The 144,179-nt window shown below is 38.7% G+C and overlaps 1 protein-coding gene across 5 annotated transcripts; it reads left to right on the forward strand.

The window, feature by feature from the left end:
* Positions 1-18,404: 18,404 nt before the first annotated feature.
* IL15 (interleukin 15) lies at positions 18,405-98,537 on the forward strand. 5 transcript variants are annotated; one of them, XM_047718519.1, is made up of 8 exons: positions 18,405-18,546; positions 18,884-19,075; positions 84,367-84,465; positions 85,547-85,644; positions 86,755-86,839; positions 93,099-93,143; positions 94,949-95,086; positions 97,539-98,537. In XM_047718519.1, exons 3-8 carry the CDS (start codon positions 84,454-84,456, stop codon positions 97,644-97,646), a joined length of 486 nt encoding a protein of 161 aa, XP_047574475.1. In that variant the 5' UTR covers positions 18,405-18,546; positions 18,884-19,075; positions 84,367-84,453; the 3' UTR covers positions 97,647-98,537. The 5 variants fall into 5 exon arrangements, with proteins under 5 accessions (XP_047574475.1, XP_047574474.1, XP_047574477.1 ...); XM_047718518.1 differs by having other exon boundaries at positions 18,410-18,546; positions 18,810-19,075; XM_047718520.1 differs by lacking the exon at positions 18,405-18,546 and adding an exon at positions 54,884-54,991 and having other exon boundaries at positions 18,600-19,075.
* Positions 98,538-144,179: the final 45,642 nt, after the last annotated feature.

The following is a 144,179-nucleotide window of genomic DNA, read 5'->3' on the forward strand; positions in this document are numbered from 1 at the left end:
ATAGTTTTCTTCTTGCTTGTAGAAACTAAATGTGATTGGGGTTATGGGAGGGAGAAGGCAGGCAGATGTGAAAGGAAGGACCTGGCCCAGAGGCAGTGGGTAGATGAGATGGTGCCATCAGATAGAGATTCAGCATTGAGCAGTCTATCCCTGTAGACCTTCCCTGTAATCCATTGTCTGTGTCTAGCTCCCTTGGCAACAATCCCAGACTTTTGTACTCCCATCTGATATAGAAGTATCTTAGGCAGGGATGAAGCCATGAAAGGAAAACTCTACTCTTGACCAAGGTGGAACTAAACACAACCAGCTGAGTGTTTCTCTTTGAGTCTGACCAATTGTGAACTCACTGCCAATGTTAAAATATTCACGTGAGGTCCATGGTTTCAAGCAAATTTACAAGTTCCTGGAAATTCTGAAAAATTCTGGAAGACATGTCCAAAATACATTTTTAAATGTGAATAAAAATTTTTAAAGTGGCAATCACATAAATAAATGGGATCTAAAGAAATGGATGAAAATTCTCTGAAGCTAGGAATGAAGCAAGAGCACAAGTCTAGGAGGAACTGAAATTCAGAGCTACCCAATGACCCAGGGAAATATAATCTCTGGTTGCTTAGAGCTTTGGTTTTAGTGACTGTGCTTAAGAGTTGGTCAGGACGAAGATTAGGGCCAGTGTATAGTGAAGCATTAGATTGAAGAGTCTCTTGTAAAACCCAGACTTACAACTAGCTAAAACAGGGAAGTGATGAAATAGGAGACTTTTCTGACTAGGACTGGCTTTGGATAAAGGGAAAAGAAACAATAGTTTTCCAAAATGTTTTTTTTTTTTTTTTTTTTTTCATAGGCTTGGTCCTTAAAGGGCTTTGAACTTGAATTCACATTATTTTCAATTGAAGAATTTTGGTATAAAGAAGATCTGGGCTTGTAGCTTTCTGGGACAGAGAGAAAGTAGGCAAATTCTTTCTTGCTGAATACATCCCTACATCAAGCCTCAACAAAGCCCCACAGAATTTTAACAAACATATGCTCATAATCAAGGCTCATAAAATGCATAAATAAAACAAAGAGTTGTGAGTGAGACACAATAGGACTAACACAGAACAAACACTGGAATTATCAGAAATATAAAATGTACAAGTGTAACTAATAAATTTATGTAAACAAAATGTAGAATAGAAAACATGAGTAAGGGTCAAACATCTATCAAAAATGAGCAGGCATAGTTGGTAAAAAGCAAGATTAAACTTCTAGAAATGAAAAATGTAGTCAGTGAAATTAAGGCTAAGTTTGCAAATAACTGCTTAAAAGAGAATTAACATGCCAGAAGATGTAAACTAACAAATCATACAATTGGTGTTCACAGAGACAAACTGATGCAAAAATATAAAAGAGAGGTTGAAGATCATAGAAGCTAGAATGAGCTAGTCCAACACATGCCTAGTCAAAGTTCTGGAAAGAGAAATAATAGAATGAAGGAGCAACATTTAAATGGACAATGGCTGAGATTTTCACAAGACCCAGAGGGCTCATTCTGAGGAATTACCAACAAATTTCAAATATAAATTATCATATGTAGGTATGAAATTAGAAAAACTGCTGAGAACCAAATAAAATAGCAAGTGTTAGGAAAAGCAGAGAGAAAAGATGGATTATGAGCAAAGGAGTGGCAACTGGACTAACATTTCACTTCTCAACAACCTCTTAACAGAAGCCAGAAGGCACTAGAATAACATCTTCAAGATGTTCTCTCAACCTAGAATCATGCCCGGCAAAGACCTCTTTCAGAGAAAACCAAATTAAAAACTTTTCATGTAATAAGTGATCTACAAAAACAGATTCTCCCTGAAGGGACGCCTGGGAGATATACTCTAGCGAGAAGGAAAAAGATGCTATAAGGAAGGTCTGAGATGTATTTTAAAAGGGGGAGGGCAGAAAGACATGTAATGGGAGAGGGTTTACAGAAAGCTTCAATAGTCTGGGTAATGTTCGATTTCATTGTATGTGTGTTTTCAGTTCAAATAGGAGGTAGGCTGGGGGTAGAGAGAGGAAGAAGGAGGGAGGGAAGGAAAGAAAGGGAGAGAGAGAGAAGAAAAAAGGGTTTTCCAGGCCAGAGCTATATTTGATCATAATCATACCATCAGAAAGAAACAAAGTATGAATCAGGGAAGGTTGCTGGGTGATGGAACAGAGAGGAAGAGACTTGGTGGTGGTGCCCATTTATACACCTTCCAAAGAAAAAAGAATATTTTGATAAAACAGCAGTTATTTGTTATTTGATTTTGTTTTTTGTTATTGTTATTTGTTATTTGTTATTTGTTATTTGTTATTGAGAATCTGGACACATGATGCTATACAATCCAAATACTATTAAACGTTCAAATCATATAACAGAAGGCTGGACCATATTAAATTTGTTGAAATTAAAAAAAAATTTTTTTTAATTTATTTTCAGCATAACAGTATTCATTGTTTTTGCACCACACCCAGTGCTCCATGCAATCCGTGCCCTCTCCAATACCCACCACCTGGTACCCTCAACCTCCCACCCCCCACCCCTTCAGACCCTTCAGGTTGTTTTTCAGAGTCCATAGTCTCTCATGGTTCACCTCCCCTTCCAATTTCCCTCAACTCCCTTCTCCTCTTTAACTCCCCTTGTCCCCCATGCTATTTGTTATGCTCCACAAATAAGTGAAACCATAGGATAATTGACTCTCTCTGCTTGACTTATTTCACTCAGCATAATCTCTTTCAGTCCCGTCCATGTTGCTACAAAAGTTGGGTATTCATCCTTTCTGATGGAGGCATAATACTCCATAGTGTATATGGACCACATCTTCCTTATCCATTCATCTGTTGAAGGGCATCGTGGTTCTTTCCACAGTTTGGCGACCATGGCCATTACTGTTATAAACATTGGGGTACAGATGGCCCTTCTTTTCACTACATCTGTATCTTTGGGGTAAATACCCAGTAGTGCAATTGCAGGGTCATAGGGAAGCTCTAATTTTAATTTCATGAGGAATCTCCACACTGTTCTCCAAAGTGGTTGCACCAACTTGCATTCCCACCAACAGTGTAAGAGGGTTCCCCTTTCTCCACATCCCCTCCAACACATGTTGTTTCCTGTCTTCCTAATTTTGGCCATTCTAAGTGGTGTAAGGTGGTATCTCAACGTGGTTTTAATTTGAATCTCCCTGATGGCTAGTGATGATGAACATTTCTTCATGTGTCTGATAGCCATTTGTATGTCTTCATTGGAGCAGTGTCTGTTCATATCTTCTGCCCTTTTTTTTTTATATGATTGTCTCTTTTGTGTGTGTTGAGTTTGAGGAGTTCTTTATAGATCCTGGATATCAACCTTTTGTCTGTACTGTCATTTGCAAATATCTTCTCCCATTCCATGGGTTGCCTCTTTGTTTTGTTGACTGTTTCCTTTGCTGTGCAGAACCTTTTGATTTTGATGAAGTCCCAAAAGTTTATTTTCACTTTTGTTTCCTTTGCCTTTGGAGACATATCTTGAAAGAAGTTGCTGTGGCTGATATCGAAGAGGTTACTGCCTATATTCTCCTCTAGGATTCTGATGGATTCCTGTCTCACATTGAGGTCTTTTATCCATTTTGAGTTTATCTTTGTGTACGGTGTAAGAAAACTTCCCAAAACACAAGAGCCCAGGACCTGATGGATTCCCTGGGGAATTCTACCAAACTTTCAAAGAAGAAATAACACCTATTCTCCTGAAGCTGTTTCAAAAAATTGAAGCAGAAGGAAAATTTCCAGACTCTTTCTATGAAGCCAGCATTACCCTGATCCCCAACCAGGCAAAGACCCTACCAAAAAGGAGAATTTCAGACCAATATCACTGATGAATATGGATGCTAAGATTCTCAACAAGATCCTAGCAAACAGGATCCAACAGCACATAAAAAAGATTATCCACGATGACCAGGTGGGATTCATTCCTGGGCTACAAGGATGGTTCAACATTCACAAATCAATCAGTGTGATAGAACAAATCAATAAGAGAAGAGAGAAGAACCACATGGTCCTCTCAATTGATGCAGGAAAAAGCATTTGACAAAATCCAGCATCCGTTCCTGATTAAAACGCTTCAAAGTATAGGGATAGAGGGGACATTCCTGAACTTCATAAAATCTATCTATGAAAGACCCACAGCAAATATCATCCTCAATGGGAAAAAGCTTGCAGCCTTCCCGTTGAGATTCGGAACACGACAAGGATGCCCACTCTCACCACTCTTGTTCAACATAGTATTAGAAGTCCTAGCAACAGCAATCAGACAACAAAGAGAAATAAAAGGCATCCAAATTGACAAGGAAGAAGTCAAACTCTCTCTCTTCGCAGATGACATGATTCTTTATATGGAAAACCCAAAAGACTCCACCCCAAACTAGTAGAACTCATACAACAATTCGGCAACGTGGCAGGATACAAAGTCAATGTACAGAAATCAGTGGCTTTCTTATACACTAACAATGAAAATACAGAAAGGGAAATTAGAGAATCGATTCCATTTACTATAGCACCAAGAACCATAAGATACCTGGGAATCAACCTAACCAAAGAGGTAAAGGATCTGTACTCGAGGAACTACAGAACACTCATGAAAGAAATTGAAGAAGACACAAAAAGATGGAAGACCATTCCATGCTCTTGGATTGGAAGAATAAACATTGTTAAAATGTCTGTACTGCCTAGAACAATCTATACTTTTAATGCCATTCTGATCAAAATTCCACTGGTATTTTTCAAAGAGCTGGAGCAAATAATCTAAAATTTGTATGGAACCAGAAGAGACCCCCAAATCGCTAAGGAAATGTTGAAAAACAAAAATAAAACTGGGGGCATCACGTTACCTGATTTCAAGCTTTACTACAAAGCTGTGATCACCAAGACAGCATGGTACTGGCATAAAAACAGACACATAGACCAGTGGAACAGAGTAGAGAGCCCAGATATGGACCCTCAACTCTATGGTCAAATAATCTTCGACAAAACAGGAAAAAATATACAGTGAAAAAAAGACAGTCTCTTCAATAAATGGTGCTGGGAAAACTGGACAGCTATATGTAGAAGAACGAAACTCGACCATTCTCTTCCACCGTACACAAATTTGTTGAATTTAATATGTTGAGGCCTCCTGACAAACAGCTGCCCTCTGTTGGTGACAGCTCAACTTCAACTTGTTCACACTTATGAAAACTTTACCATGTAAATTATCTTAAAGTAATTCTCACAACAATTAAAAACTGTGATATGCTTGTCATCATTTTATAAATGTTGAAACTGCAGATAAAAATGGACCTGTCCAGGATTACACAGAAATGCATGGTGAATCTAGTATTTGAACCCAGGTATCTCTCTCTCTCTCTCCCCCCTCCCCTTCCCCAACCTTATCCCCTCCCTACCCCCATCTCTCTCCAAAGCCCCATGTTCCCAGTGTATACTCACTGCCTCCCCTGTGCCAGGCCCTCATCTCTAACCCTAAAACTAAAACCTTAAAACACCATAAGATAGGGTTTATTATTATTATTTAAAGATTCTATTTATTTATTTGACAGAGACAGTGAGAGAGAACAAGCAGGGGAGCAGCAGAGGGGGAGAGAGAAGCAGACTCCCTGGAATCATGACCTGAGCCAAAGGCAGATGCTTAACCAACTGAGCCACCCAGGTGCCCCCAAGATAGGGATTATTACACAAACAAAATAAACACTCCATGTTCTCTTCAGTATGTCCCAGCTCTGAGACATATATTAATCTGATTTCTGGAAGACCAACCATTGCCAGACTGGTACCACCAACTCAAGAAGGAAACAGATTACACACCTGAGAGGGCTTGAGAACAAACACATGCCCATACACAAACAAGTATGTTCAAAGTTCAAGTACAAAGGAATTATTCTAAAGGAAGAGGAACGTGAATTGAATATGGAAAGTCTCCTTGAAGGAGAAACCTCTTGAGATGGCTTTTGAAAGAGAATTTGGCTTCACGTTTCGATTACTAACCAGAAAAGGAACTAGTGAGGTGTATTTGAAGTGACAGGAGTAGGAGGCAGCAAAGTGATGTGTTTTTCAGGATAAGTATAATTACACAAGATTATAAAGAGAGATGAAACTCAGTAGATCATCTAATGAGAAGCTTTTTAAATAACGACCTATCAAGTTAGTATCTGATTTTATTGGCAATTACCTTAAGGTTCTGCTGTGGTTGATATCCAGTATGGAAAGTTAGTGTTTGATCTTTTCTATTCCTTTGCAAGTCAAAAGAGCACTTTATCATCCATTTATCTCCATGTTAATTCAAAAATCTACCCATTATAAAGTCTATGTTTTACTGTTTACTTTGAAACTTTTTTGTTGAAATGAATAAAACCCCCGTGTAGGCCCACATTAGATTGTTTCACAATTTTATATTTTTCAGGTACCATCAAGCTGATATCACAAAACAATATCTTATCTCAGCGAGTCCACATCTGTGAGATAAGTTTGCATGACTAATGGTACTTGCTTAAATAGAACAGTCTTTGAAACTTTAATCCTAGAATTCCCTTTCTCTCTCTGTTTGATTGCATAAGAATTAACATGTTGCAGCCAGGCGCGACAACACGACCAGGGGGGAGAGGGTAAGAGGATGGTGAGACGAAGACGAGACGTAAAGAGATGGGGACAGGAGGGACACAGTGGATGATGTCCAAGCAGTGCCAACTTTATTACAAAGTGTGCACGATTATATAGAAAGCAGAAACACTTAGGGGAGACTTAACCGCCCACCACATACCAAAAATAGTTTCTCCAGGCTCTTGTTTACCAGTTCCCTTACGTTAAACACACAGACATCCTGATGCCGGCATGTTGCTTACTTATAGATAAGTTCCCTATTGATGAAGGGACTGAATAAGGGCGCCAGGTGCATTTTATGGCCCATGCAAGAACAGCAAGGCCCAGGCATGGATTGATGACTTAGGCCTGCATTGTCCTGTTCCTGATAAACCCCAATGGGTAGTCACGTAGGCAATCATGAGACTCATAGCACAGACCCTTTCTCAGCGCTACTCAACCTTTCCATTGCTTAATGTCAGGAAGGCGCAAGTCAGGTCCTGGTTTGGCTCATGTCTCAAGCTTCTGCATGGCTTCCCACATTAACACACATCTGGGGTGCCTGGGTGGCTCAGTGGGTTAAAGCCTCCGCCTTCAGCTCAGGTCATGATCCCAGGGTCCTGGGATCAAGCCTCACATCAGGCTCTCTGCTCAGCAGGGAGCCTGCTCCCCCCCACCTCGCCGCCGCCCTGCCTGCCTCTCTGCCTACTTGTGATCTCTGTCAAATAAATAAATAAAATCTTTGAAAAAAAAAAAAAAAGAATTAACACACATCTAGCTTGAAAATTCCCACTAAATAATCACAGAAAAATAGCCAATCAAAAACTATATTGTAATTGTATCTCAAAGTAATTGTAATAGAAAATTCTAGCAAAGTTTTTTGTCTAGCAGTTTCCGCAAATCACTAATTGCAGTTATGTTGATACACAAAATCGATCACAAAACATTGCAAACTTCTTAATGGTAGCAATTATGTCATATATTTTCCCTTTGGAAAGGAGAGACTGTACTCTATACTCCTACATAATCGGTGGCATGTGGTAGATTCTGAGTGCACGGTTAATCCACAAATGCTAGTGAAGGGATGATTTGAAAGCATTAGTGTTAGGTCTGTTAGAGCCTATTTCAAATCCACAAATCTTAGGTTTCCCAAACTAAGTTTAGGTATAAATGCAAACAAATGTAGATTTTAAAGGGAAGATGTGTATTTTGGGGGTGAGATAAGAAAATGAAGCAGCAAGGCCTCCAGCACAATTTACATATGCAGAATTAGTTATTCATGTGTGAATAAAAGTAACTTGGAACACCACACATAACTATTTCCAACGCTTCTTCTGTTTTCACTATCTTGAACATAAAAGTTAACTTCGCAAACATAAGATTTCCCTTTGCCTAATCTATAACCTCATTTCTTATTCATGTTTCAAGCAGAATATGCCAACTCTTCCCTTTGAAAGCCATTTTTCAGGAAAATGGGCATTCACTGTTTGCATGAGTTTCTGACTTTATGTGATCTATAATAAATTTTGAAATGCTTTCTTGGAATATAGAACATGTTCTGTGCTATACTGGAAAAGAATCCAAATAGGTACCATAGTACTCCTATCTAAAAGTTGCTTTGCTGTTTCAGCTGTATGAGAAGAGTTGCTTCTGTGGTTTATTTAATTGATGCTGTTTATTTAATTAATTATTGACAATACTTTCTCACACTGAACAAATGCTGATTTTTGATGGGTACTTATTCAGAATATTGTGGAATGTAATCATTATTGTCTCTTAATTTAAGATCTACAGCTGGGGAATTTTGTAATATTCTCGTTACTTCCTGAAGCATTTGTTCTGAGGCCTGCCATTAGGTTGGATATATCATTAGATGTGAACCACCTAGTTTCTCTATGCCCTGGTTTCTCTCAAAGTAAAGTAGAAATGTAGGGAGTTTCCTTTTAGGATTTTACGGGACTACAGCCTCTTCCTGTCAATGTTTCTTAGACTCCTTTAACCAAAGCAAGTGTAACCTAAGTTTAAATTTGAAATTCTTTAGCCAAATTTTTTATAAGGACTTCTGAATTTTGATAAAAAAATACATCAAGTTGCAAATGACTATTAGTAGGTGAATGAATAGTTAAGTTATACAGCTATTACAAAAATACCATTTTTCAATAATGTTTATTGCCATAGGGAAATGTTTATTACTCCCAAACATTAAAAGCATCATACGAAAAGGTAACTGACTTGAACACAGAGCATATTCTATAGAAAAAGTAATTATTTTACTGTTATGGCTCTTCTCCCTCAATTAACATTCGCGTTTATTCCAAAAGAAAGTAATGTGTCATCAATAGCACTTTGCTAGTGTGATTTTTGGAATACAAATTCTGTAAAAGATTAATTGGTGTTCTACTTTAAAATGGTTCTTAGACCAATAAATTTGAGAAATAAGTCAAATATTAAACAGGACCTTTACTGCAGCATTGTCCAGAAATTTTAGTATGCTAGTAATCATTTTGGACCTTGAAGAGAGAAAAATTTCATATTTTAATGAAATTTAATTGTTTCACCTTTTTTTCTTTCATAGTTAGTGCCTTTTGTGTTTTGTGGGGGAAATCTTTACCTATCTCAAGATTGCAAAGATTATCTTCTATGCTTTCTTTTAGAAGGTTTATATTTTTAGCTTTTACATTTAGGTCTCTGAACCATTTTGTGTCAACTTTTATGAATGATGTGGGTATGTGAATAATTTTTTTCTACCCAGTTGAAACCCTAAAAAGCCCAGTTGCTCCTCTGTCATTCATTAGAACAATTATCCTTTCTTTCTTTTCTTTTCTTTTTTTTTTTTCTTTTTTTCTTTTTTTTTTTTTTACTTTGGCACAATTGTCAAATCCAATTGACCATGTATCTGGACTTTATTCTGAACTTTTTATTCTGTTCCATTGATTTGACTGTTAGTCCTTATGCCATTATTACATTGTGTTGGCCTTTATGGCTTACTAGTAAATCTTGATATCTGGTAGTACAGATTCTCCAACATTATTCTTTATTTAATAGTATTTTGCCTCTTCCAGCCCCTTTGTATTTGCATATCAATTTTAACATCAGCTACAACCAACTTGTAGAAGAAAGCCTGCTGGAATTGCATTGAATCTGTAGATACATTTGGGGAAAACTGACATTTTAACATCAAATCCTCCAGTTTTATGAGCACGGTATCTTTCCAAACATTTAGATGAAAAGTTGATGAGCTTTTTCTGTAAAGGTCAAAGTAGTAAATATTTTAAGCTTTGCTAAATTTTATGAGCTCTGTTGCAACCACTCAACTGTAAAAGCAGACTTATCCACATGTAATCAAATGGGTGTAGCTATATTCTAAAAACAAAAAACAAAACTGTAGGCCATAGTATGCCAACCCCTATTTAGACCATCTTCAGTTTTGTAGTTTTCAGAGAACATGTTATTAAATACTTATGCCTAAATGTTTATGTTAGATACATTTGTAAATTATATTTAAAAAGTTCAAATTTCCAATTACTCATTGCTGTATACAAAACTATAATTAATGTTTATATATTTATTTTGTATCCTGTGACCTGCTAAATTCAATTATAGTTCTAGCAATATTTTTTATGCATTCCTCAGGACTCTATTTTCTGCAAATAACACTGTTTATTTTTTTCTAATATTTGTGATTTTTTTTTCTTATTTTATCATGCAGCTTAGGATCTCCAGGACTGACTGAATAGGGGAGTTGTATTTGCTTGTAGCTGATTTTAGAAGTAAAGCATTCATTTTTCATTGGAAAATAATATATTAGCTGTAGCCTTTTTTAGGTTCAAAAGTTTCCTTCTATTTCTGGTTTACTGGGAGGTTTTCTTACAGCTGTGTGTTGAATTTTGATAAATGCTTTTTTTCCTCTTTATCCAATTAATATGGAGAATTATATTGATTGGGTTTCAAAGCTATTTCTGTTTAGATTTCGTTTCATATAATATCTTAATTTTTGACAGGATAATTCTGGCTTCACCAGGTAAGTTGAGAGGTGTTTCTTCCTCTTATATTTTCTTTAAGAGTTAGTGTAAAATTGGTATTATTTTTTCTTTTTTCTATTATGTTACATTAGTAATCATACAGTACATCATTAGTTTTTGATGTAGTGTTCCATGATTCCTTGTTTGCATATAACACTCAGTGCTCCATGCAATCTGTGTCCTCCATGATACCCATCACCAGACTCACCCATCCCCCACCTTCCTCCTTTCTAAAATCCTCAGTTTGTTTCCCAGAATCCATAGTCTCTCACAGTTTGTCTCCCACTCCAATTTCCTGCCATTCATTTTTCCCTTCCTTCTCCTAATGTGCTCTATGCTATTCCTTATGTTCCACAAATAAATGAAACCATATGATAATTTACTTTCTTTGCTTGACTTATTTCAGTTAACATAATCTTCTCCAGTCCTATCCATGTTGATGCAAAAGTTGGGTATTCATCCTTTCTGATGGCTGAGTAATATTCCATTGTGTATATGGACCACATCTTCTTTATCCATTCGTTTGTTGAAGGGCATCTTGGCTCTTTCCACATTTTGGCTATTGTGGACATTGCTGCTATGAACACTGGGGTGCATATGGCCCTTCTTTTCACTACATCTGTATCTTTGAGGTAAATACCCAGTAGTCCAATTGCTAGGTCATAGGGTAGTTCTATTTTTAATTTTCTGAGGAATCTCCACACTGTTTTCCCAAAGTGGCTCACCAATTTGCATACCCACCAGCAGTCTAAGAGGGTTTTCCTTTCCCCACAACTTCTTCAACATTTGTTGTTTCTTGCCTTGTCAATTTTTGCCATTCTCACTGGTGTAAGGTAATGTCTCCCTATGGTTTTGATTTGACTTTCCCTGATGACTAATGATGATGAATATTTTTTCATGTGTCTGTTAGGCACTTGTATGTCTTTGGAGAAGTGTCTGTTCATGTCTTCTGTCTATTTTTTGACTTGATTATTTGTTTTTTGGTTGTTGAGTTTGAGAAGTTCTTTATAGATATTGGATATCAGCCCTTTGTCTATAGTATCATTTGGAAATACCTTCTCCCATTCTGTGGATTGTCTCTTTGTTTTATTGACTGTTTCCTTTGCTATGCAGAAGCTTTTTATCTTGGTGAAGCCCCAAAAGTTCATTTTCACTTTTGTTTTCCTTGCCTTTGGAGACATGTCTTGGAAGAAGTTCAAGACCAATGTTGAAGAAGTTACTGCCTATGTTCTCCTCTAGGATTTTGATGGATTCCTGTCTCACATTGAGGTCTTTCATCCATTTTGAGCTTATCTTTGTGTATCGTGTAAGAAAATGGTTGAGTTCCATTCTTCTGTATGTAACTTTCCAATTTTCCCAGCACCATTTTTTGAAGAGACTGTCTTTTTTCCATTTAATATTTTTTCCTGCTTTGTCGAAGATCATTTGACCATAGAGTTGAGGGTCCATATCTGGGCTCTCTATTCTGATCCACTGATGTATGTATCTGTTTTTGTGCCAGTACCATGCTGACTTGGTGATCACAGCTTTGTAATATAGCCTGAAATCAGGCAACATGATGCACCCAGCTTTGTTTTTCTTTTCTTTTTCAACATTTCCTTGGCAAGTCGGGGTCTTTTCTGGCTCCATACAAATTTTAGGATTGTTTGTTCCAGAATTCTTAATTTTTTGTTATTAGAATTTTCCAGTGAAGCCATTTGGACTTGGAGTCTTCTTTGTGGGAAGAATTTTAATTATGAGTTAAATTTCTATAATAGAAATAACTTAAACATTTTATTATTTTTTTTATGTCAGCCTTTGTAACTGTGGCTTTTAAGGAATTTGTCTCTTTCTTTTAAGTTGTTAAATTTATTGCTATAAGTTGTCTTTAATATTATTTTTCTCTTATGTTTTTAGTATGCATATTGATATCTCCTCTTTCAATGTTGCTAATGGTAATTTTATACTTTCTCTCTTTTTTCTTGACCAATTTAGGTCAAGATTTACCAATTTCATCAATCTTTTCATTGTAATTGTTTTCATTGATTTTCTTCTCCATTTCATCACTTATCTTTATTGTTTCCCTCTCTTAATTTTGTATTTTGTTTCTAGTTTCTTACAGTGGAAGCTTACTCTATGGATTTTACCTTTTTTTCTTGCAATATCAGTATTGATCATTATAAATTTTTATCTAAGAACTAGTTCTTAGATAATGTCTCAAAGTTTGGTATATTTTGTTTTCATTATCATTCAGTTCAAAGTATCTTATAATATCCTCTGTGATTTCTTCTTTAATCCATGATTTATTTAGAAGCTTATTGTTTAGTTTGATAAATTGTCGAAACCCACTCTGGGAAACTGATAAACACTACTCTTTTTACATCTAACACACTTGGAATATAATACATGGGTAGAATATAGCTTCAGGAGTGGGTCATATATACATATATGATCTCATATATAACCATAAATAGACACATAAAATACATTTATAATATAAATCAAAGTTACATAGTTAATGTGTTTTTGAACTAGATTTTGATTGATAAGTTCAACCTTAAAAGATTGCTCAAAATAGTATTGTTAGAATATTAAATCATCTCTTAGCTCTATTTAAACTCCTTCTCCCCTCTACTGAGTACCAAAACATTATATATCCCAAAGGAACATAACACATTTGGCTTTATTCCATGGAGTCCTTGAGATCCAAGATAGAATGGTGTAAGAGTGCAGGATATAGCTTCACAATCAGCCATGATCCCATAGGTCAATAGGGCCTTTGGTTAAGGACATCAATGCCTGATGCAGGACAAATATTTATAAAGGTGATAAAAGCCTCTAGGCATACCAATCTCAAATAAACAAAACACATTATCACAAAGAATTACTAAAATATATATTGCTAGAGAACATTTGATTCTTCTATACAAGAGAACAATGAGATGGATAAAGCTCCTAAGAAGTGTTAATCATAGATAGTAAGTAGGCTAGCGCTTTTGAGAAATGGGTGAAAATCATAGTATGTGTGTTAAATATAGACAATACATAAGTAGCTTGTGAGGCATAGGCAAATTTATAATATGTGTTAAATATAAATTGTAAATTAGTTACCTGAAAGACATGTTAAAAATGGATGGTACAGGGGCACCTGGGTGACTCAGTTGAGCATTTGCCTTCAATTTAGGTAATGATCCCAGGGTCCTGGGATGGAGTCCTGCCTTGGGTTCCCTGCTCATTGGGGAGCCTGCTTCTCCAACCTCTTCTCCCTCTGCCCTTCCCACTGCTCATGCTCTCTCTTCCCTCTCAAATAAAAAATAAATAAAATATTTTTTAAAGATTTTATTTATTTATTTGATAGACAGAGATCACAAGTAGGCAGAAGGGCAGGCAGAGAGTGGGTGGGGGGAAGCAGGCTCCCTGCTGAGCAGAGAACCTGATGTGGGGCTCGATCCCAGGGCTCTGAGATCATGACCTGAGCTGAAGGCAGAAGCTTAACCCACTGAGCCACCCAGGTACCCCAAATAAAATCTTTTTTTAAAAAATGTATAGTATAATGAAATACATGCAAAGACAAACAAGGATACTACTTAGAGATAGAAAGGATAGAAAGTCACATATATGATGGTGACTTTCTCAGCAGACTTTTTTATACATCACCTTTAAATTGGCCATTCACTGGTGATATCCAGTATAGTCCGATTCCAGCCTCACATGTTCTGTGTCCAAAAAGTGTAGGAGGCTAATTAGAAATACACAGGTTGACTTCTATGTCTAATAGAGCAAGCATGTGTTTTGGCCCTAGGTAAATTTCATCTTTGTATCCCCTCTTTATTCACACCCAGCTTTGGTCTTCATCACTACACCATCATCAGAGAGGGATGATATGGCAGAGAGAGAAAGAGAGACACAGAGAGAGGTTATATGAACGTTGTGTAATCCAGGATTTCAGGTGTGGGGTCTTCTGCCCATGCACTCTTCCCTAAGAGTGTTTAACCTAGTGTCTGGTCTCTTTTCTTTTGCTTCTCATTGTGAGGTTTAGATTGATTTAATAAATCATGTTGTTTATCTTAATTTTGTCTGTAAGTGTTTTCACTTTGATTCTTCCAAGATGCTAACTGGAGGCCAGCATTTCATCACGGGCATTTCTCATACAACAATACCTATAATAACAAAACTAATGGTATTTTAACAGATGATTATGAGCCTTCTATTGACATAGTTGATATTTGTCAGAGTGTTTCTGAAAATTGATTTTGATGGATGTTTTGAAGGCAGTTTAGTTAAAAATGCAATAAAAAGTCACCACAGAATTAAGTTATGTAAATTATCGAATTATTTCATGATACTTGCAAAGAACTATTATGTACATTTATACACATAATATATATACATATATATTATGAATGTATATGTGCATTTGTATATATGTGTTTATATATGTATACATACCCACATATCTACATGTAGCTCTATGAATTCTCAGATTTTGATTCTAGAATTTAAAACTGGGAAAAGAGTGAAATTATTTCTTATCAAAATAGATTCAACAAATTTTTATTCAGGGCCTATTTGCCAGCCACAAAATCAAAATCAAAAGCGATGTCAGTTTAATTAATTATTTTTGTCAGATATGTTAACATGCACCTATCATTGCTATGGGCTTTGGTTCACATCTTTTTGTTAAGGTAGTTACATGTTGTAAAAAATGCATAAATTTAAGTTATAGAGCTAATTCAAGAAAATGTGTATTTTCCATATGAATTTTCCACCTATCCATGATGAAAAGTAAAATCCCTTTCTTACAGTTACTCATTGAAATAAATGCCATCACAAGTCATATTGTGTACATTTATGGTACATTTTCACTATAAATCTAAGTAAGGTAAGTAAAGTTCTTTGCAGTAGATTTTGATTAGTTAGTTCATCCTTCAAATTTCACTCAGTACAGTATTGTCAGCACATGAAATGATCTCTTGTTTCTACTTAACCACCCCTCCCCGCAATTGCTAACTACACAAACATTAAAGATTCTATAGACCCTTAAATATGTTAAGAATTCAGTATGTTATGATTTAACTGTTTATAATTCCTTGAGCTAAAGCTGTATTTCAAGCATATTTTAATCAAAACGGAAACTCGAGGGGTCTTAGGCCAAGTTTTTTAAAGAGCAGAAAGTCAACTTAGTTCTTGGCCTGTGGTTTGTTCTTAGGATCATAGATAAGGTCACAGTCATGGACTTTGAACACTAAATCAGACGAGCCAACTTTTAACTTCTTCCCTGTTGTCTCAAAAGCTATTAGGAAACATTTATTAGTAATTTCTTTTAAAGACAACTGCCCAATTGGCAACCATTATCTTTGGAATGAAAAATCAGATATTAAAAATTTATTGAACTATGATTTTATTATTAATTTTGCAGATTCAAAGAGTGGTTATTATAGTCCCTTCTGTGAGGTTTGGTTAATTTTTACATCTTTCTACATTATAATTTTATGAGTTATCTTACAGTGGTTTCAAACTATTTCATCAATCTTCATCTTTGTTTTTAATTTATACAGTGGAATTTACTTGTTCATTGGTGTGAGTAATTTTCAATATCTTGCCAAACACCCTGTGGCAACTGAAAATACAAGTTGCTTATATGAGACTTCTCTGTTTGACAGCAGTGCAACAAAAACAAATTATGTGGAAATCCAGCATCATTGAATTGTAGGCACTTGTATAACTAATTCAAAAATACTTTATTTTCTGTAATTAAGAAAACAAATTTGACCTACATCTTGGGGAGGCAAATAGGGTAAAGCATATCTTATGGCTAGAATAATTTTCATTTTCACTGTATTGTTAATTTTTTTAAAATCTCCCCAACTTTACCAAATGCCTTATATCCCATTCAGCCCATCTTGTTGCAGAACTCACATATATTAGAAGCTGGATCAATATTTATAGACCAATTTTATTATTCTTATGTGTTCAGAATATACTTTAAAACTCAGGTTTATGAAGAAAATTCCCATCGGTTTCCCAGAGTGTTGTGAGGACCTCTCCAGCAGCTCATGGTGATCAAATGTTCAAAGCGCGATGTCAGATACTGATGCTATTCAGCTCCATGGGCAGCTGGAGCCCCTGGGCTAAGAGCAGAGAGCAGCTTTCTCTAGTGCTCTTGGGCAGTCCAAGCACAACAGGGTCTGAGAGGTGATGATGCATCCTCTGGCAACAATGATATCAGGCTCTGCTGGTTGAGGCTAGGTGTAGCCAATAAGGTGTCTTACTGTCTGGATATCTATTTCGGCTACCAGCTTCACAGCACACAGCATCCATAAGGATACTGAAGGAGGTATGGGAGGAGTTCACTTTGCAGGAGTCCAAGATGCTCTTCCACAGTTCAGGTTGATAGAAATAAATTCCCTTCTCCATCCCTAATCTGTAAATTCATCTGCACGCATACTGTCCTCCTCCTGTGGCTACTATCTTTGCAACAGAATCCAATATGGCTGCACGCCTGCTCTCACAATGAATGCCCATTCTGCAAATCAGAGCTTCAGCATATCTCTGTGAAAAAGTCAGATTAGATTTGAGATCATTGGCATTATTACAAGAAAATTCAACATAACATTGTCTTGGACAGAAAAGGACTGTTTAATTTGTTTAAATATAATTTCCAACTATGGTAAATTTTTGAATTGTTGTAAAAAATGGTTTTTAGATTTTTATATATCATCTTTTTTGTTGATGTGACTGTCTAGAGATCAACTTTTTCATAAAAATATGAAAGTATTTTACGTGGAATTTTATGCATAATTGATACTTAAATGACTTCTAATATTTTTATTTTTTAAAAATAGGTAATTGTAAAGAAAAGGTAGTTAAATGTTTACTAAACTCCAAGGAACCGTATCAGTTTTTCTGTGACATAACTGGAAAATTTGGGGACGACCTTCCATTAGGGAATTTCGCTGATTCACATGTGTTCAAGGTTCTTCAGAGTGTTTCCAAAACTGGGCATGAGGACTTTTCTGCTGACTGTGTGTGGCATGAGGATCACTGAGCTTTAAAGAACTTAGTCCCTTCTTTAAATTGTGAAATACCCTAATAACATTTTCACAGCGTCCCATTTAATGGGTTCATGCACCGTGTTTACAGTTCAGTGTGCCCTACAGTGGAAAAGTGATCCACAGGCAGGCTCATGTCTGCCAGTTCACCTCCGTGCTCACAACTGCCTTGGACAAAGTAGTCATCCACCTGTCTTATCCCGTCCTCTCCCACAAGACTTCCCTAAGCCTGCCTTCTTCCAGCCTGCGCTGCGGGGGTGAGAGGCTGGTCTGGAGTAGCCACCCAGCCCAGCTCGATCCTACTACACATTTTTCCCTTGCCTCTGGGCCAGCTGGGTGCTCAACCACGCGCCCAGGTCTCCAGGCTTCTCCAGGGAAGCCTCCCGCCCTAAGCCAGGCTGGGTAGGGGCGGGGGCCGGGGGTGGTCTCCGAGACTTCTCGCGCTTTCCCTGGAAGTGCCAGGAAAGATAAAAGCTCAGGCCGAAGCCGCGGTCTGGCGTTTCTGCGAGGCGGGGCCGGCGCTCCCTGACCTCCTCCTCCCTCCAAGTTCTGCGCCCCGGATTTGGCAGTGGCAGAAACCTGCGGAGCGTCCCAGCCAAGAGGGCGGGGAACTGGACACCTGGGGCAATCTTTCAGGGTCTGCTGCCACATCCCCCTCCCCCAGCCGCTGCTGGGGAAGTTTGTCTTGCCCTCTGCTCCTTGCTCTTCTTTCACTTTTCTTTTCGCTGAGGGTTGGGACTCCCTGGGTTCAGGGCGCCCAGGGGGAACCCCCGCTGACTCGCAGTCGAAGCCCGTCGCCCAGCTGAGAGAGCCTGGTGGCAGCGCCCGCCCGCTGCGCCGCTTGCCGCCCCCAGCCCTGCAGCCCGGACTCGATGGAGGTAGAGTTCTGCTTCTCGGCTCTGGGAGGGGAGGTGGTGGTGGTTGAAAAGGCGATGGAATTTTCCCCGAAAGCCTACGCCTCGGGCCTCTCCCAGCTCCGGGCCGACCCACCCGTTTCCCGCCACCAGCTGCGGGTTACGCCGCCCCGCCCTCTCACGCGGAACACTTGACCGCGACTTCGGGTTTTCGGCTGCACTGTGCAGAGCGGTTTTCCCCCTTCTGACCCTTTATTCCCCCCGTGCTCGCCATCCTCCGCTTCCAGAGGTGCGCAGCTTGCTCGTCCGCTGGCGGGTCCCGCGACGCTCCTCCGTGCGCTCCCGTCTTTCGGTGTTGCAGGCAGCGGAGGCGCGGGAGGCAGCGTCCGGCACCGGGCTCTCCCCTGCGCTGGGCTCTCCCCTGCGCTGACTTTGCCAGCTGACCGGCGGAGAGCGAGGGACGTGCGTCTGGCTGCCCCAGCGGAGAAGACGCGGTCAGGCAGCACCGAGCGCTGAGTTCTGCACCTAACCGAGCTCAGAGAGTTCAAGCAAGGTACTGCAGCTCCTCGCTTCTTCCCTGTGCCCTCCCAAACTCCCTCTCGGTCGGAGCAAAAGGTGTGTAGGACTCTGCACGTCTGTCGCTACCTTTGTTTGCAAAATCGAGTTACCCTTCCCTTTTTGGATGAGGACCCTTGTCCTCCTAGGGAAAGGAACTTGCAGAAATGGTTATTGCTGGGCAGTCAGGCCTGGGTTTGGATTCTTAGTTCCAACCCTGTACAAGCCACTCATCTCTTAGAAAAGCAGTATTAGAAACTTGGAAGAGATGTAGGAGAACTTAGTTGCAGTAAAATCCTTATCCAAGGTGGATTTAAATGAAAATCTAGTTAATTTTTTCCCAGTGTTATTGAGATTGCATTTTGCGGACATATACAATTCATTTTAATTTATGTAATGCTGTGCGTTTAAGATTTTGAGAGCTTCAACTTAGTCATAATGCAAGATTATTCCTAAACGATGTGTACGAACAGATTCTTAAACAGGATGAGTTACAAGTTTCAAAACTGGAAGCAAAGTTGTTGTCGCTAGCTATTTTTTCCATTGTGTTTTTTAAAGCTACTTTCTAAAGTTATTAACGGGGTGATGACATCTACTTGTAACTGATAGGCATCCTTATCTTGTCAGTGTGCCTAAGGAGGTTTTGCTGACTTGACTGAATGAACAGATTAGCTCTGGATGGTTGCGGTGTCCCAGGGGGGATGGCTGTGAGATGGGCTGTTTTACTGAAAGCATCAAGGTGCAATGATTGATTCAATTTAACAACTCCTGTTGTTTTGTTGAAAATCAGTGTGGTGGAGGAAGGAGGTACAAAAAGAACATAAAGATATGTAAAGGAAGAGACTAAAGAGAAAAAGTAAGAGCCTTCGTAGCTTCAAAAAGTGACAATTTAAAATTTTATGGAATCAAGTCTCAGAAAGTTCTAAAGGTTTGTTACGATTGTGTTTTAAGGTCACATTCATTTCTCAATGAGTTTTCTCCTCAGAGTTTTAGTCATACTCAGAATGGCCTTTCCTGCAGGGTCATTGGCTCTGTGACAGAGTGACACAGAGGAGTTAAGTTGGTCACTGGTCCTGAAGCTCAGTAGGCAGTGTTCCCATACTTTGCTTTTTAATTTATTATTAATCTATTTATTTATTTTTATTAAGTAAGCGCTATACCATGTGGGGCTCAAAGTCACTTCCCCAAGATCAAGAGTCACATGCTCTACTGACTAAAACAGCCAGATGTCCCTTTCCATACTTTGGATTCACTGTTCTCTGACAGTTTGGCATGGGAACTCCAGAACCTGGTTTGGAGTTGTAGTCCTGAAATTTGGAATTTTACTGCAGATTTTGGTGGACTTAAGGGAAATGATTTGATGCTTTCTGTTTTCACCGGTGAGATTCATATATAAATGTCAGCAGCTCTCTTGCAAGACATACTAGTTGTTAATGAAATACATATTTATCAACATCTTTGAAGGAGAGAGAAAATCAGTGATTTAAAGCTTATTGAAATAGAGTTTGATAATTAAAGGATTTTAAACCCCAGGAAGTTCTCCATCTCAGGTTTGCTGGCTCTGAGTAGATTTCAGGAAGGCTATGATTGAAGCCCTGAAATGTTAGTGTAAGTGGATTTTTCTTAGGAAAATATCTACAACTCTAATTAGGTTTTTAAGTGGGCCTCGAACACCAGCTAGTTTTTAAAACATTTTAAAACTTAGAAAACTGTCCTTTTCTTCATTTATCTCTTAGAGCTTCCTGTTAAGTTTGTTCATTAGGTAGCTATACTTTTTTTTTAAAAATTTTTATTTATCTGTTTTATTTATTTGACAGAGAGAGAAAGATCACAAGTAGGCAGAGAGGCAGGCAGAGAGAGAGGGGGAAACAGGCTCCTCGCTGAGCAGAGAGCCCGATGCGGGGCTTGATCCTAGGACCCTGAGATCATGACCTGAGCCGAAGGCAGGGGCTTAACCCACTGAGCCACCCAGGCGCCCCAGGTAGCTATTCTTTTGAAGGTTAATGATAATACGGAGAGTTCCGTGTTTCTGCCAGCAACTTGAATTATGGGAAATATATTATTTCCCATATGGGAAATATAATTCATGTTAATTATAGCTAATACTTGTTGAGGTCTTATTATGTACTGGGCATTGTTCCAAGTATGTATTTTTAAAAATCATCATAATAAAGTTATGTGGTGGTAGGAACTATATTATAGTGCTGAGAAAACTGGAGCACAGGGTAACTGAGTAACATTCTCAAAGTTACAGAGCTAGTTAAGTGGTAGAACTGAGGATTTAACCCTCACAGATTTAAGATCACAGGTATTTATGAAGAATGATATTTCCATATAAGTATTTCCCACAATTTGGCAATGACAACTAACCACGACTTCATTTTGATGCCATGTTATAAAGATAAAATGTTGGTTTTCAAGTAATACTGCTTATATGGTACTTGCATGATTGACATCAATCATTAATTATATATTTATATATATATTTTTTTATTTATATATATTTATATATATTTATGATCAACTGATATTCATGCGAGTGTCTATATGTGTGTGGTTCCTTGGAGAGGTTTCTGTCATGGTTCCTGAATGAGAACATTAATTTGCATCAGCTTTTGCTGATAGAACCTGACGTAAGTACATGGGGATTGATCCGGGTGCTGAATTTATCCATCTATCTATCCATTCATCCATCCAAGTCAAAAGCTGGTGTTCCTGGAGAGATCAGAACAGAAGCCTTTCCCATTATATCACAACCGAGGTGGTGTTGTCAAGTATTTGAGAAGCTTTTTCAGAGGCTTTATGGTATGAGGGTTGGCAAGAAGCCACCTGCTTTCCTTAGTTCAATATTAGCTCTTTGGTTTACTTCCACAGTGGTTGTAGATTGCTACATCAGGCTGTTGAGATTGAACAATGCTTAAGTGCTTGCTGCTATCCCATTGGAATGGACTGAGTGGAAAAATTCCATAGGGGAGTTGAAGGAACCTCTGTGGTTTTAGCTAGTACTGCAGATCCTCACTACTAGCTATATAGTGGTGAATTTGACTAATTATTATTAATTATATATTTATTATTTTGCTTTATCTTCCCCCCTCCAAGTTCCTCAGTACTGGAATCAGATGTAAGAAATAAGAAGCTCTTTGGTCTCATTTCAGTTCAGAAGTGTTATTTGTGCTCATTTTATATCTGGAGGCAGGGCATATGTATATATATATTTTTCAGTGTTTTATCCCACTGCGACTCTAGTAGTGTCTTGGGGTCATTTTTGGAAGGACTTAAGTACACATATATATGTATATGTATGTGCATATGCATACACATGTGTGTGTATGTGTATACAAAATAGGTATTTTTATATAGACTGCATAAAAATGGATTAAAAAAAGTCTGAATGCCTATTCGCTCATCATGTTCTAATAATGCATAGTTGCTTCTTCTCCTGATGCTAAGGTTTTTCCAAGTGCTAACAGACTGCAGAAGGGATCCGGAGAGTGACAAAATATTTTGTTAAATAAAGGAATTGAAACTGAAAATGATCCTACAAGAAGAAAATATAATGGTTGTAAGGTTGGTTGTTGTGGGGGGAGTTCTACTTATCACAATGACACAGGGAAGAAGCCCTGTGACACATTCAATAATCCCTTGTATCATTTAATTCTCACTGGGCATTTTGCTCATATGCTTTCTAATAGAAATTTGAGAAATGGAATACCCCTTGTGCAGTCTTAGCTCTGGCCTCTAAAATTTTCAATTATTCTTCAATTGAACATTTTATAGTTCAAAATTTTACAATATATTTTTCCAACTTCTGTGCTCCTCTTGCTCCTCAGCAACAAAAAGTATATACATTTAGGGGCGACTGGGTGGCTCAGTGGATTAAGCCGCTGCCTTCAGCTCAGGTCAGGATCTCGGTGTCCTGGGATCGAGCCCCACATCGGGCTCTCTGCTCAGCGGAGAGTCTGCTTCCTCCTCTCTCTGCCTGACTCTCTGCCTACTTGTGATCTCTCTCTCTGTCGAATAAATAAATAAAATCTTAAAAAAAAAAAAGTACATTTAAATTTAATTTTTAAAATAGTTTTGTTAAAAATTATTCCTTATGCTATTTTAAATATTAGTACACAGGTAACCAAAGTAATTCATTAACTTTTGGTAAGTAATTATGGGGCATAGAAGTAAACTATAGTGGAAATTTGTATCCTAAATGTAGGTATGGGTAATGTGGATATCAGTGCTTTCCTGAAAGAACGTTTCTCTAATATCAGTTTTTCAAATTGCCCCTTTATTAGGCACCTTGGGGAGCCAAGGCATATAGTAAGATTGTGAATGGGAGAGAGATGTGCCTTTCTTTGGTAAAATGGGTGAAGGGTAATTATAAAAGGGGAAGTGGGAAAGGAGAACTTGCCAGAAAATGCTCACTGTTGGCACATTTCAAGCATATCACTTGTGAAAAAGGGTTCCTATGGAAATAGAGGATCTGGAAATTGTTTTTTTTAGAACTCTTCTATATCCATACAGAGCTCAGGAAGCAGTGGGGTTCCCTGGGGATGGCTGGTGTTTACTTTGAAGATCTCTGATCTGGTTCAGCCTATTGCCTGCCCCCTAAGGTTGGTTTGTATATTGCCATGGCTCATTGTGCTTAAAGCAATGAGACTGCGTGTGTGTGTGTGTGTGTGTGTGTGTGTGTGTGTGTAGGGGAGGAAGGGGTAAAGAACTGGCTTTCCACTGAAAGCAGGGGAGGGGATGGGGGGGAATGTAGGGAGGAGTTGTGGGGGTGGAGAATAGCTTCTAGCCAGGCTTGGGGACTTGGATAGCCTTCCCAGCCCTTCCATGCTAGTCCCAGTCACACTGCTCTGTGCTCTAGACACTAGACACACTTGCTGTCCCTGCTCACTCCTTGTCATCCTTCCTGAGTACTGCTGAAGCATCCAACCTCCATAACTTTTGGTGCCCCTTGTACTGCCCAGGTAAAATTATTTTCTCCCTTATATGAATTTATTTGGTGCTATGCTAGTTTTTATCTCTGTAAATTCATCTAATTATGTGTGTGTCTCCAGTCACATTTTGAATAAAGACTGTGAGCCCAACCAAGGGTTGGTCACATGGTTGATTTGTATTGACTTCGATGAGAGGACATTCAACATTTCGACAACTAAGCGGACTTCCAGGAAAACGGGAAATGTAATAGAACAAAAACAATGGTGGACTACTATCATTAAAACAGTATTTGGGGAAAGTCAGTCTGGGGTAGGATTTATTGAAGAAAAAGCAAATTGGAGAGAAGGAAACCAGCCAGAAATCCATTGCAATCCTACCGACATGCAGTCTCATTCCCGTTATCTGCTCAAGGACAGAGCTCTAGTAATTCATTCTTTCTGTCATCAATTTTTGTCTCTCTTTAATAGGTCTTTGCCATCACTGTAATTTCTCCCATAAACAACAACAACAACAAAAAACAAACAGCTCTCTTTGGCCTCATGTTTCTCCACAGCCACCACCTGCTTTTTTGGTCTCCCTTTTACAGGAAAACTTTCAAAGTCAATTCTACTTTCTGTCTCCAGTTTCTCTCTTCTCATTGTCTCTTGAACCGGGCAGGTTGTCTTCCCCACTGCTCCACTAAATCTGTTCTTGTCAGAAGTACCAAGCCCCGCCATGTTACATCCAGCGGTTAGGGCTTGGCTCTCTTCCAGTACACTCTTCAGCAGAGTTGTTTTCATTGTTTTTCATTTGGCTTCCAGGCAGTCTCCCACCTCTCCTGCTTGTCTTTCTGCCTCACAATCACTCATTTTGGTCTCTTCCCAGTTCTGCTTCCCTAACCTCTAAACAGAGGAGTCAGTGGGGTCAGTCCTTTCTCTGTGTAACTCACTCCCTTGGTGATCTCATCCAGCCTCGTGGCTGTTAATGCCTTCCTAGAGTAGTGATTTCTGTATCGAGTCACAACCCCGAACTCCTAGTCTAGTTAGTAATTCTGAGGACAGGTCTAGGACTCACTGGATTCCTGGCTTAACCTCCAAACTTCTTCCACTGTTTCTCTCCTCTAGCTTGGTGGCAGTTCCATTCTTGGAGCTACATACATGATCACTTAGTCCATCTCAGAGGTGTCCTTACTTCTCTTTTTTTCATATCCCACATTTCAGTCTGCCACCAAGTCGTTCAGCTGCCCCTGCAGAGTATATCCCACATCTGACTTCTCGCCAGCTTCACGGCTGCCACCTGGACCCAAGCCACTCTTGTCATGCCTCATGGTATTACTGCAAGATTGGTCTCCCTGCTGCTGTACTTTACCCTCCCCCTGCCTGTTCTCAATGGGACACAGCAGCCAGAAAGCTTCTGTTACTTGCTCTGCCTGCATTAAACAAACAAACTCACAAAACAAACAAGCAAACCCTCAAAACAAACAATCAGAAACACCCAGAAACCACTGGCTTAACAAACAGTAATTTGTTATTTATCATGATTCTGAAGTTTGCACCACATTCAGCTCCTTAGCTCTTACAAGGCCACTGAGGAGAAAACATTCTGGAAGGTTTCTTCATTCCTACCTCTGGCACCTCATCTGGGCTGGCTGGAAGTGAAGGCCTCCCCCCCTCCACCCCGCCTTTAATCTTTCTTTCTTTTCCAGAAGAAATAGCGCTTGTCAGCAACTGAAGAGGCCACTTCCTGCTCTGAGTTGGATCTAAGGACCTTTTGTGTCCTTCCTTTCGCTTACCTGGTGGTGAGGTTGTTTTTCTGTTTTTTGTTTTAAGTACATTTTTCTTTTAAATCTTGAGGGGTTCCTATAAATTTTATTGAGGTTCACTCTAGTAGAGAAAGATGTACCCAGAAGACACTTAAATATTCCCCTCTTTATTTTGGCTACGAGTCAGAATGCTGTAGGAGAAACCCTTAAGGTTTTTCGAAGCATTTTTGTCCCGTTAACTGGGTCTAGGAGGCACTGCCTTCACGTAAGGTCTTAAGGAGGCATCTTCCAGCCACGCACTTGATTTGATCTTTAACCTCAGAGCACATTGTAAGAATAGACCTTGGATTTGAACTTTGTCCTAAGACTGCTTCTTTCTTTGAGAATCTTTTGCTGTCTGGAGAGGCGAGAATGACAAAAAGTTTTCTAAGCTGGTAAGTATTGGGTTGAACAATTTCCTCTAAATTCCACTTGAACGCTTTAGTTCATCTTTCTCGTCCTGTAATGAATCCTAGGCAGCTAAATGAAGCCAGCTATCATGCTCAGAAATCTTCTTAGCCAGATCCACAAGTTCATTAGATATATTTTCTTCCATATTGTTGCCAGGTATTTGGCCACTATGTAATGTGAGTTGCCCTCTCTCCCGCCTTCAGTAAGAAGTGTATTATTGCCTTTCTAACTTTAACTAGAAAGAGTAGCCTTGTTGCTCTTCATGAGGTGTCTGCCAACCACCTGGTCTCATTATCAATTTTAATATCTGTTTCTAATTGCTATGTGATTAACTCCTCCAAAATTTCATGGTGTGAAACAAGAACCATTTTATTTGTTCAAGGTTTGGAGGCTAGAAATTTGGACAGGACATGGTGACAATGACTTGTTTCCATTCCACAATGTCTGTGGTCTCAGCTGACTCTAGTTGTCCAAGGACTGTCTGAGAAAGTTCAAGGTATTGGGTCAGGCTGTTGGGTGGGTTCTTTCATTCTCTTCCATTTGGCCTTTCCACATTGGCTAGATTGGGCTTTCTCATACTGTGATGGTCTCAGGGTTGTCACACTTCTTATATAGTATTCAGCTTCCATAAAAGAGGAAGTGGAAGCTGCAAATCCTCTTAAGGCCTGGGTATAGAATTCCCAGACTTTACATTTGTTTCATTCTTTTGGGAAGAGCAAGTTAGAAGGCCATCTCAAATTCAGTGGGAGAGGACATGGACCAGACCTATGCTGGGTAGCTTGTCATGCTTGTTCACTGAGGGAGGGAAGGTGCCAATGATGGCAGCCATCTTTGGAGATGATCAGCCACACATTGTCATCCTGTTAAAACAGTAATTAGGTGATGCTCCTTCTCTATTCAGAACCCTTCTTTGCCTTCTCATCTCACTTCTGTAAAAGCCAAATTCCATTATAATGGTCAGTAAGGCCCTAAGTGATTTTTATGTTATGTTACCTACTATTCTTCCTTTAGCTCATTGTTTCAGTCACACTGACAAACTTGCCCCTCATCACACATTCTTCTCTGTTCTTATCTAAGGGTCCTTGAACTTGCTGTTCCCCTACTTAGACTGCTCTTCTCTCAGATATAGCCTACTCCCTTACCTCATCGGCTTGGTTCAATATCCCGTTTGCGGTGAGGTTTTCCCTAACCCACGTACTTTTTACTGGACTCCCATCAGCACTGTGTTTAAACTCTCCTCCATACACCTATAATTATCTGACACACTGCTAGTTTTATAGTACCCTATCCAAAACTCTTAGGGTCAGATAGGTTTGGAATTAAGGTTTTTATCAGTTTTGGGGAAGGTAACCATTACGGACTGAATTGTGTGTCTCTTCCCATCCTACCCTAAAGCCCGCATGCAAGAGAGGCTTACTCTTCTAGAAACTTTCAAATATGCAAAACAGTATTAACTGTACATTACATTCCCATGGCTTACTTGTTTTATAACTGGAAGTTTGTACCTTTTAGCTCCTTCTACCCATTTCACCCATTCCTCAACACCCTGCCTCCAGAAACCACCCATCTGTTTTCTGTATCCATGAGGTTTTTTTGTTTGTTTGTTTTAAATTTTTTTAATATACCAGTCTTTAAAGAGTCACTTACTCTGTGAAGTTCTCAGGGCAAATCCCCTGCTTTACCTCCTCTCAAGCCCCCAGGAAATATTGACTACATTTCTCCTTCATTCTGTCCCCTCCTGGTGGATACCTCTCTAATAGTATCTCCAGTATTTCATTATATTGACTTGTGTTCCTATGGACTCTCCTCTTGAGTAAATGACAAAAGTGGTACCAAGGATGACAAGAATTGTGATGATGGAGTTAGAAAGGCTGGAGTTTGGGAAACACCTCATCCTTTTCTGCCTAGCACCTTGCCTGGCACATAATAGACGTTTAATAATGTTATTTTTGTTGTCAATAATCTGTCACATATTGATGAGGGGCCAAGTCATAAAAGGTTTTGAGAAAAGAAGTTTGACTACATTTGACTGGAAATAAATCATCAGTGATCTCATATGACTGTTGGAAAACCATTCCCATCAAATGGAAAAAACATTCCCCAGCATTGGAAAACCAATCCCAGCATATTGTCAGGGTCAGGAAGGGAAACAGAATTTCCCGAGGATCTAATTTGGGCCAGGCTACTGATAGAATCCTTATATTAATTTTTAGGAGGATGCATATGAGCTCTTTAGATTAGCATGAGCCTGTTAGAACTAAAAAAAGGGGGGGTGGTGTTTAATATTTTGTGCCAGTTGTTATTGAGTGGATAATTTTATAAATTGCAAAAAAAAAAAAAATCCTTCAATAAACAAAAGGAAATAGAAAAAACCCCACACCCTATTTTCTAAATTTCATTGAATAGAAATTTTTTTCATTTTCTTAATTCTATTAGCCAAGTATTTTGAAAAAAAATTATTTCAGAATACAAAAAAGATTAAAAGAAATTTATAAAAATAGGAGTACTGTTAATATTTAATTTATTTAGTGCTCCTTCTCTTGAGAATCCAAGGAAACAAATATAGTCATAACAACTTTATTAGGCCACTTTAAAACTTGCAGTAATCCCAGATGTCAGATTTTTAAGAGTCTGTATTTTATATCATTAGACTTTACCCCTGGACTCTTCTCATTGTTTTGTGAAGGGCCTCTAAAACTTGAGACCTGTGGTTTTATGATGGCTGATTTACATTTGATATTGAGGCATCTCTCTTCTAAATATTGACCTTTCTTAATTCAAGACGAATTACTCTTAGCCTCTGCAGTTTGTAAAGTATTGGTTCCCAGGCTATGGTTTTGAATCAAGTAGGCTTACACTGGACCAGAAACCTTCCTATATATAGCAAATATTTATTGAGCACTTTTTCAGTGCATGGCTCTTTGCCAAGTGCTCTGAGGGGTAAAAAACCGAACCAAACATAATTCCTTTCATCAAATCGTTATCTACTGGAACAATTAATATTGGTAACCAGTATACGTCTACGGAACAGCTCTCCATTCTCTAAACATGCTGTGCTTTCTGTCCTGGCGAAGGATGTGGGCATGCACGTCCCTCCTCGGGAATGCATTATTGCATTCCAACATTTTTTCCTCTACGCTTCCTTCTGACTCATCCACCTGGTCCAGAGGTTTCACTTTCATATTATTTTCTTGGGGAGATTCTCCTAAACTTCTAAGATGGGATTAGGTATCCCTTGTTCTTTTATTTTATTTTATTTGAATTCAGTTAATTAACAGAGAGTGTATTGTTGGTTGCAGAGATAGAGTTCAGTGATTCATTAGTTGCATAGTAACGCCCAGTGCTCATTATACCACACACCCTCCAGTAAGTGAAAGTGAAACCTCTGGACCTGGTGGGTGAGTCAGAAGAAAGGGTAGAGGAAAAAATATTTGATGCGATAACACATATTTAGTAAATATTTCAATAGTTAACATCTATTGTTGGTCTCGTGCCAAGCATTTCAACTTGTGGAATCCTCATAAACTCCTTGAGGTGCTTTTCTTAACTACTTTTCAGGTGATGTACCAAGATGTACCAAGACCTTGTGCCCAGGGTCCACAGATAAGTCTCTCTCCAAAGCCTATATGCTTCAGCAAGCATGTGCTACCACACTGGAAAAACGAAAAAGCAGCATAAAGATTAAAAAGGAGGAGGTAAAATTATCATTATTGATAAGTGAAAGCCTTGAAAATTAACAAACTATGAAAATGAGTAAGTTCAGCAAGACAGCCAGACAGAGTAACAAAAAGTCGGTAGCATTTTAAAATACTAAATAAAATATTAGCTAACGTAACAATAAAATGCACGGCATACCCGCCCCCACCAGGAAGACATTTATCATAATCAAATGGATTTATTTGAGGATTGCATGGATAGTCCAATATTAGAAAATCTGTCAGTATAATGTTAATGGATGCATGCAGAGAAAGTTATTATCAAGCATTTGGATAAAATCTTCATAAGATTAAATGGGATCTTCCAAATGTGGGAATGAATGAATGATATCTGCTAAATAATCTCGAGTAAATGCCATTCCTTAACAGTTTTATTTATTTATTCGAGAGAGAGAATGCGAGTGAGAGGGTAAGACAGAGCATGAGAAAGGGAGAGGGGCAGAAGGAGAAGCAGACTCCCCACTGAGCAAGGAGCCCGATGTGGGGCTCCATGCCAGGACTCTGGGATCACCACCTGAGCCACAGGCAGATGCTTAACCCATTGAGCCACCCAGGTGCCCCTACTAATGTCATTCTTAGTAAAGAACTTTAAAAAGCATTTCCTTCAGTTTTGGAGAATGCTGGGGATGTCAATATCTGCACAACTTTTTTTTTTTTTTTTTTTTAAGATTTATTTATTTGACAGAGAGAGAAAGAGATCACAAGTAGGCAGAGAGGCAGGCAGAGAGAGAGAGGGATGCAGACTCCCCACTGAGCAGAGAGCCCCATGCGGGGCTCGATCCCAGGACCCTGAGATCATGGCCTGAGCTGAAGGTAGAGGCTTAACCCACTGAGCCACCCAGGCGCCCCTCTGCACAACTATATAACAGAATACTGAAAACAAAGATAATAGTTGCTCATTTTTCCTGAGTACTTACTATGTGCCAAGCAGTCCTTTGTAAGTTTTGCTTATTTAAACAACCATAAACATTAACTTCTTTTCTTATCTTTGTTCCTATATCTTTTTGCTTTCTCCAAAAATTACTTCAAATGGGCCATAAAGGGTGAATTTTTCTGATGTTTTATATGCTTGTGAATATATTAACTTTGCCTTCACATGTAAATACTGGTTTACCCAGGTATTTAATTCTAGGTCCAAGGTTAGTTTTCCTTCAGCATTGTGGGGACTCTGCTCCATTATCTTGCATCTGTTGTTGCTTGCAAGAAGCGTGACGTCATTCTGACCTTTGTCTGCTTTCACTCTAATGAATATGGTTGAAGTTTCTCTTTGGCTTGAATTTGTTTTAACATTCCAATGTAGTTATCATACAGTGTTCTATTGGTTTCAGTGTCCAATACAGTGATTCACCAGTTCTATACATTACTCAGTGCTCATTATGATAAGTGTACTCTTAATCCCCTTCTATTTACCCATCTCTGTTCTCTATAGTTAAGAATCTGTTTTTTTTTCTATTTTTCCTTCGTTTATTTGTTTTGTTTCTTAAATTTCGTGTATGCATGAGATCATATGGTATTCGTCTTTCTCTGACTGATATATTTCACTTAGCATTATACTCTTTAGCTCCATCCATATTATTGCAAATGACAAGGTTTCATTCATTTTTATGGCTGAGTAATATTCCATTATAGATCTATACCATGTTTTCTTTATCCAGTCATCTATCAGTGGACACTGGGTTGCTTCCATAATTTGGCTATTGTAAATAATGTTTCATTAAACATTAAGGGTGCATCTGTCTTTTCAAATTAGTATTTTTGTATTGGAATCACTGGATCATATGGTCATATGGTAATTGTAGTTTTAGTTTTTTGAGGAGGCCTCATATTGTTTTCCACAGTGGCTGTACTAGTTTGCATTCCCACCAACAGTGCACTAGGGTTCTTTTTTCTCCACATCCTCGCCAACACTTGCTGTTTCTGGTGTTTTTGATTTTAGCCATTTGGACAGGTGCGAGTTGATACCTCACTGTGATTTTGATTTGCATCTCCCTGATGATCAGTGATGTTGAGCATCTTTTCATGTGTCTGTTGGCCATTTGTATGTTTTCTTTGGAGGGCTTGAATCTTTTTGGATGCCACTAAAATATGCCTGACTGTGAGTGGGATGTGTTTTTAATTTATTTTCTTTTATACTCTTAATATTTATTTTGAGGTCTTATATTTAACATTTAGGAAAAATCTTGATTATTATCTTTTTACTAATTGTCTTATTTTCTTTTCAGATGGCAAGTGGACAGAGTTGCAATTCCTACTTTCATCTTCAATCTATACTTCATTCTTCCTCTGTTTTTTCCCCATCTAATTTTTAGTTCCTAATGCCTTGCAGGATATTGCCTGATCTAACAGTCTGGTTCATTCTGCCACTTTCCAACAGTATTCATTTCTGACATTCAGACTATCTACTTAACTCTTTACTTTGATCACTTGTGGGTTTTTAAAAAAAATATTTATTATACCCAGGTTTTTCTTCATATTTATTGCTCCTGATTCATATTTCCAAACTCCTTCTTATGGTCTACCAAGTATTTTTTAGTTTTTTCGATTGTTATCTTATTGGTTCCATTTGGTTTTTCCCATCTGGCCTACATTTTTATTCAATTTTGTCTCTCTCCAATAGAGACCCCACTATATATCCTTCCCTGTAAACTTCCCTTTCTTAAAATGAGATCATCATTGGCTAGCATTATCAGCCAAGAGACAAAACCCTTGACTCTAGCTTATGTCCCCCAACTGTGTGGGGGTGAGGTTCCCTTCAGGTTGAAGAGCCCATACTGTTGAACAACTGCATGACTCTCCCACAAGTCTATTACCATCTTCTCCACGGATCTTTCCCAGTCCCTTGTTCTGGGTACCCCTTCTGTCTTGTAGCAGTGATGGGAAGAACAATTAGTTGGATCCAGGGTATGGGCTTATGCAATCGTGTTGCCAATTTTCCAGGTTCTGAGTGCCCTGCAATCCAGGCCCAACCAGAAAGTAACAGTCAAGGTTAACAGGTGTAGTAAAGCAAACATCTCCTCACCCTACTTTTTCAGGGAAAAATAAGGGAGGAAACAGGGTACAGCAGCTAGAACCTTCTTCCTCATCTCCTCCTCTGCTTCTGGCCCTAGGCTGTCTGACTCTGGTCTGGCCGAACTGAGATACAATTTCCTCCTCTCTCCCAAGGGAGTTTTTACAGTTTTGCCATTAGCTCCTGAACATGGATTAACATTCCACACAAACCATCTTATTTCTCTAGAATCTGTAGGGCAGATTTCCAAAGAAAAAGGTAGCTGGTCTTACCGGTTCTTTATTTAATTTGGAACTGCCTGGGATTTTAATTATTTTTCCTTCTCCCAAGTGATTCATCCAAGAAACAGAGATATGTAAATATATGATGATATTTACCATTATTATCATCAAGCCACATTGAACAAAGATCTCAAAGATCCCAGGGTAAAAGCAAGAGTGTTGTGGCTTAGCCACAGGGTAAAGGGGTTTACAAAATTTCTGTCTTCCCCATCCTCCAGGGTCAAGAGGTGACTGTTAAAATGGCAGTGGCTTAGGATGACACACAGTTGTTATGGGTGACATGTTTACTTTAGTTGTTCTGATCCAGAAAGTAGCCCTCTGGAAGTAAGTAGAAGAGTAAATTGCACAATCACAGCATTTTGCTGATGGTGCCAGTGCTGGGACAGGATAGTTAGATCAAAGGTATAAAATTAAAACAATTCAAATTCCGCTAATATGGCCCTTTAGTTATGATCAGTACATATCAGATTGTAAGCCCCGAGCATTTTATAATCCTTGATTTTAGGGATAAGTAGACCTGTTTTGAAGTTGAAACTAATATGGATAGGCAGCATGAGGCACAACACATGCCTTGTAGTCCTTGTGAGCTGATTCGACTACTGGTGAAGACTTAAACTGGGAATCCAAGATGACACATGGTAAACCCCAGTTTTATCTCTTGGTGTAAAACTGGAGAATGCATTTAGTTTCTCTATACTTTCTTTCTCTTCTGGAAAATTAAGATGATTAGAACAGAGGAATTCCCTCAGGTGTCAAATCTGGTAGCACTGATGATTAATAGAACGTGGATGGATTTGACCATATGCTGATAAGCCACCTGTGACCTTAATGCATGTACTTAGACACTGAGAAGGACTTTGGACACCTTCCAGTCTGGTTTCTTTATTTGTAAAGATAAACTGAGGTTAGGAGACACAGAGTACCTTGCTAAGGTCATGTGGCTGTCTAAAGACAGAATCAGGCTCCGTGCTCTAGGCCTTCAATCCATTCTGTGCTTTTGATAAGATTAGGGAGGCCCCAGATTTTTATTAAGGAACCTATAGGCTCCATGTTGCGTAAACCATAGTTTTGGAAATTGCAACGTTTTAGTGATGAATAGTCTGTAAAGACGGTAGTCTGCATGGCATCTGGTAAAAGAAAACATAGTGAACGCCACTGCTGTTGTTTACACAAGTCCAAAGAGAGAAATTCTGTGTCTATAGAAATGAATGTCTGTGGTCCCAGCACGGGGCAGTGACACATTTAATGGGAGTTGCCTGGAGGGCCATGTTCAGATAACTAGAGATTATCTTCTGTGTTGTTTTCTATTCCAGATGATATATTCTACAAGACCTTTTGGTTTCATTTGTTCCCATTCCATGTTTGTCAAAAATCTTCTCATTAATAATTTAGTTGTTGAAGTTAATAGGACAGCCTCTGTTACGTAGGGATGGGATGGCTTTGGCACAGAAAGTCACCTAGTCTATCTCTCCATCAGCCCCCTCAGGGGGAACAAAATAAAACAAACAAACAAAACCCTAAAAAACCTTCAAAAGAAATGTGACATTTTAGTCTACCAAAATGCAGACATTTGGGGGTATTCTGTACCAATTCACCCAATAGAAAGGGTCAGAGTTTTAAACGCTGTTAACAAATGTGTAATCTCATAGAAGGAATGGGGCACACTACGTGTTTGATGTTACCCATTTTTCTTTGCACACAAGCTGAGGAGCATGAAAAATGAAAAGGCAAAGGTTAGAAAGCAGAGAAAAATGAAAAGCAGAGGTTAGGAAGAATAAAGGAATGACAATCTATTCATAGTCATAGTTTTGGTAACTACTCCTTGAATAGGAATATTTCATGAGACCAGGGGAGATAAAGAACTACAACATCTGATGAAATGCCCTAAATCTGGGGACAGGCATTCTGTGAGCCGTGTCCCAGGTGACTGCATGCAGCCCAGGCAGAGAGAAAAGACCAGCAGTGCTGTCAAAGATCGAGAAGTTCTGCATCCAGTCCAGGGAAAAAAAGGCCGACAGCCACATGCACCACAATACAACTCAGGAGTCCAAGTGCTCTGCCCATTGCAAGCACATTTTATGAATACAGACAGTCTGCCTCTTAGCGTTTTGTTTTGTTTTGTTTTGTTTTCTCCCCAAAGATCTTACATTTATTTATTTGAGAGTGAGTGAGCGAGAGAGAGCACAATCAGGGCCAAGGGCAGAGGGAGAAGCAGATTCCCTGCTGAGCAGAGAGCCTGATGTGGGACTCCATCCCTGGACTCCTGGACTCCAGAATGCTGGCCTGAACCGCTTAACTAACTGAGCCACCCAGGCGCCCCGCTCATACCACTTTTACAAGCACTCCTGCTTTGCTATGGAGACTTGAGACGTTCAGGTTACTCCTCAGGAAGGAGCCCGCAAATAATGCTTTAGAAACCAGACGTTTGGGACTACTACAGCAAATCTGTGGCCACTCTGTTGATTCAGGGACCTGGTGTTCAGAATTAATCACTTGATGCATCTCATAACGGGCTGGGTATTTGGAATGGGAGATACCAGAGGCCTAATCAGCTGGGAAAAATAAAACATTAGAGGAGCGACAGCCAGCTCTGGTTGAGACTGTCTGGAATCAGGGCACTGAGGGATTATGTGGCCTGGAGTGCATCCGTATTTAATCTAAAAGATCTACTCTGCCTTAAACTTCTTTACTTGTGTTATTTCTAAGGATTGGGGTAATCTTACCCCTCTCTTCTTCTGTAAGGGATTGGTGAGAAGCCCTAGAAATGCTGGAATCCAGTTATTTGCCAGCAGGAGACGTGCTGTATAATTAAGCTGTCATTTCCCTGGTAGGTTATTATCAGCAGGTAATAAGAAGTGTGTGTCATTATAAATTGTCATACAGCATCTCATGCTGCAGGAGATAAGGTACATCTTCTGTGGCAACACAGAGTGATCACATGGTGTCATTACGGCCATCATAAATCACAGTGTCCACTTTAATAGTTAAATAGTTATCTATAGAGGCAATACTGGAAAATTGGTTAGTAATAACTGCCTGATTTTTGATGAAGAATAATTTTTATGTAGGTCTTTTTATATAAATACCCGAGGAATTTGAAAGAAGAGCATTCATCTAAAACACACACATGAACACTTTTGTTTGTTTTGTTTTGTTTTGTTTTTGGCTTGTTGATCTTTAACTACTGATGTTGGAAGGGTCAGAAAGTCACCAAAATAGCTTCCCACTTTTGAGTTTGTTTGTTTATATTATGTTGTGTTAGTCACCATACAGTACATCATTAGTTTTTGATGTGGTATTCCGTGATTCATTGAAGAAGGGCCATATGCACCCCAATGTTCATAGCAGCAAAGTCCATAATATCCAGCCCATGGAAGAAGCCAAGATGCCCTTCAACAGACAAATGGGTAAAGAAGATGTGGTCCATATATACAAGGGAGTATTATGCCTCCATCAGAAAGGATGAATACCCAACTTTTGTATCAACATGGATGGGACTGGAGGAGATTATGCTGAGTGAAATAAGTCAAACAGAGAAAGACAATTATCATATTTTCTGAGTTTAAAGTTATCTATATTTAATATCCTATCCTATTCTATCAAGATTACTGCACAGTTGCACTAAAGAGGCCAAAACTGGCTACTAGTAAATTCAGGTCTATGTGGTTTTCTGTTGTTGGAAACCACAAGGTAGCAAGGAAATGGCTTGCCCTCTGGGGTAAAAGGAAAATATTTCTTGATTTTTGAAGGGCAAAAACTAGGAGTCTTTTCTCTCTTTTTCCTTTCCCTGGGTATTGTTTCTTGGCCATTCTTTTCCACTTCTCTCTCTCCTCTTATCATGATTTATGTTCTTCAAAATTTAATTCACATTTACCAGCTATAAAAACCTCACCTTGACTGACCCAGCTGTCTCTTCCCCTTCAGTTTAGCTGGTAGTAGACTTTGCTCTTTACATGGCAAAGTATGACAGATGTCTTCTTGGTGAGAATTTTAATATCATATCCAACTAGACTATTGCATTCCAAAGTATGAAAATATTTGTTTCCAGGATCTGACCCAATATAGAGCTTGCACCAGAATGCAAATTCACCACACGACCCAACATTTTTTTTTTACACAAGGCCCTCCTGAGGAATTCATGTAAGCTTTATTCACGATAGACTGGTACTTCAATAACACTGAGGTAAGGATGTTAATGGCCACTTTTTCTGCGGGACCTTTGGGAAGGGTGGAACAGCCTGACTGTGAGGGTTATGATGACTGGTTCATGCTGAGTTGTCACGTTCGCGATGGTGATAATCATAGGGAGGTAACATTTTCGAGCGCTCACTGTGTGTCGTGGCCTGTTCTATGTATGAACATGAATGTTCACGAGTGAACTTGATCCTTACAATGACCTGGTGAGGGGAGGCACTATGAAACTGAGGCCCAGGGAGACTGGTTAATCTCCATTAAACCTTATTGTTAGTTGTAGTGACTAAGTTGGAATTCAATCCGGATAGGACTGAAACCAAAGTCTGTTATATCTGTTTGAGTGCTGTCCAAAAGAAGTTTCTGCAATGGTGAGAATGTTCTCCATCTGCCACGTCCAATAAAGTAACCACAGACCATATGTGGCATTTGAGCCCTTGAAACGTGGCTAGCTCAACTGAGGGAGTGAATTTTTAATTTAATTTAATTTTAATTAATTTACATTTATAGTTAAATAGCCACATATGGCTAGTGGTGACTGTATTGGACAGCATAGCTCCAGATAATTTTTAGATGACTATAGGCTAATAACAGAAAAACCAAACCAGGAAAATACGTTAAAAGAATTTGCTAGTCTTCCTCCATTTCTAGAGTTTCCCTGGATCCTACATTAAAAAAATATTTTTTTGTTGTTTAATGTTAAAAGAGAAGGAAAGGAAAGAAGCACTACTTGAAATCTTTTGCCATATGGAAGCAGTAGGATTCAATTAAACAACACATTATTGACTGCCTCCTCTGGTTCAGGCATTCTGCAAGGCTTTGGGCATTATGAAAAAATGAATAGGAAGACATAGTTCCTGTCTTCAAGGAGCTCATAATCTAAGGAACCTTGTAGAGATGTTATACATTTTTCTTCCAGAGTCTCTTCATGTATAATTAAAGTATTTAAATATCTGCTATTTTATACTTTGTGGTGTTTTGCTTTTAATTTTTAATATTCTAATTTTTTCAAAAGGTAATGTATTCCCATGGTTTAAAATTTAGAGGGGACCGAGTTGCTTTTAATTCCCTTTTATGGAAGCAACCACAGTTGCTTACAAAGGTAGTTCATACCTTTATAAATATTTTGAGCATGCACAAGGAAACATAAACATATGTTCAGTCCTTTCTAAAAAAAAAATATGCACTATTGAGTAACCTTGCTTCTTGCACTTAAAAATCTGTATCTTGGATACTTTTTCATACTGGGTGCATAATATTCCATTCTGTGGCTCTGCCGTGATTTGTTTAAGTAGTCTTCTGTGGAGATTTAAGTTCTTTCCAATCTTTTGCTATTACAGGACATACAGACATGAGTAAATTTAGCAATTATATTCTAACGTGAGCCAGAGTGAATTGCATTCATGTTCCCCAGAGTATATTCCACAAACAGTCTCAGAAGGTCTTCAACACAAAAAGAGGGTTCTCTGTCTAAATTACTTTCTGTAACTTCTGGGTATTCATTGGGGATTCATAGTCTGCCTTGTTAAATTAAAATAAACCCTACAATAATCTACATCAGTGGAGACCATGTGTTTCCCAGGGCTGGATTTTCTGAGGTACTAGAAGAGACTGTTTTTGTAGGTTGAGATCCCTGGGAAGCCAACTGTGATCTAGAAATGCACATGCAGGTGGTCTGCTGGGGTGTGTTCTCTGGAAGGATACGTACTGGAAGGAAGCCATGACAGAAGTAAAGGAGGCAGAGGGGGCTGGTGAAGAGGGATGCAGTTGGCAGCAGAGACCTCAGCCAGTGGGTCCACGTCCCTTGGGGAGTGAGTGCTCTGCAGCCCAGATGGAGTTTCAGGGATGTTCCAACTCCCAACGAAGGAGGCCAAGCCCCCACACAGAGATGTTGTGATCTTGTGCTAGACAGCTCCCTTCCACTGGGGGCATTTCTGGGGACAGACCCCACTCTGAGATGTCAGTCGGGGCAGTGAGTGCAGTGAGTGCCTCTGTGTTCACCACAACTCTGAATAGCACCTTCACACCTTAATGGGAATGCGTATGGATTCCTTCATAGCCTTGCTGTTCAGAGCAAGTCACTTGATGTCTTCATCAAGAACTTTCTCTATGATAGATGGATGCCCAGCCGGAAGTTCTTGGGAGTATCTAACATTCTTTGTTTCTAATTCCATTTCAGTATGTACTAATTAAATTGCGGGGTAACGAGATAAATTTTCCCAAACATACATTTGGCCACACAGGGTCCTATGACCTGATTAGGTCAGCCGTAATCTGGTATTACTGCTATGCATTCATGGGGAAGGCACATTGTTACAGTGTTTTTAAGAGGGTGTCACTTAACCTGGGGCGGATTCTCGGGGCAAAATGGCAGGCGAGCTGAGTTAGAGTTTCGTTTGTTTTCTAAGTATTTGTGTTGCCTCTTCTTGGGTGTTTCCTGAAGGAGCTAACCTGCAGTCTCCCTGGGCTAGGAAACCTGAGTCCATGTTGCTAACATGTAAAGGATTAGACTGTCCTGAGTCTACCCAGCTTTATTTATTTATTTTTAAAGATTTTATTTATTTATTTGACAGAGAGAGAGAGAGAGAAATCACAAGTAGGCAGAGAGGCAGGCAGAGAGAGGGGGAAGCAGGCTCACTGCTGAGCAGAGAGCCCGATGCGGGGCTCGATCCCAGGACCCTGAGACCATGACCTGAGCCGAAGGCAGAGGCTTAACCCACTGAGCCACCCAGGCGCCCCTCTACCCAGCTTTAAACCACAGTCTTAGGTGCTCTTACTTATCCTCCCTGTTGAAGTTCAGGGATAAACAGGAAGCCAACAAGCCATAGCCATATCTCGGGGCATTCTATTTGAAAATTGGATGGGTCTGAATGCTTGTTCTGTGCCTTTTAGTGTGTCTGCTAATTTCAATCTCATGCCATATGCAGAATTCATCAGTTGTCCTGGCTGTCAAGGTATTTTGTTTCCTGATTGGAGAGGGAAAAGTATCCCAGGAATGCACCTCTTTGGGTGTGCCTGATAGAGTTGATGGAGCTTCATAGAGAGGATGGAAAAATATCCAGGAAAAATCTCAAAGAAGTTCTTAGGAGGTGATGGAGGAGCCCAGTGAAGTGGGAGGTAAAACCACGATTAAGGGTTGGCTGTTAAATGAGTATGATGCACAAGTGGAGACAAAAAAGAAAAAAAACAAACAAACAAACATTAAGATTGATGGCTGTGTCCAAGACCAACTTTAAAATTGAACATTTTTCTCAAAAACGATCTTTGCCATCAACACAAGCTTAATAAGAATTCTTGTTATTCTTGATATTGTATAATAGTAATGCCTTAAGTGATAGATTATTTAAAAGGGGGATTTGAAAGGGAATAAACTAGAAAAGATATTGTTAGAGGACGAAAAATGATGAAATGATGAAAATAGGAATTTGCCTTAAACAGATCCAAAACAAATTAATCTTTTCTGACCAGTCATTGACTCTTTCCTTCTCCTCCATAATAGTTGGTATCTTAGATGTCTTTATGCTAACTCTGAAATGTTTCTGGAACCACGTCCTTCATAAGCCATTTGCAATGATTCATTTGCAGAGTGTCAGGTCCTAGAGCATGCTGGCTGCTTCTAATGATTTAACTGTGGAGTCCGCTTAAAATCCCAGTCTCATCTTCATTTGTTCCTCCAGTTCAAGTTAGACCTGTGAGACCAGTAGGGGGAAGAGGGTGTGGTTCACGTTTTCATGCCTTCTAGACTCCTTCTGGTTTTCACTGATGGAAATTGGGACCCAGAGGGTACGTAGGGCAAAAGGGCCAGATCTCTTGTGATAGGAGGTCATTCTCTGTTGGTTGTTGTTTCTCTTCCTGGCTAATAGTAACTCACCATTGATACTTTCTGTGGGGGGGAGGATTCTAGAGTTGGGCATTTCCTTGGGACTTGTGTGAGTTCTTCCTCACACATATAGTGGTCTCTACACTGGCCCACTGTGTGTGATTAGTCTTAACCTCTTCCTGTCCTCTTAGCTCTCTCCACTAGTGGGACAGCCTACCAGGTAAGTCCCTAATGGGACTTACCATCAGGTAAGCAAGGGGACTTACCTGAGTCCCCTTGCTAAGAGGCCGGCTTTGATCCACAGCTTTGCTGAATCAAAGGCTGGAAATAAAATTTGATGCTTTTCTCCATTATTATATTTTTTCCCCTTTGGTCAGGTAAGTTTAACAGCAAATCCCTTGAGCTGATGTGATGTCTACCCAGGAGATGAGATGTCAGTCTGTACTGCTCAGGCTAGCTACCATAACAAAATATCAGACCTGAGCTTCTGGAGGCTGGAAAGTCTGAGATCAAGGTGGCTGCTATTCGCTTCTCTGTTGAAGACTCTTCTTGGCTTGCAAGTGGCTGCCTTCTCGCTGTGTCCCTACGTGGTGGAGAGTGAGGAAATAATGTCCATGGTGTCTCTTCTAATCCCATCATGGGGTCCCCACCTTTATGACCACATTCAACCTTAATCACATCTCCAAACACCATCACAGTGGGGGTAGGGCTGTGACATAAGAATTTTGGGGAAAACAATTCAGTCTGTAGCACAGTCTCTTTTATGTATAGCCCCATAGCATTTCTCATCATTCCCTTGGCTTGTGATTCTAACCATTGCCTTTCTCTTCCTTCCTGGTATTTTAGTATTCTGTGTATGGATGTGGGAAGGGTTCTTGGGGTGAAGTTGGTGGTCTGGAGGAAGTAAAAGGAAGTAGTAAGGGCTTGCCTGAGTTAGCTCTGGACTGGGTGTCTGGACCTAGCTGTAAAACTCTCTTTAGAGGGGCGCCTGGGTGGCTCAGTGGGTTAAGCCTCTGCCTTCGGCTCAGGTCATGATCCCAGGGTCCTGGGATCGAGCCCCATGTTGGGCTCTCTGCTCAGAAGCGAGCCTGCTTCCTCCTCTCTCCCTGCCTGTCTCTCTGCCTACTTGTGATCTCTGTCTGTCAAATAAATAAAATAAATCTTTAAAAAAAAAAAACAAAACTCTCTTTAGAATGTGGGGCAACTTAATGCTTCTTCATCCCCAGCATTGGGTTCTGTTCATCAGTTCCAGGGCAAGAGTAAAGCCACATTCAAGATTCTCTTAAACTATCATCCTTACCCACCTTCTTGAATTCTCAGCTCTGTAGACAATGTCAATTTGCTGGAGTGACACTACTAATTTTTTTATTTTTATTTTTTTTTAAAGATTTTATTTATTTATTTGACAAATAGAGGTCACAAGTAGGCAGAGAGGCAGACGGGGGCAGGGAGCAGGCTCCCCACTGAGCAGGGAGCCTGATGTGGGGCTTGATCCCAGGACCCTGAGATCATGACCTGAGCCAAAGGCAGAGGCTTTAACCCACTGAGCCATCCAGATGCTCCACTAATTTTTTTTTAAGTAGTATATCATTTTTTATTCTTTTACTTTCAATCTATCTCTTTATGTATTTTTTTATTAATGTGTATTATTTGTTTCCAGGGTACAAGTCTCATTCTTAAAGGCCAGCTCAAATGTCACCTTCTCACTGAAGTCTTTCCCAATCCCTCATCTTCCTCTCTTTAGAATTAATTGCTTTACCCTGTGTTTTAACATGGGCCTTTCTTTGTTTTTCGATTCAAACACTAAGTGCATTAGTTAGTTGTTTGCAATTTTTTTTTTCATTTTTTTTAAAGATTTTATTTATTTATTTGACAGAGAGAAATCACAAGTAGGCAGAGAGGCAAGCAGAGAGAGAAGAGGAAGCAGGCTCCCTGCCAAGCAGAGAGCCCGATATGGGGCTCGATCCCAGGACCCTGGGATCATGACCCGAGCCGAAGGCAGAGGCTTTAACCCACTGAGCCACCCAGGTGCCCCAGTTGTTTGCAATTTTACCCCCAGGTTGACAAGTTCCTTAAGGATCAAAACCAGTTACTATGTTCTTATACACGTTGAGTTTTGAATAAATATTTTAAATAATTCAGGAAGGTTCCAGCATACAACCATGCATATTGAATGGCTACACTTTTGGACTTAGAATTATATGAAGCTTTTATTAAATCAGTAAGAGTCAGAAATAAGATTATATAGATAATTTTATTATTATTAATATTAACATAAATATCCTGTATGTTATGGGCCATACCGAATTTTGGATGTTTCTTATTTTATATTCCTTAACTTTTAAAAATGGCAGAAGTATGACTACCTTTTTTTAAAATGGAAATATCCTACTTTAGGGTTTTCAAATGGTATAATTTGTTGGTATATTCAAACCCCTTCAAAATTGTATATCCCTTGAAAATATGATGTTATAATGTTGTGTTTTACTTCTGAGTGTCTGAGTGGAGACTTTGCTACTCCACTCTTAGAACAGATATTTGTAACTTATTTTCAGCATCTTGCCTGGAGTTGGTCAGTAACTTGGTATCAAAACTCGACCATTCTCTTACACTATACACAAAGATAAACTTGAAAGGGATAAAAGACCTCAATGTGAGGCAGGAATCTATCAAAATCCTAGAGCAGAACATAGGCTAACCTCTTCAACATCAGCCACAGCAACTTCCTTCAAGATATGTCTCCAAAGACAAAGGAAACAAAAGCGAAAATGAACTTTTGGGATTTCATCAAGATCAAAAGCTTCTGCACAACAAAGGAAACAGTCAACAAAACAAAGAGGCAACTCACGGAATGGGAGAAGATATTCATATTCGCAAATGACACTACAGACCAAGGGCTGATATCCAAGATCTATAAAGAACTCTTCAAACTCAACACACACAAACCCGATAATCATGTTAAAAAAAAAAAAAAAAGGCCAGGAGACATGAACAGACACTTCTCCAAAGAAGACATACAAATGGCTAACAGACACATGAAAAAACGTTCATCATCACTAGCCACCAGGGAGATTCAAATCAAAAGCACATTGAGATACCACCTTACACCAATTAGAATGGTCAAAATTAACAAGACAGGAAACAACATTTGTTGGAGAGGATGTGGAGAAAGGGGAACCCTCTTACACTGTTGGTGGGAATGCAAATTGGTGCAGCCACTTTGGAAAACAGTGTGGCGATTCCTTAAGAAATTAAAAATAGAGCTTCCCTATAACCCTGCAATTGCACTACTGGGTATTTACCCCAAAGATACAGATGTAGTGAAAAGAAGGGCCATCTGTACCCCAATGTTCATAGCAGCAGTGGCTACAGTCACCAAACTGGAAAGAACCAAGATGCCCTTCAACAGATGAATGGATTAAGAAGATATGGTCCATATATACAATGGAGTATTATGCCTCCATCAGAAAGGATGAATACCCAACTTTTGTATCGACATGGTCGGGACTGGAAGAGATTATGCTGAGTGAAATAAGTCAAGCAGAGAGAGTCAATTATCATATGGTTTTACTTACTTGTGGAGGACACGGGGAGATGGAGAGGAGAAGTGAGTTGAGGGAAATCGGAGGGGGAGACAAACCATAAGAGACTGTGGACTCTGAGAACCAAATTGAAGGTTTTGGAGGGGAGGGAGTTGGGGGGTTGGGTGAGCCTCGTGGTGGGTATTATGGAGGGCACGTGTTGTATGGAGCTCTGGGTGTGGTGCTTAAACAATGAATTTTGGAACACTGAAAAATATAAAATTTTTTAAAATGTCAGAAGGTCCTTGAAATTAAATATCATAACATTTGTGCATCCTTTGAATAAATTAGTGACATTTAAGATTGCTAAATTTAAAAAAAGAAAGTAAATCTTTTAGCTTTTATGAGCCAAATTATCTACCAAATTAGTCCACTCTGCCTTTATTCCTGCCATAGACGTGGATGGGTGTGACTCTGTCCCAATAAAACTTTATGTACAAAACAGGTGGTGGGTGAGGTTTGGGCTGTGGGTTATGGTTTGCCTACTGTGCATATATAAGATGAAGAAATTCTGTTTCTCACTTGATCCTATATTATCTCTTTTTTTTTTTTTTAGATTTTTTTTTTTAATTTATTTGACAGAGAGAGATCACAAGTAGGCAGAGAGGCAGGCAGAGAGAGAGGAGGAAGCAAGCTCCCCGCTGAGCAGAGAGCCCGACGCGGGGCTTGATCCCAGGACCCTGAGATCATGACCTGAGCCAAAGGCAGAGGCTTTAACCCACTGAGCCACCCAGGCGCCCCCCTATATTATTATCTTAAAGGAACTGAGATGCTTAAAACCAACCAAATATGTAATCCAGCCATCCAGTTTCTGAATGATTTCACCAGCATAAGGAAATTAGAGATTAAAGTAGATCAGATTTTTTTTCAATGACTCTTTGAAACTTTTGAAAAATATTGAGAACAATGTGAAGTCAAGTTCAGTCTCAAGAATGAAACAAAATAAAGTCATAGAAATGGAAATTCAAGGGAAGTGACTTTTTTTTGATAAAGTGAAAATACACATTTTATTTTTACTTTCAGTTTACATTTATCCCTTCAGGAAAGAATTCTGTAACGTGTGTATAGATCAGGATAAACAAAGGAGTAAGTAGAAGTGTTTATGAAAATTAAAACAATACAAATCCTTGTAGGAAAAAGGTAACTCCTCTCTAGTGCAGTCATTTCCGGCATCAGGAAATAATAAAGTAAATATAAATTGAAAGAAAAAGTATGATGAGTTCGCTTCATATGATTCCTTGAAACTGCTCTGTTTCTTAGAATTTTTATTAGGAATTCCCCAAACTCAAGAAACAACTTAATGACAGTTTCAGCGTAGACACGTGTTAGGAGTTGCTGCTGCTGAGAGCTCAGGGAAGAATCAGGATGGGATTTTGGATATTGAGGGATAGAATAGCATTCTTAGAATAGCAGCGTAGCTCTGAATTGTCTTGTCACTATGAGAGATTTTTGAAAATAGACACATTATTTTAAGAAAACCCGTTATGATCTATTCTGGGGCAGGAAATAGAGGAATTTTCTTTAAATGAAATCATACTTGAAATATGCAAAAAAATTTAACAGGAGCCTCCCCTCAGTTGTTTTGAGGTCATAAGCAAAGTGCCATGTACTTTCTGTGTTTCTAATTCTCCTTGATTCCTAGACTTTTAGTTATGGCTTCCTTCGGGATACTGCATAAGAGAAGCATTTTGATGTGGTTATTTTGTGTAGGCCTGTGATAGTTGTTCTTGTCTGATGTGAGGGAGGATTGAGAAGAGTATAGGCTAGGTAGAATTAAAGATACATTCTTACAGTTTGCATAGTCAAAACAGGCCATCAACTGTAAGATGTTTCTTATTGAGCACTGGGGTTGCAGTAACAAGGATTGAGAGAGGTGCTATTTCTGTAGGCTGTTCCTTTGAAGGTAGCTTTTATTTTGGGGAATCCATTAGGAAGCATACTAGACTCTATGCTCAAGAAATTTTGGCCACAGTGATGTTTGTGCTAACTAAATATCCCATGTAGTATTTATCATTATCTTTGTTTTCTTTTTTTTTTTTTTTAGATTCTGAAATAAATGCATTTAGAAAGCTGAATTTGAGCATAAACTAGATTATATAGGATCTCTTTTCTACACGCTTTCCTTTTTTTATTTTGGCCAGGACTACAACTTATAGGCATGGGTGGTCTTGAGTCATCATCTTTAATTCAATTTATATCAAGCTTTTAATTTTTTTCCTTACTATTTTTCTGATTATCAAAGTAACATGTGCTCATTATGGTAAGAGTGAAACTATAGGAAACCGTAAAGTGGGGAAAATATCAGATCCAGCAATGCAATTATTAAGAGACAACTTGTTGCATCATTATTTTTTCTACATAGCGGATACAAAAAAGTTGGAACATTTGCCTCGTAGTTTGTTTTCTTAACAGCAGACGGTGACATTTCCCTGTGACATTACATAAGTAAAATAAATATTATTCTTAATGTGCATATAATACTCTGATTTAAAATGTATCACAATCTATTGTGATTGCATTCATTTGTGGTTATTAAAAATAATACTTATGTGAATATATCTTTGAATAAATCTCCATCTAGATTTCTGACAATTTTGTTAAGGAAAATTTCCAAAGAGGAGAATTAAGATGTCTGACATTTTAAATATTTTAATGGTGCTCAGCACATATTCCAGAAAATATGTATAAATTTATACCTTTGGCCCCATTCTGTGAGCCTTGGTGACACGGTATCCTCATGAGTGCTGACATTTTAGAGTTTTAAAACAATTCTTTCTGGTGCCGTGACGAATAGCGCAGTAGCTTGGGACCAGTGTAATCTCCTGCCAGGAACTCATATGGCATGGGATTGCAGGATGACTCACAAACCATCCATAACAAACGACAGAGTCAGAGAAAAGCCATAAAATCCAGTCTTGTGTCAGTGTAGGCAAAAGCCGCGGAGGCCCAAGCAGAATTTGTCCCGGAAGCCCTACTGAATGGCACAGAGGAAAGGCAAGACAGGACGGCCCCGTGACAGCAGAGGTCCACAGTCACCAGCAGATCAGTAGTCCAAGAAGGAAAGAACCCTGTTCTGAGTTGGAACGAAGCTCCAACAGGAAGTCACTGCTGTAAGAAATGGAGAAAGATTCTCTGTTCCCGTTCCTGGCAGATCTCAGAGGGCACGTTCCAGAAGGAGGGGAATGCACCGGAAGGAAGGGACTGTGTTCCTCAGTGGCAGCTTCCAGGGATGAAGCTAGACCGGCTCAGAGCAGAGGCATACGCCGCCTCTTAGAAACTCCGAGGGACATCACAGGGGCTTCTTGCTGGGCTTTCCTCCTGACATGGAGATGGGAATGAACAAACAGGCTCTGTGGCTCATCTTTAACCAGGATGATGATGGAGTTAGTAACACATTCTTGACCTTCTCTCTGCCTGAGAATGACCACTTAAGGTGCAGTCTGTGTGCTGTGTGCCCTTAGAAATGCCTAGCTCCACAGTCCTCCCTTCTGTGGGCTCTCTCCCCTCTCCTACTTCTCGCCCATTTTCACTTCCTCCTGCTTGCCTGGAATCGCACTCCTTAATGGAATACTTTTTCTGTGTTTAATGATGATGTCATATCTATTGTTTGTCTGGTTTCCATTGGGATTTCTCCTCTGATTCATTTGTTCTAAAAAAACGTATTGCTTGATTTTCAAGCATCTAAGAATTCCCTAGGTATTTTCCTGTTACTGATTTCACAGCCAGAATTGTCAGAGAATAAGCATTGAATAATTTCAGTCCTTTTAATTTTGTAATGACTTGCTTAATGACCCAACATATGGTCAACTTTGGCAAATGTTCCAATAGAACTTGAAAAAAGTGTGAATTTTGACGTTGTTTGTATAATGCAGCGTACAAGTCAGGTAGATCAAGAGTATTTTTTTTTTCAGACCTACCCTATCCTTCCTGAATTTACATTTTATTATTATTCTATGAACTTGTGAGAGGGATATTTTTAAATCACCCACAATAATTGAGTTTGAATTTGCCTATTTTTCCTTTGGTTCTATTCATTTTCTTGATAAAATTTAAAGCTATGGTTTTAGGAGGTTTTCTCTTGGATAGTGACCCCCCCCCCGATGGATGGACATTTTCATGGGTATGAAGTGCCCTCCTGTCTTGTTATTTGGCTTACTGTCTGCTTTTGCCAATATTATACAGTTATCCCAGATTATTTCATTTAATGTTTGCATGATATATAGTTTCCCTTCCATTTACCTTCGGCCTGTCTTTGTCCGTATGTTACAGGCGTGTCTCTTAGCTCTGTTTTACATTTTTGTTTTTAATTCCACTGGACAATCTTAGTCCATTTTCATTTAATATAAGTACTGATATAATTCTGTTTATATCTCCCATCCATCTCTTTATGCAGCTTTTTCTTCCTTTCTTGCTTTTGTGTAGTTAATCAACTTTTTACTATCCCCTTTTCCTCTACTAATTTGTTAGTTAATATTTTACTCTTATGTGTTACCTTAAATATTACAACATGCATCTTTTTAAAGTAGATACTCTGGATATTAGTTGTTATCTACATCATTTGTGTATTACATTCTATCTGGTGATTTTTTTTTTTAAAGATTTTTTTTATTTGACAGAGAGAGAGGCGGGGAACACAAGCAGGGAGAGTGGGAGAGGGAGAAGCAGGCTTCCTGCTGAGCTGGGAGCCTGATGGGGGATTCAGTCCCAGGACCCTGGGATCATGACCGGAGCGAATGGCAGTCACTTAACGACTGAGTCACCCAGGCTCCCCTTATCTGGTGATTTTTTTAAGAAGAGATGGTTTCAGTGTGCTTTAACCTCTTTTAGAGTAATACAAACTTTAAATTATTTTCATGAGGTCATAATATCGTTGACCACCTAAGCTTGGTCAAAATTTCACAATGATTTCATTTATGAACATCAGTGCAAAACTCAGAAAATTATCAGGAGAAAGAATCCAGTAACTCATTCAAGGAGTAATATATCATGATAAAATAGAGTTCATTCCAGGAATGAAAAATTATGAACTCTACTAAAAAGAATTCATCATATTAATTGATGTAAGGGAAAAATTATGTTAATTTCTATAGATGCTGAGTGTTCATCTGACAAAATTCAACAGCCATTCTAGATATTTTTTTTTAAAGAAGACAACTCAGTAAAGTATGAGTTAAGCATTTTGTAACCCTAACAATTTATGCAATCACACATATATACACATGCCAAAGACAGTATAATAATTAATGGCAAAATGCTAGAGGCACTTCTCTTTCTGCCAAAAGACAAACCAGATAAGGGCGCACAGCTCTCATGCCTACTGCTGATGCTTTACCAGAGCTGTTAGTCAACAGCACCAGACAAGAGAAACTGTTGTTGTAGATGACTTTAATACTTAGAAAACCCTGAAGAATGTAACTGAAAAGATTTCTAACTATGATTCAATTCTAACATCTAAAAGAGAACATGGGAAAAAAAAAAAAAAAGAAAGACAAATCTGACTCATTAAATCCTTTGGTTTGGCAAAAAACAAAAAAGCAGCTACTCTAGAGAAATCCTGAAGACGAATGGTAAACTTGGCAAAAGTATTTACCTCTGAAATCACCAAGTTTTCTTTTTCTTTTTTTTTAGATTTTATTTATTTATTTGAGAGAGAGAGCGAGAAGAGCACAAGCAGTGGGAATAGCACAGGGAGAAGCAGACTCCCAGCTGAGCTGGGACATAGGGCCCTGGGATCATGACCTGAGCCGAAGGCAGACTCTTAGCCATCTCAGCCACCCAGGCACCCTGCCAAGAGTTTTCCAATGGATTTTAGAAATCGTGGGTTTGGGGAGAAATAAAAAGCAGTAGAACAACCGGCAAAGATCATCAATAGGCAGTTTGCATAACAAGAAATGCAGTCTTTGAATTCATAAAAATTCAACCTCATGCAAAATGGTAGTCTTCTTTTTTGATTTATGGAATGTGGGAATATAAATATATATTTCTCAGTTTGCTTGCATTTCATCAGGAAACTGTCAAGGATTCACAGGAGCTAATAAAAATGGTTGTTTAATTAAAGAGAAGAGGTTGGAGAGAATACAGGGTGGAAAGGGAAGAGAATGAGGGCGTGATTTCTAAATGAATTACCTTTTCATATTGTTTTGTTTCTCAACATTGTGACTATATTACCTTTAGAGAAAAAAATACAATAAAATGTAATTTTTTTGTGAATTTATTAAGTGAGAAATTTTATTTCATTCTATCTTGCATTCTTGGTAACTGTGGACACTGAATTCCTTAAAAGTGTCTGCATTTTTACTCGTTGTACCTATCTGTTCAAGTTTCTCATATTTGGAGATTTTTTTCTTATCAAATTTTATAATCCTTTAATATGTAAGTCACCAGTACATTTAAAATTTTTATTTAGACATTTTTAGTCTGTTTATCCCATTACTTTATTCATTATTCATTAATATATTGAACTTAATCATTTTTATTTTGTCAAATCAATCTTATTTTGTCGAATTTTTTAAAAATTGCCTTAAGCCTATCCAGAAATCAGGTGCTTACTTAACGTATTTTTTCTAGCTGTCTTTTTTTTTTAAAGCTGGAATTTGTCATATGAAGTGAGAGGAGAATATAATTTTTCTCAACACCTAACCAGTAGCTTCATAGGATCTTTGTTAAATAATAACCATTTTTTCTTACCTGCTGTTCCAAGATTCTTTCATAGAGATATCTGTCAATACAGTGGTCACTTATTTTCATTTTGTGGTAAATTTTGACATCTACTAGGAGTAGTTGTTTTTTTTTTTTAATTGCCTTTTAATTTCAAAATTATTTTCACCAGTGGACTCTTCCACATGAACTTAAAAATCATAGAGTCAGTCTCACTTCCTGTTTCAATTTTTATGTCAATTTCACTTCCAATTTCATTTCTTATGAAATAATTTGGAAAGAAAATTATACCTCTGTAATATACAGTGTTAACCATTCAGGAATTAAATATGCTTCTCAAAGTATTTGATTGTCCTTTTTGCTTTCAATCTAATTTTACTGATTTTTTTATATTGTTCTAGTGTATTTCCTTATCATGTTCATTCCTAAATATTGTATAATTTTGTCAGTAATGTGAATTAGGTAATTTTCTCTACATATTACTAAGATACAGATGATGAACATGAAAATAAGTGGTTATTTAATTTTTATTTTTCATTCATTTTGTTACAAACTTTCTCATAGAACTTGCTATTTTAGTTCATATGATGTCTCAGGTAATTTGCTTACTTTGTTAGTTAAATAATTGTAGAATCAAAATAAATAATTATAATATCTACAAGTAATGGTTTTATGTTTTTGAATAGTTATAATTGTATATTTTTACACCTTGTTTTTATTAATCAAATTTCAGGGGCACCTGGGTGGCTCAGTTGGTTAAACATCTGCCTTTGGATCAGGTTATGATCGCAGGGTCCTGGGATCGAGTCCTGCCCACATCAGGCTCCCTGCTCAGTAGAGGAGTCTGCTTCTCTCTCTGCCTCTATGCGCTCTCTCTCTCTCTCTCTCTCAAATAACTAATAAAAGCCCAAAAAAGATAAAAGAAAGAAAAGAAATTCTGGGAATTTCTTCCAGATACCAAAGAATAGCCGTGAGAGCATCCATTCTTATTCTTTTTTCTTTTTTTTAAATTTATTTATTTGACAGAGAGAGAGAACACAAGCAGGGGGAGCAGGAGAGGGAGCAGGATCTCCACTGAGCAGGGAGCCCGATGCGGGGCTTGATCCCAGGATCCAGGGATCATGACCTGAGCTGAAGGCAGACGCCCAACTGACTGAGCCACCCAGGTGCCCCCATTCTTATTCTTCAACACGATGGGGATACTTGGAGTGATTTGCTAGTAGGTTTGAAGCTGGAATTAGTTTCAGGAAGATTTGCTTGTAATAGGAAATTACTATTCTATTCCTATTATTAAGAATTTATTATTCTAAAAAAATGTGTAATAAATTTTCCCAGAGGTATTTTTAGCTCAGGACTGGTGCAGTGTTGAAGAGATCAGGCTGACTAGAATTTGAAATGCGGCTCTCCAGCTTGGCAGTGTTGCATCACAGCCTCTGGGTGGCTGCTTAGGCTCTGCTCTCCGTTTCCTCATTTATAAAGTGCAGATAGCAATCATACCTACCTCATAGGCATTCTATAAATGGCACATGAGCTAAAGCCTGTGATGCGTTTGGCATTGCCCTTAGAATAGAGCTGGCACTCAGTAAGCAATGACTATTATTGCCATCTTTGAGATGATGGTATGATTTTTCTATGGGATAACTTAAGATGAAAGAATTTGAGCAAAGCAAATCTGCCTGGAATGTTCGATTGCATGGCCCACTTTAGTGAGAGCTCACACCTGCCCACCCCGTGTTTGAGCATCTGTGGTTTAATTCTTACTCTTTTTTTCCACTCTCAGTATGCCACTGACCTTAACAAAAATGTGTACTTGCTTTGTCCAGTCAGCAGGATTAAGAAACAAGTTCGTCTTCTACTTTTCAGGGCTCTGTTTATTCAGTTATCAGGAAGAAGGGTGGAGTTGAATCAAATACTAATTTTTCAGTGTTTTTTCCTTCTAGTTCTCTTATAGTGCGTGATATTGGGAAAGATGCTTATTTTTGTCTGGGTATTGTAATGCACATAATATTCAGAAGGTTGTCAAAGCCCTCTGAGGGTTAGCCATACACACACATATATACCGAGGATTAGTCCTGTATGTGCATAAGCATGGACCTCGCTTTCATCATCTGCCTAAGTAAGCTTACTTAATTCTCTATCTAAGTTTTAATTTTCTGATGTAATTGGTTATTTAAATATTCAAAGGAAAAAGCTAACCCGAGGTTAACATTTCTTTATGGGACATTAGGCTTTGTCTACCATCACTGTTATTAGTAAAGCACACTTTATAGGGATGGATTTGTGCATTACAAAAGCATCCATGATGTGTGATTATTTTTTCTCAATATGTATTTTATAATTGTGGTTAAACCACTTTGTAATTTTATTAAAATTTGTTGTATGATTACTTTCGTGATAGCGATAATACTCTCAGCAAGCATATATGCATGTGCCTGCTGAGAGAGATTTTCTTTGAAATGGAAGTCCTTTGGAAAGACAGATGCTGCAGATCCTCTGAGCCTCAGTCTACCTTACTGGGTCATGCTTTTAAAGCCATCTCTGTTCTACTGGGGTCAGCTTGCTTTATGCCATCTCCCCACTGCCTTTCCTGTGCACGCTGCTGGCTCCTTCTCAGTCATCTTCTATGTTCTTTTGTGGGTTTAGGGAGAAACTTCTGACTTGCTTCCAGAGAGGAGGCTTGGTTGTGTTCTCAGTCTTTTTCTCTGCCTAGCTGATCCTTGTCTTGGTTCTTCTATCACATTTTACTGCCTCTAGAATGGGGCTACCCAACACATTGGTATCCATTAGGGATTTCAAAGCTGAGAGGCAGGACCAAGCCTTCCCCCAAGTGTACTCTCCACTCACTTTCCCAAACATATCAACCCCCTGAAGGGGGAATTTACTGCACACGTGTCTTCTTCAACCTCTGTTTCTCTTAGGCTTCTTACGTCCTCGTTGAGACATCGACTTGCATCCCATCCTTCTGATCCTGATGGTAACCTGTTGTCTGGTGTTTATGTATAGATTGTGTTTTTACTCTCTACTGTGAAGAAGCTCTCTCTAGACCAAGTCACATTTTCAAGGTAGGAGCCTCTGGTAAAGCCAGATGGTAGGGGTCTTCCAAACAGGAATGAACATTACTTTAGTTGAGAAGAGCATAGTATAGTGGTAAAAATATGGATGCAAGCCAGGCTGCCTGGTTTCCTGCTCTGATGCTGCCACCTGTTTTCACTGTGTAACTTTGGGCAAATAGTGTAATTTCTCTGTTCCTCAGATTTCTCAGCTTTGTGCTATGATAATATCATTATCTTCCTTACAAAGTTGCTGTAAAAAATGTTAAAAATATATGCATAGCTTAGAACAGTAACTGATAAGTAGTACTTGATTATTTGTTAGCAATTATTCTTTTGATATTTTTAGTCATAGTAAAAAATTATCCTTCTTTTAGATATTTGAAGGCATGGAACATAAGTGGAATGTGGTAAAGTGATCGACCTCACTGGAGGGAAATAAGAAACTTGCTATTAGCAAGTAAATGGAAAATTTGGAAATAAAGGTACCTGAGTGAGTAGGACTTTGAAAGTGTCATAGTATGTATGTATGTATGTATTGAAAGTACCATGGTATTTAGGCATATAGTAGTAAGCAATAGGAAGACTTGATAAAATTTGGGTGACAGTAATGTTATAAATGAACCCATAAGGAATACAAAGAGTAGAATCAAAAAGTGAGAGAAAAGTTTGAAGTTAAGACAGTTCAGCCTTAAGGAGACACAAGCCCAGATTAAGTTGTTGCAAATAGCAGCAGGGATCCAGGAAGACATAGAGATGACTGGCTGGGGTTATAGAGGGACTCCAGCCAGTGTTGAATAGGAGAGAAATGGAGAGTTGTCAGAAGAGGGTACTGTCTAGGGAGAACTTTTTTTGAGGGGAAGGGGGTGGTGTGTGTTGGGAGGTACTCCTTTCTCTGCTATAGTCTATAAGAGTTTTTGTAGGCCTGGACAGAAAATTTTTGATTTTAGGTCAAGTTTGAGATAGCGATAGGCTATTCAAGTAGAAACATCCATTGGTCAGGAATTGACAAATAGTTTGTGTTAAGGGCAAGATGATAAATAATTTAGTCTTTGTGCACCCAATATGGACTCTTTACATATTTACATATTTACAGAATCTTCTTTTTAAATATTTTAAACTCTTCTTCTAATTTTTTTAAAAAGGTAAAAAATGTAGAACAAAAACAAGCTGCAACCTGATTTGTCATCTAAAGACCTAGCTTGCCAACCCCTGCTGTAATTTATTGCAGAAGAACAGGATCTTGGCAGAGTTGTTGTGGGTTAGAGATCTAGATTTAGATTTCTTTTTTTTAAGGATTTTATTTATTTATTTGACATCGAAAGAAATCACAAACAGACAGAGAGGCAGGCGGGGGTGGGCGGAGCAGGCTCCTCACCGAGCAGAGAGCCCGATGCAGGGCTTGGATCCCAGGACCCTGAGATCATGACCTGAGCCAAAGGCAGAGGCTTAACGCACTGAGCCACCCAGATGCCCCTAGATTTAGATTTCTTCCTCTTCAGCAACTATATGATTTGAGAAGTCATTAGTGAGCATGGATGCCTGTATTACAGTATTCTAACTAAAATTGAATAGTGTTATGAAGATAAAATGATATAAATATTTAAAGCAAAAGAATTTTTGTCTAGAACTAGATTTTATAAAATTGTATTTTTCTTCTTGTGAGTCCTGTAAAGTTACTTTGTAAGAACTTCTCTTTCAACTAGATACCCAAGTAAGTTCAATAAAATTAATATAGATACGTTTCTAAAATACTCATGAGAACGTAACATAACCATTTCAGGGAATTCATGATTTCATAGTTCCACAGAAATTAACACAAAGTTATGTTTGACTTGCTGGGTGTCACGGGTGTCACAGAGACGAAAAGTGTTACTTTTGGTCTATGATGCTGTCATCATGATAAATGATAGAATGAAACCAGACATAAGAATTGTAGCTGATGTGGGAGAGAGAGGTTCTTGTCTCATGGGGTCTAAGAATGAATCTCTCAGACAAAGGAGCGTGAGTAAAGTAATAGAAGTTTATTAAGCAAGGATATAGGAGAAAAGCTCTCAGGAGTGAGAGGGGCCCCTACAGGTTGCCACTGAAGGCTTTTAGGGATCTCTTTTATAGAAAACTAACCAGGGAACTTAAATCTGTATAACATCTCTATTGATTGCACCGTTGAGTAAGGACCAGTGATAACCCCTTCAGTGGCGTCCTTGTTAGGGTCCAGTAATTCTTGGTTGGTCACAAGTAGCTGTTATATAAGACCCCACCTCTGACATCTAGGACTGGATGGTCTAGTTTGTTCCCTTATCTCTGGTTTCCTTTCATCTCCTACGTTTTGAATTTTGTGAGCCTGATCCTATGGCCCCGTGCCTGTCTCTCCCTGCCTAGCCCTGCCTGTCCCTTATTCATAACCAACTGCCCTTCACTTTAAGACATTGAGATTATTTATATTTTAACTGTGGGTTTGGAGGGAGTTGTATTCTTTTAAGACTGACCAAAGTAAATGCGTATAGAAAGAATTAATAAAACAATTTGAGTTCTTTAATTCTATCCAAATTAACCAGAATCAATGGTACAATTTAAAGAAGGCTCTTAAGCTAGCCAAAATTAATGAGTCCATTTATTCCCTCGATTCAAGTAGATTACTAGAGAGTAATTTTCCTAGCTGACATTTATTGATTGTAAATTTAGCCAAGGCATTTTGTATTTTACAACAAATTTCTAGAGAGATTCAGTCTTTTTCATTAAAACCCAGAAATTATTTTGTTTTAGTTAAAGTGATGCTTTATTTCTGATAAACTTTTGAAATCCACAGAGACTGTTACTTTCTTATGGATGCAGAGTTCAGATTACAGAGAGTAGTTTTAGATGAACTCAGTATTATGTTCAGTTTCAAGTTCTCAGTTTTAAGAGAAACATTGATAAATAGAATTTGACTTAGGAGAAGACAACCAAGAATATAAAATATCTAGGTACTAACTCAAGTGAAAAATAGCCAAAACAATGAGCATGGAAAAGAAAAAACTTGGAGGGGCTGGGGGTGTGTTTACAGTGGGTGGGGGAGCTACCCACCAAAATGATGTATATGATTTTTCTTGAATATTTAAAATAGCTGAGGAGGCACCAGTGGATTCATTTATCCATTCACCCATCTATCTGTCCACACATTCATCCATCCAGCCTTAAAAATATACCCCTCTTTATTGCAGTCGCCATGCATGTGCTCGAGATACAAAGATGCATTAGGTAAGCCCGACCTGAAGAAAGTCACAGACTAAAAGGGAGACTCAGTTTTGTGGACACACTAACTAACTGGGTAAACTAATCAGACTTTGTTTCCTCCTCTTTATATCTGGATAGTAATGATAACTAGCTCATAGGTTATGTTGGGAAAAAGGAGGTTGTGAAAAGTACTTCAGAGTGTTATGGAAGGTTAGATGATCTCATGTTATATAGTCTGAGGGATATATTGACAAGGATTTACAAACTCCTATTTTCTAAATCTTGTGATTAAAAAATTTATATATAGCGACTCAGTTGCCTGTTGCTATATAAGAAAACACCCAAAAGTTGGTGGCTTCAAAACCACCACACTTTATTATTTCTCATGATTCTGTCTGTTGGGTGGACAACTTTTCTGCGGGCCTTGTCTGGTCTCATCCAGGGTTTCCTCACTCACGTGTCTGGGAACCTGGGACTGGCTATGGTCTGAGTTTTTTTCTCCCAGTAGTTTCTTCATTAGTAGTCTCCCTGGTTTTTGCTTTCAAGGCGGCGGAAACATTCCAAGATGGAGAAAATGCAGGGGCAAGCCCTCCTAGGACCTAGCCTTGGAGATTGCTTGTTGTTTCTACCACATCCTCTCAGTCACAGCAGGTTCTAGGGAGAGGGCCAATCCGGATTGGTGGGAGGGGAAAGAGACTTCACCTCTCAGTGGGCGGAGTGGTGAAGCATGTTGTGTAAGGGCGCGGGATGCCCGGGGTTGTTGTGGCCATCTACCCAACACTGTGGGTTTTCATTTCGCATTTGATGAAATGTAAGTATTTTTCTATATACAAGGGCTAATGGTTTTATTTTTTCCCCTATACTTCAGTGATCATTACTAGCACATAATAATATGAAATAAGATATGGTTTAAGATCTATACAGCTCATAGCAATTGTTTATAATTAAAGAAAAATTGTAACCACTTTTAACTAATGTGTTGAATGAAAAATCTGTTTGTATCTCTGAGGAAATCTAGTAGTTTGAGAGTTTGGAAGTCTTTTTAGTTGATCATTACATTATCGTCAGTGGTTTAGCAATAGAATTTACTAGAATTTTTTTAGAATTTATTAATTCTTAATAGCTGTCACTTTAATTCCTTGATGACAAAAAGAGAAATAGATTTTAATTCAGTTTTTTTTTTTCCTCTCTCAGTGTTTAACCAAGGCTTAAAGAGCATAGAATAGGGATGGGAAGTGATTTTAGCTTTTTGTTTGTTGTTTTAATCTTGTAGTTTCAATGTCATTTCAGTTGGTTAGAGTTTCCTTACTTTTTAAGTGACTTCACAACAAAATATGTTGTAGCATATATCTTTGTTGTTTTGTAGTCTCAGTAACTTTATGATTTATATACTACAGTATCTTGTGGGTCTGTACGACAAAATAGGAACACAGTCTTGCCCATTTTGCTAAAAACAAGGGATTTCAAACATTTGGGAGTAGCAGTTTTCCATAGAAAAATATTCACAGGATCTAGATTGAACAGTAGATTTCATACATAAGAGCAAACTTCATACATAAAATCAGGGAGGGCTCCTAACCACTTCTAGTTTGGCACTGCCCAATTTAAAAACAGACATAAAAGCAGTAATAACAAAGAAGAGATACTCCAGTTTATAGACAAGTATGTATGTTGAGTATAGTCCTAGTGTTAGGGAATGTCTTCATTTTCTTGAAAACACAACCCAGTTTCTTATCTTCTAGCCTTTAGACATGTGGCCCCCTCCATGTGCCACTATCCCATCCCCTTCTCACTTAAGGAATGTCTGCTTGCCCTGGAGGCCCTAGCTTCCGTGTTTCTTCCTTCGGAAAGTCTATTTTCAGGCTAGACACCTCTCTTGTGTGTTTTCAGAGTATCCTCCTCTAGTAATTCCCACTATTATGTAATAGCTGTGGGTTCGTCTTCCTCACTGGACAGTGAGCTCAACGAGGACAGTTATGACATTGACCTTGATCACCGTTGTGTCTTCACTTCATAGCCAGCACTTAGAGCATTGCAGTGGGTGATCCATATTTGTTGAATGGATTAATTGGGGGTAGACTGATAAAATTTCCTTCTTGCCTTTATGCATTTTTCATCCAATTACAAATTCAACAGAAGCCCTGTTTTCTGGATCAGCACCCATAGTTGTTTGGCATTGAAAAAGAAAAAGCATACAATGATCCATCTTTTCGTTATGTGCCAAAGAGCAGACACTGAGCTTGACTGTTTACATGGTCTCTCGTTAAATGGTAGCTTTATGTCATGCAGGATATGATTTTATTTGACTGCCTTTGTATTTTGGGCAATTCCCTTAGTACGTTGCTCTGAGAATGATGGTACCTAAATCAAATACCTCAACTTTGCTTTATCTCCTCACCATATTTCCTATGCTGGTGATGTTTTTTTGCTTCCTACACCATTCTACGGCTTCCTTGCCCTCTTCAGACGGATAATAACCTCCTGGCCCCACTGTCCTCAGAGCTCCCACTATTAGATGGCGGTTCTTTGAACACATCAGCCTCTTATGACACATAAGAGGTAATGTGTTTATTTCCTTCCCACAGTGTGTTTCCACTCACATTCTGTAATTGGCTACCTTTCCCTAACTTCTGCCCATATTTGCCTAACATATAGAATATCCTGTCATCCTGACAATAGCCTCATGAATTCAGTCTCTTTTCAGTATTATTATATGGTTTGTCTCTCTCAGAGCAAACACTCTGGTTTCTTCTGCATTCCAAATATTCCAGCATAATTAACGACCTGCCTTTCTCTCTCAGCACACATTTGTACTTTGGTGACTACGTATTACTCAGAGCAGTTCAACAAGTCAGCAAGTTGAACATTAACAAAGCACTTGATCTTTCTGTTTGGGTGCCAGAATTTAAACTGCTTGACTAAAGTTGATACTAGATTTGCAGGTTTCAGTTAATACTTCAGGTGCTCTTTATTGTAGCAGTAAGCCACAACCTAGAGCCCTCGGGACCTTTGTTTACTGATGAGGATGTGAATCCTTTATGTTGTGGTTACTTTATGGTCAACTGAAGTGTGGCGTGTATCGATGAACATACAAATTAACAAGACATACAAAATAAACATACAAAATAACAAGTTAACAAGACTGGTTTTTACATTGGCTTTGTAGAATCATCTGAATATTTTATTGTGATATAAAACTTCATTTTGTTATTAACATATAATGTATTATTTGTTTCAGGGATACAGGTCTGTGATTCATCAGTCTTACACGATTCACAGCATTCGCCATAGCACGTATCCTCCCCAGTGTCTGTCACCCAGCCACCCATCTCTCTCACCTCCTCTCCCCTCCAGCAACCCTCAGTTTGCTTCCTGAGATTAAGAGTTTTTTATGGTTTGTCTCCCTCTCTGGTTTCATCTTGTTTCATTCTTCCCTCCCTTCCTCAATGATTCTTTGTCTTGTTTCTCCAATTCCTCAAGTCCGTGAGATCCTATGATAATTGTCTTTGTCTGACTTATTTCACTTAGCATAATACCCATAAAACTTCATTTCAATCTCACAAACCTGTAAATCTGTTCAGTGTATAGGAGAACAAAGGCAGAAGTAGCACCCAAACAGGTTTGCAAAGGACCTCAGAAAGGTTGACTTCCAAAATGTGTCAGAAATCTCTGAAATATCATAAAATGAAGTATTTAAAGGTATGGTAATCGTGTCTTGAGTTCTTTCTGCATGTGAAAGACTGTACCAGGCACACGGTGTGCCTTCTCATGACAACCATTAGTGATTTGTTTTTTTATATTTTTTAGCAGTTCGGGAAGTTAAATAAATTCCCTCATATATTAGTTTTCTATGCTGTGTAACAAATCTTTACAAACTTAGTGACTTAAAATAATTTCTGTTAACTATAGCACAGTTTCAGAGATCAAAAGTCAGACAGACTCAACTGTATTGTCTACCGAGGGTCTCGAGGTAGAAATTGAGGTTTCTGCCAGGCTGGGCTGTTATCTGGAGGCTCTGGAAAGAATCCATGCCATACTCATTCAGCTTGTTGGCAGAACTCAGTCCAAGATTTTATTTATTTATTGGACAGAGAGAGAGAGATCACAAGTAGGCAGACCGGCAAGCATAGAGAGAGAGGGAAGTGGGCTCCCGCTGAGCAGAGAGCCTGATGTGGGGCTCAATTCCAGGACCCTGAGATCATGACCTGAACCGAAGGCAGAGGCTTAACCGACTGAGCCACCCAGGCGCCCCAGTCCTTTGTGGTTGTAGGAGTAAGGTCCTTACTTCTTTGCTGGCTATCGGCAGGGGTCATGCGCCACTCCTAGAGGCCACTGGGATTGCTTCCTACAGCGGCTCTCTGGAAGGCATGTGTAGTCCTCCTTACGATTTGAGACTACCTGGCTTTCCCTTCTGCCACCAGGAAGATAAAATGCTCTGCTTTTAAAGCCTCGTGTGATTAGATTAGCCACCTCCTCCCCACCCCCTTCAATAATCTATTAAGATCAGCTGTACCCATATAACATAACACAACCCCAGGGGCGATCCTTCATCAGATGCACATTTAGGTTGGGATTTGGGGGGCTTGGGGGGGTATATAATTCTACTTGCTACATCCTATTACTCAAAACAGTAACTGAGAGATTTGGAGGTCAAGCCCGGGTTTTGGTTGAATGATAGACCTTTGTCCCTGTATCACATTGATCTGAGGGTTGGATGTCATCCATGGGCATTATGGAGACCAGCCTTAGTGCTCTATAGTCAGACTGTGTTGGTGCCACATCGTGCTAGAAAAAGTACTGCCTTAGAGTGTTCTAGCACAAGCTTTCTGTGCACACTGGTCCTGTAAAACAGGAGATCCAGATGGTCAAGAATCACATACAGTAGGTTTTGTTAACTCTCCATATTTCTGTGATTTGTGCTAATGTTGGTTTGGTCTGCCCTGTTTTGATTTCAAGCTTTGGTTTCTCCTTACCCCATCTCTCCCCTGCTTTAAAGAGTTGGTTAACTAAGAGTCAAGCTCATTTCTGTTTCTTTTCGAAGTCTGAGGGCAATCATAGTTTTTCTTTTTATTTATATACTTTTAAGAAGCAGTTGAGTTGCTTCTTACTATAATTCCTATAGCAGTGTGCTAAAGATTGCTGCAAACTGCGGAAGATGTAAAGGCAATTAAGAACAATCCCATTCTTAGTCTAATAAAGCTGCCATTGACTGGACACCACATGGATTTTTTTTTTTTTAAGATTTTATTTATTTGTCAGAGAGAGAGGGAGAGAGAGCGAGCTCAGGCAGACAGAATGGCAGGCAGAGACAGGGGGAGAAGCAGGCTCCCCGCTGAGCAAGGAGCCCGATGTGGGACTCGATCCTAGGATGCTGGGATCATGACCTGAGCCGAAGGCAGCTGCTTAACCAACTGAGCCACCCAGGCGTCCCCACCACATGGATTTTTATGAAGCAGGATACTTGAAGTGGTGAATACTGTGAAAAAGGAAAACAGATAAGCATTATTTTGTTGATTTTAAATAACAGTTATATGGCATATATTTCTGTTGAGGGCAACTTTTTTTGAGAGAACCATTGATTTCTCTATTGGCCCCTTTGAATCTTCTTTTTTTCATCGTGAAGATGGTAATAGACATCTGCTTTTCCCCCCCATGACTTAAACAGGTCAGATGGAGCCTCACAGACTATAACCTGCTCAGTTGTATTAGCAACAGTGTAGTTTGTGTGTGAAACAAAGTCCAGTCCTGGTTTTTCTTGATAACTACGTAATTTGGGATAAGTCACTAGACATCTCTGAACTTTATTGTCCCTTAAATGAGCTGTTCTAAGTTTCTTTTATTTTAAGCACAGCAATGACATATTTTTGTCAGTGTCCGAGTTGCTAGAAATATTTATTTTGGTTTGACAGCTTAGAAATTTCTTTGCTGGATCTCATAAAGACATGTGAAAAAATTTTACAGTTGAATGTGCATGATATTATAGTAAAATTCATTGGAATGGCCATAGAATTATTTTTCTTTCTTCACACAAGAAAACTTTCTTGGGTTTCAACTTTTATGCACACTTTGCTCTTCTCAAAAAAGCGTTCCATTTTTTTTCTTCTTTCTCTTTATGTCACCAGAAATATCTTTTATTTGGCATGTCATTGGTCACGGTATATGCATGATTGCTCTTTAATGAGCAATCCCTGTTTCTGCTCTTGAGTATGAGGTACTGAATATTAAAACAGACATTGTGATGGCAGATGATGGCCAGAGCTGTTTTGCATTGTCTTAGCAAAGTTGATTTTGCCTTTCTTTGTGAAGTACGTGGTACAGAGCACTGGTATTGCCATTCTCATGGGTTCTCCTCCAAGTCAGTGGCCCAGTTGTGACAAGTCCAAGCATCCAGTTGAGTTTGTAAAGTGTTAAAGAAAATTAAATCAACACTTAAATTAAAAATGGGGTGTGAGCTATAACTTCTCTCCCTGGAAGGGAAGATATTATGGGCAACATGCACATAGGGAATGATTTTTCTGGTAATAAGGTTTGGAAAACAGCAACCAAAACAGAACAAGACTATTCGTGCTGTCATTCAGTATGTAGAGAACAAAAAGAGTTTTCACTATGTAAGAACCTCCACTACTCTGTTTGCAGTGATGCCTTAGTTGCAAGGGGAAACAGCTGTTTGTCTGTTCCTTTCGGTTTTATTTTCTTTTTACACTGCCATTCCATCAGTACGTGGCTTCATAAAGCTGTAGGATTCTGATAGGAAAACTACCGCATCCATGTGCTTTGGAAGCCAATGTGTTGATTTTCTAGCTGGATAGCAATATTTTATTATAGCTGGAGGGCGAGTGTGACTCTGCGTGTTCAAGGCAGGAAGCCTGATGCCACCAATACCATGTCCAGAAGTGAGCTATCTCCTGTGTTTTATGTGCTTCATTCCACTAAATGAATATTGTATTACTGCTTTTATTTTTTTTGACTGTTCTTTGAGTATCAGAGAGGTGTCGGTTGGTTCTGTTTCTGTCCAACGAACACTTGAGGGAAAGTTTTGCTGTAAAGCTTCCTCTATGGGGATGGCTTTATGTCTTGGCTATAAAGGGATGTCTTATAAAATGTGGTTGGAAATTATCTTTATAAGTTGCTGCCCTGTGTACTATTAAAATCTCAGAACCTGAGTGTTAGTTTTTTTGTGTTTTTTTTTTAAGATTTTATTTATTTATTTGACAGACAGAGATCACAAGTAGGCAGAGAGGCAGGCAGAGAGAGGAAGAAGCAGGCTCCCTGCTGAGCAGAAAGCCCGATGCGGGGCTCGATCCCAGGACCCTGGGATCATGACCTGAGCTGAAAGCAGAGGCTTTAACCCACTGAGCCACCCAGGTGCCCCCTGAGTATTAGTTTTAACTCAGAGTTCTGTTTGCCCAGTTTATTTGGACACATCCTTCATCGGATCACTCTTTTTCTCTCCCACCAGCCTTCCTTCAGGGGCTCTATATAGCCTTGTTGGACCTATCCGTGCTGGACATTAGACCCAAGCTTTCTGGGTGTCTTCCTTGGATAGTTACACTCTCAAAGACCAAATACCAATTAAGTTAATTCACCTCTTTTGCTACTCTAGGCATAGCTCCCAAGAGCTGCTATGCACCAGGATGTCCTCAGTGAGTATAAATTGAACATTTTGGGGGAGATTTCCTAACTGAAATAAGCACCCTTTAATGCCAGTTCTTCTATATTCAGACTTCTCCACTTACATGTCACCCTGTCTTTGTATTCTTGTGGGCTGACATCTATGGTATTCAACTCAGCCAGCACATACCTCAATTCTCCCTGTAATTCTGCAATTTATTAGTTGTCCTATGTTGCCTTCCTCAAGCAGAGCCCGACAGACTGCCTGTTTTCCATTATTGTGTAATTTTCCTTTTTCCCCAAAACTCCTTTTGATTTTTGCTCTGAACTCTTGCATGAAATGCGTCATGAAACATGTTTTCTCTCTCTCTCTCTCTCTCTCTCTCTCTTTTTTTTTTTTTTTGGTATGAGTTGGCATGTTTAATTAACCTAAAAAAGGAGAAGATGTGTTGTTTAAAGGGGAGTAGAGTCGTAGTAATCTTTTGCTTTGCCTGGAAATAGGTTGCTCAGCAGCCAAAGGGAGTCTAAACCAGCTATTTCCTTACATTTTCCCCTTAAAAATAAATAAATAAAAGGGTACATGGCAGGCCACGCAGGCAGTTTCGTTGTGCTTTAATGGCCCATGGTAGCCCAGATGTTGAAATGCCCTAAGTGGGAAAAGAATTTTCTGTCATCTTCTTTTCTGCTCATGGTGTTTGTTTTATGGAAATATTAAGTTCTAGCATGATAATGGGTGCCCAAGGGAATCAAAGTGAAATAACAGGATCCTTAACATATTTCTCATTCCTGTATAATTTATGTTTTCTATATTTCTACTGGAAAGTGAGAAAACTTTATTTTTTTTCCCTAAGGCAATTACTCTGCATGGCCTTTTTACCCTATTATAGAGCGTTCTTTCTTTTCAGATAATAACCCATAAAATCTCTTTGGGTGCTTGAGTTAAGTCATTAATTGGCTTGATAAGGGGTTGTTTGTACAGAAAGGCAATTCTCTCCATTTGTTGTATGTAACTCCCAGACTCTAAGTGACCCATTTTGTTGTTCCTGAGGCCAAGACTCATTATTTTCCTTTGGCACCATATAGACTGTGTTTCAATTTAAATCACAGACTTAGTGATTTTTCTAGACAGTTCAAAATTTTTGATGAAGAGTCAACATTAGATATAATGTTTGAATGCATGTGCTCTGCTATAGAGATTATTAATGCAAGGTTTTGTTCTTCCAGTGTATCTTTCCTCCTTCAAAAATAGTTCTCGCTGAACTGTGGAGTTTTTTTCTGAGCGTTTGTTCAGCTTTAATGGCAAAGGCAAGTTTAACTATTAGCTTCCCATATAAATTATTCATACATTAATATCCAGCTTTGTTCACCCTCTTCTTAAATTAAGATCCATATTTGTGGAGAGAAAATGTGAACACTAGGAAAATTTCACTTACTGATGATTAATTCTGAATTTTCTTTACTGAGGCCAACCTTGGAAAATATCGATAATTGAATTCCACAAATAAAATTAATTTTTTCAAGTTATAGATTTTTCCCCATCAAACTTCTGTAACTGAACCAAATGAGAGTTCATCCACTCAGTGCACAGCAAGCCAATAAAAACTGACACTGAGCTCTTACTGCAAACAAGGATAGACTACTTTATTGGTGTGGTGGGAAAATGGGGAGGTTCAAAAATCCCAAATTCTCTGATGCCTTGCAAGTGAGGGTTTTTAAGGGCAAATTTGGGGCAAGGGTCTCCTGAGAAGGTGGCCACTGCTGATCGGAGGCCCTGAGGGTCGTGTCAGCAGATGCTACTTACTTCTGGTGCCGCTCCATCTGGTCCTTTGAAGATCTGTTTCGTCTCAAGAGACTTGGAGTGTGAGAAATCTCTTTGTATGTGAGAGATTTCATCAGTGCTGATTAACTACTTGTCCTACAAGTTACTTTGAATGATGAGTAAGCATTCCTATCCCTTGAGCCTCGGCCTCTGTGTGTCTTGGCTGGTCCGGTCATGCCTTGGGACTGATACAACCTCTAGTTCGTTCTTTCATCTGAACTGACAAGATGGATGCCAGCTTCCTAGGTAGAGTCCCACAGGGGGCTATACCCCAGTCATACTGTGAGGGGATTTGTAAAGAGGTTGAATACTGACGAGCTTTAGCAGCCTGGTCAAAATACCGAAACGGTATGAGTACTTGATAAAACAAATTAAAAAAAAAATACACTTAAGGAAGCAATAGTAACAAAGAGGGCCACAATCCAGAAGAGAGCTCCTATTAGGCATATGTGCTGAGAAGTTGGAAAATTTCATATATGATATGAACTAATTATGACCCAACTCTGTACTTATCCAGCTAATAATTAACACATGGGCTCAGCATTAAATCAATGACAGATTATCACTATTAAAAAATCAAGTCTTTCCTAGGATGCCTGGGTGGCTCAGTCATTAAGGGTCTTCCTTCAGCTCAGATCATGATCCCGGGGTCCTGGGATCGAGCTCCACGTCTGGTTCCCTGCTCAGCGGGAAGCCTGCTTCTCTCCCACTCCCCCTGCTTGTGCTCCCTCTCTCTCTGTTTCTCTCTCTGTCAAATAAATAAATAAAATCTTTTGAAAAATTATAAAAAAAAATCAAATCTTTCCTTCCCTTTAAAAAGAATGGCTATTGATTTACCAGGAATCACAAACTTATTTATTAAAGTAGAGGACTATTTATCAGATTAGGGCCATGGTTTGTGTAATAATAGATGAATAACTGGTCTGAGTGTTTACACAAACTGATGTTAAAAAAATGATACATTTGACTTTTTTCTCTTCAGTTTGGCATTTAATTACCAATTTCTGTCAAGGACAGCTGTTAGGTAACATCACTGTCTAAGAATCTAGAAAATCAAATCGGATTCCTCAGCTTCACTTTCTAGGTCACATGTAATCCCACCCCAGCCTGACAAGTCAAATGTATATTGTTGGTGAGAAACTTTCCTCTCCCCTTCAAAATTCTTGTGGCTGGTCTAAGAATTAAACTGATATGAGACAGATCAACAGGAGAAAATCAAATTGAGTTATGTGTGTAGGAGGGCTCCATAAGAATATGAGGCCCACAAGTAGTCAGGCGGTTGAGGCTTACCTGCCATCCAGAGCTAAGGAGAAGGGGATTGGGTCTGAGACTTCAAAGGGAGGGAAGACAATTCACAGGAAGATAAAAAAGAGTAAATTCTTTGAGGGGGGGTATTACTGAACAGGTGGGGGGGGCTCCCTTTTGTTTATTTTCTTCAAATTTTTATTTAGATTCTAGATAGTTAATATATAGTGTAGTAATGGTTTCAGGAGTAGAATTTAGTGATTCATCACTTAGATATAATACCTAGTTCTCATCATAACAAGTGCCCTTTCGTTAAACAGATATTTACTGGGCCATGCAGAAGCCCTGATTTTATTAAGTTCCTGCCTGTCTGCTACCATATTATACTATTGTTATTATATTCATATAATACATTCATATTATTTCACATTATACTATTGTTCATATTATAATATTGTTGTATTATTCATATTATACTATTGTTATCCTTGCTGATAGCTCCCTTCCCAAGGAGAGGCCTCTAAATTCTTTTAGGCAGTTAGGAGGAAGGCCAAAGGTTTTCCCCGAAACTTCTGTTTCTTAAAAAATAACCAACTTACAATAATCCAGTGCCAAAGAGACACATTTTTGGGGTGATAAGTTTTGCTTCCCTGCAGTGTCCTCTGATTCCCTTTAAGTACTTTCTATTCAGTGGAAGCTCTTGGGTTTTCTCCTAATCAGATGGCATTATTTATGCTGGGTCTATATTAGCTAAAATATCCTCCTTCTTTTCAAATTTTATTCACTCTTTTAAGTTTTGATTTAAATTCCAGTTAATTAACATACAGTGTAGTATTAGTTTAAGGTGTACAGCATAGTTATTCAGTACTCCCGTACAATACTCGGTGCTCGTCACAACTCACTCAGTACCGACCGCAGTTGCCGCCCCATTCAAAAGCCCTCTCCATTTGCAGCAGCATTTATTCATTCTTTATTATTCATTCATTCATGTATTCACAATCACCCTACAGATATTTATTGAGTATTTTCTTATGTTACAGGTGCTGTCCTCTCCTAAACGTGAATTTTTATTGCACATATAGTCCTATTCAAGTGGTTACACTAAGTTTGAACTTGAATGTTTATTTTACCTCCACTGTAAAACTGAGCCCACAAGGGTAATGACTGTCTTTTTTTTTTTTTTCAAAGGTTTTATTTTTTTATTTGAGAGAGTTAGCATGAGTGGGGGGGGGGGCAGAGGGAGAGGGAGATGCAGGCTTACCGCTGAGCAGGGGGCCTTACATGGGGCATGATCCCAGGACCCTGAAATCATGACCTGAGCCAAGGGCAGCCCTTTAACTGACTGAGCCATCCAGGTGCATGCCCCCCCCCCAACTTTTTTTTTTAAGAGAAATCATGAAATAGTGTAAGACATGACCAAGAATAGTGATGAGGCTTGTTCTGTGTCTTCAGTTGGCTGCAGCTTTCTTCTTGGGTAACTCAAATCAGTGGACATTTACTAAGCTTCTACCATATTTATTGCACTGTTTAGCACTATAGGAGTTACACAAATAAGTGTACTCTATGCATATATTATGGGTTTGTATAAGAAAAAATCATTTCATGAAGCCAACAATCTAGAAGAAAGATCCTTAACCTGGGATCTCAAGACCTCTAGAGGAATGAAATTTTAATCTTAAGATGATTTTATTTAAATCTATGGATATGTGCTTATGTGCATTTTTTCTGAGGAATGAGTCCATAGCTTTTAGATGTTAAAAGTGTCACTGATCATTTAAAAAAAAGAGTTAAAAAGCTCATGACCTCAATATACATAAAACAAGTACCCAATCAAGAACAAGAGCCACAGAACAAAGCCTGTGCGGAGTTTAGCGAAAGGTAAAATGGTATGTGACTGTGGTCATTTAGGGAAAGGCTTCCTGAAAGGGAGGACTCCTGAAACATATGCCACAAATCCTTTTGGCCTCAGCTTCCTCGTTTCAAAAGATGTTAGATTCCAGGATCTCTTTATTCTTTCCAGATCTGAATATTTTTTCTCAGTGTGATCACCAAATACCTATCAAAATGCCAGTCACATCATGGGCACTCAGAAGACATCTGTTAATTAGTCTTGAAATGAAACTTTAATAATGTGTTATCCCAAATATATCCACTATCTTGAGTTGAAATTTTAAAATATTGTAACATTAGCTCCCCAATGTTCCGTGAATAAAAGGAAGACTTAGCCTGTGCTTATACACCTTTGCTCACACTCTTCCACTGGGGAGATGAGAATGTTTAATTCATTATTCCTCCTTTATTTATTTGTGGCACTTTTTAATACCTTTGATTTTATTATGTTTTCTTTCGCAGCATTTTGGGTCTTCTTATTAGTCTGTATAGTTTGTGGGGATAGGAGCTTTATAGCATCTGCCTGATATTGTCCAGCACCTAGCACATTCCCTTAGCCAAAAAAGGGACTTAGTAAGTGTTGAATGATACATGAAAGGCTGCATATCAAAGTGCATCAAAAGAATCTGCAAACCGCGTATTTCGGTATAGCCCAGAGTTGAAAGAATATGAGCTCAGGAAAGATGGGTTCAAATCTTGACACTGCCTTGTCCTCCATGAGTCACTTAATGGCAGGTTCCTTAAAGTCTTTGTCCTCAGCCTTCTTCCTAATGAAAGCATCTGCCTCATACATTTATCTGATTAAATCAATGGAGCACTTGGAAGAAGTGTCTAGCGTATCACAAATAAGAGAGAATCCAGCTTCTTAGGGCCTCAAGCATTTACAGTGTCTGGGCCTTCTTTGGGAAAAAGAGTACTAGATTATGAATGAAAAATTAGTTGACTAGCACATTTTGGGGTTTATTTATTTAGAGGGGGAAAAGCAATCACAAATTACAGATATTAAAAGCACTGAAAAATACCACAAACATCACAAAATGTTATCATCATCAGTAATAAACTTCCTAACTCATCTTTATATACTTTTATTTCCTTCAAATCTCTGTGTAGACTCAGATGTCCTCTTTTAGATGATCGTGACTTTTAGTATTTTCTTATAGAGCAAATAGTCCCTTTTTTGGCTGAGGGAATGTGCTAGGTGCTAGACAAAGTTTATTTTTTTCTGTAGCAAAGTAGGTTTGGAATTTGTTTCTTCTTATTGATGGTTTAGGAAGGATTCGTTGACCTTGATAACACATTACTGGAAATAGGGCATTTCTGATGACCCCACAGCTTCCTGCTCAGGCAGTCCCTCCTTGTTTGGAGGGAAGCCTCGGAGAAATCCAGCTTCTGGGTTTCACTTGGCCAGATCTCAGGTCTGTGTCTCCACAGCTTGGCCAGGTCCTTACTGCTTCCTCGTGATCCCCCATCCTAACCCCGTGGGCAGGTCTTGCTGTGAGAGATGCAGGGAGGGAATGTAAAGTGGCTGAGAACCTGGGACATCGTGGCCCTGCTGCATCATATTCATATCCGTAGAGTCACAGATGAGGTCCAGATTCTTCACAAGGTCTTCTGGGGCTAGATTGTCCCTGGAGTCCAGATAGATTGAAGGAAGTGTTGGTGCCTGCCTACAGTTACTACCTGTTTGCAAACCCAGTACGACCTCTAGGAGGTAGAAGGTAGACCAGAGGCTGGGGCCACCCACCCTCGGTGCCCCCTCAACAGGGTTGGGACTGTTGCTTCTTCACCATTGACAGGGCAAGACAGAGGTGTTGGAGCACCACTGACTTTATGGTAAATCTGCCTCTCTTTCTAAGTGCTCAGTAACTTAGCACTTACCATTATTATTTTATTCTTCCACTGCCAAATAATTTTTCAGGAAATCCCTAGGAGTTTTGTAGTGAATGTCTTTTTCGATCTTAACATAATTTTTTTAATTTTCAGAAATAATCCTCTTTCTCTGCTTTATTCCCAATAGGGTAGGATTTCAGATGACCTATACTTTACTAAAAATGGATCTTAAAATGGGTTGTGCAGAGAAGATTTATGTTTAATACTTCATGATTGTGGTAAGACCAAATGATATTGAAATAAAAATGCTGCACTGCCTTCATTCATAAATGTCACTTGTAATGGATGCCATGCTATAGCCATTTTCTCCTTAAGGGATGAAGAGTTGGTTACCACAGCTGCCAGGAGTGCTGCTTGCTAGAGTCTCAGGGGACAGTCCTCTCTGGGAGAAACTATCTTTATCCAGGGTCACACCCACGCCCCAGAGGAAGCCTTCTGGTGTTTTGGTAGGAGGGGAGCATTTTAAGGGCTTTTCCCAACTAGACAACTCCAGAGGGCCATCCCAACTTTAGAGCTCTTCAAAGCCCAGTTGGTGATGGCACAAATGGCCTTATTTCCCCTTCTGTACAAGTGAGCATTCTTCCCCTCCCTCACAGATACTGATCCTAAAGACATTTCTCAACATACCTCCTCCCCATAAATCTGTCCAAGTCTCTTTCCCAGAGAAACTGCATGGTGAAACACCATCAATTCTTTAAGAAGCACAATCTTTTTAATAACAGCTCTTCTGAGGATGAGGACAGAGATCATTTATAAGACACGATCCTATTTCAGAAATGTTCTCATTGAAAGAACGTGCTGCTTACATTCAAGGAGATGCGCCATCACAGTCCATGAGAGTGCTGTAATTGCTTGCTGTATGATCACGTTAGCTGTGACCAATAACCTGAAGCAATTAGAATCCTTTCACTGAAGCCATTATCTGAAGAAAGGTTAAAGATGGCTATTCTCTCTTTTCTCACTGCGGTTTTCTCTTTACACGCTCTCCGAGCTTGATCTCCTCTGAACTCATGGTTTGAAGCCAATGCATTCTAACTCCAGCCCTGACGTCTCTTAAGCTTTAACTTGCATATTCATCTGTGTGCCTGAATGTTTTCTTTGGTATCCCAACCAGCGTTCCAAATTAGCATTTGCAACTCGGAGTCAGTCATCTTCCCCTCTGATGAGTCTTGCCTGTGTCCAGTCTCAATGAGTGACCTCACGATGCTGACATCAAAGCATACAACTGGTTTGGCGTTCTAGACTCTTCCTCCTCCCTCACCAACATTCCCAGGTGGCCAATAAGCCCTGCTGATTTTGCTGGGCAGTAGTACTACGATAACTAATACTGTGGCTACTTTCCAATTCCTGTTAACTTCTCCCTCCGGTTAGGTCCTTCTGTTGATGACCGTGATAATAATTGACCTATTTTCCTACCTGCTGTCTTGCTTCCTTCACATACGCCCTCCGCACAGTGGTCAGGATGATCTATATGTAGTGCAGATTTTATCGTGCCGAGGCACTCACAGATAGTGAACAAACAGCCCATACTCCTGTCAGGCAGGGCTCCCCATGACAACCCGTTCATCCTTCACTCTACCACTAGCACTCTCTTTCTCTAACTTGCGCTAGAAAAATTGCAGTGTTGGACTTTTCCTGCATGTTTCCTATTGTTCCATGCTTCTCCGCCTTAGCCCATTATTTTCCCTCTGCCTGGAAAGTCCTTTTCCCCTTCCCTGGATTGACCCATTTTATTCATCCTCTTGGGTAATCTATTTTTGTCGTATCCTCGAGGATGTTTTCTCTCAGCCTAAAAAGCTGAACTCCCAAACTGTCTTAGTATTTGCAATATTATAACGAAAGTATGTGTGGGTTTCTATAATTTCCTGAAGAACGGGGGTTATGTTTATTCCCTTTGTAACCCCTAGTGCACGACACCCAGGGGATACCCAGAAAATGCTGTACCGAACTGAAAAGTGAAGACCAACAGGACTTTGCCTTCACTGATTCATTGCTTCTTTGGTATATTATCAATATTCCCATAATTCTTTCTGGGATCTCAGTGCTGAGATCCACCTCTCCTCCCCACAACTTGATAAAATTCAATATCTGATAATCCTGAAACTTAATCTTTTCCAAACTGAGTCCTGACTTTTTTCTCAACCTGTTCCTTTCAGAGCCTCCTTTGTTTCAATCAGTGGCAACTCTGCTCTTCCTGTCTCAGGCCAAAGCCTTCAGAGTCGTCCTGGACACTTCTCTCTCTTTCGTGCCTAACACCCAGTTCACCGGGGTATACACCTCTCTCTCCGTCTCTGTTACGAGGACCCCGGATTATCGCTGCAGCCCCCAGCTTGTCTCCCTGTGCCCACCCAGAATCTTGCCCAATATGGCAGCCAGTGTGTGGCTTTGAAAGTCTAAGCCAATCCCCATCTTCCTTGTGCTCACCATGCTTCAAACAAGTTTTCCAGTTAAACCCAAGTCCTTACCTCATGGCACACTTCCCCGCCACTCTGCCTTACTTGACCCTCTCCTCTTACCTCCTGAATTTCTGTCTGAATGAGCCTCCTTGCTCTTCCTAGCACACTTCTTCTGCAGCATCTTTGTATTTCTTTCTCTTTTCTCGTTTTTGTATTTCTTGTTGCCTCTGCCCAGAAAACTGTTTCCTCAGATACTGTTTGCTGACTATAGGTCTCTACGTAAATATAATGTCACCTTTTTAGTCAGGTCTTTCTTGCCATCCTGTGTACAATTTCACACATGCTGTATTTACCATTCTCAGTGGTAACTGAGGACACTGTGGTACTTAAAAAAAAAAAAGTGAAAGGTGGAAATGAGTAATTCTTTTCAGTGCTGTGTCCTTAGAAGAAGAGTAATTGACACACAGGAGGGGCTCAGAAAATATTTGATAAATGTGTACGTGAATGAAGGAACCAAGACTTAACTCTGATGTGTTCGTTCTCAGCACGTGTGATGTTGGGCAAATTACTTAACTTCTGAGTTTTACTTTTCTTTATTTGTAATTTGAGGCTGATAATAATGATGCCTGCCATATTTTCTCAAAGCTTCTTGATGAGTTGCCAAGGTAATATTGATAGATGGTGTTCGGAATTGTTCCCATCTCACGGAAGATCTAAAGTGCTTTCCGTGTAAAATTTCACTTAATCTTCACAATAGTCATAGGAGGTATGTTCCATGTTCATCTCCATTTTCCTGACTTAGAAAAAAAATGACTAAGGTATATACACGTCTTAAGATAAGTGATAGAGCAGGATTTGAACCAACGTAGCTGTGCCTGTGTGTCAGTGTTCACAAGAAATCACCATATAATTTTTCTTTTTGGGGGTTATCATTACACAGTACTGATATCAGATTTTGGTGCCCCCAATTTTTTTTAAATAAAGCATAATTTTCATTCTGACTTTCTCTTTTATACCAGTGGAGGCAGGAGCGGAAAACATTCAGTAAAGGAAGCACAGTAAAAAATACAAAGTAAAGTGGCGGTAGTAAGTCTAAACATACAAGCAGATCCCTCTGCACATGCAAAGATGTGATAAAAACTCTGCTTGCTAAATGAACAGACACTTAGACTGAGTTTAAAAAGTAGAGAGGCAGATAGACAAATTTTAAAATAGGCTATTTATACCATGTAACAAAAATAAAATACAGTGATACAAAAAGCATCAAAATGAAAGAACAGAAAATGATATGCTAAACCAATATAAGTGTAGAAATGATAATCTCAGGAAAATTAGGTTTCAAGTGACAAGTACTAAGCAATACAAGGATAATGCACATGGGTAAAAGTTACAAACTACAGAAAGATAGGATAATCACAAAACTTCACGCACCTAAGAATTTAGTGATAAATTGTATAAAGGAAAAACTAATAGAAAATCAAGGAGTTATTAAAGATTTTAGAATATTTTGGGGAAATTTAAATACAAAAAGCGAGTAAGGCTATGGTCTGTGGTAGGCAAGGAAGCTGGTTTTTATTAAAAAAAAAAAAGCAAAAAGAAAAAAAAAGCAGTGATATGTAGCATTTGCCAGTTTTGGTTGTGTAAATTCCCATGCTATATACCTAAAATGGGTATGTTTTATTAATGCTGAAATTATACCTCAATAAGCTGACTTTAAAAGTGGGGAGAATGTCAGAGAGCAAGAGATTATTAGCAAGATGTAGAGATGGCCTATTGGAGGCTGTGTCTCAAGAAGTTATAATGGTACGTTTTTTTCCAGCAGTACTTTGTAGCTTGTAATTTGAATTTAGCAAAATCAAAGTAGCAGAAAGATGAAATGAGGAGGGAATTTAGGGTGCTACCTAGGGTAGTTTTACAGGGACTAACTGCGACACCTGCTGGATGGGGAAGCAAGTGCAGCTAAGGGGTTGATGGTTGTGAGAAGGGGAACAATGTAATTGCAAACAAATGAAAAGCCAAATCCAAGGAACATAGAATATGTCCTTATTACATTAAGCTAGTATGCTTTTATGTGTTGGTGGCACAGTAGTGGACAAGATAAACAGGGTTTCTAATCACAAGGATCTCACATTTTACAAAATGAATGAATGAATGAAGCAGGTAAAAAACCATGGACTTGAGAAGAATGGTGCCTTTATTTAGACCCAAATATAAATGTTACTTGTTTTACGCTTCATATTTTAATATCCCACATCTTTTTCTATTTTGCTGGGGGGCATTTTTATTTTTCCAAAATGCACTTTCACACTATTTCACATTCTGTGGATCTTACATTTTAGAAAGTCTTATGAAAGAATATTTTTTACCCTCTTTCTTAAATACTAATATCTTTCTAGGTTCAAATTCATTTTCCCTTAAACTTTGAAGATGAGTTCTATGGTCTTGTAAGTACCATGATCAGATTCATTCTGATTCTTGTTTTTAAGTAACTTGTTTTTTACTCCATGAATGCTATTAGCCTGGTTTACTTTATTCTGGAATTAGAGAATTTAAGTCAAAAAATACCACGTTTTTCATCAGTTCTTTTTACATTCCTTCGTTGTGAAAGCTAGTGTCTTTTTTCAACTCTACAGAGTTCTTAAAAATCATTTTGTAATGATTTCCTCCTCTCCATTTTCTTTGCTCTTTCTGGAGTTCCATTTCGATTCTATGTTGGAATTTCTAGATCTCTCATAATTTCCAACTTGTTGTCCTTTCGCGCTGTGGTTTGGGAGAATTTCTTCACCTTTCTCAAGGGTTCTGAATGCAGTACTTTTGGAAAGTGGGCTGGAGGAACAGATCTCATTATTCCTAGACAGTAGGTTAAGTATTAAAACTGTGCTTTCTGGGCAAGCTGTCCATTGTACTTGCCCTAGAGAAATATATTAGCTACCATTTTTCAAAAACACTTACACAACACATTTTTCAAGAACTTTGCACCAAATGATTTAAAAACACACAGACGTATTGCTACATGGAGCTATGATCAGTGTATATATGCCTCCCAGCTACACGTATGCATCATTGTCTTTCTTAGATGATAAGCTACCTTAGATGATAATGTTTCTATATTCATTTTTGATAATACCATCTATTTAATTAATGCCTTTTGAGCAGTCATTATAACTAAGGTCTCCAGATTTTATCACTGCCTTTGTCTTTGGTAGTATAGACATTTTTTTTAAAGTATTTATTTTAGAAAGAGAGGATGTGCGCACACGTGCACACAAAAGCAGGGGGAGAGGAGGAGGGAGAGGGAGAGAGAGAGACTCTTAAGCTGGCTCCATGCCCATCGTGGAACCAAATGTGGGGCTTGATCTGGCAACCCTGAGATCAGGACCTGAGCTGAAATCAAGACTTGGCTTCTTAATGGACTGACCCAGCCAGGTGCCCCCTGGATAGCATAGACATCTCAATGGTTATGATTTGCTTTAGAAGCATTTCAATGTAACTAAGCAATTTGTCTTCACTATTCTCCAAAACTTAAACATTGTTTTTATTTAAAAAAATATATATATATTAAAAACAAGTACTTTGTAAACCTTATATGAAATAGTGTTTTTAAAAGGAGAAACATCTTACTCAATCGTTTATTTTTGTTGCCTTGATAAATTATGGGATTTATAGGCCCTGTTAACATATTGGGTGGCCTTATGAGAGAATTAAATACCAACTTCAGATCTTATAGGAATTAATTTTTAAAAATCAAAGTAGTACCAATGGTGACATAGTCCATATTGGTTTCTCTTTTTCTTTTTAGCTTTAATACTGAACACAGATTGTGTTTAATGCAATTTTGTATTTGAAAATTTTGTAATATTAGTGTCAGTTGAAAACAGCTTAAACGCGATTGCCGAACAAAATGCTGACACCCTTAGTACTAAGACAATTTGAGACATTTAAACGTATCACTTTCTCTTTTTTTTTATTTTTAAAAAATTTTTTAAATTTTTAAATTTTTTTATAAACATATACTATATTATTAGCCCCAGGGGTACAGGTCTGTGAATCGCCAGGTTTACACACTTCACAGCACTCACCATAGCCCATACCCTCTCCAATGTCCATAATCCCACCCCCCCTCTCCGGACCCCCCTCCCCCCAGCAACCCTCTGTTTGTTTTGTGAGATTAAGAGTCTCTTATGGTTTGTCTTAAACATATCACTTTCTCAACTATTTTCAAGTTGGGGCTGATTAGGAGATCCCCAGGAGTCAGAGGTCTGTAAACTATATATATAGCCCGTGGGTCGAATTCACCAACGGACTGTGCTGAATGCATTCGTTCATTCATCGTCTTCGGCTGTTTCCCACTCTCATAGCAGGGTTGAGTAGTGGGACTGGGAACACAGGACAGGCTGACTTTCTCGCTCTCTGGCCCTGAAGAGACTATGTTTGCCGGTCCCTGCTTCATATACCCATGATTGTTTTGTCCACTCGTACCTACCCCTGCTTCCACACCGTTAGCCAGTGACACACTTTCTTCTGAGTACACACTGTGCGTGTTTGCATATGTCCTTGGCTCTTCCCTCCCCCTAGAATGTTGTCTCTCTTCACTTACATCTAACATCTAATCATTCTTTACGATATGATTCCAGGAACACTTTCTCCTTGAAGTTTTGTCATAAAAACAGCAAATTAGATTTCCTGGGCGTATCTCCATTACACTCCTTCACAGATACTCTGAAGTCCCGTGCCTCTCTCTTGCTCGAGTTTGCTGGCATACACGACCCCAATTAAACACGGTTCTCCACCTCTGCTGGGCCTGCTGCTTCCTTGCAGTTAAATGTGGCTGGAGAAAACACACACGTGCCAACTAATCTTCCTTTCCGACCCTTCACGGTCCCGGACTTCCAATGGGCACAGCTCTCATATTGTACTTACATTTGTTGTTCTCCTTACCTCAATGGCTGTTTTATAGATTTTCCTCTGTTCTCAACCCCCAACACTCCCTCCCTGTCCTCACTCTCTGCCGATGACTCTTTGTCCCAATTCACCGAGAAAATGGAAGCAACAGTTGAGAACATACACCACCACAGATCCTACCACCCAGACGCCGCATCTATCCTGACCCTCAGCCTTCCTTCCATGACAGTGGATGACCCAGCCACCAGCCTACTTGTGCATGAAGTCCCATCTCCTCCTCATTTGCCTATTCAAGAACATCACTCTGGCAATGGTCCTTTCTCCCTCAGTGTCTCCCTCAGCATACAGACATGCTGTTATCTCCCCCCTCCTTCTATTACCTATTATCACTCTCTTTCTCCCTTTTGGAGCAGTATTTGGCAAAATATTGCCTGCACTAACCTTTTATAAATCCTTTCTTCCCACTTTCTCCTTAACCCATTTTGGGCAGGCTTCTGTCTCCATCACTCCTTGAAAATGCTCTTCTCAGAGTCACCCAGCACCCCCATGTTACTAAGCCCACTTCAGGACCCAACCCATGTCCTCTTCGACCTGTCAGCACCTTTGATGTGATCATTTCTTTTCCTGGATATAATTTTCATTGATTTCTAGAACATCACACTCTTCACTTCCCATCCTTTCGCTGGTCTTTCCTTTGAGTTTTTCTTTGCTGGGCCTTTTTTTTTTTTTTTTTTTTAAGATTTTATTTTTTTATTTGACAGACAGAGATCACAAGTAGGCAGAGAGGCAGGCAGAGAGAGAGGAGGAAGCAGGTTCCCTGCTGAGCAGAGAGCCCGATGTGGGGCTCGATCCCAGGACCCTGGGATCATGACCTGAGGCGAAGGCAGAGGCTTAACCCACTGAGTCACCCAGGTGCCCCTGCTGGTCCTTTTTTGTGTCTCTGACTAGTTCGTATTGAAATACCGTGGCTCAGGTTTGGTCCTTTTCTCTACCTTTTCCTTGGTGATCTCGACCGGTGTCAGGAATCCCATGTGGATTTCAGGCTCAAACCACTTTCCTGAACTCAAGATTCTTACATCTCACTGCCTCTTCGACATTTCCATGTGGATATGTACCAGACGTCTCAAACTGCACACATCCAAAATAAAACCTCCTGATCTGCCCCCTCCCTTCAAAGTCTCTGCTCCGCCCATAGCCCATAGCCTGTCTTGTTGCCGCGTGTCTCCTGCTCTGCTGTCATCACGGGACCGCTGCTTCCAGCCTTGCTCTGCCCAGCCCAGCCTGTCCTTAACGCGGGAGCCAAGACAGATTCTTAACAAGCTCGTTCAGATGGTATCAGCTATCTGCTATCAGCTACCTGCTTTGACAAAGTGCTACAGTGATTTCCAGCTTTAGATGTTTACAGTGACGGAAAGGTCCCAGTCTGACCCACGCCTCCCTCTATGTTTCTGATCTCATCTCCGACTGCTTTCTCTTGCTTGCGCCTTCGGCCTCCTTTCCAAGCCTCAAACTCAGAGGCTGCCGCTGCGCCTGTGCCTTTGCTCCGGCTCTTCCCTCTGCTTTAGATGCTCTTTACTACGGTATCCTTGGGGCGCATTCCCTTGCTGCCTGTATGTCTTTGATCTCATTTTGTTCTCACTGAACTTGACCCTGACAACCTACTCCAAATCAGAGCCATATTGTTCACGATTATTCTGTGTTTCCTTTTCCTAAATCACTTATCTCTCTCTAATAAAACATATAATTAGCTAGTTTATGTATACTGGACGTGGTCTGTCTTTCTCACTAAAGTCAAGGTGGTTTGTCCTCTGCATTCACTGATGTATCCCCAGGTCAGAGAGAAATACCTAGCACGTAGTAAGTACTCAGTAAATATTTGCTAAATGAGTAAAGGGCAGCAAAGCTGTCTTCCGTTCCATTTTTTTTTTTTTAAGATTTCTTTTTATTGGAGGGAGAGAGAGAAAGAGAGAAACATCACAAGTAGGTGGAGGGAGAAGCAGACTCCCGGCTGAGCAGGGAGCCCATGGGGCTCCATCCTAGGACCCTGGGATCATGACCTGAGCTGAAGGCAGACGCTTAATTGACTGAGCCACCCAGGCAACCTTCTGTCTTTCATCCTTTATAGTCACATAAGCTTGCGACATTGGTTTGCCCTCATTTTCGTGTGTGTGTGTGTGTGTGTGTGTGTGTGGTGTTTGAATAGATGAATGTGTTTACCAAATTAACCGATACTTAAAACTCTTCTCTGCTAAACCTTTTAAAATTTACTTTGAGCGTGTGACTAGGCAAGTAAATAATCAAGCAGAATAAAACAAGATAAAACAGCGGTGTGTTAGATTATATTTCCTCGCCGGGAAGGACTACAATGTTGATATGGAACACAAGATGTGTACAATTATTTTCACAAGTCACTCCAGAATTAAAGCTCTTAGAGCCGCCCAGCTGTGTTGATTAGTCAGCTCTTCCCAACGTCTTACCCCTGGGTAGCGACGTCCTGCTAGCATAGCAGTATTGCCATAAGGTCAACAGCCATCCTGCAGTGTCACCCCATCACAAGGTCACACACACACAAAATCCTGCTTCAAATTTGTGAGCCACTTGAGTGCAAGGCCGGGATTCAGTCTTTTTTTTTTTTTTTTGTTCCTGGATCCAGGCCCCCAGATGAACGAGGGACAAACCAAAGGTACCTGCTGGCGAGCGTGTGTCATGATCACGTGCAATTAGTATGCCAGGATTAAACACTGCTCTCCTGGTTCTCCAAAAATATGACGTGAAAGGAAGTGGGTAATTTACTTTATCCCTACATTTGCCTTCTCAGAAAGTAATCAACCTGGTTTCAGCCACTTCTCTCTAACAGGTATTTTGTGAAAAGTCAAATGAGATCACGGTTGTGAGAGAGCTGAAGTTCTGTTTCACACAAGGAATCAGAAAGACCGGTTTTTAAAGTGTCTGTGGAGCAGTGGCTTTTTCTTACTCCTGAGGGGTGGGTTGGCTGCTTTCTAGAGGAAGGGGCCACGCATCTCTGTTTCTGGCATCCCTCCTCCCTCCGCCCGCCTTGGGCTGTGAGGTCAGTTTTCATGGCGAGCGTATGACATTCGCTGGAAGCAAGTCACTTGACCTCTCAGAGCCTCAGTTTCTTCGCCGTAAAATAAGAGTAGTATCTTTCACAGGAACAGATTGCCGGGATTGGATGGGGTGACGCATAGGAAGTACTTTGGTAAACCTGAAAGCATCAGATACAAACACTTATAATGTTACCGTCACTAATATTAATTAGTTATATTAATTGTTCACCTTGAGTCCTGGCTATAGAGAAAGGAATATTTTACCTTCTCAGGTTTCTTTAACCCATGCTGCGTTTTGACCCACACACGTGCACGCGTGCGCATACACCCATATTTCTGGTAAAATTACTGGTCCACAGAACTAGCAAGGGCCAGGTTGAATGCTTCTGAAGCTGCGGTAAAAATCGGATTCTTCGCTATTCGCCCAGGGCACTGCGTCAGTCCTTTCGTCAGTGGCAAAGCTGTGAATTTCCCTTTTCGGCGACACTGGCCTCCACGGTCATTATTTTGCTTGCTGCTTTGGAGGCGGGTTCCTGCTGCGTTCCACCATGCTTGGCAGGAACATTCTGGGTACAGGCTTAGTCTTGCTTCACGGGAGCCCCCCGGGGGTGATTGGGCATGGCGGTGGATGTCCATTGCGCCCCCGGTGAGACTCGAACCCCTTGCACGCATGGAGACGCGCTGTGAAAACTTCACCGCTTGCTCAAGTAGCTTCAGAAAGGCCTTATTAACACCTTAGCACACTTAGTTTTGCTCAGACTCCAGTCAGTAAGTACTTTCATTGGAAAAATGTGGAGTTTGGGATACAACTCAAAAGGATGCAGAGAATTGAAAAGACTTTGGATAATTAGGATAAGAAAATTACGAAGTTTTGTGAAAATCTGAAGCTCTGAGATAATACAGACAAAGAAGATGATTCTAAGATGGGAGTAATAAGGAGGGTTTGCTGTAATTAAACTCGTGCTTAAGAGTCAGATCATATGTAATAGGAGGATTCAATTTCCTATGTTATTGTTGAAAAACAAAGGCATTGCTGCTGAATGTACTCTCATAGTATCTCGTTTAACACCTAGATAGATGCTAGTTTTTCCTTTTAAAGATTTATACATCATATATCAAAAATAAAGTAGTTTAAATAATTGAATTTATAGAACTTAATTGCAATGAATATTTATGTCAAGGCCGTGGCATATCTTTGTGGGGAGGTCAGTAAATACATACTATTTTAAAGGAATGGCACAAATAGCTTTACATTGTATATATCTCACTTTTAATTTTTGCTTTAATAAAATGGAATTGAAATTGGGAGTGTGTGATCTTCACATACTTCCTTGCCTCGAATTAGAAAAAATAGAATTTGTTACTTCTGAGATTCTCAAATAATGTTTTAATTCATTTCAAAGACTGCAGACAGCTAGCTGTTCAGGGTCTGTAGAAGTAGCTATTTGTGTCGTAAGTTAAGTGAACATTCAGTAGTTTATATGATGGCAGGTGTCTGGTCGCTTCTGCTGTTGACTGATACGGAATTTTGGAATTTGCCAATTCAGGGACATACTCTAGTGGAGAGTGTTTGACCTGTTCATCAGACAGACCTGGTCTCAAAGCCTTGCTGTCTCGTACTTGCTGTGGGCCTGGGCAGCTTCCCCATGTGCTGCTAGCCCTACCCCATACGATTGTTGTGAGGATGTGATGGGATACATGTCTTAAGTAACTAATAGCCCCTGAAAGAGTAAGTACGTAATGACTGTTAATTTCCTCCCTTTCTAACCCCTGCTAGACCACTTGTGTTTTTAATGCCTCACTCGTTGCCCTGGGTTGTATTGTAGGAAGTCTTCTGGATGGATGGCTGCTGGAAACCCATTGCCGTAGCCAGCTCTTCTTCTGTACTCAAGGAGTTACCCTGGCATTGAGTAATGAGAATTTCGGTAAGAAAAATTAGAAAAAGAGAGTAGATGGACTTTTCATAAAAGATCACTTGTATCTCAGATCAGATCGTTCATAGTAAGTTATAGGACTCTTCTCCGAAGACCTTGAGATGTCCCAGATCTCTGGATTATTCTTATTTTGAAAAAAATAACAAGAAATAGGTCTTTTAACTCTAGTAACACCCTGATTAGCTCTTCATGTCATTGTAAATGTAGTAGTTCACTTATTTTACCTTATTTTGTGCTTTTAATTTCCATCTAATCAATGAATTGTCTAGTCTTTGATGACAGTGTCTGGATATTATTTGTCTCTTTGGTGTAGACTAAATGAGGCACAGATTCTTAGTGGTTAGGGTATTGTCTGAAACTGTAAAGGTTTTGACAGTGTGAGAGACGCAGGCAAAAGTGTGAAAAGTAAGAAATTCTACAGTAAACATATTCCTAAATCACCAAGAAAAATTATTATATATTGCTTGTTAGAATGGCATAGAGTATTTTAACTTGGGTCTATTTTTGTCCATTTTTTCCTCCAAATGATATCAATATATAATGAGTTTTCATATAGTTACATAAAGTTAATATGTATCTAGTACACCTATATTAGTAACTTATGTTATTAACCCGTGCTGTATAAAATATGTTGAACTACTGTCAGCCACACCCAAATTTAAAAAAAAATGAATGTGCCATGGAGAATTAAGGGCAATCAAACAAATATGTGCTGAACTATTAAAAAGGGGAAAAAAATGAGAGCGAAGATAAGGATAATAGAAACAAAGTAAGTGGTGATATTAGTATATATGTAAGTTAGTAAATATGTGCATTATCTTAAAATTATCATCACTGAAATGCGCCTGGAGAAATACATATTAAAGAATTTTGCACATAAGAGACAGAGCTGGAGGTGGGGAGAAAGCAAGAAGGATAAATTCTAGCCTCATTAATTCTAACAAAGAGCATTAATTCTGAAATTGTGATAAAATTACCTTTTGGCATCTAAAAATATGATAAAATATGATTTTAAGTATCATTTTTTAACTAAAAGAGTTTTAACCACTTTGCCTGTGATTATATTTTTCAGAAAACATATTTGAGAAGTACTTCCATCCAATGCTACTTGTGTTTACTTTTAAATTGTCATTTTCTAACCGAGGCTGGCATTCATGTCTTCATTTTGGGGTGAGTTTATTTTTCAGCATAAATGGCATCATGTTAATGGCCATGATCATTGTTCTTCAGTATCTTCTCTATTAAACTGGTTTGTGTTCAGTTTGCTTAAATCCTTAGGAACTAAGTATTTGGGTACGAGAGAGGGCAGATTACGGAGATTCTGAGTAGGTGTGATAAACACCCAAATGGACATTTCTGCATTTGGGTAATATTCCAAATGAGTGCTCTATGCTTCCAAAAAACTAGACCTCTTGGTATTTAACTAAACTTGGAAGCCTATTCCTTATTAATAGCTTACATGATTTTCACAGCAGTAAAATATAGATATTTAGGGCTTGTCCATGTTACTTTTTTATCTATCTCTGACACAGACATCTCCCATCCTCTGAGCCCTATCTTACTTCAGTTTGAAATGTTTCTTTCTTTATTTAGGCCTTTGGTTTTTCTTCCTACTATACATTCATATACTTCCATGCTTATTAACTTTTTTCTTCTCTCTCAGATGTAGCTAATTCTCTGCACATAGTTGGCCCAAAGCACCCAGCTTGTAGTTATGTAATATGACCCTCAGCTCAGTTTTCCTTACTAATGCCTTCTTGGTGCAGGGAAACATAGATGGTAAAGAATACTTACTATCAAAACCTGTATGTGAAAATGATTATTGCTTATTTTAAGAATTTTGCCTATTTATTGGACTTAAAAGTCCAATGGAACCTCTGCTAGAAAACTAGCAATTCATTCAAAAACAGTTATTGAGCACTATGGCACATCAGGTGCTATGTTTATTCCATTGTGATAAATTACACCAGGTTATTTATAAGTTATCTTTCCAAATTAGGTTTTTCCCTAATCCCGGTAGGTCAGCCTTTAAGTTAGCCTCAGATACCAAGAGTTATATATATATATATATATATATATATATATTTGGTGTTTATATTCATCTACAAGTCTATTGAATGCACAAAGGCAAGGATAACACTTATCTTTTCACCGATCAAAATAAAAAAAATCTTGATTGCTCTTTTGCCTGTAATATTCATCAAGTATAATTCATCAAGTAATATTCATCAGTATTATTATATCCATTCAAAATGTTTTGCTCTTTGGTTTTGCTTTCAGCTCTATCAGTGCAGGTCTTCCTAAAACAGAAGCAAACTGGGGGTTTGTAATAAAGGATTTGGAAAAAATTGACAATATTATTCAAGTGAGTACTCATTTTTTCATAAACTCTCTGGTATGATTGCTATGGAGTATGCCTCTCCCTGTGTTCTGCTGTCGGTCTTCATGAAATCTCACTTGAAACAATATTTTTGTAGCAATTCATGAGCCTGGCAAATCCTTAAGTGAAATCTTTTACTTACACTTTTCAGATCCTAATTATCTTTAAAACTCAATTTGTAAGTGGCCTGGTATGAAAAGCTCTCTGTCACCACAGTCCAGGGACTTGAGTCTCCAGCAAAGAAACAGGACAGCTTTGGCAGCTCTTGTAGGGAGCATGGTGTGACCCAGGGACGAGCTCTCTGTCCTGTGGCTAGGAAACCCCCCATCACCTGGAGACACCAGCCGGCCTGGCAGAACCTGCATGGCTAAAGAGAGCAGGAGCCCCACTGAGGACCACTACAGCCAGGGAATTGCTTTCCACCACAATGGGTGACACAGCAAAGACTAGTGGGAGTCCTGGGGGCACCAAGTGAACCAAGCATTTCAAATTAGCTCCACAAAGATTCTGAAAGCTATACTGTCATTGGAACCACAGCTTATAAACAGAAGTCCAAACCTAAACCTAAACAGGGTGGCTGATATAGAAGATTTAAATGGAACCAGGGTCTCCTAACATAAAGTTCAATACCAGAATACAGCTGAAACTCACTCATTATACCAAGAAGCAAGAACATCACAACTTGACTCAGAAATGACTGAAATAGACTTTGAAACTGAGACGGATTGGATGTTGGAATTACTTGACAAGGATTTTAAAGGAGCCATCATAAAAATGTGCCAACAAGCAATTACAGATACCTTTGAAACAATTGTATAAAACAAAGTCTTAGCAAAGAAATGCAATATGTAAAAGGAACCAAGTGGAAATGACAGAACTGAAAAATACAATAACTGAAATATAAAACAAACTGGAGAGATTCACTAGCAGAAAGAGTATGACAGAGGAAAGACAGTGAACTTGAAGACAGAATAATATAAAACACACTGAAAAAAAAAAGCCTCAGGGATCTTTGGTATAATAAAAGATCTAGCACTCTTAAAAATTTTTTTTTAATTTATTTATTAGAGAGAGAGGGAGAGATGGAGGGAGAGTGGGGGGAGGACCAGAGGTAGAGGGACAAGCAGACTCTGTATTGAGCGTGGAGCCCAATGCTGGGTTTGATCTCATGACCCTGAGATCATGATCTGAGCCAAAATCAAGTCTGAAGTCTAACTAACTGAGCCACCCAGGCACCCAAGATCCAGAATTCTTAGCATTAGCATCTCAGAAGGAGAGAGGAAGGAGAATACAAGTAAAAGACAGAGATTGGCCAAATTGGTAACAAAAACAAGCCAATATTTTGCTGTCTACAAGGAATTCACTTTAAACACAATGATATAAGTGGGTAGAAATTGAAAGGAGGAGAGAATATACCATATTGTAATGGGTTGTTGAGTATTGCCCACCACCCCCGCAAAAAAAAAAAAAAAAAATCATGTCTACTTGGAATCTCCAAATGTGACCTTCTTTGGAAATAGGGTCTTTGCAAATATAATTAGTTAAGGTGAGGTCCTACTGGAGTGGGTTGGACCCCAACTCCATGACTCACTGTCCTTCTAAGGAGAGGACAGACCATAGAGAGAGTGACAGGGAAGAAAGCCACCTGAACTTGGAGGTAGCTACAAGGCAAAGGAAAATAGAATGATGAAGCTAGAAGCCACAGAAGGCCCAGGATTGCCTGAGTCACTAGAGACTTGGGAAAGGTAAAGAAGGATTGTCCTAGAGCCTTCAGAGGGATCCTGGCCCTCCTGACATCTTGATTTTGGACCTCCAACTTCCAGAGCTATAAGAGAATAAAACTGTTGTTGTTTTAAGCCCTCATTTTGATATTTTGTTACTGCAGCTCTAGGAAGCCAGTACACATAACGCACAATAATTATAAAAATCAGACGTAACTCTCCTAATATCAGCAAGTAAAATCACTAGACTTTATAGCAAGTAAAACTACTAGGATCAAGAGATACATTACAAAATGGTGAGAGATTAATCCACCAGGAAAATGTGATCTTAAATGTGTACACACCAAATAGCAAAGCCTCAAAATACAGGATGCTAAAACTAATCAAACTGAGAGGAGAAAGAGGCAATTTCACAATTATAGTTGAGGACTTCACCACCTCCTAAGGAACAAACTGAATGACAAGACAGAAAATCAGAAAGAATATAGAAGAACCGGACTACACAGTCATCCAACAATATTTAATTTACATCGATAAAACACTTCACCCACCGACGAGGAATTGGTATTTTTTTCAGGCACTGTTCACCAAGACTAATGGTATCATGGGCCATAAAACACACTTTAACAAATTTATCAGAATTGAAATCATGCAGAGTGTGTTCTTTGACCACAGTGGAATCATGTAGAAGTCAATCACACAAATAGAGCAGGAAGATCTCCAAACACTTGGAAATTAAATAATATACTTCTAAATATTCCGTGGGTCAAAGATTAAATCTCACAGGATATAAAACAGTACATAGACTTGAATGAAAATGAAAATACAACACATCAAGATCTGTGGGATTCAGAGAAAGCATTACTGAGAAGGAAATTTATAAAACCAAATAGTTATATTAAGAAAGAGGAAAGATCTCAGATCAACAATTGAGGTTCCCACCTCAAAAAACTGGAAAGAGAAGAGCAAAATAAACTTAACACAAGCATAAGGAAGGAAAAAAGTAAAGATAAGAGCAGAAATTAATGAAATTGTAATCAGAAAAATAATAGGGAAACTTAATGAAACATAACACTCATTATTTGGGGGAAAATCAATAAAATTGATAAACCTTTAGAAAAACTGACAAAGATTAAAAAAGAAATGACATAAACCATTAATATCAGAACTGAAATTAGAGGCTATTACTACAGAATCTGCAGATATTCAGAGGATAATAAAAAAAGCTATAAACAACTTTATCCTCTAAATTTGACAACTTGAAGGAAATGGACCAATTTCTCAAAAACCACAAACTACTAAAATGTAATGAAGATGAAATAAACAATCACCAAACTACTATAACCATTAAAGGCACTGAATTCACCAGAAATAATCTCCCCAGAAAGAATTCCTAGGCCCACCTGGTTTCACTGGAGCATTCTACCAAACAAAGAAACATTAACCCAGATTTTACAATCTCTTCCAAAATAGATCTATTACAATCTATTCCAAAAATAGAAGAAGAAAAACTTTCTAACTCACTTAAGCAAGTGTTACCCTGATGCTAAAACCAGGCAAAGATGATACCAAAAGAGAAAGCGACGGATACTTCTAATAAACTTGGATGCAGAAATTCTCAATAAAATAGCGAATAAAATCCAGCAGTGTATTAAAAGAATTATATACCATGACAAATGGGATTTATTCCAGGTATGCAAGACATGCTTACTATTTGGGAAGTCAGTCTCTGTAATCCACCTTATCAACAGGCTAAAGTAGGTTATCAGGGGCGCCTGGGTGGCTCAGTGGGTTAAGCCGCTGCCTTCGGCTCAGGTCATGATCCCAGGTCCTGGGTTCGAGCCCCGCATCGGGCTTTCTGCTCAGCAGGGAGCCTGCTTCCTCCTCTCTCTCTGCCTGCCTCTCTGCCTACTTGTGATTTCTCTCTGTCAAATAAAAAAAAAAAAATCTTAAAGTAGGTTATCATATGATTGGATCAATTGATGGAGGAAAAGCATTTTAAGAATATACCGATTCCTAGTAAAATTCCTCAGCAAACAAGGAAAGAGAAGTAACTTTCTCAACTTGATTTAGAGCATGTACAAAAACCTAGAACTACCATCATACTTAATGGAGAAAGACTAAATGTTTTCCCCCTAAGATTAGAAACCAGACAAATATGTCATCTCTCACCACTCTTATTCAACACAATCTTGGAATTTGAGCTAAATTGGCAAGTCAAGAAAAAGAACAAAAGTATGCAGATTAGAAATGAAGAAATTATAAATATGAATATCTTTTTCTGGGAGAAAATGTCAATAAATGGCTATCCATTATTTAGAGAATGCAAAGTAAAGCCACAGTAACATCACCATGCACTTATAAGAATATTTAAATTAAAAAGTAGTAATAATGCTGAATGCTGGCAAGGAATGGTGGAGAAACTGGGTCACACATATTTTTGATGAGGATATAAGAATTTACAGCTCCTTTAAAATAGCTTGACTGTTTTTTATAAAATAAAACATGCATTCGCCATATGATCCAACAGTTGCACTCCTCAACATTTATATCAGAGAAATGCAAACTCATGTCCACACAAATACAGGCACATGAATGTTCATAGACCTTTATTTGTAATACCTAAGAACTGAAAACGACGAAATTCCCTTGAATGGATGAATATAAACTGTCGTACGTTATATCAAGGAACAATACTGAGCGAATACAAGGAAAGAATTACTGATACAACAAGTTGGACAGATCTCCAGAGTATTCTTATGCTGGGTGAAAAAAAGCTGATCTGAATAGGCTAACTGTGGTACCTCCATCCGGACGATAGAATATTATCCGGCAATAAAATAAATGAGCTTCTAGACGTGAAAAGACACAGAGAAACGTCAAAAGCGGATCCGTGAAGTGAAAGAAGCCAATCTAAAAAGGCTACATACTGTGGTTCCAACTATATATCTTTCTGGAAAAGGTAAAACTATGGATACAGCAAAAACATCAGTGGGAAATTTCCAGGGGTCAGGGGAAAAGGAGAGATGAATAGATGGAACACAGGTGATCTTTGTGGTAAAGCAACTATTGCAAATGATACTGTAATGGTGGGTATATGTCATTATATACTTGTTAAAACTCAGGACTTACAGCACCAAGGCTGAATCCCAAAGCAATCTCTGGACGTTTGTTACAAATGTATCAATACCGACTCCTCAGTTGTAATAGACGTACCATGCAAATGCAAGATATTAATAACAGGAGAAACTGGGGCCGGGGGCAGGGTATATATGGGAACTTTCTGTAGTTTCTCTTCATGTTCTATAAAGCTAGAACTGCTCAAAAAATAGTGTATTCAAAAGGCCAATCTCAAACAGTTATATACTATATGAGTCCACTAATACAACATTTTTGAAACGATACAGCAATGCAGAGGAGAGAAGTGGTTGCCAGGGATTAGAAAGGTGGAGGTTGGAATGTGTGTTAAGAAAGGTGGTTTGCCCTAAAGATACAAATGTAGTGATCCGAAGGGGCATGTGCACCTGAATGTTTATAGCAGCAATGTCCAAAATAGCCAAACTATGGAAAGAGCCCATCTGTCTGTCAACAGATGAATGGATAAAGAAGATGTGATATATAGATATAGATATAGATCTGTATACATACATACACATACACACACACATACATATATACACACACATGCACATACACACAGTGGAATACTATGCAGCCATCAAAAGAAGCGAAACGTTGCCATTTGCAACAAGGTGGTTGGAACTAGAGGGTATTATGCTAAGCGAAATAAGTCCATCAGACAAAGAGAATTATATGATCTCACTGATATGAGGGATTTGAGAAATAAGACAGAAGATCATAGGGGAAATCAGGGAAAAATGAAACAAGATGAAACCAGAGAGGGAGACATATCATAAGAGACTCTTCATCTCAGGAAACAAACTGAGGGTTGCTGGAGGGGAGGGGGGTGGAAGAGATGGGGTGGCTGGGGGATGGACATTGGGGAGGGTATGTGCTATGGTGAATGCTGTGAATTGTGTAAGATTGATGATTCACAGACCTGTACTCCTGAAACAAATAATACATTACATGTTAATTTAAAAAAAGAAAGAAAGAAAGGTGGTTTGAGCTATAAAATAGTACAAGGAGGATTTTAATGGTGAGGTAACTATAATTGTGGAGGTGATTACATGAATTTACACCTCTGATAAAATTGAGTAGAACTGCACACACACATTTAGTGCACCTCAAACTGGTGAGATCTGAACAAGGCGTGTGGATTGTATCAATGTCAGTTTCCTGGTGGTGATATCGTACTACGGTTATGCATGGTATTATTGCTGGGGGAATGGCGAAGGGGACACAGGATCTCTGTTTGCTCTTAGAGTTGCATATGAATCTGAAATTGTCTCAAAATTAAAAAATAATTTAAAAAGCTTACTTTAATGTTTTCAGTAGTTTGTTCTCACTATATCTAAAGCAGGGCATAGTTTTTCATATTGTCTAATTTTGTTTCCTTTCAGTCTATACATATTGATACCACTTTATATACTGAAAGTGATGCTCATGTGAGTATAGTTTATTTTTTTGAAAATTGCTATTTTTTCCAGTTTTCAAAAGTTGAAGAAGCATACTTTCATAAATTTACTGAAGGGTGTATAATTTTTAAATCTGACTTTTGGTGTGTTCTGACAACATATGATCAATGAATTTTGTAAGTAATTGTTGAGGTTGTGGGACTTGGGGACAAAGAGCTATAGAGTTGCTGGTACCATCATAATGGTACCAAATCAAAATATAAAACAGCCTTTTCCATCAATGTCAAACAAAATATATTATAAGTTTTGTGATGCAATTAGATCATGATGCAATTAAATACAAAATCGGGTTAACTGATTGAATTTAAAACTATCCACCCTATCTGTCCTTTCCAATGCTGTAGTGTATTACAACCCTTAATCAAATTTTCTACAAATCGCTTAAATGCATCCACATTCTAGATTTTGAATGAATCTCTACAATTGTCAGAAAAGGATTCTGGCTGCTTACCCTCTATGTGAGAAAAGAAATAAACACAACTCATAAAACCTATCAGAATTCATAAATGATCTTGAACTTGTCTCATTAATATCTTGACATTGCCGAAGGCGTGTCACCTCATCGGAAATAAACTCTACGTGTGTGTGTGGAGAACCATGAGTCCACTCTCAATTAGTGTTCAGTTAGGACCTCTCTGAAATAGATATTGCTCCTGTGAAGACTTTCTTAGCTTTGGGAGGAAGCCTTCACCGCAAACTAGAAAAAAACATACTTTCATCAACCACTTAGCTAGTGCTACTACACATAAAAATTGGCTGCCTCTTTGGCTTCAGCATGCTTTCCATTTTCCCAAAGTAGAGAGAAGTCAATTAACCACCCAAACTCCCGAGATTGCTTTTTTTTTAATTGAAAGAAGATAACCTTGTAACTCATGGGTTATAGAAAGAAGCTGTGTTTGAAATTTAAACTCTGATTCAGCCTCTTCCTAGCGTGTTACCTTAGAAGTCACTAAACATTTCTGAACCTGTTTTATCTATCTATCTATGTATCTATTATTTTATCTCTCTTTCTCTCTGTCTGTCTATCTATCTATATGGGGCAGCATTTACCTTTCAACCCTGGGCAGCTCCTGTGGGGTGCCTGCTGGGTCCCAGGCACTGTGTGAGGCAGTGAGAACAGAAGGTCAAACAAGCCATGGTCAAACCTCCAAACAGTCATCAATGTTTCTTTGAAGTTTAGGCTTTCGTTCAAGTAAGCGTTGTGGGAAACATACTCCTGTGGTATCCGAAGGTGTCTTTCTGATTTGGCCAGCCCATGAGAGGGCTGTGCTCAGACGCTGATTTTTCTAATCCATTTCTTGGAGTCACTTCTGCTTCTGGAACTTCGGAACTTGCAGAAATAGCAAGATCAGCAGCTATCACTGTTTAAAATGTTAACAACACAATCTGATTCTAAAAATTCTTTCAGTGCACTAGACATACTAATGTTTGGAGAGTCTCAGGCTGGTATTATCACCCTTTTACAAAGAGGAAATGTTCTCAGTGAGAAAAAATAGCCTATTATTTCTGTTTTCTAGACTTATGTTCGCTCTTCCATATAATATCACCATCCTCGTAGATTGTTTTGTTGTCAGTTTGTTTGGGATTTGATTTCAAAGCCAAAAAAGAAAAAAAAAAAAACTGTCTCCTATGCAAAACTTCTTAGGGAGATTGGGTTTCTTTATAAAGTATTTGGGTTGACTTTTTTAAAAAATCAAAATTACATCTATGTAAACATGAATAACAGAAAGATCATTGTTTTTTTTCACAATGATTCTCTGTAACTCTATTTTTAGCCCCGCTGCAAAGTCACAGCGATGAAGTGCTTTCTCCTGGAGTTACGTGTTATTTTGCTTGAGTTCAGTCATCCTGACCTTAATGAAACAATACCTAACATTATCATCCTAGCAAACAGTAGTTTATCTTCTAATGCGGTGAGTTTTCCACTAGTTGGATGGAGCTTTGTCTGATGATTATGGCTTGGTTGGGTGAGGTCATTGGCTGGATGTAAGGGACAAGCAGATCCTCTGGGGACATTCTTGGGAGAGGGAGTTCATGCCGGTGGAGTGGCCGCCATCACTACCATGGGCACAGCCCTGACGTAGCTCACCAGTTTACTCAATGGACATTTACTGCATGACACCAGGCGGTGCACTTTGGGGCAAGAGGGACACTGGTGAACCAGGGAGGTCATTGCCCTCGAGGTGTTCGTCCCCAGGTGCAGTGCAGAGACATGAATCTAATTACGTAGTTAAGTGTTTTGCATCACGACTGGCAATTCGCATTTATCCGGTTATTACTCTATGCCAGACAACACCTCTCTTCAGCGGCAATGGGGTAATTCCTTGCGTCCTCACAATAAATCTGTGAGATAGTTATCCTTGTGTCTGTTTTAAGGTTGAAGAAATTGGAGCGCTCGGGGCTTGAAATCACTTCCTCCAGTTAGCACAGTTGGTGGAAGAGGGAGCCAGGATTCATACCCAAGCAGTTTCACTTCGGGGGATTGTCTTCTTCCCCACTGGCAGGACAAGTGCTGCAATAGGATAGTCATAAAATGTTAATAATTCAAGGAGAATTGGGGCCATGCCCAAATCGGTCTCTGCTCTTAAGGGATCCACCATAAAGTAAAGCATAAATAAAGCAATCGGAAAGGAATGAGTAATAGCTCAGTTATTTATTAATTCCAGTGGCCAAAAGGAAGGCAGGTAAGAGGGCTGGGATTCCGCCTTAGAGATTTCTCTACCAAACCAGGACGAGAGGGAATGAGCCTTATCTCCCAGGAAGGGTGTTTAGGCAGAGGCGACTGAAAACTATGGAGCTCCTCAGCTAGGATGGCTAGACGCTGTGGATGTGCCCGAAACATGCCAGGTTGCTCTAGGTCTTTGCTGAAATGTCACCTTCTCAGTGCTCCATTCCCACGTCCCATCCCCTTGTCTGCATGCCCCACAAGTTGACATTTTCCTTAATGGCTTTTGTCTGCTTTTCCCTATTTGAATGCCATTTTCAAAGGGGCAGTTATTTTTGTGCTGTATTTTTTTTTCTTCAGTGCTGTATCCCAACTCCCCAAGCATTGCCTGGCATATTCTAGACACTTGATGTATTTATGAAATGAACATACTGATCTTTAAAATACTCTTGTGATACGTTATTCCTGTGTTATTGGTAGAAAGGCTGAACCAAGCAACAGATAACTCCTAACAACATCCCTGGTGAGCTCTTGATGACCATGGTCACGGTCACTGTGACTGTGATGTGGTGTGTTCTGCACATCTAGCGGAAGGAGAGGGCAGGCTGTACAGTCTGAGAATTTCATTGATTATGTCAACTGAGATGCATGATGTGAATATCTCTGCTTTGTCGGCTGACATGATGATTTTCCAGGAGGACAGTGCTATATGGAATATGACAGTGCCTGGCATAGAGTATGTGCTTGATAAATGTTGGTGAATCTGAATTTCAAACGCTTAATGGATGTAAAATCTAATTTTTGGTTTTTGCTGGTATGGCTTTCATGGTTCAGACGATCTCTAAATAGTTTATTTGTGATGACTGCATTTGGAAGATTCTAGTTGGCCATGAAACTGTTTGAATTACAACTTCTGATCTTTACCTAAATAGTTCAATTCAACTGGTAATGACTAGGTGACCACCATGTGCTAGGCCCTATGCTAAATGCTAGGGAAACAAAACTGTGTGGCTTTGCGTTCTTAGAAAAGCCTAGAGAATAGTAGCATAAAAAGCATGAAACTCCCTAATATCAATATAATAAATGATGTGAGAAGAGGGAGGTCTGAGAATGTAGGGATGGAACATTTAGCCCAGCCTGGGGAACTCCTCGGTTCAGGAATGCCTTCCCGGTGGAGACAGAACCTGAGTGATCTCCACCTGGGTAATGGTAGCTAAAATAGCGATGAGAGACATACAGATAGAAAAGCCAACACGGCAGCGTAGCTAATAGCATGATGTGTATGCGTGGGGCGAAAGGCATGAGCTCAGTGTACTTAGGCTATGTCCTTTGAGGTGATGGGGATAGGTGAGAGAAACAGGCGAGGGACACTTCAAGGCCCCTGCGTGCCGTGTGGGGAGGCATGGATGTGATGCTGGGGTAGATGACCAGAAGAGTAAATGACCACTCAAGGGCGCTCAGCAGGAATTCCATGGTCAGAAAGCCATGGCTTATTTTTCCAATGTCTTTAACCTATTATAGGAAAAATAAACCTCAATCAAATCTCCCAGTTCCCTTTTCCAGTGGTTCCTCCTACCATGATATTAATTTGCCAAAGTGTTCATGTCTCAAGACCTCAGAATGTGGTTCAAATGATGTGATATTCCCAGGAAAGAGATACAGTAGACTTTCCCATCTAATCCTTTCTTTTTATTTGGCAGAACATAACTGAAACGGGATGCAAAGAATGTGAGGAACTGGAGGAGAAAAATATTAAAGAATTTTTTCGGAGTTTTTTACATATTGTACAAATGTTCTATAATTCTTGATTGTAACTGATCCTCTTCAGCATGTCTGCTATTAACAAACATCTTCCCAGGACTTAAAGCAGTGAAACCTTCTGCAGTTCACATGGGCTGCCCAAACCAGTTTTTCTAACAAGAGGATAATCGAGAATCTTGAATTAGATGAACTCTTGGAAATGAAGGCGAAAAATGGCATTGAATTACGTGGTGTCTATAAACTGTCCTCATACTTATTTTGTTCACTTATTCTTAATTTATTATTGAAGTTGTGCATATTTGTGGCATAATATAAAGTATTGAATAAAACTATGTACCTACTTTATCCTTTGAAATTGCACTGATATTTACCCCTTGTAAGGACATAGGGGACATTCCTTCAAGGGCAAGAGGGGAATTACACAGCTGGTGGGCCTGAGCACCACTGGGGAAGGTCAGCTGTGTGCTCCAGCCAGTTAGGAACCCCTAACCACCAGCCTTCACTCACCTCTCCAGTGGGTGTCCCACAAGGAGGAAGAATTGACTCCCAATGAGGAAGGAGAAATAGGTGCGGAACAGGTGCTTTATCTGCAACATAGTTATTGATATCAAAAACACCTGTTACTAAAGACAGTGCACGAACCTGGTATGTATGATGCATCAGTAAATCTTGGGTGGGAATGGTAATAATAAACCTTCACTGGTAGGTAGAATCATGTATAGAGAACTCATGGTTGTAATGATGTTAATATTTCATGCTTTCCTGAGTGCAAGTGTTTTATTTTCACTTTTTTTTGCCATGTTTGTATAATAAAAAAAAAAAACTGTTGATTTGTTAGAGCCAACATTATCTGACATAAAATAATTGTTTATATATTTTTGCACTATACTGTCTGAAATTTACAACTTTTTTAAAATAAAACTATGACTAAAATGAAATATTTTTGTCTCCTCTCACAATTTCTTTCACCTGATTCTCTTGTGGCGTTTTTCACTGAGGGGCTAAAGGGTAGGAATTGATGTCCTACGAGTTTGATTTTGCTTCATTTCACAATATGAACTAATTCTCTATCGAAACATTCTTTTATCCTCCAGTACCCTGTCCATGCTCATGTATATCATTGCTCTAGTCAACGTATGCTTAAACATTTCTTTTGAGATAGTTTTGGAGAAATCTACATCCTATTTGACTTTTTTTTTTTAAGATTTTATTTATTTATTTGACAGAGAGAAATCACAAGTAGGCAGAGAGGCAGGCAGAGAGAGAGGAGGAAGCAGGCTCCCTGCTGAGCAGAGAGCCCGATGCGGGGCTCGAACCCAGGACCTGGGATCATGACCTGAGCCGAAGGCAGCGGCTTAACCCACTGAGCCACCCAGGCGCCCCCTATTTGACTTTTGAAGAGTCTTGTGTCAGCTATCAGTTTGTTCCTGACATCGGTCCAGACAAATAGTATTTGACAGCCACACTTGAAAGTTTAGGGATTGCGATTGTGGCAAGGTGTTTTTTTGCTTGTTTTAATTTCATCCAAAATGGATTTTTAAAAATCTACCTTTCATTTTTTTTCTTCATAGCTTCTCTATTGATGGAGAATAGGAAAAATGCACCATTTTTAACTATAAGTTGACAATCTAATCCTTTAACAAAAGTTAGCCTCCTTCCCGTGTCTGCTGGGATGGGAAAGGAAAATCATAATGGCAGCCATAACACCAAAAGTATCTTTTAGTAACCAATGATCCATTCTGGTTATATGGGCAAACACAGGTGGGTTTAAAATTTGGCATTTTCCAGTGTTCAATTGGAATTCCTCCCACATTAGTTAATTAGTCTGGGTCACTTCAGTTAATCTTAAGGAACTCAAGGCATAGAGGTACAGCTCCTTATACATTCTTAGCTAACTGAAGAAAAGAATTATGTAAAACAACCTAAATTTTATTGTTCAGGCCTGAATTCTTAACAAGATGAGTTTCTCATTTGTGTTCAGAGTTTTTCCTTCTTGAACTGTCCTCCTTAATTAGTCAGCCTAATGTTATTTGTGCAGACTAGAACACATTGTTTTTATCTCACCTATTGCCCTAAATGCTGAAAGCATTTGCCTTATGTTACATATAATAAAGAAAGCACAAATCCATAGATTTAGAAGCTCAAATAGCAAAGGCAAGCCTAATAAAAATTAGGTTTACAGTCTTGTTACCTCTTTAAAATTTCAAATGAAGAAAAAGATATATGAGAGAATATCATTTCTACACTCTCCCTGGCAATAAGCAAAAAATGGGTTAGAAGGCAGAAGACATGGAAATGTAAACTGAACCAACACATAATCTGTGAGTCCAGAGATTGTTAAAACCCAGTCACAAGCCTAGTTTTACATACTTTCAGTTTTTACCTTAGAACAGAGAATCGATGGAATTCTTTTCTTTTGCTGCTATTACTCCTGTGAGAGGAGCTTCTATGTGTTTTGATGTGTTACTCTTTCCGTCCAGCAAATTCAGAGGCTCGTAAAGTCAAACCAACATATATGATATGAAAACCAAGTCTGTGATCGATCCATTCCCCCTCCTCCTCAGAAATACGAGAGAAACCATCTTTATTCCTTCATCTGTGTTATCTCAGCCAAGTTCTCTGCATTCATATGTGAGTCACAGTTAACATATGCATGTCATGTATAAATATTTTGCCCAGAGGAAATCCCATTTCCATAGAGATTTAGTTCAGTGCTTCTGAATGTGTCTGATGATTGAATTTTATTTTCACTAAGAAATTTATTATGCAAGGCAAACTTTAGCTTCATTGAAAAGTCCCCTAATTGTATAATCTATCTGATGGAACATAGAAGAAAAATTAATGAATCATTAATAGCGGTGACTTTGTCCTTGTTAAAAAGCAAATGGAGACCAGCCTTGAAAATTGCCTGAGCAGAAAAAACCAGTTTATTCACACAAACAAACCCTGATTTAGCTTATTTGGCAAGACTAACCTGACTGGATCATTTCCTGTTTATGCATCTGAAAATCATAAGCAAAACCTAAGCTGTTTCCCAAGATTGATATGAGGTAACCATTGACCAATTCCCTTTCATTTAAGAAAATTCTAATATAACCAATCACTGTGAAGAACAAATTGTCACTGCTCTCTCACCTTTAAAGCCACTACTCTGTAACCATATACCCCTGAGCTGACTTCTGTAGTTTGATACGGATGCTTCTGGTTTACAGGCTGCTGTTGTGGTGTGTGCTCAATAAACTTTCATGAATTGCCACTTAAAGGATCGACTGGTTTTGTTTCCGGTATTTCTGAACTTTGGACAGTCCTATATTTTACCTCTTTCATCCTAGATTTCAAAATCAGTTGACCGCTAGAGGAACTGGAGAGGAGATTGTTGCCCAGATGTCAAACGGAAGATTGTACGTTGAGTTTCTACAAGCTGTGTCAACACTTGCGGAAATTACCAGAGGGTCCAGCGTCACCCTAAAAGTGATTTTTCCTCATCATCCTCACTCTCATGAAGGAAGTCTCACTCCTTCTGCCGGATCGTAACCTGGTTTGTTGAAAACCTACCGTGTGCGAGCATGATGGTGGGTGCTGCCCTTACACGCATGAGGGAGGCAGCCTTACGTTCGGCCCTCACGGAGTTGACATTCCCGGAGGAGAATCCTGTTACCCCATTAACCGCCCGCGTGCTCATTTGGTTACCAGTTCTGTGAAGGGCACCAGGTGAGCACAGAAAGGAAGCGGCAGATCCTTTCAAGCTGTCAGAGCTTCTTTCAAACAGTGGTGTCTGAGCTCTGCTGTGCAGTATAAAGACAGATGGCGGGGCGGGGGACAGGGGGCTGGGGGGAATCCACCTGAGAAACATCCTGCCAAAATCTTCAGTAAGGCAGGATGAGAGTGCGTTCAAAGAGAGGAAGGCAGGCCAGAGCGGCTAGGGTCAGAACAAGCAATGAAAGAAGCTGATAAGATAAATACCAGATGGCCTCATAGGCCAGGTAAGGATATTGGTGGTAAAGATTTCGCTTTATATTCCAAAAAGAAAGAGGCTTTTTTTCTGGCGTGTGTGAAAAATACAGCAGGCTTTTTTTCTAGTTGAGAAAAGAGTCGACGTCAAAATCTCCTTACCTCTTAATCCCAGGGTAATAAAAGTATTTCTAATAACCTCGTCTTACATGGACCTCATTACTGGAGTCCTTTAGTGAACACCTTGCAACACTTAATGGAGACCAACTTTGGTAAGTAATTATTCATTTGCTGTCAAATCCAACAAACCTGTTTGCAGTGTATATGCCTCTGTCATCAGGATTAATGTGTAAATCCAGTTTTGGGTTCTGAGGCCAGCTGGAATGGATCTGTGGTCTGAATCTTTACACCAGGAAGCCCTTTTGAAAAAAGGATTTTTTAGTCATTTCTTAATGAGAACTCTTTGAGGTGAGGGAGACCAGTATTCTTCATCAAGAAAGCTGGGGTAGAGGAAGGCCCTAGGATATAATGATGGTCGTCTGCTGTCTGGTGGCAAGGCATAGTTAAAACAGGGGATGGAAAGGTGCAAGATGGGTGTGGCTTGGTGGGTGGGTGTGTGGTGGGCAAGGAGATAGCTTTGAAATCACAGTTAAACACATAGCCTTCAGGGACTCATGAGGTTCAGCTGCACAGTGGTGGAGAAAAGACAGATCTGAGAGGTTTATGGAGAGAAAAGGAAAGAAGCAGCATTTCTGAATAAGCAGCTAAGAGCCTATAGGTGAGACTTGAATGTTAGGACAGTGATGGTTCCCCATGGCAAGTGCCATCTTTTCAAGGCTTTTCAAGATCATGGGTCATTAACGGAATTCACTTTCCTGAGTTGATTTAATAAAGTCAAAGCCCCCAGTATATCTATGAGTTCTGCTAAGGACACACACCAGGCTGATGGAAATAATATTAATTCTCTTACACTTTTATGGTTCTTTAAAGTTCACAAAGCACTTTTATCTAGATGATTTAAGAGCTTCTGTCCCTCAGGGGTGTAGACGAGAAGAGATGCAGACCTATGAAACATTTTGCTTATGTTGCTCATGTGTAAAAAATAAAGACAGAAAGAAATCACCTGAAATTGTTGTCTACGTTCAGCTATGTATTTTTAAATGCCCTATTGCCTTTTACATTTCCTTTCAAATAAGCATGAGCACAATACTTGGGGTGGAAAGTTATTTGTTGTTAAAGAAATCAAAACAGAGCTTAAGCATGTATTTTTATTCTGTATTTTGATTATTTTTTTCTTCACACAATTCTATTCTGGTGCTTTGTTTGCTTTGCCCAGATGGCAAATGCACCATTAAGTTTGTTCAGACTGAATTAATTATCTTTTTATAGTAAAAGAAAATCCTCTCCTTGTGACAAGTAAGATGTCTGTGCTTATTTATGAATAAATAAAGGCAGCTGTTATACATAGCATTATTAATAACATCGCTTTAAACATCTCATGTGACAAGAAATCCACTTTTTTCAGTATAACAAAAGCTCTTGGTGTCCCAGAGTTTATGAAAACCATCGACCTGTTATCCACACCGCAGCGTAAGAAAAACATCACACTTTCTGTAACAGAAGGATTTAATTCAAATTGCGGTCATAAAGCAGTACTCTTTTAAATGGTTATTGTCTTTGCTGGTCATTTGGCTCCGAGTCTTGAGTGTTTCACAGGTGTAGCGTCTGGAGATCAGCAAAGCCCTTCTCCTTGTCAACAGAAAGTTAACAGGCAGCCACAGGCTTCGACTAAATAGCCACCATGATGCTATTTCCTGCTTTTCAGTCGAATGTCTTTTTGAAGAGTAATATGGCCAATGCAGAGGTCCCCCCCCACTTTGGTAGGTTTGCAAAGCAGAGGAACTCTTTCCCCTTACAGAGAGGTCTGCTGAACTCTGAGCCGAAAGAGATAAGAGGAAGTATAAGCCCTTGTCAACACAATGAGATCATAACTCTGCAAGGCACCTGATTGGGCTGAGACTTCCCCTGTTTGAAGGAACTTGGTTTCCCATGAGGCCATGTTATTTCTCAGCCAAGCTGACATGTCCCTAAAGATTTATTTCATTCTTAGTCATCTTTGTCTTATTTCAAACAACGAATGTAAAATGCGCTCAGAGGAATAAATATTTGCAAGCACAGGCATACCTAAGGCTGACCATGGAAGCATGAGGTGTAGGCTTCAAGTAGGTGCATTGTCTGCAGAGAATAATAAAACTGACTGAAAGTCTGTCTGCTTTTGTGATCATTGTGTGTCAGTGACTCTAAATTGACACCAATGGTAAAATACCCTTCCCTGAAAAATATTTTTGGAAGTCTAAGGTTTAAACACGTTGTTTGGGTTACATTGTTTTTAATAATATACATGTGATCTGCAAGTTGGGACATATTTATTACTTACCTTTAATAAACATTATATTCCTTTTTTAAAAGATTTTATTTATTTATCAGAGAGGGAGAGAGAGAGCACAAACAGGGGGAGTGGCAAGCAGAAGGAGAAGGACAAGCAGACTCCCCACTGAATAGGGAGGAGCCTTGATGCGGGACTCGATCCCAGGACCCTGGGATCATGACCTGAACCGAAGGCAGACACTTAACTGACTGAGCCAACCAGGTGCCCAGCAAACATTATATTCCACGTGGAAGTTCACTTGGAGACCTCAGTTACGTGGCTGGCCATCAGCTCCAGTGGATTCAGTTGACAGTCACTTCTGAAGTGTTCAGCTTTGTTCAAACCAGCCTCAAGCACCGTTGGTATTTTCACTGCTCTGGCCTTGCACATTCTTTAAGCAGATTGAAATAAACAAGGATAACACAGTAATTGTGAAGAGTAAGAAATTGAAATTTATATGGTAAGTGCTGTGAAGTGTGTAAACCTGGAGATTCACAGACCTGTACCCCTGGGGATAAAAATACATGGTATGTTTATAAAAAATTAAAAAAATAAATTTATAAAAAATTAAAAAAAAAGAAATTGAAATTTACCTCAATTTTGATTTGTGTTTAGCCTTTAAAATTGGGAAAGAGAGAAAGCCATGCAATGTAATAGTTTGATAAATTCAGATTTAATTCGCTCATGAAATAGTTTCCTTGGGGCACCTGGGTTGCTCAGTCAGTTAACCGTCTGCCATCTTCTCAGGTCATGATCCTAGGGTCCTGGGACTGAGCCCCAAGTTAGGCTCTCTGCTCAGTGGGGGAGTCTACTTCTCCTCCATCTGCCCCTACCCATGCTTGTCCTGGCTTTTTCTCTCTCAAACAAATAAATAAAATCTTAAAAAGAAAAAGTTTTCAGAATATGACTAATTTATCTTTAACCTTGAAATTTGATCTTTTTAAAGTGTCAAATGTTTGATTTAAAACTAAAATAAAAATGAAGAAAATGAAATGTTTCAGTGGTGGTATGATTATGTAGGTGCCTAATTGTGTCTTTTGCAAATGTCTCAGTTTCATTAAAATGTACTTATTACTGGTCACTTGCACAAAATATTACTTCATCAGACTGTCACTGCAGAATCAAAGTCTGAGCTGTTATGAAGATTTAAATAAATTAAATAGTTGTGGTTTATTTTCTTTAGAAACTTAAAGGAACTTACAATTATTTGTAGTCTTTTTGTAAAATCAACAACCAATTCAGAATAATTCTGAATTTTGTAAAGAAACGTATGTGAAGGAATTATACCAAGATGAGATTACATTCTCTTCCAGAATGGACAGTGAGGAAGAGAGAAATAATGTAAGCAAAATTCAGAACCAAGAGTCCTTGAATTTTTTGTTTTTAAATGGAGAAGAGAAAGACACTAGTAAAAGGCCAAGTAAGACTAAACCAAGACACTAGTAAAGATTTGGACAAGATCACAACTTCATTAAGGAAGACAGGGTGGATGAGAATCTGTTTTCATATCCCTGTGTGTCCAGAATCAGTTCCAGATGACCCGAAAGTTCATCTTACTGGGAAGGAACTGGACTCTTTAGGATAAAAAAAAAAAAAAAAAAAAAAATTCTCTAAAGTCCAAGGAAAGGGAGAAAAGGATGAAGAATGCAGGCAACACTTGATGACTTTATGGTTTTAGGTATATTTACAAAATGGTGAAAAAGAGTTGAGAATCTGGAGAGTCTCATCAGCATAAAAATATATATATATTTGTTTTTGTCTTTTTTTTGCTGCAGATTTCCAGTTAATAATACAAAATCTGGAATATCCAGCTTTATAAATAACTGCAGTTATAAAATTATTGAAACCAAGTCTTAAAATCATAGTTGAAACTATATCCCAAAGTCCCCAAGAGTGATGTAACACCCAAACATCATCTTTGAAAAACACCTTTTATCACATGTGAAAGATCTTCGCATTGGGAGTGAAATTCCAAATAACTATTGAACAAGTCCCCTGAGAAGAAATGAATAAATAAAGAAATGGAGGTAAAATTGCTAGGAAAATGTAAGTGAATTAAAGAAAATGTTTTCCCAATTTCTAGGAATATGTATGTGGTTCAACTTATATAATCATACTGCTGATGATTGAAAGAGTGGACACTGGGACGACACCAGGGTGCCTGGGTGGCTCAGTCAGTTGAACATCTGACTCTTGATTTTGGCCCAGGTCATGCTCTCTGGATTGTGGGATTGAGGCCAGTATTGGGCTTTTTCTTTTGGCTATGGTTTTTCACTTTCCAAACTCTTTATACTGTATTGATTTCCCTGTTACCTTGATCACCTCTCGAAGGCATTTTTAACCTAGAGTCTACAGGCGTGTGGGTTGTACATGCATGGGTTTCGGGGAGTCCCTAACCCTAAGGAAGAAAGGATGAGTGTGTTTATCAGTGTGGGTACATTGTTTTTCTAGAAAAATTCCAGTTTTCATCAGGTTCTTAGAGTGTTCCATGAATCAAAGGAATCCTTTTCCTTCCCCGTTAAGTCACAGGGTCAGGCAGTGCCATGTCTTGTAAAGTTTTCAGTAGACTTTAATGCCATCTGAGGATCTCATTATGATGCAGGTTATGATTCATTAGCTCTGAGGAAGTGCCACGTTGGTGTCCAAGGACCACACTTTGGATAACAAAGGTACAGTACTCATAAAGTTAGACACAGGAGAGCTTTTGCCTCTGAGCTCTTCAAGAGGCCACCATTCCAGGAACCATTACTGAGTGGATACCGGGAGAGCCAAGGAACGAAATGTGGCCTCCATCACCTGATGCTGGGCAAGTTGCCTAAAACTACTCTAGGCCTATTTTCCTGTCTCTAAAAAGGCGCAAACAATATCATCTGACAGGATCATTGTGAATTCAGTTAGATGCTGACTACAGGTCTTGGTACAGAGTAAATACTAGATAACTTTGTTCCCTATCTCCTCGCCTGAGCACTCCATGGTTTCCTCTTACTCTCGTTAGGCAATTACTCAGGAGTTATAACCAGCACCACTGAAGATAGCCTCTGGATAAAAACAAGTACAGTATTGCATATGTCCAGCATTTCCTTGAAAGAGTTCTATTTTAATACCTCCTGGACTCGAGCAGAATTAGAGTTCCAGTCTTTTTCACCCAGCAAAGTTCATCAGTGAAGTATCAAAACATATTGCCTATTTGTGAGGCTTTTAGGCTTAGCAACTGGTTGCCCTGGGGAATGATGCCTTTAAGCTAATTTGACCAATGTCCTCTCTCACCTCTATCTCAACTTCAACACTTATTTGAGCAAATTGTATCAGTTAATTGCCACCTACTACAGCGAATACTATGATATTCCAAAATTCTTATCTTCTCTCCCGACTCATTTTCAAGCTATTCTATCTGCTAGCTCTCACCTATCTCACTACCATAAAACCTACACTGTTGACCCGATTACTGCTGCTGAATATAATTGCTTACATTATTGATATTCATTTCGATCTGATATATTACCTTGGTTACTCATCTTACTTTTTTGTCCTTAGATTGTCAAGAAGCAAGTATGTCTAGGTTGCATTGCATCAAAACTCCCAACTGTCAGGTGAAATGGGGGCTTAAATGCTTTTGAAAAGGTCATAGTTACTCTTTCTTGGACTTTAGTTCACTGCCCTTGCTGATGAATGATTTCATGCTCTCATTAAGCTACAAAGGCCAGACAATTTGGTCAGTACTTTTCTTCTTCTTATTATTATTACCAAGGTACCAAAGGTCATGATCAACATGGAACTTACACTAATTTGACCTACTATCAAGTTCTCATTATTGATGAAGTTTCTGAGCAGTGGTAGTAAACAAACGTGACAGAAAACAGAGGTACTAATCTATAATTTTTTAATCCTTGAAGTTGCCACTTGTAAAGAGAGATCACAGTATAAAAAGAGAAAGAAAGACTTCTGCGTTATTCTTGAAGACCATTAGTCTCAAGGTTACCAGCCAAGCGTAATTCTTGTTTAATTCTCCCATTACCACCTAATTCTGTTTATGTCAGGAACACCTTTAATAGAATGTCACTTCAAATCACTGAAATACAAAGACAGGCACTGTAATTTACATTAGCTACAAAATGAACATCCTTTCCATGGGGACCCCTGAGCTAGCAAGTACATTGGTGACAATTCATGTTGTTTCTGAGATCTTTCTGGAAGCTGTAGCCATTAACTTGATTGAAAACATCCCCCCCAAAAGAGGGGGGGGGGAATAAAGGTTATTTCCTTTTGTCTAGAACATAGGTGTGAGTGTTCTCTTCCCTCTTCCTGAAGGAGGTTCTGGGTGCTTATCCAGAGGGGAAGAAAAAGATTGGTTTTTTATAGTACTATTGTTTGATTTTAGCAATTAGTCTAAAGGGAGAGGATTTGACTTATCTACCCAAGTCTGGGTGTTAGTTCTGCTGTCCAGGGTGTTCTGATGTTCCCAAGTGACTTTGGGTATCTTCAATGAGTAGTGTGACCCCATGAGAGGAACTCCCCAAATGTCTGACCACTCAGATATATTGAAGAAGTCTACACCAGCATCTTTAACTTCTCTTTGGTCCTGATATATATATATATATATATATATATATATATATGGAGGCCATGTACATGGCTGGCCATTGGTAGCTAGAGACAAGGAAATACAACATAGTAGAATTCACTGATAGAACCTCAAAAATGACAATTTTAAGAACAAATCTCTAGGAATAAAACCCCTTCTAGAAATACCATATAATTTTTCAGTAACTCAATTCTCACATTGTTAAGGCAATGATATAAATTGTTGACTATGCCAATTGATGACAAGAACGAACCTGATGATTGCTTTTAGCAATGAATTGAGGAAGCAGAATATTTTTTGATTCTAGAAGTAATTAAAGGTTATGGACACCATTGTTAGGATGGATAATAGAATTTGTTGCATGGCCAACAAATGGGTAACTTACCATTGGACATACTTTGCAAGTGCAAAACCACATAGCATTTTATCTTTGTCTCTATCATATGTACTATAGAATTTTGGGTGTCATAACTGAGTTTTCTACCTTTTCCAGTTAAATCGCCCAGACCTCAAAGAGGATGATGTAGGGCAAAAGGAGGCAGAGTCACAGTTCTGTCTATCTCTATCTCAATAGAGTACTAAATGGAAGCACATTCTTGGGAGTGTTATGGGAACTCAAGAGTCCTGAAAGGAGCCTGATGGGCGAAAGTGTGTCTCTTGAAGGAGGTAAATAAGACATTTTAAAAGTGAGTAGAAACTGACCGAAAATGATGTGTGAAGAAGGGCATCCCAATACCATGAGCCTGACTTCAGGATTATTGCCCTTGTCACTAGGCCCTCATCTCTTTCACCTCCTGGATGCTCTTTCTCTGCCTCTATAACCATCTTGATCTTCCTCGTTCTTCCAGAAAAGTGGAAAAGGCAAGTGCCTTGTCCAGGGCATGCATCTCTCACTCCAGGTTCATATTAAAGTTTTTGTGATTTCTTTGTCCTTCCATGCTGCACAGATTATTTTCTGTTAGGTCAAAGACAAAATTATTTTTCATTTTCTCTTCACATCATTTCCCCTGAAGACTAATAATTTAACCTTTTCTGTACAGCTGTTTCCCCAAATAACTTAAGAACAAAATTGTTAGTCTGGAAGATCCTGCTTTAATGTCCTAGCAACCACCTACAGGAAAATTAATCAAACTGAAATGATGATCGGTATTTGAAAAAAAGAAGTCAGGGTCTCCAGAGAGACTGGTCCTAAACAGTCACCAGGGAATTCCAGTGGCTCACCCAACACAGGGCCTGTAAAATTTTGCAAAGAATGACCAAGACTGCCTGATCCCTGGCTTTTCTGGTCACCTCTGAGATTGGCTTAGGTTCTTTTGTATCCTTGACATTCCAGACGTTTCTGAGAGATTTTGGTGGCTTATTTGAAGTCCATTTTGTTCCTTACATCACTGGGATGGGCTGTCTTTAGTCATAGGCCCCATATACCTGCCTATCATTTCTATCATTTTTACATCTGTGTATCTCCCCGGTGTCTGCAGCTATTTGGTGATATATACAACCATTGGAAAATCCTGGGGTTTATATTTTATATTATGGGGTTAGCTTAGAAACCATGGTGTCAGAACACAAATCCTGGCCGCCAGATCCATCTTTTCCTGAGAGATTTCTGAGACAGACGTAGGTACTGAAGAGGAAGGCAGAAATTTGTATTAGCGACTATCACTAGCTTGGGCTCTGACGACTCCAAGTTTGTTGAGCTGTGCTACATGATGGCAGTGTTGGTGCTGCTGGCTTTTGACACTTTAAGCCCATCCCCTGAATTTCAACACTTGGCACCAAGGCCAAGGGAGTAAAAATAAACCATCAGGAAAAACCCAATAAAGGATAGAACATTTTCTTAATCCTTAAATAGAAGAGAGTCCATCTGGCTACTCCTAGGCATAGAATCTTGCTTACATTACCAATTCTATGAGAGGAGAGCCCCTAGAGGAAAAAGAAAGCCAAAAACACACCCCATCCCCACCACCAATACGTATGCTGACTCCGATCTTTAACCGTTCCCCCATGACTAGCCCTGTTCAGCAGGGTGGTCTAACATAACATGTTTGAGCTTAATTCTGCTATGTCTCAGGGATTACAGGGTGTTTCTGTGTGTCTGGAGAAAAGTGCTTAGCATTCAGCTTGTGTAGTGATCCTGGACTAGCTCTTGTTGGCTGGGGAGGATATTGCCTGGAAGTGGCTCTGTAGAAAAATTCGGAGAGAATTTAAGTAATTGAATTATGGAGATCAGTTTTCTTGTTTTTTAATTTCTTAATTTTTGAAAGCAAGCAAAAATTCCTCAATCTGGGTTCTGGAACTTTCCATCAAATGAGCTTGCTTTAATTTTCCAACCCCATATCTCTCGTTCCCTAAAACTTCCTCTTTCTCTAACCTCATCAGTTATGACATCCTAGAATGATGAAATCCTCCTTTCTGCAAATTCAAATCCCCTATACTTTGTAAGGTTCAGGGTTAGCTGATTCTTCCTCAAGAATCTTTTACCATGGCACCCAGGACATCTGGATCTGTCCCACTCTTCACAGTCCTCAGTAAAAATCTCTGCATCGTTCCACGTTACCAATATTATCTTGTGAGTGTAATCAAGTAATTTCAAGCAGGTATGATTTGTTTCCCAGAATAGGCATCAAGTTTGCAGCAAGTTTCACTTGGGAGAAATTATTATCTTTTTTGCATCTCCAGAGCACTAGTAAATCATGCATTCATTCCATTTGCAAATGTGTGTGACTAGATGGATAGATGAATGAGCCTGCAGATCTCCACATTGGTTCATCTGCAGGTGAGAATGAATAATGTCAGGTCAGATAGGTGAGACAAAACCAGGTAACATGGAAGAGACCCATAGCAATTCCAATAGGTAACCCAAAGTGAGTGTTTTGAATCAATTCTTCCTTTTTGGGGAAGTGTTTCCTATATAGACCAGATGTTGATATTCTTCCCCAATTCCCGACACAACTGTCTGTTTCATTGTGATTGACCCAGTCAACTCTTCTTCATTCATTAATTTTTGTCTTACATGTTCTTTATGGGAAGATCAGACAGACAATTCGGGTTTTAATAAAGAGAAAAGTAAAATCACACATAGTACCACCACTTAGAGATAATCACTATGAACAACTGGTCATTCTTATGTATGTACACTTCTTAAATATAAAGATCAAATTATATTATACATCATATCTTATCAGTTATTTTCACCTAATTTATTGTTAACCTGATTTCAATGGCCATACGGCAGTCTACTATATAAATGAAATATATTTCCTTAATGAAAGCCTTTTCTTCTATTTTTGGACATTGTGTACTTTATACTCTCTTATTGTTATAAACTATCTCAGCACATATCTTTGAGACAAATCTTTTTGCCTACCTTTAATCATTCTGTTAAGATATATGCCTCCCTGTCAAAGGATCTAGGAGAATTTAAGGATGCAATGATATTGAATGGGACCCTTGTCCCCTTCTCACATTTTTGTTCCTGCTTATAAGAGAGACTGAACATGCCCCCAGCTTCTTCAGTTAGGGACATGTGAGAGAAGATACAGCTGACCTTTCTGCATCCCATTCTCCATCCTCTCCCAGGAAGAAGGCTAGCTAATTTAATTGACCAGAGGGCTCCTTCCTTTAGTAGTTAAGATTTATACATTTTTTAAAAATTGTATTTATTGATTTGAGAGAGAGAGAGAGAGAGAGATAGCTCACACAAGCAGGGGGAGCAAGAGGCAGAGGGAGAAGCAGGCTCGCTGCTGAACAAGGAGCCTGATGTGGGACTCAACCCCAGGATCCTGGGATCAGGACCTGGGCCAAAGGCACAGGTTTAATCTATAGAGCCATGCAGGCACCCCAAAATTTTTAAATTAAAAGTCAGCTTTGTGTGCCTTGTGCCTCCTGTCTTGTCTATACTTCCAGCATCTTGTACTTTGGTCTGGGCCTGAATGTCCATCTAGCTCTCTCTGGGTCTGCCATACTCTCTCTTTGTTCTGTGACTGAGTGGTGGGTGAATTGAAACCATAAGTCTCTCTCTTGGTTCCAGGTTCTTGTGGTTGGGTGGATAAACAGAGTCATGTTCAAAGGTTAGGGATTGAGAAATAGGAAGTCTTACTTAAGACTCCTGATGTAAACCATGTTCCGTGTGTTGGTATGTATGTGAAAGAGGTGTAGGGGTGGTATTAAGCACTGGCTGATATTAAGTATACCAGCACCTTATTTCTCCATCATTTATTTTGTGCATCATCTCTCATCAGTAAAACCTAGAACAGAGAGTAGGTAAGTGCTGAAATAAAAACAAAAATAAAAACAAACAAACCAAAAACCAACCACCCCCCGCAAACCCCCTATGCATAGTTCCTTAAGAAAGGCTGTGGGTTGGGGCACCTGGGTGGCTCAGTGGATTAAGCCGCTGCCTTCGGCTCAGGTCATGATCTCAGGGTCCTGGGATCGAGTCCCGCATCGGGCTCTCTGCTCAGCAGGGTGCCTGCTTCCCTCTCTCTCTCTCTCTCTACCTGCCTCTCTGTCTACTTGTGATCTCTCTCTGTCAAATAAATAAAATAAAAATCTTTAAAAAAAAAAAAAAAAAGAAAGACTGTGGGCATGAGAAAGACTCAGAGCATATTATCAAGTACATTTGTCATGTTTTGGACAGGAAGTTTTCAAGGCCCCTGTACTCATGGTTAAATCGATCAAATACTTTCTTTATGGTTTTGGTCCCTGGTATCCGGTTTGGAACGGCTTGCCTTAGCCCAAATGAAAGTTATGAATCTTTCCTCCAGGTGGCTTTTGGGTTCATTTTGGTTTTGAAATAATTTGACCCTTTATTTTGGTTCAAGGTATGAAGCCGGTGGGGGGCGTGTCTCAGTTCATTATGTCCCCCAAAAGTCAATCAATCACATTTTATTAAATGATTATTCATCTACATATATACTTAGATCCCTTTCTAGACTCTCTCTAGGCTTTTTTCTTCCTCTGTTATTCTTTTTTTTTTTTTTTTTTTTTTTTTAAATATTTTATTTATTTATTTGGCAGAGATATCACAAGTAAGCAGAGAGGCAGGCAGAGAGAGAGGGGAAAGCAGGCTCCCTGTTGAGCAGAGAGCCCGATGTGGGGCTCGATCCCAGGACCCTGAGACCATGACCTGAGCCGAAGGCAGAGGCTTAACCCACTGAGCCACCCAGGTGCCCCATCTTCCTCTGTTATTCTTGTTGTCTGAGCTGGCCATGAAACATTCTGCTGGTCTTTGTGATATTAACTAGTAAATATATGAAAAAAATAATAAATTTAAGGAAATAAAATGAAAATCAAAGGGAAAGTTTTATCCTGGGCAGAATGGTGAATTCAGAGTTTTGCAAAGTCTTTTTTTTTTTTTTTTTTAAGATTTTATTTATTTATTTGACAGAGAGAGATCACAAGTAGACGGAGAGGCAGGCAGAGAGAGAGAGAGAGGGAAGCAGGCTTCTTGCTGAGCAGAGAACCCGATGCGGAACTCGATCCCAGGACCCTGAGATCATGACCTGAGCCGAAGGCAGCAGCTTAACCCACTGAGCCACCCAGGCGCCCGCAAAGTCTTTTTTAAAAGAGGAAATGAGTGGCATGTAACTCTATGGATAAAGATAATATAACAGAAAAAGGTGTGTAGTGTCCATGATAAGGAGCTTTGGCCATAAATGGACTAAAGATAAAGGAAGGCCACAAAGACAAGCAAATGGTAGGGAAGTTTTTGCTCCCTGGAAAAACGGTTCTGTAGCTCCAGACTTGACTTATAAAATGCCAGAGATAACTCTTCTCCTTTCAGTGACACGTGAACCAGCCTCAGAGCCCAAACGTCACTAAATATTTGAATTTTACTTTCTGTCTTTCTCCTTGCTCTGACTTGCTGTTGAATGAGAGAATCTCTGAATTAATGCCGGCTTCCTATTGATTTGCCGCCAGAGAGAAGAGGTCCTGGCCTGGGGCTCTGTGCCTCTGGTCGCTTGGCAATGATACCTCTTCTGGTGCATTTTTTACCTGCCCTCCTCTAGTGAGCTCCTTTATGTTGGTGTCATTGAGATAGGGGGCTGCATACATAAATGACCCCACATAGAAGTGACTCAGGAGTTTTCTCTGAGCAGAGCTAATAGAATTCACGTAATAGTAAAGAGATATGCAAACCTGGTCTCAACTGAACCAAATAATCCACATTTCCAAAAATGCACTTTCTGTATTTCCATCAATTAGAGTTCATTCCCTACCTTTTTGTGTTTTAAATGGCTAGAGAACAGGATCACTGGGAGGCCCGTTTAATAATACCAAATGATTTTAAGGCAGAATTAAAAGAAAACACATATTAATTATTTACCCCCAAGAAAGCATTCTCAATTTAAAATGTGTTAACTCTTCTTAGAAAAAAAAAAAAAAAAACAACTCAAGAAAATCGTATGTGGTTATGACTGTTTGCATTTCATCAGCTTCAAGAGGTCCTCAAGTTTAAGTAAAAATTGGGGAACACATCAAAGAAAGAAAAGGTATGTAGAGGAATCCTATTTAATTTGTTCTTCAAATCATGAAAAACAAACAAGTGGATCTAATTCCTTAACAAGTCTCCATCCATCATAGGAAGAGATGAGGAAAAATAAAAAAGAAATTTCATTGCAAGTCTTTTTTTTTTTTTTTTTCTTTCTAAGACAGTGTCATTAGAGGTTATGGCTCAAAAAGTAGTTGTCTTCTCTCAAATTCTTTTCTCTGTGATCCAATAAAAGTGGAAATTATTTTTAAAGATTTGTTATGAGGGTAAAGCAATATGGTGTATTTCCTGTGGTCTTGAATTTTGAGGAGGGTGGGGGGCGCTTTATTACAAATTAGCAGCTTCAGAAGACACTAAAATGTTTTTCACTAGATAATGAACTATCCCACCTTCTCCTTTCTTTTCTCATTCTCTCCATTCTGTTTATTTTCCTTCTTCATGAAGTCAGAGAGGATTGGACTACCCCCTTCTTTCTTTGGTGCCTTTCCAGCTAATATCATGACTTATTTTCCCCTCCAGTGTTGCACTTAATATGCTTTTACCTCACAAAAATATTCAAAAGAGAGGATCATTTGTTTGGGGTGATAATGTTATTTGTGATTATCTGTACTTGGGAGTTGGTATTACAAAATTAAGTACATTTCAGCCTGCTCAGGAAATTGATTTTCCTACAGGTAGTTTTTTTTTTTCTCCTTACTTAAAAATGAAAGTACCAAAATCTCATTAATATTCAAATTTGATAAATTATGTTTTGGTACAAAAAGTATCAGGGAGAAAAGGTAACTTTGTACTGATTTGTCTACAAGACCTATGTCTGAAGTTTCTGCTCTATTAAATTTGGCTTCTTTCTCTCTCTCTCTAACAAAAATAATTTACAGACATATTTTTCCACAAGCCAGCAAAAGCTGTTCCATGCCTCATGCCTGAGTCTTGCTCAGGTCACATCTGCTGTCAATAACTGTAACACCTCCATGTATCTCCTCGTATTTCTTTTCTTTTTTTGTATGTGTTCAGTTAGCCACTATATAGTACATAATTAGTCCTTGATGCAAGTGTTCAATGATTCAATAGTTCAGTATAATACCCAGTGCTCATCACAGCATGTGCCCTCAGATTTCTAAATGTTAAGCTTATACTTTATATCTAAATAGAATAGAAATTATTTTGAAAGATTTTATTTATTTATTTGACAGAAAGAGAGAGAGAGAGAGAGGTCACAAGTAGGTAGAGAGGCAGGCAGAGAGAGAGAGAGAGAGAAGCAGACTCCCCACTGAGCAGGAAGCCTGATTCGGGGCTCGACCCCAGGACCCTTAGATCATGACCTGAGCTGAAGGCAGAGGCTTAACCCACTGAGCCACCCAGGTGCCCTAGAATAGAAATTATAACTCTACATATTATCTAGTGACTCTTTCCTTTGGCAGATGGGATTCTTTTTTTTTTTTTTTAAGATTTTATTTATTTATTTGACACAGAGAGAGAAAACACAAGTCAGCAGAGAGGCAGGCAGGGGGGGAGGGTGTGGAATGTGGGCTCCCCACTGAGCAGGGAGCCTGATGCGGGGCTCGATTCCAGGACTCCGAGATCATGACCTGAGCCGAAGGCAGAGGCATAACCCACTGAGCTACCCAGCCACCCCAGGATTCTTTCACTCTCATTTTCCTCTAGTCCCACTATATGCTTCCCCTCATACCAATACAGCAATACCAACATTTTTGCTTCAATTAATAGTAAGTGTTTAATTATTATGAATATGTAGACACTATTCATTGTCAAGCCACTAGTGTGATCTGTTTTGCTAAAGAGCATGTTTTGGTTGTTTGTTTTTAAGGAGAATTCACTCAAATAGTGCTGGTAACAGGGGAATGATGTCAGTATAGCTCAAACGTCACACTGGTTCTTATATTTGTCACAGAATGTTAACATTTTGAGGCCTTTAGGAGGAAAAAGTGATCTCACAGTTAAAACAAAACCTCAGGGCACCTGGAGGCTCAGTTGGTTAAGCATCTGCCTTTGGCTCAGGTCATGATCTCAGGATCCTAGGATAAAGGCCCCACATTGGGCTCCCTGCTCAGCGGGGAGTCTGCTTCTCCCTCTCCCTCTGTTGCTCCCCCTGTTTGTGTGCTCTCTCTCTCTCTCTCTCTGTCAAATAAATAAATAAAAATTTAAAATAAAACCTCAGTATTATATAAGTATTTTACAAAACTGCTGAAAGACCTTTAAATAAGTTAAAGAAGTTGCTGGTTTAGTGGGTGCAAGAACTAATAAACTTTCAACAATTTTTAGGCAAAATTATGTTAAGTGTTTTGGGAAGCTAAGTGCAGATGACATTCCCTCTGGTATTAAAAAAACTATCAATGGAGAAGTCTATCCTTGTATCATATTTTTAATTTTGATGAAATTGATCACTGATAAAATGAGAATAAGCTATAATCCTAAAAAAAACAAAACCAAAACCAAAAGCCAAAAATCCCAAACAAACGAACAACAAAAGAACTTTCTTTTTTTAAACCATCAAAGACCTAAGTTCTGAAGGTAACATAAACAATTAAAATATGAGACAAGCCACGTTCTCTTAGGGGAGTTGGAATCCATGGATATTTTCATCTTCAGCAGAGTAGAAGAGAAAACTGTCATAAAAATGGTATGAAGAAAACAGATGAACTTACATGGATTTTTAAATGTTGAGTATAGGTGGGTGTAAGAGTTTGGAGACCTCTAGGGTCCTATGCATGGGTGACTCCAAACTATCCTCCTAACCCCTTAATACAGGCCTTTACTGGATGCTCAGCAAGACATTGGTGACAAGGCAGGAGAATGGAGAGACCCTTCTGTGGCACAAGTGCCCCAGCCTGCTGTTGTCTGAGGACAAAACAAAAGAACAAAGAGATGGTAGCAGTCTTTTTCAGGGGTAGGGCGGGATAGCTGAAAAAGACCCTTCTGAGGTACACATATATGGAGCCTCCCTAACTATGGCAGGGAGAGGAAACTTCACAGGAACTCCAAACCTTACACCAAGTGCTAAGGAATGGCAGTCAGCCACTGGAGGGAGACCCAAGGGCTGAGGTTTTGAAACCTGTGAAAGTCAAGGTGTTGAAGGAGGAAACTGAGGGGAGCCCCAGCATCCCAGGTCTGACCATGGAGAGTGAACAGTGGTTTCTTCCACAGATGAGGTTGGAAACAGACTTGCTTGTAAGTCAAATGGTTTCAGACAAAGAGACTGGAACAATTCAATGCAGAAATTGGAATTTTTCAGCATGGTGCTTGAGGAACCAGATATCTATGTAGAAGAAAAGAGCATCTCACATCATAAAGGAAAAATAACTTGTGATGGATTATTCACTTAGACCTAAAGCTAAAACTATAAAATTTCTAGAGGATAACATAAGAGGACCTCCACTACTTCGATTTAAGCAAAGCTTTCTTAGAGCAGATTCACTAAGCATTAGCCACAAAAGAAAAGTATCAATAAGCTTCATGTCATCAAAAATAAAACCTATGCTCATGAAAACCAATCATTAAGAAAATAAATAAGCAAGTCACAGATTGGGAAAAGTATTCTTACCTGAGCTGAGATTAAGAGTCGGACACTTAGCCAGCTGGGCCACCTAGGCATACCTGCGCTAAGTATTCTTAATGCAAATATCTGATGAAGTATTTTTCCCTAGAATAGATAAAGAACTTTTACAACTTTGTAATAAAAAGACACAAAATCCAATGTGTAAAACATTTGACAGATACTTCACTAGAGAAGATACACAAATGGCCAATAAGCACGTGAAAAGTTACTCAATACCATTAGTCACTGAGAAACACAATTTAAAACCACAATGAGAATCTTCTACCTACCATCTCGAATGGTTACACTGAAAAAGATCGATCACACTGAATGTTAGAAGGGATACGGAGAAACTAGAACTCTTGTTTATCTCTCTGTGTTAAGTAGCATAACAACTTTGAAGAATGGTTTGGCAGTTTCTTATGAAGCCTAGAATATACTTTTCAAACAATTCAGCAATTGTACTCTTAAATACAATAATTTTTATAGAATTTTTATTCATAATAGCTCCAACTGGAAACAAACCATTTGTCTACCAATATGAGAATAGTTCAACAAGGCTTGGTATAGACATTAAATACTACTCAGTAATAAAAAAGAACAAATTGTTGGAACAAGAAACAATATGGGTAAATCTAGAGATTCATCATTATAAAATTCACCAAAACCATTATGATAAAATGAAAGAACAGAGACCCAACACAGTATTTATTACAAGAATCTAGTTATAGAAGCTTCTAGGACAGGGAAAACAAATTGAAGGTATTTGTTTCAGGTGGGGTTCAACTGAGAAAGGTCATGACAGGAACTTCTGTGGTGATAAAAATATTCTGTGCCCTGTTAGAGGCGTGGATTATAGTAATTTATGCATTTGTCAAACTCTGACATGTACGCTTAAGATTTCTATATTTCTCTGTATATAAATTATATTCAACAACAACTTTTTTTTAAAGTCTTCCAATCTTATATTTTTTCAAATAGACATGACCTGATACATTTTCCCCTCTATGGAGTTAACTTAATGTAGCCAGATTTGAGTTACCTTTTAAAGAACTTTAAAGAATGTCTTTTCTACCCCCAAAGACTTTGGGGATTTAAATAATTCATGTTAACAGATATGAACCAACTTTAAATTGAACTAAGCCCACTTAGTGAGTGAAGTTCATTCACAAGCAGGTGTAAGGCAGCTGTCCAGTGGGAAAGTGTCTGAGCATTACAAGACGCCTGACTAATGCATTCATTATCTCATGAAGCATGATTTCACAGTGCTGCAAATGTGTTAAACTTTTTAAGCCAGAGCACTTAAAATTCTATTTTGTTGTGATGGCTTAAACAATGGAATATTCCAGAATATTTACTCAACATATGTTTACTGAGAACTCTCAGAGGACATAACCCTACCCAGGGTTGCTTTGCAAACACCAATAGAGTGCTGAGACTAATTTGTTAACAGACATATCAATGTCATTTATCTAAGTCAGCATTGTCCTTGCAAGTCCTTGGATCTAAGTTTCCATTTAAAATTGTATGTTTTTTGCTTAAAAACTTTGAGTGCTAATTTAAAAAATCACATTAAGAAAAAAAGAAAATCTGGTAAACACGGGCTTGCATTAAAAAAAACAAACAAACACAGACACGCCTTGAAAAAAACATGTGACAAAATACTGTGGATTTTTAAAAACAGTCTTAACTATATTCTTTATACAAATATAATTCCAAATTACACTTGATTATTCTTTTTAAAAATAAACCCCTTCAATGTGATGATTTGCTACCATTGAGAGCATTTAAGAGCTCCCTTTGTAGGTCCTGGGGTTATTTCTAAGAACTACATCTTTAATTTAGTTGAAAATATTAAATAAGTATTTTCAAAGTAATTGACACTATAGTGGGAACTAGGGAAATAAGATAAAAAATATACACTACCTACAGCTCCTCCAACCCTCAGGAGACTCAGAAACACCCCATGATAATATAACTTTATAAGTCCATGCTAGAATTATGTAGAAGTTGCTATGTGGTCGGTAAAGGAGTAAATAACTTCATCTGGATAGCTTCATAGAGACAGTAACAAAGAAGGAATTTGAGTTTTGTAGGCAAATAAGGCAAGGGGAGTTATCTCTAATAGAAAGAACAGCATATCTGATGGCATGAAGGCAAATCGCCAAGAAAGGTATTGCTATATATATATATATATATATACATATATATATATATATATATATATTTAGAGATTTACAAAGACTCCAATGTCTGAAGCCAAGAGGTAGTTAGGGTGTCAGATGATGACAAGGGTCTTACAAGACAAGTTAGGCGTTTCAGTTTTATTCTATATGAGAATAAGAAACAAAGACTCTTAAGCAGGGGGCTGTTGTGTCCACATTAATATTCTAGAAACATCTCTCTACTGCCAGGGTCCAAGATAGACTTAAAGTTCCCTTCAGCCTGACTAAACTTTAGATGGGTTTCTTTCTGTCTATAGGCCCCTGACCTCCCTTTTCTTAGAGAATTTACTTTAGAAAAACCTGTAATTGCCATTTCTTTCTCTGTCCCCTTGAAATATATGCAAATCTCCTTAAAAGCCTCTTGCCAGTTTTACAATCCAGAGAATGTCTTTCTCAAGGACCTGGGAGCCATCCCTTTGAGATGTAATCATCAAGGAAGATTGCTCCCCTATCTCCCAGTCTCTGTGGGAGGTAGGAGCCTACTTCCATGGGCTACTTGTTCAGAGTTCAGTTGTAAAACTACCTCCTATCATGAAGATAAGAGAAAGTTTAATTACTGGGGGGTGAGGGCAATTGGCAAAAACAGGTGACAAGGTGATATATACTTCCTCCCATCCCAGTTCTTCAAAAATCTCCAGCCTGCTGTTTTAGCAGAGTTGAGTTCATTCTTTCTTCCTTCTTGAAATAGTCTTGAATAAAGTCTTCCTTTCCTGTTAACTTTGTCTAGGGCAGTTTTTTACTTTGACACCAGCTTTGATAATGGTTTTATAAATAATGGATGAGGGGGAGGGGACACTGGGTGGTGGTAATTCATTATGAATCCATTAAGATTATTCAGGAAGAGCTACTGAGATTCCACTAAGAAATCAGCAGAGGAAGATACAGAATTAAGAAATATTTCGAGGGTAGAATCTATAGGATTTGGGAACCATGGATTTGTAAAGATGTGATTGGAGACTGATTCTCTGAAAATATGGAGTGGAGAATCACTTCTGACTGGGGGAATGGTACTAAAACTGCCTGATGGCGGAAAAAAGAACCCCACCTCATTTATGAAAATGGATATGGGGAACTACGTTTTTTCTCCTTGTGACTCTCTGCACTGATATTTGGAGGCTTGCACAAACTACACATCTCAAAGTTCCCCTTTCTTTGCCACAGAAGGAAGAATGTGGTTGTAGGTAATGTGGGCCAAACTCATCTTGAGAAAAATGGAAGTTCTCTCATATAGTTCTCTCTTTCGGAGGTGCCCGGAAGTTCTTGTAAACATGTTGCCCACTGCTGAGAAGTATTAGGGGATAAGCAACTTGCATCTCATCTCTGCATCGATCAAGGCAAATCCCATCACTTCCACCATTGGATTAGATTTAATGCTGGAACCAAAAGTCCATCTGAGAGATATTGGCAAATAATAGCATTGAACAGATTCAGATTTCGGCATATTTCCAGCCAGAACGTAAAACTCTGTCTCCGGGGCCATTCTCTACATTTTACCAACAGACGGTGTCACAGTTGATTGCTATGCTCGCGTACCAGCATATAAAATCGAAAGCAGCTATCCAAGGGTGCATTAAATATAAAATGCCTGAGTCATTCTGTCTTACACGGAAGCATATGGGAATCTTTGCTTCCTAATAAAGAAAACAATGGGGGTGGAAGCCATCACCACGGGATTAATCTGAATCACAAAGCTTCCAGACTCAGCAAACAGCTTGAAATGTGCAACAGTTTTAGGCTGTTAACTTTCAAGTATAATGGAAATTTGGAGGGGCAGTATTTATTTCCCCCAAATTTCCAATCAACTCAATTCCTCTTTGGCCCAAGAAGCCCAGGTGAGCTGCTCAGCTTAATACGAAGCTTCTTTAGACAATACCTTAGTAATCCCTTCCAGCCCTGCTGTATTTCTCTGAATCCCAACCCCGGTTTATGCCCACATTTGAACCATCCTCCCACCACAGAAAATCCAGAATGAATACGCTTGGTCTCATCTTCCCATCTGAAACTTTTGAGTCAACTTGATGGGGGTAAGGCCTTCAGGTTTAATCAACTGAAACTGTACTTGAATGGGGATCAGGAGTTCAAGAACAGAGAGCAAGTGCTTTGAAACTAGGGTGATACTTAAATTCCAGAACTTCTCTCTTTGTCTTAGAACCAGTTGAACTGTTGGCATCCTATTCATGGAATTGGATTGGAGCAGCTACACAACGAGGTAAGCTGCTCCCACTTGGAAAAGTGCAGAGAAGAGAAAGAATGCTTTTGCCTTTCCAGATGTAAATTTATGGAAGCGTATTCTCTATGAATGTATGCAAGTTCAATATTAATCCTATAGGTCAGAGAATGGAGCTGCTTTGTACATGTTGGCTTTCTTCCCTCCCTCCCTCCCTCCCTCCCTTCCTTCCTTCTTTCTATCCTTCCTTCCTTCTTTCCTTCCAGAGTGGTAAGAGACCACTATGGTCTTCTACTGCTGCTTGATACTGTTGGCAAATTTCTGAGGCCTTGAAAATATTTCCAAGCTAATTGTCTAAAAATTTCTTTGTCTAAATTTTCTAAAATTTGTCTAAAAAATTCACTTCTTACTAAAATCAAGATAAAACTTGAAGGCTTCTAGTAGAAATAGTCTACCTTTGAAGGACTAGACATAAACTACATTGAGGGTATTATTTACTATGTTCTAGTTCTAAAGTATTGAGGAGTAGTTTATTTTCATGTCAGTAGTCATATAACCAGGGCCCTCTAGTGCAATAGAAAATTCTTATTCCTTTCTTTGCTGTTCAGGATCATAACTCAAAATAATAGAACTCCAAACAATTGAGTCTCAGGAACATAGTTACATAGAAAGAATGTGCAGTTCTAAGTTAGAGTATAGAAATGTTGGCTAAAGTTGAAATAGTCACAACATTCCATTTAATTATCACTTAGGACCTGAAGGACAGCAGACAGTTTTACTTTCCCCAAAGGCCTATCCCTCTCATTCTACACAAACTACCTGCATTTCCCAGGTCACCCATGCCAGTCCTTGATAGATCCATTAATGGGAATTCAATGGATGGTAGCACCAGAAGTTCAAACTAAAAACAATGGAAGGAAAGAACAAAACCCTACAGATAATGGGCTTTTATGGCCTGGGTCTGATGCATCTTGCTGACCTAAAAATAGTTTTCTCATATGCATCTGAGGCTTACTATCCAGTCACCAAAAGCTTGTTTCTGTCCCCCTTTCAGGTAGGTAATTGCCAAAGCATCTTCTTGAAGTAGCATATATAAACTCTCAGTCTCTTTTGAATGACTTTGAGGGAGTGAAATGATTTTACAGTCTTTTGGGGCCCGTTAACCACCAGGGGAGCAAATTAATTGAATAGTTAGTGGACTTCAGCAAAGTACCAAGTCTATCTGCTTGACAGGCATACGTGTTGGCTCTGGAGTGCAGAGTAAAATGACTTATACCAAAATTAATGTTTTAAAAATGTATAAATTACCCACAAGCCAATCTTTAATAAGAACCTGTGCATCTCCATTAGTATAAGAAACTTAAACATTGCCAAAGCACATTCTTTCAGAGATTTTTGTTTTTTAAAGGTATAGAAAATTCCAATAACCTGTGAATTCCAAGAAGAAAATTAATATTCATAATTATCCAGTCCCATGTGTGTAAGTCATATTTTTCTGGGAAGGAGATTGAAATTAAGAGAGACAATATGCTAATCACCATTTCTAAGACAATAGATAGTACTTGTGTGTTTGAACCCCCACAAAACAATGGAAGTTGTTTTTGTATGAAAAAGAAGCCATGTTAAAAATTGTTTTTGACTTCCAAATGGAGGTAGCCCAATCATTGCTGAAAGTTTCAAAGGACTTTGATGACACTCTAAGACTATCAACGCAGATTTCACAATTACTACTCTGAATAGAGAAAGTAATATTTTCTGTTTAAAAATGTATCTTTTATTTAAGTGCATATTTTAAAGTCATGCTCTAATATTTCTGAGATTTTGTAATTCCAAAGTCTTGAAGAAAATAGTCTAGGTCAAAAAGGAGATTATAAATGTTTCAAGGCACAAGCAATAATGTTCTCAAGGAAACAGCTGAATGTGTAAAAGTGAGCATATTATTCAAACTATGGCAATAATTTTAAGTACAAGATAGAAAAGAGACTTTAGGAATAAACTGTATGGTGGCTAGTCTGTGGGAAGGATAAAATAGGAAACTGTGCCAATGTAACTAGAAAAGTAATCATGGTTTTTAATACTGCAGAAATGTAGATGTATTACATGGTAAAGACCTTTTTCTGTTTCTTGCTGTGGATTAAAAAACAAAACAAAACAAAACAAAGCAAGGGAAGGTATAAATTAGGAGAGCATATAGTATGAAAAATGTTCCTTCTCTGTACTGTTTAAAAGGACTAAAACAGGCATAATAGGAAGTCCCTAATTTTTCCTGTGTCTCCTTTCCTCTCTCCAGCCCTTCTTTCCTTCCTTCCTCTCTCCCTTTCTCTCTCCCTTTCTTGTTTGCTTACTTTTCGCTCCCGCCATACACCTCCCCTCATACTGCTTAACCACCATGCTGAAAGGCTTTGCAAAAACAGGTCTTGGAAAGTCCTCTTAGGACGGACATTGGAATGGCATTGAACTAATAGTCTTGAGCTAGAGCCACAAAACCTGGAAAATTTCCAACTGCAAGTTTCATAGCCTTTAACGGGGAAACTGTGACCCCAGCCAGACTGCAAGGACCCACGCACTTCTCTTCTCACCTTCTGAAACCACAACCTGCTTCTACTCAGGAGTTACCTGTCCTCAGCTCTCCCTGATGCTTACCAGCTGAATAAAGCCTTCAACCTTGGCTTGGGTCATCATTTTTCCCCCCTGCAAGAGTCTATTTGTGTCTCTAAGAAATGGAAGTCAAGGAACAACTATAAAATTGCTGCCTGAAAGAAATTTGATACCAGAACTGCTCTGAACAATCAAAAAAGAATGCAAGATATGAATGTCTTAAAAATGTTTTAAATAGGGGCGCCTGGGTGGCTCAGTGGGTTAAGCCACTGCCTTTGGCTCAGGTCATGATCTCAGGGTCCTGGGATGGAGTCCTGCATTGGGCTCTCTGTTCATCAGAGAGCCTGCTTCCCCCTCCCTCTCTGCCTGCCTCTCTGCCTACTTGTGATTTCTCTCTGTGTGTGTCAAATAAATAAACAAAATCTTTAAAAAAAAATGTTTTAAATAGGGGCACCTAGGTGGCACAGTCTGTTAAGCCTCTAAGTCTTGGTTTTAGCTCAGGCTGTGATGTAAGGATCGTGAGATTGAGCCCCATACTGGGCTCCAGGCTCAGCACAGAGTCTGCTTGGGATTCTTTCTTCCTCTCCCTCTGCATCCCCCTTCCATGATTACTGTCTCTCTAATATAAATAAATAAAATCTTTAAAAAATTGTTTTGAATATAAACTAAAAGATTCAAGGAATGTGGTTTTTCTTAAGCCTGGGGACAGAAATTAAATAATCTCCCTAATTATAAATAAACACACCCTAGCAATTATGTTTGACCTACTACAAGTAGTATCAAAGACTTTTATTTGTATAAAAGAAAACATTAGTGAGTAGAAAGACACAGTATACTCTCTTACTCTGTTAAACATACCCAGAAGCACTAACTCACTTTTCAACACCTGCCAGATAATTCTATTTAAAGGCAACAAACCAAGAGATAGAGATAGAGAGATAGAGACTGTTATCAAACTATCCAAATATTTTTCTTCACTCTTGCTTGATTAGAACATTCTCTAGATCTCTTCTTATAAAAATATTAAAGGTCTTTTAAAAATACATATGATTATTTAGAATCATAGCACCATAGCATTGGCCCATTTATACCCTTCTGGGTCCTCATTCCAAGCTTTCAAGAGTTTGTGAGAGCTTAGACACTTCTAGAGTAAATATTTTGTTAGAAGTAACAAATCTCTACTCCTCATAAGAAAACATGTATGTATAGTTTAGGTACTTAGATCTACTTCTAATCAGTCTAATTGACATTATCTAGAGAAATCAGAGGAAAATTACATGATACACCAAGACATATATACTTAGGAATTCATTTGGAAAGTAGCTATGATAATAAAGTTTGTCTGTGCATTCAGTTGTAAGTCACCATTGATTAAGCAATTCCAAATGGCTACTTATAATTAAGGATTCCAATTTGGCTGTGCTCTAAGAGGCCCTGGAGAATAAATAGGAAATGAAAGAACATCCAAATGAAATATACTTTATTAAGATATGGATTTTTTTTCCATTTGTAGGTTTACACTTCATTTATTTTAGAAAATTAAAGTTATAACCTAATTTAGCTAAAATGGTGAACTACAAAGAACTAATAGAGATAGATTTGTGATTTGTGATTCACTACAAATTTTGGAAAAACACTGGAGGCATTGATTCCATATCAAACCACACCAGGGCATCATGAATGAAGAAATGTTTTTGTTCCTTTTTTACTGTGGTATTTTTGGTCTTGGCTGATTTTATAGCAATATCCAAAGCTGTAAGAGGGAGGGAACCTACACTGAAGGCCTATTCTATGCCAGGCACTGCTAAAAAGGACCTTTTTCTATAATCCTTAAATAGCATTAAGAAATAGGCATTATAATCTTGAAAACATGATGCTCAGATAGGCTAAATAACTCATCTCGGGTTTAAAAAAATTGATATAAAAATCAACATTGGAAACCAGGCTTTTTTTAGTTAGGCACTTGTTTGATAATGGAAAGACTAGATATTTTGGCATATGTATTTGAGATTTCCTGAGATTTTTTTATGTAGCTGCCAATTATTTGTATGTGTGTGTATGTATGTATGTGTATATATACATATATGTATGAAAAATCATAACATTTGTAATTATAGTTATACCATATAATTATATGTATTAAGATTATAATTATAATTTCCCCCAAATGATAAAGAATTATTTCTTATGTCAAATCTGTAATAACTAGTCCTAATTGTTGGGTGGTTCTCCTAACCATGATTCAGTCAAGCTTCTTCATCTTCTTGCTCTACCATCTTCCACACTTAACATCTGTTAGCTGCTCCAAGATAGCAGAGGGAGAAAGAGCATGAAAGGTGTTGCTTTTTTTTTTAAGTTGGTCCAGTTTTTATTTTATTTTATTTTTTAAAAGATTTTATTTATTTATTTGTTATGCTCCACAATTTGTAGAGGGCACGGATTGCATGGAGCACTGGGTGTGGTGCAAAAATAATGAATACTGTTATGCTGAAAAAAATAAAAAAATAAAAAAAAAAAAAAAGATTTTATTTATTTATTTGACAGAGATCACAAGCAGGCAGAGAGGCAGGCAGAGAGAGAGAGGGAAGCAGGCTCCCTGCCAGGCAGAGAGCCCGATGCGAGACTCGATCCCAGGACCCCGAGACCAGGACCTGAGCCAAAGGCAGAGGCTTAACCCCCTGAGCCACCCAGGCGCCTGGTCCAGTTTTTATTAACCATTTTTAAGTGTGCAATTTACGGGCATTAATTATACTCACAATGTTTTGCAATCATCACTACTATTTCCAAAAGGTTGTTACATTTTTAAAAGAGCTGTAAACACACACACACACACACACACACACACACACACACACACACAGATTATGCAACAGACTACATGTTGCTTTCAAAACTTGAAATATTTACTGCCAGCACTTTACATAAAGAGTTTGTTGTTACTTGCTCTAGACACAAGAAGCTGTCAAAAGCAAAAGCTCCTACGGCAAAAGACTCCAAGTGTCAGGATCAGCTCTCTGTTCTAACTAGTTTCTTTCCTTCCTTCCTTCTTTCCTCTTTCCTTCCTTTCTTCCTCTCTTTCTTTCTTTTTAAATATTTTTTTTTTAGAGAAGTATTATGGTCACAGCAAAACTGAAAGGAAAATATTACGATTTCCCTTACACCTTCCCCCTCCACACATGTATAACCCACCACCATTATGAACATGTCTCACCAGAGCAGTACATTTGTTACAACTGATGAACCTACACCAACACTTCATAAATCCCTCATATACATAGTTTACGATTCCATGGGTTTGCACAAACGTATAATGACAAGTATCTATAACCACAGTGATACACTGTATTTCACAGTATTAGCGTATATAAAAACATACATAGTATTTTCATTGCCCTTAAAATTGTCTGTGGTATTCATACCTCCATGCACCCTCCTCCCTGTCAAACAATTATCCTTTTCCAGAATGTTACATAGTTAAAATTATAAAGCGTGTAACCTTTTCAGATGGGCTTCTTTCACTTAATAATATGCATTTAAGTTTCCTCTGTGTCTCTTCATGGCTTAATAGCCCATATCTTTTTTTCTTTGCTTGATGGATACTATTCTATTGTCTGGGTATAGCTGTTTAGTTATCACCTCACCTATTGAAGAACATCTTGGTTGCTTCCAAGTTTAGGTAATTATGAATCAAGCTACAATAAACATGTGCAGGTTTTTCTATGGACATAAATTTCAACTCCTTGGGTAGGAGCACCAAGGAGAACAAATGCTAGATTATATGGTAAAGGCATATACAGTATTGTAAGAAACTAACAAACTATCTTCCGAAGTGGCTGAGCCATTTTGCATTTCCACCATCAATGAATAAGAGTTCCCGTTGTCCCATGTCCTGGCCAACATTTGGTTTTGTCAGTGTTTCAAATTTTGGCCACTCTAAAAGATGTGTAGTGCTATGTAGTGTTGTTTTCATTTGAATTACCCTGATGACATATGATGCGGAACTTCTTTTCATATGCCATTTGTCATTTGTATATCTTCTTTGGCCAGGTGTCTGTTAAGGTCTTTGGCTAATTTTTAACCAGCTTGTTTGATTTCAATTGCTGATGCTTTTTCTATTACGTTTTTGTTTTAATTAATCCCCATCAACTATTTCCTCATCCCTCTACCCACCTCCCCTCTGATAACCATCAGTTTGTTCTCTATAGCTAAGAGGCTGTTTCTTGGTTTGTCTCTTTCCCTTTTTTCCCCGCTTTGTTCATTTAAAAAAAAAAAATCCCAGATATGAGTGAAATCGTACGATATTTGTCTTCCTTTGACTGATTTATTTTGCTTAACATTCTACTCTCCAGCTCCATCTATGTCATTGCAAATGGCAAAATTCTATCCTTTTATGGCTGAATAATATTCCATTTTGTGAGTGTATATCTATCTACCTATTATCTATCCATCCATCTATCTATCCATCTATCTAGACCACATTTTCTTTATCCATTCATCTGTTGATGGATACTTGGGCTACTTTTATAATTTGGCTATTGTAGACAATGTTGTTCTAAATATTATCAATAGTGGGCTTTTTAAAAGTTTTAATTTAATTTTATTTTCAGTGTTCCAAAATTCATTGTTTATGCACCACACCCAGTGCTCCAAGTAATATGTGCCCTCCATAATACCCACCACCAGGCAATAGTGGGGGTTTTAAGAGTTCTTTCAGTATTTTGGATAAGAACCTTTATGAGATGTATCTTTTGAAAATATTTTCCCCTAGTCTGTGACTTGCCTTCTCATTCTTTTCACATTATCTTTTGTAGAGCAAAAGTCTTAGATTTTAACAAAGTTCCAGCTTATCAATTATTTCTCTCATGGATTGTGCCTTTGGTGTTGTATCTAGTAAGTCATCACCACACCCAAGGTCATCTAGGTTTTCCTCTATGTTATCTTCTAGGAATTTTATAATTTTGTATTTTATGCATTTTACATATAGGTCTATGACCCATTTTGAGTTCATTTTTGTGACAGGTATTTTCACCTTGTATGTAAGTTCTGTGTCTAGATTCATCTTTTTGGCATGTGCCAGCATCATTTGCTGAAAAGATTATCTTTACTCCACTGTATTGTCTTTGCTCCTTTGCCAAAGATCAGCTGACTATTTTCATGTGGGTCTATTTCTGAGCCCTCTATTCTGTTCCACTGATCTATTTGTTTTTTCTTTTGCCAATAATATACTGTCTTGACTACTGTAGCTTTATAGTAAATCTTGAAGTCAGGTAGAGTTAGTTCTCCAACTTCGATCTTTAATGCTGTGTTGGCTACTCTGGGCCTTTCAACTTTCCATATAAACTTTAGAATTCCTTTGTCAATATTCACAAAATAATTCATTTCCATTTTGATTGGAATTCCACTGAATTTATAGATCAAGTTGGGAAGAACTGTCATCTTGACAATACTGAGACTTTGTACCCAGGGATATAGAATATCTCCATTTATTTAGCTCTTTGACTTCATTCATCAGAGTTTTATAGTTTTTCTCATAAATATGCTGTCCATATGTTGTTAGATTTATGCCTCAGTATTTCATTCTTGGGGTGCTAATGTAAAATGCATTTTGTTTTTAATGTCAAATTCTGGTTGTTCATTGCTGGTGTATAGGAAAGCAATTCACTTTTGTATATTTTATATTTTGTTTATTTATATATTTTATATATTGACCTTGTGTCCTGCAACCTTATTCTACTTGTTTATTAGACCCAGGAGTTTTTGTTAATTCTTTTAGATTTTCTCTGTAGATAATCATGTCATCTGCAAATAAGGAGAGTTTTATTTCTTTCTTCCCCATATGTGTACCTTTATCTCCTTTTCCTCTCTTACTGCATTAGTTAGAACTTCCGGTATGATGTTGAAAAAGAATGGTGAAGGAACATCCTTGCTTTGAACATACTTGCTTTGTACCTGATCTTAGTCGAAAAGTTTTAGGTTTCTCACAATTACATATGCCAGCTTTTTCTATATCACACGAGTTTTCATTATCATGTGAGTTTTTTAAGCACTAGGATCAAAAGAGGTTCACACAACTTCCCCTCAGATTCCACTGGCTAGAAATTAGTTCATGGCAACATCAAACTGGGATCTGGAAAATGTCATCTATCTAGGTATAGGAGATGTCATCTATCTAGGTAAAAGAGAAATAGATTTATTAAATAACACTCAGTTATTGAATAATATGTCCTTAGATAATTCAAAGAAACATTTTCCATTTGAATTGCAGACTTAAGTTTATTGCCAAAATGGTGCCAAATACATAGGAAATGTCAACAAAGGACAAAAAAAAAACCATGAGGAAAAAGAATGTTATGTTGATGTCAAGAAAAAAAAAGAGATTTAGTCTCTGAACTGGCATATACAGTCTACAGCACCTCAGTTAGAATTGTCCAATGGGAATAGTAACAACTCGCCCTCATTACAATTACAAAGAAAATATAGATGAAGAGATTTAGTAAAATGGAAGCTTTTTCTTAACTTGCCTATTATCCACATTGCTGATAGGAAATCATTTCCTAAAAGAAAAACATTGATTACGTTACTCACATGCTTAAAACCTTCCACTGGTTCTCTAGTGCCTATAGACCATAGTATAGTCTATAGTATATATAGACTATAGGAAGGTTGTAAGCATGTGAGTAACTATATATATATATATATATATATATATATATATATATATATACATGTACACATATATATACACACACAGTATACAGTATATAGTATACACTATACATATACACTATATATGTATAGTGTAGCCTATAAGTATAGACTTTACTTTCCTTAATTCTATAGAATTAATTCTAAATTCTTTAGTATTTAGCATAAGGCCTTAAAACATGGCTTAATTAATGTGTTTAAGAAAATTTTCTTCTGTTATTCTTTGATAAAATTATTTCCTCCATTTTTTTTTGTTTTTTCTTCTAGAATACTAATTGGATATTGGCATAACATGTTGTCTCTGTCCCTAATGTTCTTTCTCAGATGTTGTGTATTTAAAGTTTCCTTCTAATTTTCTATGATATCTTTGCCTTTATCTTCCAGCTAATGTAATATCTTCCAGCTGTTCTATTTTAGCAATTTTATTTTTAACTTTTGTGTGTGTTGCAATATCACCTCAAATTTCTCTCAGGGTAATAATTAGAAGATTTAAGTTGTCTTATCTTTCCTGTATTATGTGTGGATCTTTCTTTATCTTTTCTTTCATGACACTGTTTTCCTTATATATCTGGTTATCCTTGGTTGTCCTTTCCTATTTGAGAATTGTGGGCTAGACTTATTTCTCTTCATAGCTACTTCACTGTTGTATGAGTAGTATGGTTTTCCCATTTTTCTTCCCTTTAAATAGGAAGAATCACTTGGAACATTTGTATACTTGGCCTTATTGGCTGATCCACTTCATTCTTGGGTACTTAGACAAGAATCTAAATGTTAGACTTCAATTAAAATAGCTTAATGCTGGAGGGGATTATATTAATACCAGAAATCTTAGCTCCCCCCAAGCCATTTCTTTAATTTCTTTATTTAATTTTCTTTAAATATTCTGAGAACTAGTACAATATCACACAAATATTTTGTAGCTATATTTTCAATTAGCTCTAATTTTATAGATTTTATTTATTTATTTGACAGAAAGAGATAGTGAGCATAAGCAGGGGGAGTGCCAGGCAGAGAGAAAAACAGATTCCGTGCTGAGCAAGGAGCCTGAAGCAGGATTTGATCCCAGAACCCTGGGATCATTGACCTGAGACAGAGACAGTTGCTTAATCAACTGAGCCCACCAGCCATCCCAAGTCCTATTTTTAATAAAATATATGTAAGTTTACAAAGTCTGATGATAGTAGACATCTTAAAAACATCTTTTAATATCTCTGAGAAATTGAGAACAGCCAAAAATGTTAAGGAATGGAGGATTTGAATGACATAACTGATAAGCCATATCTAGTAACGTTTTTCTTCTTCTGGAATGTTCTTCCTCAAGATCTCCTCAAGGTCAGTCATTAACTGCATACAAATCTCTTCTCCATGTCTGATTTGAAGAAAACTTTCCCTGAGACTCTGTTGAAATGAGCACCTTTGCCATTCTCCATTCCCTTACACTGCTTTATTTTGTTTTCATAGGCATTGCCACTAAAAATAACTTTATTTATTTATTGGTTGATTCCTCCTCCAAAGTGTCAGTTATATTGAGGACGCCGATTTGTCAGTTTTGTTGACTCTTCTGTCCTCATAGTCTCTGATAGAGGTTAGCACATAATAGTAGTCAATGAATATCTGTTGGATAAACTAATATAAAGAAACATAAACTTATTTCCAACTCCAGAAGAGGAAAAATTTTCAGCACATATAGTCATTTTAAATACAGGTAACAGTTATAAAAATTGTTCAGGTATTAGGTAAATAGTGATATTAATAGCTCATAAAAACCATGTCTCATGGTTCATGAATTATAGCATAAAATAACATAAATAAGGAATTAATAAGTTGGAGGAAGGCCAAAAAAATTAACAAATGATGCCTTAAAAAATAAAACCCTTTTTAATAACTGCTAGTTATTAAATAAATGCTAATAACTTCAAACAGTTATTAAATTACTATTTAAAATTAACTACATATCAGATCCAGTGGATGCAGCCCAACCTGTACTCAGAGAAAGAATCATACTTCTAAATACGTTCACTAGGTACAAAAACCTGAGAATAAATGCATTTTAGTCTCAAAAAGCTCGAAAAAGAGCAGAGAAATCACCACCTTTTCCCAAATAGAATGAATGGTAAGATTAATAAGGGTAAGAGCAGAGTACTTTAAGTTAAGGAAATAGAAAACTAAGTTATTCTGACAAACTTTATGCTGCTTACGAGTAAAAGTGCTGAATAAACTATTTTAAGAATCTTCTTGAAAAGTATCGAAGAACTGACAAAACCTAGTAAGAAATTAGCAGAACAAAGTGGGACGGAAAGCAAAGCGGGGATTCCAGAAAGATAAACAGAATCCAGAAGTCATTTTGCCTTAACGATGTTTGCCCTTCCAAAAAAACTGAACTTTTTTTTTTTTTAGTTTTACGAAGGATAACGGAGGCTGAATAGACATCACAGACAAGGGTCTGCTCAAGACTGGGAGTGTAAGGTACATTCTAGTGGAGATATTTCCCACAGAAAACTGTTATTACAGAAAAAACCAAAACAGACCTCAAAAGTAAGCCAATGATCCTATTTTTTAAAGTACACTGAGCAGGACAAAGTCAGAGATATCTCAGCACTACAGAGCGTAAGACCGCATGACTAAGACCCAACAGACAAATAAAATGGAAAATATATGTAGCATAAAGAACAGATAAGAAGTTAAGGCTTAGAGTAGAAACAAACCAACAAGGAAAATATGATTTTAAAAGAAGAGGAAGAAAAATAAAGGCTATAATTAAGTCATTCATAAAGAAAAGATACCAAATTCTAATATAAGCATGTGAAAAATATTCAGTATCAATTGTAATTATGAAAATGCAAATTAAAACACAATATTTTTTCTTCATGAGCTTGGGAAAAGTCTTAAAATGTTGAAGATGAATTGGTAAAAGCATTGGGGAGATTAGTATTTCAGACACTATTTGTGGTAATGAATATTATCTTAAAAGTACATTTGCCAATACCTATCAATATTTAAAAGTGTATGTATGTACATGTCATTTGATGACAATTTCATTTCTAAAAATGTATTCTCTATATACTTACACCAAAGTATGCCAAGGTAATTACACAAATGTACTTTGCACTATTTTAAATTAAAAACAAAACTAGAAAAACCCAGATGTCCATCAATTAGAAAAGAGTCAAATATTTCATCAAAAATCTGTTCAATTCTGGGGGCACCTGGGTGGCTCAGTCAGTTAAGTGTCTGCCTTTGGCTCAGGTCATGATCTCAGGGTCCTGGGATCAAGCCCTTCATTGGGCTCCATGCTCAGTGGGGAGTCTGCTTTTCCCACTCTCTGCCCTGGTTGTGTTCTCTCCCTCTTTTTCTCTTTCTCTCCCTATCAAATAAATAAATAAAATATTTTAAAAAAATCTGTTCCCTTATGTTTTAAGCAGCCATAAGAATGAGGTAGATCTGAATGTCTTGATATGCAAGGAAATAAAAATTCTTTTAATATGAAGAAAAAGTGATAAGCAAAAAAGAGATTGATTATAGTGTGATATAAAAATTTGCCTAAAGTTTCAAGCTATAGTATATATTGTTTTCTGGATGAATACATGAAAAATGCTATGGTCATCTTTGAGAAGAAGAACCAGGATTCTGAGTGGGAAGAAAGACTTTTACTTATTGTTTTATACTATTCTGTTTGGTTTTAATTAAAACAATTTATTCTAAATAATTGTTTAAAATTTATTTCTTAAATTACTAATTCAATAATTTAGCACATAATTTTAAATAAAACTTAAAATAATTTTATTTATTTAACCAATTTTTTTAAAAGAATTAAACTTTAATAAAATAATGGTTGAGGATTTTTTCTTTCACACCTGACCTTTTTGCACCCCACCCCCTCGACTTCTAAGCACCCTCCAGTATCTCAATGGCCACTTTCTCTCTCAGCACTTCCCAGTAAGGGGGTCAGGCTCGAACCTAAGTAGGCCTGTGAAGATACACCAGTGTTTATCTTCAAAGATACTCCAACCCAGTGTCCCTTCATCCTTCAGAGTCTTTGTGCTCCTTAGGGCGGTGATACAAGAACTCAGAGTCTGTGATGGTTCTTGAGCTTCCTTTTTCCACAGACTTATGGGCATTCCATTTATAAAAATTCTAGGTTAGCATCTTGCTTGTTTTTGCTCAGGAAACAATAGCAGAGTTTTTCCGTTGTTCAGCCAATGGAAAGTACACAGTCTGCTTATTCAAAATTTTTGTATTCTCTCCAATGACTATGTTTTCAGTCTGTTCTCTATTAATTATTACTGGCTCCTCATTTAAATTTTATCCTAGTTTTTTTGAAGTCATATTTTACTTTCCTTAATCAAGAAAACCATACAAATATTCCTAAACTGAGCTAGATACTAATTTTTGTGATTTATGAAAAATTACTAAGATATTATCTCCCTTTAGATTTTTTTTTTTTAATGTGAGGGTTTTGTTTTGTTTTGTTTTTCCCCTCTAAAATCTACTGTTGCAAATTCAGGGTTTATCTTCCTTCTGACTGAGTGAAGTCATATGGTGACTATAATTTGAGTTAATTCCAGTAAGCAAGAAAAGGATTACCATATACCCAAATCAGCAATCTGGTCCTGTCTTATAGCCCATCCCCACCAAATAACTCCCTTTTCAGCCTTATGCCTCTGGGTGTGGGATTCTGATTTCACTGTTACCACTTACAGCATTGAGCTCCAGTGGTGCAAAAACATTTTCCCAAATGATTTCCAAACTCAATCCATCCTTCAGTAATTACATTTGTAGATAATGGAAAAGAAACCATTAACGCAGACTGCTTTTAAATCATAATTAATTGCACATGCAAATGCACTGCTAAATTTGGATGCTCAATTAGACAGCTAATTACATTGAAAATGAAAGTGTGCCCTTAAATTACCGACCATGCGCCATGGCCCACCTGTGTGCATACTTGCACTTAAGCAAGTTTCCTTTCTTGATACAATTGTAGGTATGGAAAGGGGAAAAAAAAAAAAGACACCACCTGCAGAGTGGGAGATGTGGCCAATCATAATTGTCACACAATTTACATCTGTAATAAAGACGGTCTATTTTAAATCAGACCTTCTGAACATGAGGCACCCTGGGGAGCCCTTGGGTTTTAGGGCTCTTGAAAAACATTTTACTCATAAAGGAAATGCTGTGCTTATACAATAGTTCATTCTTTGAAAATGCAGGAGACATTCTCCCACAGGCCTTTAGCCAATTCTTGTTAACATTTAGTATCTTGAAGCTCTGAGATAAGGAACTGGTAGTGGAATTGGAACATTTAAATGATCATAACGCAAATTATTACTGATAGATAAATTGTCTCATATTTGTATGGCAAATTTGTATAGTGAAAGAAGGAGATGGAAGAAGAGTTAGAGGGCCATTGACTAGGGGGAAAAGGCACAGATGGATGCAACATTGTTGGTTTTGAAGGTGGAGAAAGGATGTTATGAGCCCAGGAATGTGGACAACCTCTAGGAGCTGGGAAAGGCAAGGATGTCAATTCTCCCCTAGACAGAATTACCTAGGGAGGAACATAGCCCAGCTGACCCCCTGATGCTAGCCCAGATCTGTGTCAGATTTCTGACCCCAGAATTATAAGATGTATACTTGTGTTGTTTTATGCCACTGAGCTTGTGGCAATTAGCTATGGCAACAAACCAGAAACTAATAGGAGTTATGTCTAAAACGTACACAGCTGAACTGGAAACAAATGTTTGTAGTAAAAAAAATGAGAGATGTCTCCTGAGTGTTGTGACTATATCAGGATGATATAACTCCACATGGCATTTGCCTCTCAACCTGTCTCACTCCATTAGTTCTCAGAAACCATTCCTGACCCTTTCTGGAGAATTTACTCACGTTTATTGAAATTGCTGGTTAGAGTAGATTCACAAGTTCTCCCTTTGCAAAGGCAATTGTTTCTGTTTTTCATTTTACCCAAATAAGGCTTGCCAGGCCCTGTCAGTGGAGGTCCCCTGCACATTGATATAAACTGCTTTGAAGGATGACTCTCTCTCTTTTGGACACCGGACTTAGTGTTTTGAATTGATTTCTCACTTGTTCCTGAGAGATCCTAAATATAACATGAAAGTTGCTGGAGGGAATAATAAGTGAGGTTAAAGGGGCCCGGTTTGGTTTTAACTAGTTGACTTGCACCTTGAAATTAACCAGGTTGTATCCCACAACCATTGTTGGAGTAAAACTTGGACCAAAGTAGATGTACACAGATTCAAAGACAGGCTCTTATATATATATATTTTTTAAGATTTTATTTATTTATTTGACAGACAGAGATCACGAGTAGGCAGAGAGGCAGGCAGAGAGAGAGGAGGAAGCAGGCTCCCTGCTGAGCAGAGAGCCCGATGTGGGGCTTAATGTGGGGCTCGATGCGGGGCTCGATGCGGGGCTCGATGCGGGGCTCGATGCGGGGCTCGATGCGGGGCTCGATCCCATGATCCTGGTATCATGATCTGAGCTGAAGGCAGAGGCTTTAACCCACTCAGCCACCCAGGCGCCCCAGGCTTTTGTATTTTAACAGAGTAGAAATCAACCTTTATCATAGAACCAGTGGATTTTACCATCCTTCCCAGCCACGTGGGTGTGCATAACTTGTTCACAATTGCTCTTATTTGTCATCATTTCCATGCACTTACTGACATCTGTATTGTTCCTACTGCAGGTAAAAATCTAATTGGCATCAAAGGAAAAGTTTGTATGTAAGCAAAAAAGGCACAAAAACAGTGCAGCGGGGCATAAATTTTCTCTTATCAAATAGTTATTGCTGATGGAATAACTAAAATTATACATTTCTTTTCTTTCTTTTTTTTTTTTTTTTTAAGAGAGAGAGCGGGAGCGCACAAGCAGGCAGAGCGGCAGGCAGAGGCGGAGAAGTAGGCTCCCTGACGAGCAAGGAGCCCGGCGCGGGACTCGATTCCAGGGTCCTGGGAACATGACCTGAGCCAAAGGCAGCAGCTTAACCCAGTGAGCCACGCAGATGTCCCTCTTTCTTTCTTTCTTTCTTTCTTTCTTTCTTTCTTTCTTTCTTTCTTTCTTTCTTTCCTTCCTTCTTTCTTTCTTTCTTTCTTCTTCTTTTTTTTTTTTTTTTTGACAAAGCGGCAACCAAGAATTTAAGAAAAAAAAATACTGACATATAATGAAGCCATATTGTTTTCTTTTTTTTTTTTTTTTAAAGATTTTATTTATTTATTTGACAGAGAGAGATCACAAGCAGATGGAGAGGCAGGCAGAGAGAGAGAGAGAGGGAAGCAGGATCTCTGCTGAGCAGAGAACCCGATGCGGGACTCGATCCCAGGACCCTGAGATCATGACCTGAGCCGAAGGCAGCGGCTTAACCCACTGAGCCACCCAGGCACCCGCCATATTGTTTTCTTAATGGAATATATGCGAAAGGATTGTCTAGTAGATTCTAAGCAATGTATTTGAGGGCAAGAGAAATTAACATGTCTCTTAGGAGAGATGAAAGAAATTTCCAGACAATGAAAGCCTAGTGTGACTAATTCATGAATTGTGCAGGACATTTGTGCAGGATTCATAGTTTAAAATGCCCAATTCTTTCTTTCCGGGCAGTTCAATCATTGATATCTCAGATTAGATAAAAAAATAACATATAGAGAAATGGAGGAACAAGATGAGTGATTTTATCTGTTGCTCCTTAGCATGACATAGAGGCAATTTAGAATAGAATATGGATATATTTGAAATCATTATGGATTAGCTTCTCTTCCTCAGCCTTATTACATAACTAGAACAGAATAAATTTTCTGAAACTCTATTCTGATGTATCAGATGAGATGATAATATTTACTTAGAGCTGTGATTTAAGGCTTAAATTAGCTTTTCATCTACTGCTGTTTCCTTAGAGTCAAAGGAAATATTTGTAAGTGATTTGGTTCAGTTATGGAACTGGGAATTTCGAGTCTAGAGATAAGAGTGCCTCTTCTGGCTCTGCCTCTCACAGCATGACTAGACCCTTGTTAGCCATCTTCTGGTTCATGTGGGGGTGAAATTGCAAGATGGTGTCAGGGAGTGTATACCCTCCTCACTGGAGAAGGTTGTTTTGTTTTGTTTTGTTTTTTTAAGATTTATTTATTTATTTGACAGACAGAAATCACAAGGAGGCAGAGAGGCAGGCAGAGAGAGAGGAGGAAGCAGGCTCTCCACTGAGCAGAGAGCCCAATGCGGGGCTCGATCCCAGGACCCTGAGATCATGACCTGAGCCGAAGGCAGAGGCTTTAACCCACTGAGCCACCCAGGCGCCCCTGGACAAGGTTTTATCTGTGGGACCAATGCTGTATGGCAGAAGTGATGTCAAGTCACTTTTGAGATTGGGCTATAAAGACTGTGGTTTCTGTCTTAGGCAGCATGTGCTTTGAGGGAAGCCAAGGGCTCTGTTTTGAGGATACCTAGGCAAACTTGTACAGAGGCCTCCATGGCAAGAAACTAAGATTTGTAGACAACAGCCAGCAGGGAACTGAGGGCTCCAGCTAACAGCCATTGAGTGAGTCTTCTCAGAGGTTGTTGAGGCTGGAATCCAGTCAAGGCTCTACAATACAATGCAACCCCACGTGACTGAAGCCTGTGAGAGAACCTGAGCCAAGGTCAACCAGCTCAGCCGCTCTGGGATTCCTGACTCTCAGAAATGATGAGCTAATACTTGTTTGTTGTTTTAATCCAATAAACTTGAGTTTCGGGTTTTTGTTTGTTTGTTTTTTACACAAACAAATCACAAATATAGTTTCTTATCTAAAAAAATGAGGATAATACTTACTTCATAGAGTTTTAGAAAAAATCTCAAAAGAGAACATGTGGTAAACTATAAAGTATCAATACAAATGCTAGTTACTGTGCTTGTTTCACATGTTTGTTTACTTCGGGTAACCTAGGTGCTCTTAGACTTTCCCTTAACCCTAAATGAGCCACCAAAAGCTATTGTGTCCGGGATCCCCAAGATCATGTGCAGGTTTAATGATCTGTGAGTAGGATTTACAGAACTCAAGTAAGTGACTATACTTAGGGTTATTGCTTCTCAGAGTGAAAGGATAGAGGTTAAAGTCAGCAGAGGTAGGATGTCCATAAGGCAGATTCTGGGAGAGACCAGATGCAAACTTCCAGTTGTCCTCCCCCCTTGGAGTTATACAGAGAGCACTTAATATTCCCGGTAACCATGTGTAATAAGACATGCGGAGTATTGTTAACTAGGGAAGCTCACCTCAGTCTCGGTGTTCAGCATTTTCATTGGAACAGTCTTGTAGGCATATAACCCCTGAGGGGCTGACATTGGTTACTCTCCATCTTCTCCAGAGGTCAAACCGGTATAGTATGACCCAAGGCCTCCGCCATATAGGACATGGCCGACAAAAACACTCTGGCATGGCCCAAGTTTTCAGGCATACAAAGACACGCTTAGGCAGGATATTTTAAGGACTTTGAGGTTATCTTCCTGGAGCTGGGAAAGGCCAGTCCTTTATTTGGAATGTTGAGGGTTTGGGCTCCCCAAACTTGCTGAGCTATCCCTTTTGTGCATAAGTATGGTTCCATGGATTTATAGGATTTCTTTTTTTCCTTTATCTATGAAACATCCTCATCATATTCTCTGAGCTACTCTTATTTCCTATTATAATGAAGGTATCTTGGGATTTTGCTATTCTCATGCCTTAAGGGGACCTCTGGGTAGCTCTGGTAGGCAATGAAATTATACTACAAAGAATTCTGTCTTCCTCTGGACAACCAGTGGAAAAACCCCAGATGTTACAAATGCAACTGTGTGTCCCAGTATTTCTGGGGATGCTGGCCTGGTGCTGGTAGCCAAGGGACAAGAGAGAAGCATACTCTAGCAAGAAAATTGAAGTTATCAAAGTCAGAGCTTGGTGTGCTTGTTTTCTTTTTCCCTTGACTAGCTGTGCAAACTTTCTGTGTCTCTCTCAGGGACCTCATTAATGAAATATAAATAAAAAGGCAGTAATGCTTTCATACATAGGATTGGCTGTGTTTGAAAATTTCTGATGGCTGCAAACTAAAAAATAAAAAATTGCTAAAAGTATATTGGATTTGGTATGCTGTGCTATGCTTTTGGTAGGGGGAAAAAAAGGTGAATGCTTTAAATATTATTAGAAACTGGAGAAATCTCTATAGATATCTGAGCCAGACCCTGGCATAATTAAAGTGGGTATTTGAATGGAGAATGTGTAAAATGGATTGAAGGTGGGACAAAGTGAGTAAACTAAACTGTTAGGTTAGTGTGATCCTTGGTGAGAATGTGCTGGCGAGGAAAAAGGTGGGAATAGATTTTGGGTAGGCAACTCTGGATTGCCCCACATAAAACTTGTATAGAGGTGAATTGCTTCCCACCTTCTGGATTCCCGTTCCACAAACATAGTCTTTATATCATACATTTCAGCCTTGAGCCACAAAAAAATCCCTTTTATCAGCTATGCAAAGAACACAAGGTTATCCCCAGGCTTACATATGGATGTAGAAAGAGATGAAGCGGGGACTGATGGTGCAACCCAAATTCAGCCTGAATGAAACATCAAGAGCAGCCACATGGCTCAGGTCTGTAGGGTGGACCAGCTGTCTCCTTGAGAGAGGAGTTCGAAGCCCACAGTAAAGACTGCCTGTCAGAGGTCCACCTTCCACCATTCATTCTGGCAGTGTCTCCTTCTCTGGGCAAAAGTGAATTCCTTCTGGTGTTTTGGTCCTAGAGAACTTGAAACAATGGTGGTGCTATATCACGATATCAGGGACCTCAGATTCCTTAGAATGAAGTACTCCATCATCTGTTGTAAAGACGTAGCTACTTTGAGCTTCTAGAGATCCTGCTGAGCATCGACCTTTAAGAGATCAGCTCATCTTCACTGACCATATGCTTCATCTTAAGTTACCCCCTTAGCTGGTGGATCACTGTTCCAGACATGGCCATGCTGTCCTCTCTCTGATAAGATTCCGTCTCTGGGGACGCCTGGGTGGCTCAGTTGGTTAAGCGGCTGCCTTCGGCTCAGGTCATGATCCCAGCGTCCTGGGATCGAGTCCCGCATCGGGCTCCTTGCTCAGCGGGGAGCCTGCTTCTCCCTCTGCCTCTGCCTACCACTCTGTCTGCCTGTGCTCATGCTCGCTCCCTCTCTCTCTTTCTAACAAATAAATAAATAAAATCTTTAAAAAAAAAAAAAAAGATTCCGTCTCTGATACTCCTAATGTTTTTAATGTCTTTAAAATTCCAAGTGATTAATGTTTGATTTGGGGTGCAGCAAAGAAACAGGGTGCTGGGATGAATAGACTCTACTCCTTATCTCATCTTAGTAGAATGCAACTTCAAGAAATAAATGGCAAAGGTGAAGAATCACAGCTATATGAAAAAAGTTCTGAATTTTGGAGAAGGAAGAAAATATTTGATAGAAAGATGGTTTTACGTCTTGATTAGAGTGAGCATATGTCATGGTTTGGTTGGGGCATAATCCATTTGCAACTATTGCCTTTGGAGTGATTATTAAAATACCTCTTGTACCCTAAAAACTATCCTGGGTTGATGATAAATTATATGGCAGACCCTAAGCTTAACTGTAGGTGGCCCATGTGGTCATCCTCAGAGAATCGAAAAGCGTGTGGAGAACTCTGAAGAGAAGCAGAAATGTGTAACTTAGAAGTGTCCTGAATGCCCCCAGGAAGGGGAAATGGCCAAGGATGGTCAATTCTGTAGCAAAAGAAAGAATTCTGACAGAGAAGACGCAATTAAACAGAGTCTTTTGGAGGTCACTGGTAAGTACCAGAGAGCAGCTTCCCAGCATTTTTGAGCATGAGGTTGCAATTTCAACAGAAAGGGAAGTGTGTGGTT

This window comes from Lutra lutra, chromosome 2 (genome assembly GCF_902655055.1).
Source record: "Lutra lutra chromosome 2, mLutLut1.2, whole genome shotgun sequence".
NCBI classification, from domain to species: domain Eukaryota; kingdom Metazoa; phylum Chordata; class Mammalia; order Carnivora; family Mustelidae; genus Lutra; species Lutra lutra.

Excerpts from the sequence above, each read along its gene's own strand:
- IL15 (XM_047718519.1), top strand. Across the intron at positions 93,144-94,948 it reads ATACTGAAAGTGATGCTCAT|CCCCGCTGCAAAGTCACAGC; the intron begins GTGAGTATAGTT and ends CTCTATTTTTAG. Across the intron at positions 95,087-97,538 it reads GTAGTTTATCTTCTAATGCG|AACATAACTGAAACGGGATG; the intron begins GTGAGTTTTCCA and ends TTTATTTGGCAG.